Genomic DNA, 104818 nt, shown 5'->3' on the forward strand with positions numbered 1-104818 from the left:
ACAATCCCTTCCCCCGACCAGCTGGCAGTGCTGGGCCTGATGCACCCCAGGGTAGGGCTGGCCCTCCTGGCTGCCAGGGCACACTGCTGGCTCGTGCTCAGCTTGCTGTCGACCAGAACCCCCAAATCCCTTTCTGTGGGGCTGCTTTCCAGCCTCTCGTCCCTCATCTGTACATATAACCAGGGTTGCCCCATCCCAGGTACAGAATCTGTCACTTGCTCTTGTTGAACTTTATGCAGTTGGTGATTGCCCAGCTCTCTAACTAGTCAAGATTTCTCTGCAAGGCCTCTGCCCTCAAGGGAGTCAACAATGTCCTCCCAGTTTAGTGTCATCTATAAATTTACTTAGTACACCTTCAAGTCCTATATCGAAGTCATTAATTAAAGTATTAAAGAGATCTGGCCCTAAAATGGAGCTCTGGGGAACCCCATTAGTGACTGCACACCAGCCTGATGCAACCCCATTTACAATAACCGTTTGAGCCCAACACATCAAACAGTTGCTCACCCATCGTATTACACGCTTGTCTAGCTCTATGGTAGACATTCTGTCCAGGAGGATACTGTAAAAAACAGTATCAAAAGCATTGCTGAAATCCAAAAAGATCATATTTGCTGGCTTCAGGCATCACATCTATTTATCAATGCATTGAGTGGAAATAATTTATATTTCAAGAAAATGGAACATGACACAGTGAAAACATGTTGCCGTCTTTGTGTTCCAACATACATAGTGGTTGATGACTGTAGTGGCAGGTCTAAATCTAAGGTAGACATAAGACATTAATTCTTTGAGGAAAACTAGTAAAATAAGCATGGTTATGGCAGAAGCCACTCTCACAATTATGTACAGGTAAGTGTTTCTGTCTCAGCAGAGAAAAACACCTGTGTGGGGGCAGTTGCTGTGGCATCCTCTTGGCAGTGCCCACCTTCCACCTAGCAATCCCAGGGGAACAGATCACAGTTACTCCAGGGAAGCATCTCTGCTCAACACAGCCAATCCACTGCAAAGGGACTGAAAAACTCTTCTGACACTGTTTTATGGATATGGCAGGAAGTTTCTTCACTGTCTCCATCCCCAAAATTCAGCAATACCATTAATGTTTTAGACAGAGATTCACATCTATGTATGAATCTTGAGTGAGTTTCCTCACTGCCACCATCCTCATGACTACATTTGGCATGTCCATGGGAAAACTTTAATTACCCCCCCAAAAAAAAAGAATTTGTGTTTTTCAGACTCTACCTACCATATCAAAGTTGTATCAGGATGTATCAATTCTGCACACGGATTTTCCTAATTAAAGATCAGCTTTGTAGTTGCTTGACCTTCAGCCTTGCCTCTGAACACAGCTTGTGCACAAGTTCTTGGAAAGGAGTAAGTTTCTTTGCTTCCTTACCAGGACTCATCTTGACTTATCTTTTGGCTTCAGGAGATCTGTCTCTTCCTAGCATGGCCCTAGTAATTGGCCATCATTGTCCATACCTAGAATCACAGAATTACAGAATATCTTGAGTTAGAAATGACCCACAAGTATCATCAAGTCCTACTCTATAACTAGTTCCCTGATGAGTTTGTTCCAGTACTATTTAAATAAATATTGTCTTGCAACATGAAGCACATTATGGTGTTACTTGTGCCATGCCGAAAATGCTATAGTTAATGCTTTCACTTGTTCTCTTTTCTTATGTAAACTTCCATCCAGCTCAAGGTAGCTAAAGGAGTCAGTTGCTAGAGCACCTGATATGATGTGGAATGAAATGCAAGTGTTGACAGGCCAGGAAATTGTCTGAACAGTTTTTTAACACACCTCCATACTCTTCAAGTCAGAGTGGGAGTTGAGATGCCTTTCATCACGGTGAAAGTCCTAAAATGACAGTCAGAACAGACCTTTTTCTTTGCAGCAGCTTTATTACCCTTCATTGGCTTTTCTGCTCTTTCAGATATTTTTGATGGGAAAGAGACTAACAGAGAAAAGAATCGAACAGGGTATGGTAATTCTGGCACAAACAGAACAAATAGGTTGTTATGGTGCTATGAGCAAAAACATCATTCCCCCAGTCTGTAGAACAGAAGTGGCTTCTGAGAAATTTCTGAAGTCAACTTTGTATACCAAGTGATCAGTCTTCTCATTTTTCTGCCTTCCAGCTCTCCCATACTCAGTTGCACATATGCTTGTCCATCAAGCAGTGGGTTTTTAAAGCACAGGGCTAGCTGGTGTGAGAAGGTACAATGAAGATACCTTTTCCAGCATTTCATCATGGTTGGAGTAATTGTCTGGAGACTTACGCATTTGAACTTCACTGAATGCTCAAAAGAGCACAGCAAGTCCATGCCAGGACAATTTCTGGGCGCAAAATCACATTTACCCTCAGTGAACCTAGTACCTGACTAATGAGAACAGCTAGAGCAAAGGTTAGACCAAATTTTTCTTTCTTCTTTGGAACAGATAAGGAGTCTTATAAACCCTCAAGGAGCCCTGGCAGAGGAGAAGGCTCATAAACTCAAAGAGATCCTATGATTTATTAACAGTCTTACCAAGGCAGTTTAGTGATGGGGTTGGAGTGAAGATTTTAAAGCAAAAGTTTTCCGTTTCTGCTCGTCCTGTGTAATACACACATATGTTCATGAAAAGGAAGAAAAAAATCCACACTGTCTGGCAATCCACCAAATCACCAATGTGTGTTTGCTGATATGCCCATAAAAAGAATTGTGCAATCCTAGGTGTGTCAGTGGTGAGGAAATAAAATTGAATTTAGTACTCTGGTTATTACATAGAAAGGTCTATGCTATCAGAAGACAGCCTGCCAAATAGCCAGTACCTGAACTGGTACCACCTTTTCTTTCACAAACCAGACCTTTTCACATTCTTCAGCGTTCTTGTTTATGAATCCTTTGAACATCATAGGGATCAGAAACTTTGGCAAGTCTTTAGGAAGATGTTTTCCTCGGAGTTTTGCTGCATGCAGGATGGTTCAAAATTGGCATCATGAAGTTTCAAAAGATAGAAAGAAGATAGGGATAAAGGTAGAAAGTGAGTAGATGAGTGTGAGACAAAAAAAAAAAAGTGAAATAGTATTTTAGGTAATTAACTATACCTGTCACATTAGTCAGCCTCTGGTACCTCATTCTCCCAGTAAAGCAAATATACATATTTATGTTCTATTAAGTCTATGCAATTATGTACTGCTGCTTTACCATCTATCTAATTTATTCCCAACAATTTCCTTTCAGATGGAACTTTCCATAGTTGAATGGTTTATAACTTTAAAATTTTCATTCTGGTTCCATTCAAAACCTCACAAACTCATCTTTCATTGCCCCAAAGACTCATATTAATCATTCAGTACAGGGCCAGTGCAAATTTTTGAATGAATTAACTGAAAATAAAGTCAAGGCAATTTGTCTAAAACTGTTTTTTCATTCTTATGCTCAAGAGAAACTTTCACAGATGATGGTACATTACCATTTTAATAATTAACCAGTCACTCTAGTGTACAGACTTGCTTTGGTTGCCATATTAATTGCCAGAGAGCTATAAACTAGGGAAAAAATGCTAGCATTTGGAATTACAGCAAGCACTTTATGAAACACTGCAATTTTCTACACCCAGATTAGCAATAGGAATTCTTTATCATCTTAGGTCACAAAAGTATCATAGAATTCAGGTAAATTGAATCCTGCTTTTTAAAGTTTTATTTTATTTTATTTTATTTTATTTTATTTTATTTTATTTTATTTTATTTTATTTTATTTTATTTTATTTATTTTATTTTATTTTATCATAATATTAGTTTTCATAATATATCTAGGCATTTACAGGCTATATGAACATTGTTTTAAATGTCTCAAATGCCTGTATAAAGAAAGTTTTTGAAAAAGTAAATGAACTCTTTATCCAGCAAACAAAACACAGAAGTGATCAGTAAGATTAATGATATAACTTAAATATTATTGCAACTAGCAGGAAAATAACAAATTCCTTAAAAAATAATAAAAAAATAAATAAATTGAAATGTCTATATATTTTAGCAAATAAAATAATGCAAACCTCCTCTATTAACAAAATGGTGTTTCTTATCTTCCTTTATGTTTTGTTGTTGTTGTTGAGTATATTATGTTTCAAAACATTTTATAAAAAGTTAGTTTTAATAAATGACAGCTATTCTATTTTTAGAAGATAGATAGTATCAAAGCAACTAGGCCAATGTGTTTGTGTGTGTTGGTCTGAAATGATTTTTAAAATAAATAAATAAATAAAAGATATTTCTTATACTATGGCAAACATTCTTTTCACACACTCAAAAAGTAAAAGAACCAGTAAGTAGGATAAAATATGCGGTAGAAGTAAATATGGCGTTCTGTTACTGATGTTAAAAAAAAAGGAGTTCAGTTATGCTATTGTCATCTGACCTTCATGACAGGCTACTTTTATGATTTATTTCATTAATTTATTGTCACTATAAATCTATTTTTTCTGATTGGAGAAGGAAAGGAAGCTTTGCTTTTTTATTTATAGTAAAGACTGTTTTCTTAATCACGTTGTTAAAAATAGCTTCATGAATGGACAAGGAGTACAGAATATAACACAGTGCAGTCTGGGTGAGGGTCATCAACAGATTACCGCCAGATTATCCAGATTATGTGATTACCACTGTGAAATGTAGGTGTGTTACAAATTAAATATTAATCAGATTTTACAAAAACTATAATTAAGTCAAGATAGCAACAGTTGGCCTACTCTATTTAAGTTGTGGTGCTTTTTAGTGCGGATTTCATAATTAATATAGCGAAGTGGAAAAAGGCTAGTAAAACTTCAATTATTAAATTCATTTGAAAAGACCTTACACTGACTGTAGCAAGTATTCTTGATGAGGGAGTTTTGTTGTTACCCAGTTCAACTCCAAATGAATTTCAAATATGTCTTTATCTTGACCACTTTCCCCTCCTCCAACATTCCTCCAACAGCTTTAACAAAGCCAACTTCATTTGCGTTTGGCAGCTAAAAGTCTAGTTCTTCCTGGAAGGTAGTGCATACACACATGCATTTTCCCAGCTATATGAAATACAGCACAATGGGTCAAAACGGCAGTAAAGAGAAGTGTCTTCTCTGGATATCCTTTTGTGAACCAAGATGCCCCTTCTGCAAGACTTCATGCTCTGGATGGAAGAAGTAAGCCTAATCCACAGGATTCTCAGAGAAAGTCTGATGCGTAAAATAGCTCTACTCACCAGCAGGCGACTGCAAAACCCACCGGATTTCTCGGGAAGAAATAACATTGGGAAATTATAGGGAAGACACAGTTTTGCACTGTGCAGATATCTCAAAATCCATACTCTCAGACATTGAAGTCTTTCCTGCATCTATCACATGACAGAAGTGACTCTTTGACTGGGGGACTTGAAAATAAAACGAAACACTCATTCAAAATTAAGGTTGAAATTTGTTTGCATTCTTCACCAGGAACACACTCCATATTATGATGGTAGCCCTAGTATCACTAATTTAACAAGGATATGTACAGGGATATGTAAGCACGTAAGTGGCCACTGTTGCTCTGAATCCACATTGTGGAACCCATGCCCACTAGAGGAACTAAATTTAAATGCGGACTGAGAAAGAAAATATCAAATTCATATTAAAACAAATGTAAAACCAATGGAACCAGTCAAAAAAGCAAAGAGTGGAATGACACATAAAGTAGATGGAAATTATATCTTCCTGTATTTAATCATTAAATAGTCGACGTGAAAGGAATTGTATTTCTCCTGCCCAAATAACGACCTTCCATAATATGTAGGTTAGCAAGGTTAATACAGAAGCACATTAATGGATAATGATGGAGACGATTTGAAAGCTCCTCCATGCACAGCTAATAACTATGTGCTATTTGTTACTTACCTATGGATGATTCAGGATTTCATTACTTCTAATGCACTCTGATTAATGTTTATATATTCACCCCAAATATTCTCTCTGTTATTTCTTTTAATCTGCACAATACCTATGACTATGGAAAATAATATTCACCTTCCCAGATGTGATCATTAGGAAGTACTCTGTCAAAGGTGATGGCAGTAAGAGCAACCTCAAAAAATCCTGGGAGAGACTGAGAGCGTCACAGGTGGTTCAGGATGGATTTGTTCCTATAATAGCCTGGTCGTGATAGTAGCACAGTAACAAAATTCTGTTTTGTTTGTTATTTTCCCTGGTCCTGGAAAGAACATCCTCAACTCTTTTTGACTCATAGCCTTGCAAAAAGTACAGAACTTGCTAGTTATTTAAGCTTGGAAGTCTTCTGTAAATTGTAATGAATTAGGAGCCTTTAATCTTCAGTGTGGTAAGCTGCATTGAGATGTTCAGTGTGTACAGCCAGCTCTCAGATATACCCAATGAGTTTAGGAATGCTTGTATATTAGTGGATGTACACAGAATCTTTCAGGATTGCCTCTTTGTCCATGAAAACGCCAAGGGCCTGGCCTTTATTGCCCCAATAGTATTTTTTGTTTCAGGTTTTATGGGAAGAAAGGCAGTTGTATATTTCACCGTTATGAAATATTAATAACTGGAAATAAAACATCATTGTTAAATAAAAATTTCTATCATCTGTTACTTTGTTGCTTTCTTGATTTTTATTATCATTATTATTAAAAGGAAAATATATTGGTAGACTTCCTCTGTGATACTTTAATTGTGACTGTGGATAGGATTACTGATACCATTTCATGGCACCAGCACATACGTCTCCAGGATTTATAACTCAGTTCATGGCTTCTCTCTCATGGATTTCATCCAAGAGATGCTTGAACACAGAGCTCTTGAAATGTCTCCCTTGTGGTGGTTGAACTGCACTGAGCTGCATCAGCAAATAGCATTGACACTCACCACGGCAGCAACTGTTACATTCCAGCATAGTTTGATTTAGTGCAGAATCTTTATAGATGTATTCTGCTGTAACCCTTTCTTATCCATTACTTAATTTATGCTAGGCCTAAAAATCAGTTTCATGGAGTTCAAAAGCCTCTGGCATTCCTCTGGAATTTTATCTTGCAAATATGTTTAGTATCAGCACAGGTATGGACTGTCCTGTGAAGAAAAATAGAAACATATTAATTTTTAAGTCATGCTTAACCATTTAGAGGAAAATGGTAAACAAGTTAATCCTAACTGTCAAAATATTTTTAAAGATACTTTGAAACAGGTAAAATCAAAAATCATTTCTAGAAGGTGAGACATGGGACCTGTACACAGCTTTGCATCTATGTCTGCATATTCAGTTTCAGTGATGAAGCATAGAAATTGAATAGCATTTAGTAAGCTTGCTGCATGCATGAAAGTATGAGGATTTCATTCACTTTGTGAGTGAAAAGTTGGGTGTGGAATTACAAAAATGTCATCAAATATTTGGATGTAAGCTTTAAATGGGTATCTCAACATGCAGTGAAAAGACGGTCAGTGTATAGGATAGGACCAGTGTACTGCTAGTTCACTAATAGGACACTGGCCTCTTACCAAAAACAGCTCTCAAATCTCATTAAACTGCTCCTTATCTATGTGGGGGAAGAGTGCACATCAAGCTGCCTTTGTTGAAGGACAAATGGTATAGAGATGTCACGGTTCTCAGCAATGAAAGGGAAGAACAAAAATGTAAACACAAATAGCATCTGCCAGGTGTAATATTTTGATTATTAAAATGGGCAACACTGGAAGAAGAAAAGACAATGGATGAAATCTGGTGACTAATAAGAATGAAGAACTCTGTGGTTTTAAAACACAGGTCTCAGAACAGATAGATTTAAGTGATGTTGGTGGCTCATCCAAAGACTAGATGGTGTTACCAAGTCACCTAGGCATCTATTTTCAAAATTCTTTATTTAGATAAGTTAGAAAGAAGTAGAAGATAGAAGTGATTGGCAGCTCAGAATATCTTGTTCTAATTCTCTCAGATAAAGCCCCACAAACTGGTAGTCTGTAATGCATTAAAAGTTAATGGACAGTAAGTAGAATATCTGTTACCTGAGGTTTCCCACCTGCAAATTGGATGCAGCTTCAGGTTGCCAAAATGAGTCAACAAACATTTCTGGGACCATCTTCACCTTCTAATACTGTAGCATCATTCTTCTTGATCCACGTAATTTCACCTTGTATTACGTGCCTTCCTCAGAAATATTTATTGAAACTCTAAACAGACAGGCTTTGGTGGCCGTTCTTACCTTGTAAACACCTCTCTGTCTGCAACATCACTGTACAGGCTGATGTCTAATATGCACAGGGAGGTAATGCTCAGCTTGTTCCACTATGATTGTTTAACCTCTTGAGGGTGGTGAGACAATGGAACAGGCTGGACGGAGAAGCTGTGGATGCCCCATCCCTGAAAGTGTTCAAGGCCAGGCTGGATGGAGTTTTGAGCAACCTGGCCTTGTGGAAGGTGTCCCTGCCCATGGCAGGGGGTTGGACTAGATGGTCCTTAAGGTCCCTTCCAAACCAAACCAAACCATTCTGTGATTCTGTGATACTATGATTCACTTTCTGTGCCAACTTGCAGTCTGACTGTGACCTCCTTACTGACACAGGCAGTCCTAATTGAAAGAATTATAAGTAAAAGAACAAGTTGTACCTGTAAAATTCAGGCACCGAAGTGAAAATATGAAAAAAAATCCACTACCTGTTTGAACACCCAAGAGCATACTGTTCTGTGAGTTCCATTTCTGTTTTCTTCCACCCCGTTCCATAGGTGATGTAACACTATCTACTGTGGCAAAACTTTCCCAATTACAATTTCAAAACAACATATGAACTTAAAGACAATGTTAGAATGTGTATGTACTGTGGCACTGGAGGTGGGAAATTACCTCAAGTTATATACTTCAGGTTATATACTTCAGGTTAAACAATTAAGTAAATCTTGTTATGTATGATTTTAGAAAGGTAATTAATAATAATAATAATAATAATTCCCAGCACAATGTTGTTTTATTTTATTTTGTTTTCTTCTCTTTTGTATTTATTACAAAAATGTTTATAATAAAAATAATGCAAGAAAACAATTTGTTATACATAGCCAGCAATGTGATCTTGCCACAAAGAAGGCTAGTGTTATCCTTGACTGTATTAGCCAAAGTATTGCCAGCAGGTCAATGGAGGTGAGTTTTTTTCCCTCTGCTCATCACTGTGTCCAGCTCTGCACTCCTCAGGTACAAGAGAAACATGGACATACTGGAGAGAGCCCAGCAAAGGGCCACAAAGATAGTGGAGGGGCTGAAGCACCTCTCCTTTGAGGAAAGGCTGAGAGAACTGGCACTGTTCAGCCTGGAGAAGAGAAGGCTCCATGGAAATACCATCAATGTCTATAAATACCTGAAGGGAGAGTGCAGAGAAGACAGAGCCAGGCTCTTTCCAGTGGTGCCCAGTGACAGGACAAGAAGCAATGGGCACAGACTGGAACACAGGAGTTTCCCTCTGAATATCAAGAAACACTTTTTACTGCATGGGCAACTGAGCACTGGTACATGTGCCAGACTGCAGTGTCTCCCTCCTTGGAGATCTTCAAAAGACATGTATGTATACATGGTCCTGAGCAACCTGCTCTGGGTGTCCCTGCTTGAGCAGAGGCTTGGACCAGATGGCCTCCAGAGGGCTCTTCCAATACCAGCCGTTCTGTGTACACGAGTTGAAAAAGATCTGCAAAAGAAAATAAGTAATTTTTGAAGCTAAAATGGAATTACATTCTATCATCTATTCAGAAAAGAGATTTTTCTCACCTAGAACTGACTGTCATGTTTCTTTCTTCACAGTAATTGATCTGTCCATCAGCTTTAAAACTCAGCATAATAAATGAATGAATTAAATAAATATAACGATTTATTTTACTTACACACATTTTCTCTAATATATATATATCTTTTATATCGTAAGTCAGTCTTGAAGAATTATATCTAGAAAGGAATCATTAGTATAGTTCTTAAAGAAACAAAGACAAATACTTCTGTAGCTGGGCAGTAATATAAAACATAATATAAACATAACTTTCTTTGTGGAAAGAGACCGGTAATTATTTTTTTTTCACTGCTGGAGAAGTGAAGATGCTTGATGAATATAAATGTTATTTAAAGATGACAGGCAGAAAGGACTCTAACCTCCCCATGCAGCGTTAGGAAAAAATATATTCACTTGTAAGCAAGCATTTTTTTAATGAAATTGAGGTGCTGCCCACCAAGCTCTGTTACCAGCTGCTGTTAGGGAAACAATTTCCAAACTGAAAGCACTGATGATCCATGTGGGCATGATAATTGGGTATAGACATACAGGGAGCAATATAAAACAGGGAAAAATGATTTTAAAAAGTAATATTAAACTGTGCAAAACAAGTTACAAGAAAATTTGAAGGCTGGCAGAAACCTGCCAATTCAAAAGGCTGTGGTAAAAAGAGCTTGCAGTAATGCCAGGAACTGAAACAGATCCTAAGGTCTGCAAAATTAGTAATAAGTTCCACAGTAATTTGATATCCATTTATGACAAGAGGAGATCGATATAAACTAAATGTACGATCTGAATATGACAACATGGGAAATTCTCCATGTAGAATGCCCTAGAACTGTTAAAAACTTAGAGAAGAGAAATTTGGTTTCACAACCTTGAAAGAATTTGAACTAGAAATGTTGGTATTTACATTTTTCTTGCTTATATTGATTGGCTTTAACAAAAAATAATCCTGAATTATAAAATTCTGCTAACTGTGGCTGTTTGTTTTTCCTTTCAACAATCAACACTACAAAATACCACTGTATAAAGATCATGGGAGCCTTTTATTGTAGGCCAGTGAAAGAGAGCCACAGGCCTTGTATAAAAATAGATTAAGAGTATAGACTTTCTCTTTGTAACTGAAAACATTAGCTAATAAGACAGTGCTGCTAAGATTGAAAGATACAAACAGCTGACTTTCATCCCTTATGGGGCACATTCCTTTTCTCAACTCCCACATCTCTGAGGGAAGTATGCCTGGTGCAGTACAAAATACCTCTTTCAGAACTCCTGTGAGCCTTTCTGGAAGCATCCTTTCTTACGTCCAGGCTTGCAGAGATAGCAGGGAGAGGACCATGGTCACCATGTCCTTCCTCCCCACTCTTCCACCTTCCAGATGGAGGAGTGACCTAACAAACTTCCATGGCCAAAAGATAAGCAAAAGGACTAAGAGGGCACAACGTAGCATCCACCCCTCCTTCTGCGTCTGCAGTAAGATCAGGCACAATTTGGTCCTGAACAGAGAAATTTTTACTACTTGCAAGCTGCAGCAGAAAGCAGAAGAAAGGTTGTGCAATAAATGCCTTCAGTAATCTCTGGGATGATTCTGGCCAGCAGTCAGAATGCCTCTGGGGATCATGAAGAAATACACGCCAAAGAAAGAGATCTTTTTGCCATTCAACCAAACTAAATACCTCAAATATTGTAAATTAGCTTTAGTTCGTTTTAACAACAGCTTAGAACTGTGAGTATTTTTCTGGACCATCTCTACTTACACTTTTTAGAGAAATTTAGGGGGATATTTTGTCCAGGAAAGGTCAGTTAATGCCTTTCCAAACTTGTTTCCTTAGCAAGAATGTTTACAGCCTGTACTGGAACACTTTCCAGTGTTTCCAGTCCTTTGATAATTTTCCAGTATCTAAGGAAACACAAGTCCAATTACTCATTCTTTCTTTTTCTTTTTCTTTTTTTTTTTGAGAAAGAGTAATTTTTTCTCTCATGCCTAAAATGTTCACCGTTCTATCTTCTATTTTGAAATCAGCTTTGAATTCCCTGTGTTCAGCAGCTGTTTTTATTAGGGATTAAATAGAGTGATGCTTTTTAAATTGTACTGATAATTCCCTCTTCAAAAAAAGCTATTATATTTTTCAAAAGTGGCTGTTATAGCTGTATTTTAATCACACAGAATTCCTTTGCAATATTTTTTCTAGGTTAGACATAAGTATTTTACTAAATATTTGACCTCATTGTTATATCTAAGTGGATACATGTTAAATATATTTGTGCCTTTGAGAAACCTAACTCTTTGGCCTTTCAGTCTCCACAGGGCAATGAGTGAAATCCTAACACCATGTAAAATGTGGGAATGTTACCTATGCTTTCTATTAAGTCAGAGTTAAGTTAGGGATGATGTCATGATTTTATTTTTACCATACATCTTCCCTGTCTCTCCACACCTGGATATGACTTGGATATTGTAATACTTTTGAAGCTGTAATTGTAAAACACATACAACAACTTATTTGAATCTGTAAGTATAACATAAATATTCAAAACAAAAGAAAGAAGGAACCTCACCTCCTGTTCATAATACTGAAATGTTTAACAATAAATTTTTTATACTTCATGTAATTTACACTTGTCATCTTATCATTTTGGCTTTTGGTATTAAGTTACTTATAAATATAACTTGCTCAAATGCAAGTAATCAATTGTTCTATTTTTATACCATGGCTGAATGCTTTTGGACTGTGTATTCTAATGGATCAGTAATTGTATTTCTTTTTAAACAGACAGTATTAGAGGACACATAGAAATTACAGATTTGTAAAAACTAGCACAATCTAGCCAACTCAATTATAGGTGGAATTTGGTGTTTTTTCATTCCCTAGCTGGAGATTTGTTGACTTGTCTTTGAGAAGAGTTCTGAGAAAGAAAAATATTTCTTTATCTTGGGCAAAATTCTGCAATATGTATTTTTATCAGAACATTTTGGGGCACATACAGCTATGCCCTTGGGTCTCCCTTGCGTGCACACCCTTGAAACTACCCTTCATCCCTTTCTGAAGGATTCAGTAATCACACTAGACCCAACAGATGGCGCATTCTTTGTTTGGGGGACCTACAGCTATCACACAATCCAATAAATAACCTCCTCAAGTACTAGTCCAGCCTACAGCAAACACTTTTTAGGCAAACTCTGAAAAATTAGTAGTCTTCCATAGATTGTTGTGTTCAGCCTCCCAGACCCATCAACACCTCTCATTTGCAGCTGTGCTGCAGTTCCTGGCAGAACTCTCACCCAGCCAGACTCACCCGGGGCAGCACTGCTGCAAACCCTGCCCTGGCTCCCCAGCACCCAGGGGCACAAGGAGGGACACACGGGCTGACTCTCCAGGGCCAAGACAGCTTTGCCTGGTAGGCTACACACCTCATCTGGGTTTACATCTCACTGTTTGAAAGTTGGTGCTTTATGACATAACAATTTATAATTGTAGAAATCAGGGAGCAATAAAGAAAGTTATATAATACCTTATTCTAAAAAATAGTTAGATAAATTAACAGGAGGAAGAGAAAACTGGCCATCGTCCTGCTCTTGCCTTTCTCTGGGTCCTTTTTACTCCCAATTCCACTGCCCCTATAACCTGCATCTACCTGGCATCCCCACTATCTTCTTCTCTCTTTTATCAACCTTCTTTTAGTTCTTTCCTAGTACCTTTTATCACTTTTTCACCAAGACTTTTCATCATTCTCAAGTCAACCAATCTCTGATTTCTCAGTACTTCTGTTCTTTCAATCTCTTCCAGCAGTGCTATCTGGGAGATAAACCTTTCAATCACAGTGAAGACAGAAGTAAGGGGTCTCAACCTGTTTCTCTACTGAAGTCATAGAATCATTCAGGTTGGAAAAAAAACATCTAAGATCATCTAGTCCAACATATAACCTAGTACCGACAAATCTACCACTAAACCATGTCACTAAGTTCTATGTCTACACTTTTCTGGAAGACCTCCAGGGATGGTGACTCAGCCACTTCCCTGGGCCAATACTGCACAACCCTTTCAGTAAACAAATTTCTCCTAATATCCAACCTAAACCTTCCCTAGTACAACTTGAGGCCACTTCCCCTCAACACTTGGTGCTTGGGAGAAGGGCCCAATCTCTACCTCACTACAACCTCCTTTAAGGTAGTTGTAAAGTACAATAAAGTTTCCCTTGAGCCTTCTTGTCTCCAGACTAAACTGCCCCAGTTCCCTCAGCTGCTGCTCGTAAGACTTGTTTCCTAGACCCTTCACTAGCTTTGTTGCCCTTCTTTGGACATGCTCTAGCACCTTGATGTCTTTTTTGTCACGAGGGGCCCAAAATTGAACACTATATTCAAGATGCAGCCTCACCAGAGCCAAACAGAGGGATAATCACTTCCCTGCTCCTGCTGGCCACACTACTTCTGATACAAGCCGGGATGCTGTTGGCCTTCTTGGCCACCGAAGCACATTGCTGGCTCATATTCAGCTGGCTATTGACCAATACCCTCCAAAGTCTTCCTAATTTTGTCATTCCCATATATTAACAAGAACAAAAAAAGACAAATATTTTCTTTGTCATCATTTACATCTTTTCTGCTGTTTCTACTACTGTCACTTCTGCACTCAAAACAAAGGAGATGGAAACTCATAAAATGCAGTGCTAGTGGCAACCTTCTCACTGTAACTCATTCAACTCCTTCAGATGATCTCCAAAGATTTCTTCTCTCTATGAATCCCTACTGTTTCCAGATGGGCAGCCATAAGCTTTATGAAAGTGGAATTCAACAAGATATAGCGTTCTATTCAAAAAATTTGTCTGGCCAACAAAGAAAAATACGAACATGATATAAAGTGTTCATGAGAATTTTCTGTTAAAAATGATACCTGGGCAGATGAAAAGGAGTTGAGGGTTGGTACTAGACAATCTTTAAGGTCCCTTCCAACCCAAGCCATTCTATGACTAATTTGTTTATGGTACTTTTAACTCCTACCAGTCTTGGTTTACATGTTGATGGCCTGCTTTACACCTTTTCTCTATTTTTAGCTTCTAGCCTTTCCATTGTTCAACCTATCCAGCGAAAATATATCCTTAACGGTGAATAGTTTGTTTTAAACACACTAATGTCAATACACTTTTACCTTTACTACAGAACATTTATATTTTAAATTCCACTTAAAATGTACTTGGCATGCTATGACTAATCTTGGAGAGATGGCTGGTGCAGATTGCTTGAGGCAATAACAACTTTAGTTGCTACTGTTAAATTTATCTTCAATTGTAAATCAAAACCTTTAGGAAGGCAGCTTATTCTTTGTAGTGATACAAAACAGAAAGTAACTCAAGACAGATCTCAACAGCTAACACTAAACACCATCTTGCCTATATGTAGTTGAAAAAACATTTTTAGTTAAGAAAAGGAAGGATGGATTCTCACAAGCAGCTACCTAAATGTTAAAAGTTCATGTGTCATTTCTGTTAACAGTGAGTTCATTAAAACCCTAACCTAACAGAGATAGTCTATGAATTTAACTAAAATGAAATACCCTTTAGATAGGAAAAATAGCAGTGACATTTTCATATTCTTGTAGACAATGAACTAATTAAGTCAGTCATTTTACACATACTGAAGGTCAATGGAAAATTTTGTCTATGAAATTAATTAAACTATGATACTTTCTGTCTGAGCAGCACCCCCAGTTAATCGTATGTTTCTCATAATTAGTGACCAGGTCTTTGCCAGGTTACTTCTCATGTATCATGTTCTTGTGCATAGTGCTTCCAAAAGGTGTAAACTGCATATTGTTGAACAAACCTTGCTGTATTTTATTAGCATCCTTAAATATTTCCCTTCCCTTCCCTTCCCTTCCCTTCCCTTCCCTTCCCTTCCCTTCCCTTCCCTTCCCTTCCCTTCCCTTCCCTTCCCTTCCCTTCCCTTCCCTTCCCTTCCCTTCCCTTCCCTTCCCTTCCCTTCCCTTCCCTTCCCTTCCCTTCCCTTCCCTTCCCTTCCCTTCCCTTCCCTTCCCTCTGTCCTCATTTTTGTTAGATTTCTTTATCTCAGTTATTTCTTCTCTAGGGGACACACTAACTGCTAGTACTCTGACAGATCCACCAACGCTAAGCAAGAAAAAGCATCCCAGATAATAGATGTTGGAAAATTACACAATACAATTTTGTTTTGCCCCCTTATTTGACGGTCAACAAAGCGATGATATTAACATTTAAATGTGGCCCGTATACATTTGAGTTGATACCTCACTCTATCAGTTTGAGAGTAACACATCTTCAACCTGTTGATTTGGAATTTGCAAACTCAGGCAAACTTTACAACATCTTTACATCTAATTTTAAGGTTTTCTTCAGTCCTAACTTTAAATGTAATTATAAATAGAAAACTTGGAACAATCTTAGGACACTTTATCACCATTTATAGAACACCTCAGCTTGATACCTATTTCTCTGTTGAACAAGGCAGAAATTCAGTTAAGTGAGCCAGAGAACAAATTTGCATGGGAACTGCATAGCTTCCCTTATGACTAAGAAAACTGCTCTTGCATCCAGATGACTTATCTACACTGCCTGATCCTGCCAAGGGAAAACAGATGTTCAAAAGGCAATTGACTAGGATAACAAATGACAGTGAAAATAACCAAAGCTGCTCCTAAAAAGAGAGATCTGCAGTCATATAGAGGTTCAGCCTGTGATTAAAGAAAAATTAAGTCCTAGAAACACAGAATCATTTGGGTTGGAAAAGACCTTCAAGATCAAGTCCAACCATCCACCTAACCCTACCAAGGCCACCACTAAGCCATGTCCCTAAGCGCTACATCCACACATCTCTTAAATACCTCTAGGGAGGTGGACTCCACCACTGGGCAGCCTATTCCAATGCTTGACCACCCTCTCTGTGAAGAAATTGTTCCTAATGTCCAATCTAAACCTCCCCTGGTGCAATCTGAAGCTGTTTCCTCATCTCCTGTGACTTCTCATCTGAGAGAAGAGACCAGCACACATCTTCCTACAGCACCCTTTAAGGTAGTTGTGGAGAGTGATGTATGTCTGTATAATGTACACTCTAGAGCAATGTAGAGATGGATAAGCTGGTTCCAAATAAATTTGGAAATTGTCTAACATGAAACATTGAGACTTGTTTTCTCAGGCTACCTTTTCCTGCTGACAGGTAAATCAAAAGTTTTGCATCATGATGTCATGCCTCGGCTGGCTTTGATACCCAGATAACTCCCCACCATGATACACTACAGTGCCTGTATATTGCAAATGAACATGGAGACAAAGATCATTTTTCAGTAAGCCACTTCCATCATGCATTCTTGACAGGACATCAGAAGTCAGCAACATCTTAAATGGATGATAAGGGCAGAATTTTCCTGTGTATGCAAGACATCTTCATTGGACCTCTTCAGATAATGTCAAGTGTGCATGGAAAGCAGAAGCCATTTAAATATATTTTGGTGTTGTTTACCATTAGAGCAAAAGGGAATATAGAATACAGTTTTGCTGGCCTTGTTTAGGTAGCAGCAGCCTGAAGTCTGAAAGTGTATTTCAATGAAGCCTAGCTAGCTGCTTTGGAAAATGTACTGCTTGCTTAAAAATCTTGTATTGTATTATAACAGAAAAATCTTAGGAAAGCTGACAGAAAGGTAGTACTCTGTATTTACCTCAAGTCTGACTAAAATCCGGGAAAGGTTACCCTCATCTTTCATTCCTCCCTCCTTTAGTCTCTATCCAGTGAAAGGCCCCTAAATGCAACAGCCTTCAAAAAGGCTGTTCTGACAATTGGGAATTTGAAGCACAAGGGCAGTGTGGCCACACTGGCTTCCCAGTCACTTTTAGCAGAAATACCTGAGTAGTAGATTATGCCAGTTTTGTAGCTTTCTTATACTATGGACTGGTTTAAAATACCTGTAGTAGGAACCAGAACATAACACTGTAACAAGAGTATTTCTAGTTCCCGCTCATATCCACTAAACCCTCTGTGTTATCACAAGCTTCTTCCCACATCTTTGCAGTGACAGCAGGGCAAGAAAGAGTATTATGAGTTTGATTTTAAATTACATGTGTAGGATGGACTATCCACTGTGTTAGTACTGACGAACTGGCAGCATATCAGACAGACGGAAAATATCCCTTCCTCCCACACCTTCCAACATCATCTTGTTAGTACAGCCCCTCTCCTCTACCTGGCTCCTTGCTGTCTGTCACAAGACTTGAACTCAGTTATCTTTTCCAGACCTTCACCTGTGAGTCAGATTTGATTGCAGCTGACCAGCAGACTGAAAACTTTTCAGGAAAAAATAATAGAGAACTGGACTTCCAAGCAGATAATGGAATCACATAGCATTGTGTTATGAGGAAAACAGGCCTTCATTTGACTGATGCCATATGAAATTCAGATCTTTTGTGAATGAACTACTGAAGTGTGAAAGCTGTGGTTCTCTGGGCTTGAATCAGCTGCTATATTTGCAGTGTCTATTTACACTTTATTTCTCGGGTTTTGTGTGTTAAATGTAAAAAGTAAAAAAGCTAATGGGCCCATTTCACTTGCATATATATACATCATATAAATGTGCACCACATATCACCATATAAAGCATACAGTTTATACTGTGCAAATATATGGTAGATGCATTTTTATTACTGTTTAACCTCCTTTTGACTGGAATATTTGCTTTGTTTCTTTTATATAATAAAGAATTATTAAACAATTTTAACAATTTCTATCAGCAGCTTTTACTCTGAGCTATCAAGTTTCATGACCTGTCAAGTCTCAATATGAGGCTGAAGAATTTGGCTCTTATTTCCTTTTTTTCATGGCATCTGCAACTAAGATATCTGCATCCTAGCACTACTATCCCAGCACTTGCCTGCTGTAGCTGTGGCTGGCACATAGCTGGCTTGCGGCTCTGCATTTGGAAAGGCTGAACTGGAAGACACTGACCAATGTACCCACCTTCATGTTAGCTGAGAGGTTGGGTTTCATTGTGAGATCATGGATCTATACTGAGGTCATTGAGGTATTGAGCTATAATTCAGTGTAGAGCAACTAAGTAGTCTATAAGGACAACACAATCGGATCTGATTATTATGCATTAAAATAATACCTGTGAAAAATATTAGGTATTTAATTGGACTGTGTGGGCAGGGCTTTTTATAAGGGGAAGCAGACTTTCGAATGTACACAAACAGATCTTTCAGTACAAGGAGATCTAGACAGTGCTGAAATGTTAATACACGATTACTAGACACCTCTCATGGAAGTAATGGAGCTGATGTAAGTGTTGGAATAACAAATGATGAACTTGTCTATGTGTATAAACTTCTGGTGTTCAGCCCAGTCATGTTTTCATGTTTTTCTCTGCAATAAGGAGTATTAGAAAATGACCTTTAAAAGTAATTAATATTAAGCTTTAAAATATTGGAAGTAGCTAGGGTTGATGTAGTGAAGCCATATTGGGGTGCTGCCTCACACAGCTGTCTGGAAAAGCAGCTGTCTTTATGGATGACACCGGTGAGTGATTTTGGTAGCTGTGAAATGATGACGGTGCAATGATGACGGTATGTGCACGCAGGGAGCGTCATCTTGATGAGGAGAGTGTCAGTGAGAGGACTGCACCCCACAGACTGTCGAGGTAGGAGATACACAAGAGGACCATAAGCAAAGTGGCCAGGTCTGAGTTTGTGTCAAGGCTCACAATATTATTCACTTTTCTAAAAGCTCTCCAAACCTTTGGAACTGTGTGGGAACGTTTAATACAAAACAGTTTAATGGTGCCTACAGCCAAAGAGACAGGATTGCTGTGTGAGATGGACACTGTCCCTGGGCTACCCACACGGCCACAAAAACGTTCAGGGTGGCCACCTTGCCCTGTGAGCGAGCCCAGAAGACCCCAGCTCCGTGTTGCTGACTCGAGATGAAATCCGTCGCGCTGCATCTTCGCAGCAGGGCCCGTGGCCTCGTTCCTCAAATGTGTTGAGAGGAGCCCGTTCATGGCGATGCAGGCACGAGGGACAGGCAGGTGGCCATCCACACTTGCGCCTCATCGAAGGAGGCAACAGCTCGGGGGCACCGACACCGCATGCCGGCCTGTGACGGGGGCACACGTCCGCCAGGCCTAGCGGGCGGCCAAGAACGAGTCAGCACGGGGCCGCTGGTGTCCGGGCGCGGCCGGGCGGCCATTTTGCAGCCGCCCCCAGCCGCGGGCGAGGCCGCCGTTGCCACGGTTACCGGCGAGCGGCGCCCCCGCCCGCCCCCTCTCGCCTCAGCTCGCCCCGCCCCGCGGCCAATCGGAGGGGCGGCGGCGGCGGAGCCGGGCCGCCTTTGTTCGGCCATTTCGGGGCCGCGGCACCTTCGGGCGCCCAGCCGCCGAGGGAGAGGACGAGCCGGGACGGGCCGCTCCCTCGCCACTCCCCGCCCCCGCCGCCGGGCTCTGGGATGGTGTGGGTAGGTGTCCGGGCTGCGAGGGGCGGGCTGAAGCGGCCCGGCGGCGGCGGCGGCACACGGCGCCTGCCGGCGCGGGGGGTGGCGGCCGGCTGCGGGCTCCGCCGCTGGGTGTGTGGGTGGCCGGGGTCTGAGGGTCGGCCCCTTCCTTCCTTCCCTCCCTCCCTCTCTCTCCTCTCCTCTCCTCCCCGCCATCTCCTGGCCGAGGAAGTGAAAGCAGCCCCGGGCGTAGCGACGTGGCCGTGTTTCCTGGCGCCTTCTGCGGGATCGTGCCGTGCGGGCCGGGCTAGGCGGGGCCCCCGTGTGCGCATTTATCGGGGTGCTAGGGAGGGGAGAGGCCCCGTGTCCCTCTCGTACTTCGCAGGGGGAGGCTGTTAATTCAGGCTCTCAGAGGAAACAGCCGCTGTAACTTGCAGAGCCATTGTGGGGTGAGCGCGCGGTGGGCCCGAATGTTTTTGGGGTTGGCACGAATGGCTTGCTCAGTCAGCAAGCTGCTTTCTCCCTGTAAAGACAGTAATTCCTTGCGCGAGATTTTATGCCCAGGATCCAAGAGATCCTCCTGCTGTGAGGGTTGTTCTGCTGCGAATGCTGGCCGCTGCGGGTTCATAACTTGTTTGTTCGCTGTCCTGCGTGATCCAGTAGTCCTTAAAGCGGTATTTCAATACCTCACAGATACAGCTCAATACTTACAACACTCACCGAACAAAAGGTTGACTTGTGTCCCCTCAGAACACGAGTAAATGAACAGAAAAAAATAATCACATGCCCATGACCATACAAGGATCCTTTTGGTAGAACTGGAGAATGAGCCCATATTACTAATCTAGAGTCTCAGCTATGCTTAAAAATGACAGTGGATGGTCTGTTTCTAAAAGCCCTCGTTTTGCATCTGCTGTGTGAATCTTAGTTATTTTTGGATTATATGTGGGAGGATGGAGGAAAGGTGCCTGCGATTGGAAAGAGTTTCTGTTTGATCAGAATTACTTCAAAGTGGGTTTCTTCAAAATAGCTAGCCTATACTCAAAGCAGCATAGTGCAAAGCAAAAATTATAATTCTGGGGAAAAAAAAGGTTAGAAAAAGCAGTTTACTCTGCCTTGAAGTAGGAAGGCTCTCATTAGAATTAATATTGATTAAGGACCGTGTTTAGTATTGCATGCAGGCTGTGACACCCATTTCAGTGACTTCAGAAATTGATATAGATGTAAGAACATCTGCTAAACTGAGCTAAGCATGCCTTGTGACAAGAAGGTGAAAATAACAATGGTGTGTTTACAAATGTAGGCTTAGATCATCTAACATGCATTTTTCTGGTATATTTGTATAAGTTCCAGTTTAGGGGCTCTTGTAGGTGGATATTCAAGAGAACATGGATACACGTGGTTAATCTCAGGTTCATGGGGTAAATCAGCAAACTCAGGGACTGAACTACTGTATAATTAGGTGACGGGTACATATAGAGCTGTCCAGCAGAGTGGCAGAGCTAGAGTACAGTGTAATTCAATCAGTTTTCCTTCCAGCTCCTGCTCTGAGCACACCAAGATGCCATGGCTATAAAGGAAAGTGGCAGAAGGGCAAGGGTAATCCTCCTCCATTGCAGCTGATAATTGCTTCTGACATTTCATTTTTAAAATATCTCGTTGGTAAAGAGATCCTTTTGTAGAACCTGCATTTTCATTGTCATATAAAAATTCAGACCACGCATCTGTGAAACATGTTCAAATTAAATCAGTATGTTATCAGTGGAGTTTCTGCCAGTGTGCAACAGGGCAGGACTTTTACTTTGTTTTTGAAGGGGCTAAAACTGCCTTTCCGTTATTTTTATGTCTTAACTACGGTGTGGCTTTGATTTATTAGTTTTAACCACAGAAATAAATTGTCAGTTAACTTAGTTCCAGATTCTACGAACATTGAAATACTCGTAACAATATGTTTTGTTCACCTATTCCACTTCTTGTCACAGTCTCACAGTATTGAGTTAGATAGTTTGGATTGGTTTTCTATATCTGTTGATAGATTTCACATGTGACAGAAAAAAGTATATATAAAAAATATAAATATTATTATTATATTATTATATAAACATTATAAATATTATATATAAATATAAAATATAAAAATATATAAAAATAGTCGTATATATATAATATGCAAATGCTATAGGGGCCTAAGCTCAAGACTGCAGTTCATACTAAGATTTTTATCTTTTAAATCTTTCATTGGTACATATACTTGTGTAGACCCAATGTTGTTGGGTTTATGATCTACCATATATGTGACAAGTTATATGTGTGTATGTTATGTATGTTTTGTTCACCTATTCCACCTCTTTCCACTATTTCATAGTATTGATTTAGATAGTTTGAATTGGCTTTCTATAGCTATTAATAGACTTCACATACATATGCATATGTATAACTTGTACGTAAACATTTGTTTGTGCATGTCCACATGGATACAATGGAAGATAGCTTCTTATAGTGATAAAGAAATAAACTTCTAAATGTCACTTTTAGCCTCCAGAGTTTGATTTAAGCAATCAAAAAGCTGATTTCCTATTTATTTTTCCTATGTATTGAATTTTTTTAAAATAAGGTGGTTTTGTATTTTTTTAAACAAATCAAATATGACATGTTACTGTTGAATTATTCCTCTATTAAATAATTTAAGTAATTTCATTTTATTTTGTATAGCATTTTCTACAAGCTTTTGCGAAATATCCTTAAACATTCAAAATATAATGTTTATGAAGAGCCTGCCATGAAATGCTTAAACTAAATAATTGACTAATGCTAAACATAAAAGCAGAGGGAAAGACAAGACAATGTATTTGGCAGAGAATGGAAAATAGCAGCTGAGTAGGTACAAAAATTCAAGAAAACTGCTAGTGTATTAAAACCTAGAAAGGAAATCTTTGCAGAAATGATGGTGTAGCACAGACCAGGGCATTCCAAACCTAGTTCACAGGTATATGGTCATCATAAGTAACTTCTGGCATCCAGGATCGTGTTTTCCCTAACCACACAAAACCAGAGCTTTTCTACTGCATATTCCTGTGTTCCAAACTAAGACTGCAGTCCAGTGCTTATGCTTACCTTTCCCATCCATACGTGCACCTGCAGATGTTTATGTTAATTTTAAACTTAAGCTATATACTTTCTCCACCACACACCCAAATTGCAAATCTTCACTTCCAGCAAACACAAAGCGGAATTTCAGCTTCCCCTGTGTGCTTATTATCTCACTTATCCCATTCATCCTACTTCACCATGTCTTCCTCTTTTTCCTGTGTCCTGAACCAGAAGTGTGGACCCGCCTGGGGACAGTGGGGCTGTTCATTGCTGTTGGTTGCAGGTGGTGACAAGAGGCAAGTCTATTGTCAGAGGCTAAAAACACAAGTCTGCTTTTTTAACTAAAGAAACTTAAGAGCAAAAGTCCAAATAGATACCTGTATTTCAGTCTGTTTTTTGAGTCGGGTGCAAAAAAAGGGGGGGGGGGGTGGTGGAAGAGAAGAAAAGAAAAAGCTTAGGCCAGCATTGAATTAAAATGAAGTGTTTTGCACAGGGGTTTGCAAACTGATGCATAGACAAGTTTAAGCTGAATTGGTGCAATTTTCTTGTATAGACAAACCCTGAGCTACATGGTTCTAAGTCAGGATTGACTTCAGTGCTCTCCGTTACGTGTATTGTAAGTAGGGAGTTGGCATCAGAGGTGAAAGCTTTAGTTGTTGAATCAGTCTTATAACAAGTAGTTAAAAATACGCAAGGTGAGGTTTGAATGGAGCTTTTGAACAAATGGGAACCAGTTGCGTTGACAAGAACGTTAGAGTCATGTAATTACGTTCTTAACTTACGTGTGAGAAGCCAGGCAGCAGAAGGCTGAAAGCACTGGAATCTGGAGCAGATACGCTCTTGGAGCCCCTGGGAGAACAGGTTAAAGTAGGCAAGCTAATGAGAGGAAATGGTTGGTTTAAAAATAAACAAATGAGTGATTGCTTCACATTTCTCTCTAACACAGAAGTACACACTGGTGCAAATATGTGTTTCTATATCACAGCTTCAGATATCTGCTTAGATTAAAACTCTTCACCTTTAATATGCAAAAATCCATTTGGCCATTTGGTTACATTACCAAACAACTTTAGACAGCTTCCTTTCTGAAGTCTTCTTCCACCTCATCGCTGTAGAAGAGTGTAGAAAGTATTTCTTGAGTAAAAACTGGGTAACACGCTGTAATTTCATGTAATATTTTGCTTCTGGTTACTACCCCATTACAGTTGTTTTCTGAGCCAATGGGTATTTGTAATACCTTTTATAACTTATGGCTGTGATATATCTTTAGTTTAACAAGAAAGCATATTTTAGGCTAGACACTGTCTGTTCTAGTGATTGTCTTATTTTGATTCTGTGCAGTCACTGACAAATTGTGCTATATTTATTTTTTGTTTGATAATTGGCAGTATTTTCACAGCTTCCCTCACTTGTAGTGTAGATTTCAAGTTATGTTTTGTTTTGTTTATTACTTCCATTAGCAATCTTTCAAGCTGTGGGTTGGAAAAGTCAATACTGATTAAGGAATTTCATGAGACAGTGGCAGTTACATGCAAGACTCACTTCTGAGTTCTGTCTCTTTCTCATTAATAGTTGTACAATGTGTTTGAAGGACAGGTTTCTTTTGGGTAAGAAAAAAAAAAATATATGAAACTATATGCATTAACATCTTCCTTATTTAGATTTTTTTTTATATTGGCACATGACATAGAGAATGAGCAGATACTGAGATTGTTGCCCTTGCTTTGTGTTTTTTTTACACTAGATGACAGGGCTAATGGGGCACAATGAGTCTTTGATAATCTCATCTCTGCTAGAGTAAGACTCTCCTTGTTTTAAATAAAAAAAAATAGTAAGATACTAGAGGCTGTCTTTTGAGGATCTTGTGGATTATAAACATATTTCAGAATGTTTCTGAATTCAGAATAATACAGATTTAATTGGGCGTAAGGATGATTTAAAGTTTCTTTAACACACACACACACACATCTTGAAGGTCTGGAGAAAAAGTATGCCTGTGAAAACAAATAAAATAACTGAGGCCAAAGACATTGGTCTTATGTTATAACAGAGATCTTAAAAACTGGCCCATGTTATTGATATAATCAGAGTTGCTATTTTCACAACTCTCAGATGATTGTTAGAAATATTTAGTTCTAATATAAAATGTTTTCCCTGCATGTATGATTTTATATTTTTCATACAGATTGCTTAATCCTCTTGCTTTATCAACAGCAATAGCAGAAGCCGTAAGTAAATAATAAAGAGATTTTGTGATAAAGTGATAAATAAGAAGATGAGATGTTCCTTTCAGGAGTTACCCAGTAGAGAAGAATTCGGTATCTGTGAATAAAATATTATGTGTCAGTAGAAATTCTAGAAAAGATGCTATAGTGTGTGCTTTTGAACTCTGTAACATCCATTAGAGCATCTTCTGTGTAGATTGTAAGACATATCCCAAATTCAGAGGAAATTCATGACAGTGGTCATCTCTAGTGTAATGTCCTCATCACAATTTAAATCTTGTTTCTTCCAGAAGATGTTTAAATAATGAAACAACATTGTTTTGAAAGTATTATATAGATAGAATTATTTCAGCCTTGCATCTAGTTAGACCTAAATGAAGGCAGACATATCCTTTCACTTGAGAGAAGTTTAGCTATCCTGTCTACACTTTAGGGAAAATGTATATTAGGGAAAGATGGTTGTTATGCAGATATCCTTAAGATTATGCTAATTTAGTGGTAAGTATGCGGGCGATTGAGCTCTGTGTTCCTTAGTTGGGCTTTTAAGCTCAAATTTGAAATTCTGAGGAAATATTTAAAGTCAGTGTTGGTCCCGTCCATGCTGAGCCATTTTGATATTGTTGATGATGGTATGCTATGACAGTAGCACCAAGTTTTACAAAGGAATTATTAATATATATATATTAATATATATTAAAATGAGTATGTTGTTAAATACACATTTTTGTTGTGGAACATAATCTGAAAGAAAAATAAATAGAAGTAGGAATTCGTCAGACGTGTCATGCCTTGTAAAAAATATTCAATTGCAAAAAGATTAGGCTACAGTATTTTATATTTTATATTTAAATTACAGTAGGAGCTCCACATGTGAATTAAGGCTCTAACAAGTTAGGCAGAAGTAACAAAATAAGTATTTTCTCCTTACGGTTTACAACTGAATTACAATACAAAAGACAAACGTTCTATAATGGGAAGATACAAGAAGAATGAGAACTGTGCAACAGACTCAAAGCATCTGTAAACATTGCACCAAAGGAGTGCAATTTCTTTTTTGAAACCCAAATTTCTGTGTAGAATGTGAGAAGGGATGGAAAATAGCTTGTAATGCCTTTTGTATATTTTGTTAAGGGCACTATGGCAGAAAAGATGCTGCCTGTCAGTAAATTTTTCCTTGAGGTGGAGAGCATTATTATCACTAGCAGGGGAAAAGAAGCCCAGATTCTGCATCATGATAGTATATAAGAACTGTTACATAGGATGGAGATGTTAACTTGTTCTGTTGTCTGTAAACAATTTAAACTGACTTTGGTTTCAGCTCTTCATAGTTGTATATTTCATGTGGTGGTTACACTGTTATTGTAAGACCAAGGTGGGATGCCTGCAAATTTATTTTTGGGAGGGTGGTGAAACTATTTGCAGTGTTGTGTTTTTATGTGTAATATGCTTAATGCTGGTTCAGTATTGCTTCAGAGATTTGTGGTCTTACAGATATAGTTGTGAGAATGATTTTTTTTTCAAAAATACGAGTAGAAATGAGGGAATAGAGTAAAAATCAAGAATAAGAATTACACTGTTATATGCAACCTTTTCATTGCTTCCCACATTTGTGCCTTTTCTTGAATCAGACACGGTTCACCTGGAGTTATTCAGTGATCTCTTAACACCTGTTGCCGAAAACGGCCATGAAGATCTGTGTAGAAGTACATAGGCATTCCTCTGTGGTGTCTGTTTGCTTCAAGATGTAACTTGAATATGTTATTTAATTGAAACTCTAAGGCTTCTCTTAAATCTTACCTTCATGTTTCACATCCAAGAGCATTTAAAATATGACTGGATAAACTTGAATGGAAAAAGGTGAAGCATTCTTCTATTGAAATATCAATCTGTATTACATACACAGTGTGCCTCTCTTAACTGAAATAGGCTTCACTATATAGATTATATTCTTTTCCTTACCAGATTATCTGGTGAGTTTTATTGTTCTGGTCAGATGAAACTACAAACTTCTCTAAAGGAGTTTTTAATAATGTTTTAATTTCTAAATATATTTTATATTTGGTTTACATAATTCCTGTAGAGTTAATGTTGAAGTGCTTGGATAGTACTGGTTTTTTTATATTAAACAGTAATAATTTCAGTTCTGTCTTATTTACCATCTTAAAATACTGATACTTGGAGGAGGAAAAAATAATGTATTTGCAAATTTCACTGTGTATGTATATGCAGGAACAATTTGGGTGAGCTATATGTTTGTGCCTGTACTTCCACGTTTACCCTGCATTTTTACCCTCTCCTTCATTTGAGCCTTAAAGTACAAGGAATGTCTGCAGTCATTTCTTATGTCTCTTGGTGAGATAAAGTTTTATTTGCTTACTTGTCGTTAGAGTTTCACTTCTTTGATTAAGCTGGTTAGGGCATCATTTCTTTTGTTTATATGTATGATTGTATTAGCTTTTTCTCCTCACTCATGATCACATGGATGACTTTGTCTCTTTTGGAAGGAGCTCCATTCCAAATCAGTAATTATTTGCTCATTCATCCAGGAGGATGGAATTTCAGAATATTTACCTGACTTTACAGATTAGGGAATGCCAGACAACTGTACTTGAGCTCACAGGGCAAAAGATTGAATTCTTGTTTTGAGCTGATGCCTTGTAAGTCTTTAAGTTCTGTTTTTGTCCTGCGCATTCAAATATGACTCCAGTTAGTCACTGTGCAGGACAGATACAAGCTTGTTAGAGTAATACAGAGACTAATACAAACCCAAATCATGTCATTTCCTTGAGTCAACAGCATCTTAAAGACCTTAGATAAATCACTTACCGCAGTAAGGAAATTCATCAGCCACATGGGGGACAAAATACTAGCCTACTAGTAAAATGGTTGGTGATGCTGGTTTAGTGTATGGCATTGCTGTCAGTATTGCAAATGCCACCAAAGCAGCTATTTTGCCATCATTGACAGACCTCACAGTGGTGGTAGTATTGCTGACAGTAATATTGCTGACATGTCTTGATGCATGATCTGTGTGTGAATGTTTTAATAAACATTAAGTAACAGCTGGATTCTCTGCATCGCTGGCTGCAAGATACTTTGTCAAGAAGGAAAAATGAAAATAAATTCTGACAAACCACATCTTTGTGCCCTAATAACATGTTTCTTCGGCCCCTTTACTGATTTCCTAATAATGCTTGAGTTTTGACTGGAGGAGACTCCTCACTTCTTGGAGACATCCTTTGTACTTATGCCTTTGTAGCTGGTGCCAGTGGTTACTGGGAGAAGACAGTGGTCTGACTTATGTATTTTAAAATTAAAAAAAAATGTAATTTAAATCAGAATTCTAAAAAGCTTATTTATGTACTTGGTTTTAATCTTGCATTACATTTGTAGTTTTTCTTTTCCTCAATAAATCATTCTCATCTCATTTATGCATCAAAACATACTTACAAATAAATACACCATTTGTCTCGTCTTTGTTACCTCTTTCAACTAGCAAAAGGGCCTTTGTACCTTTACATGTCTGTTAGTACTTGATTAGATTCCTAATCATTGTGTTTGTATGTAAGAAGTATTGAAGATATTTCTACTGAATGACTTATGATGTAGTTGTACAAAAAGTCTTAAACAATTTTGGTTAAACTGATTTATGATGGTTATTTGTACATATTTTGCATTAATATTGGCTGTTTTTTTAATTTATGTATTAACTGTGGTTAAAAAACTGGTCTATTTCCATTCATCATAATACAAAGTTTAAAAACAGAGAGCCACTTATTTGGAACATCAAGTTTGTTTGTAAGTTTTATTTATTCACAATTATTTTGAATGAGGTAGTTCTAAAGAAGCAATGCATTTCAGGTCTAAAATCTTTCCCAAACCTGGCATTACACCACAGCAAGGTCTACTGTCTTTTAGCATTTGCTGTCGAGTGCTTTTTCTGTACTGTCCGGGCAGGAGAGGACTTCCTTTTTAAAAGCTTTTGAAAGAGCATAGAGACCTTTATCACATACCTAGGCCATGCGACCTCACACAAAGGCTCCGTCTGTCTTGGCTGAACCAGTCCTAGAGGACCAATCCAGAAGTCTCTCTGACTTTACTTCTTAGGCTTTCAGGGGTTAGGACCACTTTGTCAAACAGGCATCAGGAGGAGATATGTATCTCACGTTTAACTAATCCCCTTGATTTGATGAGGATGAGCACAAAATTGAATAAAAGTAAATGCTAAAATTTCAGGGACCGCATCTCTTCTGTCGTTCTATCGTTCTCATCCATGGATGTGAATTTTTTTTAGCTGTGACTTCATTTTTTAATTATTTCTGCTACTTTTCTCCTATGTTTTCAAAGGTCTCAGTTCTGATCTATTAATGAAAAACAACTTCAAAAGCTATGTATAACTTTTTTTTATCTGCCTTGGGACAGACTGAATCATCAGTTACAGATGATTAGTTTTACGTTCAACCAAAATCTTGCAGCAGACACCAGCTTCTTTGTTTCTTACAGCTATGAGAAATAAACTTTACTTAAATAGGGGGTTGAATAGGGTTCATATGTACCTGACACTAATCTCGGTATGCCTGAAAGATTTTAATCTGGTAAAAAGCACACCCTGAACTACAGATGTGCAGTTTGGCAGTAGAGACTCAAATAAGACCCTGGAACTTCAAGAATTACTCTAGCCTTTGAATACCCCCCCCTTGAAGTAGATTTTGCCTATTACAATAAGGAGTGGGGCTTGTTACTCAGGACAGAGCATTCCACTTTGACTTCCTTATTCTTAGTTACCATTTACTTTCCCTACCTTCAAAAATCCCTTTCATGTTAGGCAATTAAAGAGGCTTGTATGGTTCATATAGGAAATCTAAGTACTCTCAAATTTAGAGAAAGAAGCTTGTGTCCTGGGGGAGAAGACGGGGGGGAGGAGGTTGTACTATATCATACTTCAGCTGATAGATCTGGCGTCATCCCTCACAAATTCAGGAGGTGATGATTTTGTCAAATAGTCATTGATTCAATTTCAGTTTTTTATGACTGTCAGCATTAAGAACGTGCTACCATTTTAATCTGTAGTATGTGTGATTACAACGGGGGCAAATCACCAGTAACGGGGATCTTTCCATTGGGAACCTTTATCTGCAGACATCAAATAGTAGCATATTTGAAAAGATAATGCCTCTAAAGGTATCCTTGTCCAGAAGATCAGTTGATCAAAGGCATTTCAAGTCAAGAGATCTTTGCAGTTTTGCCTACCGCTTGTTCAGTCAGTTGGAATTTTTACTGAATTATAAGAGCAATGTTTTACCCTGTCAAAGTAGAATTCAAAACTTTCCTGATGATTTCCAAACTGGTGAAAGCTTAGCAGGTTTCTGTCTCTGCAGTTGATGATGTCATGCATGTAATCAAACCCAACAACTGCAATAGGCTTTGTTTTTAGCTTTCACTTGTATGTCAGCCTGTGCTGTGTGTTGATGCTTGTAAGCCTAATTTGGATTAAGTCTTGGTTAACTATTCTACAAGATTTCAAATGTTCATGCGTGCTGTGGCCTATCATGTCTTGGCTGCAGTGATGTGGTGGTTTGGCCCCTTCAGACACATGGAAGCTGCATTGCTCTGCACTTTATTCTATGCTTGTTGAATACATGAGGAGCAGTCAGAAGTATCCATTAAATAAAGAACACACTTCTGTCCAAAGAATGTAATTACATGATAGCAGGTTATTATACATACTATTTTATCTGATCAGTGGGATTCCACAGTGCAGGCTTTTTTATGGATGCTATCTGCAAAAACAAATACTGTTTGTCACCTTCGGGAAAAGAAAACACAGTCATGGACAGTGATGCCACAACATAAGCCAGAACTCTCCGTTTGCCAAAAGCAACAGTCAAACAGATTGCCTGAGCAGGTGCATTATCACAACTGTAGGTACTGTCAAAAGAAGTTCATCATCAAGTTGGTATTCCATGGAGAGCAAATCATGTTACAGACTTAGTTGCCACCAATACTGAAATGTCCAGTCTTCCAGAAAATTAGGAGTTTGGCTTCATTACAAGGTGTTTTATTATGGGATCAATAGCACACATACACAATTTCTAATACGTCACGCAGCATACGACAAAATTGATTATAGCTGTAATTGTCTCAATAGGATGGGAAACTAACATAATTTCCCTTGGCTTCTTGAGCTTCTTATTCTACTCCTAGACCTACCAGCTCCAAGGAATGAATGACAATAGGAAATGAAAGTCAAATAACTGTACCCAAGTCTGAAACTGTATTATCTGAAAGCCTGTGTATTTGCTGGTTTGAATATTGCTGGCAGTGTACCTTTAAGGGTCTTAAACCAATGAAAGAAGCAGATTCTTAGTTCAGTACATTCCACAAAATTTTTTACTTGAGCCCAAGGCATACCATTGTACTTTGGATCATGTTGGACTTTTCTTACATTCCACTGGGTGGATTTCCTGTAGGTGCTATCTTAGCTTTTTGTCATCCTCTGGCACCAGAGAACGCACAAAAATGTTTCCTGTGCCCTTAGTTACCAGAAAAAGTACCACTTCTGTATCATGTGTCTGAATTCAGTAAGACCACACTAAATGTTTTATAATGTATTCTCCTTTGATACATTTGATGGGAGGACTACCAGCATTTTTTTTAACTGAAAGCTTGGGAAATGTCTCCAGGCAGAAGGTGTTGCAAAATGGTGTAGTGATAGCTATTCTGCATGAGCTCCTTTGCAAAGACACGCTTATTCTGTGTTTTGAGAGCTTTTTTTCTGCTTAGCTTAATCCACTTCACTCTTAGCCTGAAATAAGAGGGTTTACAAAAAGATCTATTATGGAATATCAGTTATCTACTCTTTCCTTTGTGCATACAAACCTATACATAGAGATACAGAGAGACACTATAAGCAGTCTGTGTGGAAACTCGGAAGCCTGGATTGTAGCAATGGATTGGATGATTGATTCTCATTATTAAACACCAGTTTTACAGTTAGCAGTGCCTGTACTTTGTACGAAGAAGGAAGGTAGCTATTAGAATTTGCTGTCTAAAAGAAAAAAAAATCCAACGTTTCCAATGTGGTAAAACTAAAGAGAGGGGATGATTTTATAAAAGTTAAAGTGGCTGAAACCACAAAAAATATTCTGAAATTAGAGCAAATTTGATAATTAATTTTGATTAGAGAATAGTTGTTAGAAACTAGTTTCAAAACTGCTAGCAGCGAGAAGTACTTCCCAATGGTACGGCTTGGAGGCTAAGACATTTGAGGGATGGGATATCTGCCTACTAGTTCAAATCTATTTTGGCAGGGTGTCAGCACCAGTCTCTCCTGTTTCTCTTCTCGGTGCACTGAGACTGCTGGAAGGGTGGGGAGGGTATTCTGTTAAAAATCTCCTAACTATGTTTGCTGCCTATATTTGTATTTGGAGTATTATTTCTCAATTATTACAGGGTGCAGATTAGGAAGTAATTTTTAATCCAAGTTCCTCTTAATATCTGTTTATAACATAACAGAAAACAAACGAGTTTAAAAGACCTAGCACTAGGTACACTGTAATATGATAGTAAGGACACTTTCAGAAAAATTTGGCTTCATTGCCCTAGGAAGAAGCAAGAGTTGAAACCCGCCTCATGCATTTGGAGCTAATACTCTTAAGTACTGGATTTTGAATAAGGTATGTTATGTTACAGAAGTGACTTGGGACATTCCGTGACAAGGAGGAAGTGGGCAGGTTTGCAAAGTTGTTACTAAAGTTTATCCAAAGTTTGCTCAAATGGGACTTTAGGTGTCTCATCACACAGTGGGTTTGCTCCTCCGGCATCCACCAACATGCTCAGGCCAGTGCTTGTGGCGCTGGCAGAGACAAAGCAAGTGGTGCCAAACTTCCAGGTGAAACAGGCAGCTCTTCCCTGCAGAGCAATTCACACAGAGCAGGGCAGAGCAGAGCGGTTTGCCTCCTCCCTGCAGTCCCCACTTCTCTTGTGGCCATCCAGGCCTGTATCTTCTTCAATATCACTGCATGAGCACTTCTTTGAAAATGGGTGCTGCGTTTTCATGTGCAAGCAAGCAGCACACAGAAACAGCAGGGTCATTAAAATCAACAGAATTACAACAAAATTAACAGAGTTACAATAGGATGTGTGGATAAATGCAACATTACAATGGCTTTGGGTGAATATTTCTTAAAGATATCATAGTGGTGCTTTGTAAAATTGGCTTGATTAATGAGCAATTTGGAATTGAATATCCCATCTTCAAACAGCATTTTTCACAGTGCTTTGTCAGCTCTTGATTATGGAATAATAGGATTTTTTTGTTTGTTTGTTTTTTTTGCCTAAACCAATGCAATTATTATTCTGTATTTGTTCTTACAGTCTGTTTCAGCTCACCCCAAACTGGAAAGTTGCTTTTGTTTTTGTCTGTTTCCATAAATCAGTAGCATTCATCTTTCCCTTTGCCTTTATTCTCAACGATGACTAAGAATTAACAATAGCACTGCTAGCAGTAAATACAGTCTTAACAATATTGTGATGAATATCGAGTATATTTTACTTATCTTGAACCACACATTTGTTTTTGTTTTTGTTTTTTTTTTCAGTCTAATTTTTAACAGATCCTTGATTTCTTCTGTCCTGGCAAGTTTCACATGAGAATGATGTATCCAAGTGTTTTTCCCTATTACAAGTACTGCAGAAAAGGAAGTTAACAACACCAGAAAGAGTCTTTCCCACCTTGGCATAACTGGCTTTTCGTTTCATGTACTTTAACCTGCACATAATCTGCTGGTTCACAGAGGTGCATTTTCCCTTCTGAGGGCACTGGTTGCTGTAGCTGAGCTTGGTGTTGGGAAAATTTTATCTTCTTCTGGATCTCCACCACACTGAGTTAACCTTTCATCCCCTTCCAACAAGTTGGTCTTTGTCGTGATAAAAGCATTCAGAATCTGCAAATTTCTCCCAAATGATACCTCAGCTGGCGTTAATGCTCTCTGGTTTGGCCTCTGTCTTCTGTGCATTGAAGTGACTGGTAAGGCATCTGGCCACGTCAGACTGGTTTCTGCTCAAATTTTAGACACAGCATGGTTCAGGCTCTGATTCATTCTTTCAATTTTCCCTGACGATTATGTGTGGTAGGGTTAAGCAGTTGTTGGGTGATACCTGACGTTTTGTGTAAGCTTTTTAAAACCTGGGCTGTAAAATGGCTGCCCTGCTCTGAGTTGATGTTTTCTGGAGCTCCAGACCTGGTCACCACATCTTTTAATGGGAACTTGACTGCTTGCCATCTGCATTGCCAGCTGGAAGAGTCTTCTCTTCAGTGTGCACTGCTGGATGCATCACGCTTTTTTGGGAGGTCTTTTCTGGGAGGCTGATAGCTTCTAACAAATCCTTGATCTGCTCAGCGTTTGCTCTCCAGCCACTGCTGGAGGTCTGGAGGTCACAGAATGCCTTTGTTTCCACAACTGTCCTGTCCTGTAGCGTGGCAGATAGGTACAAAAGCATATTTCAGGTCCATGTAGCTGTTCACATCATTCCCTTGTGCTTCCCTGTGGGCTTCTGCCAGGGCTGCCAACTCAGCTGCAAGAGCATCGTGTTTGGGAGAAATAGGCTCTGCGATTAGCACCTTGTGCTGGGTCAGGAGGGCGGCATACCCTGTTAGTCGCCTTCCTTCTGATCCTAAGGTGATCGGTCTACAGAAGTCTGGAGTTGGCAGGGCATGCCTGTAAGGTCTGCTCTTACCTTTCCTCAATTTTGGGTGACCTCTGTGCCGTCATGGTGTGGTTCCCCATCATCCAGGTTCAAGGTGTTGCTTCTCTGCTGTCAGCAACAGCAATTTGTACTTCTGGAGTCTCTGAAAACTCAACACCTGCAATGATTTAGTGAACCTCAGTTCGACATCATGTGGGGCGTTTACAGTCAGTGGGTGTCCTAATACAATCTTCCCCTATTTTTCTGCTATCAGTCTTCTGAGGCTATTGTTTTAATACATCCCTTTGTCACTTTAATAACTGGGTGTAACTGGGCTGAACGGTAAGCCACTGGGGGGCACATCTGCCTGTCCAGAGTCTGAGCCACGGCCCCAGAGGACACTCCTTTCCTTTCACACACAAGTAAATGGAACAGCGTACTATAATTTGGCATCCTAAGTACACGTGCTGTCATCAAACGCTTTCTTCAGACCTGAAGTCCATTTCAGTAGTTCTTCAGCATCTGCTTTTGTGGATGCCAGCAATGGTGTGGCTGTTTCTTCAAAGACTGGCATCTGGGATCTGCAAAAATCCTACTGCTCCTAAAAATGTTCTAACCTGTTTCTTTGTTAAAGGCCTAAGCATATACTGATTTTTTTTTTATTCACTAATTGGATATTTTTCCACCTTTTCCAGATAATACATATCCTGTATATTCTAATTCTTCCCTATGAGATTTAGCTGGGGAAAACCTGGTGGCCTTTTTTAACTGAAGAAACCAGTAAAGCCTTTCTAATGTTACACAGTTTTCCTGATTTGAACTACCAATTAGCAAATGATCAACATACTGAGTCAATGCAGAATTATTTGGTAATTCAATGCTCAGGAAGTCTGTAACTAAAATGTTCGAAAATATTGGAGGTGATCCTGCAACCCCCTGTGGTAATCTCATCTATGTCATTTGTTGCCCCTCCCACGTTAAAGGCAAATGTATATTGATAATCCATGTGTATTGAAATGCTAAAGAAAGTGCACACATTACTTATAGAAAAATATTTAGCATCTGCCATTAAGAAGGTTAGTATAATCAATGGGTCATGGACTACTGGGTGGGGTATTCTATCCATTGTTAGTTGCTCTTAGGTCTTGCACAAATCTGAAAACTGTCTTTCCCTCTGGGCCAGGATTGGGCTTCTTTACTGGTGATGATGGTGTGTTGTTACAGGGAGGTTCACGAGGGAGTTAAAATTCCCTTCTTCAACAACTCCCCAGTCATTGGCCTTATTCCCTCTTTAGCCTCATGTGACAACAGGTATTCCGTTAAGGAGGGAGGTTTCCCTCCCTTAGTTTCCAAGTGGGGTTGATGACTTCAGCAGACCCACATCCATTGAACTTCATGCAGACAAAGATGTCAGTATGCCTTTCAGCTCCTGAGGGATGTTGTTTATTTTCTCCTGGCCTGTAACCATCATTATTTTTGGAACATTTTCTATTGGAAGTTTGAAAGTTATACCTTCAGGAACGCATACCAATCTTGCTTGTAATTTATGCACTAAGTCCAATAAGTCCCACCCTAACAAATCTGGAGATGTTATATTCCAATAACAACAGCAACAACAACAAAAGGTTTAATGATAGATGTAGTGGTACAAATGGGCCTATCTTTGAAACACTTGCCTGTTTTCCTTCTATAACTACTACATTTACTTTTCCTGTCACCTTTGAGCTCTCTGGGAGATTGGTTAGGGTGGAGTAAGTTGTCCCAGTATCAACTAAACATGCATAAACCGTATTTCCAATTTTGATATCTAATATTGGTTCCTGGGATCTGCCTGGGAGGTGTATTTCTGTTTCAGTTTCCACTGCTGGGGCATGGGGGGTCTGGAAACTTCTTATCTTCCTCTCTTCATCCTCTGCCCTGCAGGGCTTCCCTAAACTATGGTCTTAGGTACCCTGCCCACAGTAACGGGGCATTCTCATCTCCAGCGTCCTGGTTGCTTGCAGTAACAGCAGCAATTCTCTGGTGTTACTCGACCTCTGCCCTGATCTCTGCTTTTCTGATTTCTGTTACTTGCCTCCCCTTAGTATCCCTCCCAAGTAAGGCTGCTGCCAGAGGGCTTGCTTTTTCATTGTTTCCTCTGCCGAGTTGCTTTTTCCTCCTTTCTTTAATTATATGCAAACTTGGCTATGCTCGTTACTTCTTCCATTGATATACCTTGCCATCCTGGGAAATGTTCAGCAGAATAATTCTTGATACCTGGGGCTGCTTGATCTACAGATAATGAGACAACCTGGGGCTGGTTTTGTTCTGCTTCAGGATCTATTCCCCCAGACATTGGCGGCTGTTTCCCCAGCCTAGTTAGAAAAGCAGAGGGGTGTTCCCGTTTCTTGCCGACAGCCTGTTGCCCACGTCCAACATGCTGTTCTTTGTCCCGCTGCCCCCGTTGCAGTTACTAGCCCACTCGCTGCAGTTACTAGCCCACTTGTGCCAGCCCTGCCACGCCTGGGGCCTGCAGCCTGGCTCCCAGCCCAGACACGTGGCTGCGCCGTGCGGGGCTGTGGCCGCTCGCTCGTCGTGGGCAAAACTCAATCGTTTCATCCGTCCGCCGTCAACAAAGCCTCTGGCGACTGAGAAACGTCTGTCCACGTCAGATCATACGCTCTAAATATACTTCTAATCATCTGTAATGCTTTTCCAGGGCCCTTCTGTAACCGCGGCGTTTGCTGCTGTCACGCCGCCGAGCCTGCTGCGCTAAAAGGCACACGCACCCCAGCGGGGCCGGCGGAGGGAGGACCAACTCCTTTAACGGAGCTCGCGGAGCACGATCAGCAGCCGGGGGTGCAGAAGGGGAGAGAGAGGAACAACCCAGAGGCGTTGGCAGCACAGCCGGAGCACTGTCGGCGCTAGCAGCAATTGCTTGAGCTTGCATAGACAAAAGAGCGTAAGGCGACACCTTTTTCCTATCACCATTTGACTTGAATTGATCATTTTGGTTCGTCTGCTCTGTTCTGTGAGCTGCCCAGATCTTCCAGTAGTCCAATTAGGCAGGGAATTGGTCCCCCAATAACAATCACAAAAAACCTTAGGAGATCAACACTAAAACTGCCAACTTCTGGCCACCTTTGGTCTGCAGTACCAAATGCAATCGTAGCAGACCAGGCTTTTCCATAAAATTCCACTGTCTTTTTCCTAGATAACTACAGGTACCACCACTTTTTTGAAACTTATGCTAGCAGAGCACCTCTCACGACACCTTGTCCCCTGTCCAATTTGCAGGATTTATGTGGGTTTACAGTTTTTAACACACCACCACCATGCAGCATTTGTATGGATTTACAGTTTTTACAGATCACCACCTCACCTCCTTACAGCTCTCTCCAGCACCCCTGGTGAGAGACAGAAAATGGATAATTTCACCCAGTTTGTGGCCCAGTCTGTCCTAGGAAGCTCTGAAGCCAAGCAGTCAGGGTCTAACCTGGGTTACCAAATTCTGGCACAGAAGTGACTTGGGACGTTTCACGAGAATGAGGAAACAGGGCCCAAGGACAGGTTTGCACAGTTGTTAATAAAGTTTAGCTGTGATTGTGGGACCCCTGCTCCATTAGGGAGATGGGAGGGAGAGCCCCCCCAGCCCCAGTTAAAACCTGTGGTGCCTTACATCTGATCCCCATCCTGACACCCCACAGCCCCTGCAGTCCCATTGTTGCCCCAGACCCTTTTACCTTGTATGAGATACGCCTGAAAAGTGTCATTTCAGTCTGATCTAATGGGACATTCTGAGAGAGAAGGGGAAGAGAGTTCCCAAACAAAAAATAATAAAAATTATCTGTGCGCTCTTTGTGGATGCTCAAATATAACATGACAAGGTTTGTTGAGAGAGAAATAAAGATACAGACTAGTTCAGGGGTTTTTGTTTGTTTGCGTGTTTTGCTCTATTTATTTTTTTTAAACATTACACATTTCTGTGATACCAGTGGATTCTTGGGTGTGACATCTGAAGCTTGGATGATAGAGACATCAAAGATTGGCTTATTGGATATGTAGATGCAGTGCTCCATATTTATTTCTGGTGCATTCTACTGATTGAGTGGGATGAACCAGGCCATCATATGTTTTGAGGGGTAGTTTCCAGGCTTCTAACCGCTACTTAGTTTAACATTGATTCTGAATTTCTCTCTACACAAGAAGATGGAGGGAAATGGTACTAGAAAACAAGGAGGCAAAGGATATGGAAAGAAGCAATTGTCTCATTTTTTCTATAATATTCTTTACAGAATCACAGAATCGTTTAGGTTGGAAGAGACCTCAAAGATCACCTAGTCCAACCTCTGACCTAACACTAACAAGTCCTCAACTAAACCATATTTACTTTCAATTGTACTTGCTTTTTTCACTCAAAGTATTTTCCCCTCTCAACAGAATTCAAAGGATAAGAGATGGGTAAAAATAACTTCAAAGTAATGGTCAAGAAAAGAAGGTATCCAGCTAATTAGTTACCTGCTTTAATTTCTATGTATGCTGAGTAGTTGCCAGTGGTAAAGGATCCTGTATAGAACCTCAGGAGGAACCTGCCCCATAGGAAAATCATATAAAGCTTTTACATGTTCCACTAACTATAGCAGTTCCCATTCATTCCTAGTCTGATTTGTATGCCTTTTTCTCTCTTTTCCACAGCAGAAAGACAGGGAATTAATTCTGGTCATGTTCATGGAAAGGAAACCTACGTCAATCTTTCTTAGTTCCAGATCCATGGCCTGTTTCTCTTCCTGCTTCTTCCTGTTCTGCCTCTCAACCTCCCTTTCTAGTCTCGTCCCTTGTTTCCCATGTCTAATCTTATTTTTGTCTAGGGCCCTTGGTTTCCTGATCAAATTAGGCAGATGCAATCCGTGTGTCATAAATTCTGGACAGTAACTTTTGAAGCTCTAAACAATTTCAACCAAATTTGACAGTGAGCCAGAAGTCTCAATGATGATGAAGTTTCTAAAACCTTCCTGGTAAGGCAGCAGTTGGAGAAGTGAGACCCAAATGAGCACTTCCTTGGTTTGTTGGACATCACCTTTCATCTGCTCCAGCTGTGTAAGCATCATTATGGAAAGCTCTGCTGCACATACGTTGTGACCCACGAGCATAGTTTTTAATGGTCTGAATCTGGTTAGCCGTGATTTCTTTGCTTGAGACTTTTCTGTGCTAGAGCGAAACGAGTGGCAATTCCCACTGCTTACAAAAATCTTGTATAAAACTTTGTGCCCTTCCTTTCCTTGTAACTGGTGGCGGGTCTTTACTCTCCTGCCTTAGTGACTCCAATTTGTAGGCATTTCAGTGGGAAAAGCTTTGAAGAGGTGCAGTGCTTTAGCAATCTCTCCCAAACAGCCCTGGGATAACCGTGGCAATTGCTTAAACAGCAGATGCTTAAACAGCATCAAACATCCCATTTCTTTGTTTGCTTGTTTATTTTAAAAGACAGTATTTTTCTGTCCATTGGTTTTGTTCTCTTGCATGCTGTGCTGCATACTTCTCTGCTCTTCAGCTGTTTCCTGCTTCTTATTCCAGTGTGCATGCTTTCCTGACTGACTGTCCTCATTATCCAGAAGTGTGGATATTGTAGGTACACGGCCTGTCATACTTGTTGCCTATTCCAGTTTGCTTTGCTGTTTTGCTGTGGGTACTGGTTTTGGCTCCTCCTGCAAGGCTGGTGGCTCATCATAACTGAAGGAAAGTTGGCTGGGGATACTTCATAGCACTAGCTGACTGAAACTTAAATACTGATTTAATTGAGAGCTTTGGGGAGGTGAGACAAAGAGTTACACAGCAAATTACCTGGGAATCGCTATTGTTCCCTGTCCTTGATGCCTCAGTTCTTAAGGTTGCGATGTGCAACGCACGTGCGTGCGGCTCAAACCCAGTGCTGTGCTGCAGCAGAGGAGGCAGAAAGTGAAACTAGTTTTCTGCTTGGCAAGCAGGTTGCTTACAAACACAGTGACTAAAATCAGATTGTAAAAGCTAAGGAATTACAGGTGTTCACGTTCGTATTTTAAACATTTTAACACATTGAAACATTTTAAACATTCCACTTGGCCGTTAGCATATGTATAATCTATATAAACAGGAATATGTAAATATGTGGATATATTTAAATTGATAATTTTGACCTGGGCTCCGTGGTGATATATTTTGAGGGTGAGGGTAAGATGTACTAGGCCTTCGGGGGAGTTTGTTTCGAGCTGCGTGCCCCCCTTTTTGCCTAGTTGTTCCCTCTTCACCCGCCCGGCACGCAGGCCGCGCGGAGCGGACAGACGGCAGGCAGGTACCGCGTCCCTAGCTCCCGGGGCTGCTTTCTCTCCCCAAAACCTCCCCCGCGGGCGGCAGCCCCGGCCCCTCTCCCCCACCCCCTCGCCCCCCTCGGGGCCTGCCCTTCCCCCGTAGCGCGGGGGGAGGCGCTGAAGGGTCGCGGCGCTTTGTCGCCGGCAGGCTGCTGGCGGCGTGGGACGCACCGGGGGACGGCTGACGGCGGCCCGGGCGGGCGGAGGCGTGCCTGGCGCTAGGACCCGGCAGCAGGAGGAGGAGGAGGAGGAGGAGGCGGCGCGGCGGCTCTCGGGGCCGGGTTACCAGCCCGCCGTGACTCAGTGCGCTCGGCTTTGCGGAGGAGCCAGCAGGTCGGTGCCGTCTGTCCGTCCGTCCGTCCGTCCTTCCCTCCCTCCCTCCGTTTCACCCGGGGGAGGTTGGTCGGGGGGTGGGGGGGGGGGGTGGGCTGGGCATCGCGCTGCTCCCTCCCTCCTTTATTCCCTCCCTCTGTCCGTCCGTCCGCCCGCCCGCCTGTCTGTCCGTCCTTCCTTCCTTTCTCTTCTCCCCTCCTTCCCTCCCTCCCGCCTACCCCGCGGCCTGGGCCCTGCCGCGCCGCTGAGGGCGGCCGCCCGTTGTTGTGGTGTGTTCGCAGCGAGCCAAGATGGAGTACGAGTGGAAGCCCGACGAGCAGGGGCTGCAGCAGATCCTGCAGCTGCTGAAGGAGTCCCAGTCGCCGGACACCACCACGCAGAGAGCCGTGCAACAAGTATCCTTGGGCGAGGCCGCGCGGCGGCGGGGACGGGGGAGAAGGGCGGGGGAGCGCGGCCTGCGGGCCCCGGGGGCCGCCCGGCCCCGGCCCCGGCTGCGGGCCCGGGCACCTGTTGCGAGCCCGCCGCCAAGGGCCGCGGCTCCCCTTTCAGGCCCCTGGCTGGCTGCGGCGCGGCCGCTCCGGTGTCGGCCGCGTTACCGGGTTACCCCGCGCTGGGCCGCCGCCAGCGCACGGCCGCGGCGGGGCGGGAGCGGGGCCCTGGTGGTGCCGGGGCCCGGACGGAGGCCCCCGGGGCCCCCCGAGGCCCCCTCGTCCGGCCGCGGGGCCCGGCGGGGGCCTCCCGAGCGAGGTAGCGCGGCGCCGGGACGCGAGGCGGGAGCCGGCGGTGTCGGGGGGGGGGGGTGTGCCCCCGGCGTGCTCCCGCAGCCCGGGCCCGGCGCCTGCGGTCACCGTTAGGCTCTGAGGGCGGCGGGGAGGGGGGGACGTGCGCCACAGGGCTCCTCGGGTGGCTCTGCCGGGCGGGTTTTTGTCAGTGGCGTGCGCTCGTCTTCCTCCCCCCATCCCCTCCCCCCCCCCCTCCAGTCTCGAAACGGTGAAATGGCGGAATAAAAATTAAAGGAAATTTTAGGTTAGGAGCGGTAGAAACATAGCTCCTGAAAAATAAAGCACGCATCGGTTGTGCGCTGGCCTTTGAGCTAGCCACATAAGTGCTCTGAAATACGTAGAAGGCTTTCTGAAATTCTCTGAACGGTACGAGTTTATTATCTCTCTCCCTTTTAGTTTATTATCTCACTCCCTTTTTATTTAAGGCGTGTGCTTGAAGGTCTTAACAGATGGCATCAGAATTCATTCGCATAGGTAAGAACAAATGTATATAAGGTTATTAAAAGAGTTTAGTTTAAAGACAAATTTACTCAACTTCTACACTTTGCTAACATAGCCAAGCATAGAACAGCTTCTGCTATTATCTGAAAAGCAAAGTGAGTTTTCATATTGATCATCTTGCTCTCAGAGCTGTGTCTTAGATTTGTAAGATGCTGTCTCTTTTTTGGAAAATACTATACGGAGTGGTAGCTAAAGTGTTCTGATAATGCCTCAAACTTGGGCAGGCTTTCCTTAGTACTTCAAATGCAAAATTGTTGAAAGCTACTGGTGTTACAATGTAAAAGGCATTTCACAGCTCAGCTTCAAATAACCTGCTTTGTTTGTTGAAAAATAGCAGAGTAGGTGTTGGATGGGCAACATAGTAGATGTTGTCTGTTGTAAAGATGAGCAGAATCTTTTTTAAACAAAAGTGCACTAAATTGATGTATGAAATTTTTAAATGTTAGTGGTAATTCCCTGCTGTGCTAATACACCTTACTTTCAAAGAGGTTCTTGTATGCAGGCCTGTAAAAAGCAGAGCAGTGGCACACTTTATTATTGTATTACATGATAGTTTGGAAAAATGTTTTAATACAGCTTGACAGGTCATGACCTGTAATTTTAAATAAATAAATATTCTTTCAGTCCGTTTGTGATAGCTGTTGTATTGTAGGGTGCTACCTATTAACATGCCCAAGCAGGATGGTGATTAATGGTTTCAAATTTGAAGTACTTTCAGTCGATAATTTAATGTAAGATTATCAGTGTACTCTCTTGTGCTTTTTCATTATGACACAGTTCTGATATTTAAGTGCTCAGAACTCAAATATAATAAAGTGGGGGAGCACGGGTCAGCCAAAAACCTTAATTTAAGTTATGAATCAGTAAGGCTTTCAAACATTTGTCAGATGAAGAAATTAACTTTCTTTTTTCTTTCAAGAAAAATTTAATGTAGGTGAAGAAGTTGTTGAGGATAATATGGCCTGTTAGCTATTCTTTGATTCCTAGACTGGTGAGGTGTATTCTAATTTAATACTGCTATTTGAGTTCTTTCTGCTTGCTTCTGCTGCTGCTTCATGTTTGAGCCATTTTGATGTGCAGATGTTAGTAATGTTCAACTGACTGCTTTGGTGGTCATCTTTCTGAATTGTGGAGAAAGTAAAAAATTTACAGGACACAGTACCCTACTTTTTGGCTCCTGAAAGAGCTGTTTGGCATGGCACCTAATCTTTGGATGTGTGTTTTATCATTTCTAGGCACCACGTGGAACAGTCAGTATTACTTTCACTTGGCATGGCCATCCTTCTGTTTACACTCATCTCTTGTGTTTCACAACGAAATAACTTGTAGCTGTGATAAGTGTGCTTTACTCTGTTACTGAGTGGTGAGAGGACAGACTTCCCTAGCAAAGTTAATACTCTGTGCAAACAACCTGAATATCTAAAGAAGAAGTTTCTTAAGTTTGTGTTTGAGACTAGATAAACTAGTTGTTGGTCATTAGAAGGAAATGGATCCTTTAGAACTGTGAGGGACCTAATGGGCCATGGAGACCTAACAGATGAATTTGGTTAAGGTTTTACCTAATTTGAATGCTTAGAGGTTCAGCTAAATTGCAAATGAAGTCAATGCAATGCATGTGAATCAAGCACTGTTCTTCAGAAACTAATTTTTTGCTGAACGTCTTGATTGTGTAAACCTACTAGGTTTCATCAGTATGTCAGTAACTTGAAGATGATGCTGCATATTTATGACTTACAATACTATTGTTGAGCAGCATATCAATTAATACCAGGGTGCAAGAACAGGGTATAGGGAGAATGCCAGATCGCTTTTCCAGACAAACGGCACAGAATACTTGGAAGTTTGAGGCAGAAGAAATGGTAAATTTTAGAAAAACAGCTACATACCTTCACAGCTCTTCAGAAACATAATAATTCTTATTGTAGTTTCCCCAAGGACATAGTGAAGAGGTTGGTATTGCTAGTAAGACACTCGTTCAGACAGCTGACACTCTAGAAAACAGGTATGTATATGGAAGAACAGTTCTCTGTTACTTGTTTGAGATGGTGGATAAGAATAAACTAGTTACAAATATCTAGGCATTTACAATTAAATTCTCACTGCTGAGAGCTCAGGCTGCAGCTAGTTAGAGTCATTTTAAAAAAAAAAGTTTGTCTAATATTAAGAAAGTGAATAGCATTAAAATAAAACAGCTATTTATGATTTTAATAGGCTAAAGTGCTTTATTTATGGTGGAGAAAAACAAGAAATGTGTTGTGGGATTGTGTCTCAGTGGATTCCATAGTTTGGCGGGCTTCTGATTGTAAATACTGAAATTCAGAACTATACAGAAACAGATTTTTAATGGTTTTAAAAATATTTCTTTAAGAATCTTTTAACTTCTGTTTATGTCCCTGGATTTTATTTTATTTTTTCAGATTTCACCACAACTAAAAGGTATTGCTTCAGTATGAAGACTGCAGACTGTCTTCAGATTGTTCTTACTTGGAATATTTTAAGCTTTTATATACAACTGTTTCAAATGACACAGTAGGACACAACAGATTTAATAATAATTGTATCTGGAAAGCTATAAAAGCTGCATGTGGAAGATTTTACTTTTCCTTAACAGTTTCTCTCTTCAGAAACTAGAACAACTCAATCAGTATCCAGATTTCAACAACTACCTGATTTTCGTTCTTACAAAGTTGAAGTCTGAAGGTGAGTTCTTGAGATACGGACTGTTTTATTCTGTTTCTATTTTTCACTTGTTTGGTTTTTGTTTTCTTTACCTTGAAAGAAATAAGAAGCTGATTCCTGCAGTCGGTTTGCTGGTTTGTGGATCTCAGCAGTCTTTTGAGAACTTGTCCCCTCAGGAAATTTTGTGGTAAAATGTCTGGTAACTTACTGCTGCTTGTAGTTTCAAAGTTTTAGAATAGGTTCCACTCCGAATGTCCTATGAAATCTTATCAGAAGTGCTGGAGCATCATACTTCTCTGAGACTGTAGTAAAAATGGAATGAATTTGCTTCATGGTGATGAATTGTGACTGTAGACAACATAAAAACATCCTGCTAGATCCAGTTAAAATCATCTAATAATCAGCCTGCTAAACATTTTAAAGATCACATACTAGAGTTGTCTGAAGAGGCTGCCTGTCAGAACCTTTATCCTGAAGTCTTTCTTGCAAAATGGCGTTCTAGTTAACGCCTCCTTCCCCCCCCAGACCCCCATCTCCCTGTCATTCTAGTAAAATGGAGTTAGAAATCCACTCAGTATTTACTGAGGGCTTATTCTTATGGACCTTAGTACATGCTCTGTATGGCATACTACATAGCTTCTACCTGCTGGTAAACTCATGTGAAAGATTTTCTTTCCAGTGTACTACAGCTACTGATCTGTGAGGTCTTCACTAGTGAGAGAGATTTATTTCAGGACCTGTTTTAGCACATGTGGCTTTTTTATGTTTGTCATTAATGACAAATCACAGTGCTTTTGGATTGTGTGCATAGGAAGTATTCCGATAATCTTTAAGGCCTTGGGGAAATCTCTGAAATTTGAGAGAGTGCTTTCAAGACCTGAATCAGCCAAGATAATAAATTATTGAGCAAGTTGGTAGTGTAGTTGTAAAGTACCCAACACTTACATGTTAATGAATGTGGTACCATACTTTAATTGCTTGTGTGCTTTAAACCAGTAACAGAAAAATAAAAACACAAAGCAAGTCTGGTACTGGGATCTGGAATTTGTACAAAGGATATGGTGAGGGGGTTGCTTCACATCTTTTTTCTCAGTATGTTTTCTAACAGTGGTTAACCTGCTAATTTCCCCTTCTTTGTTCTGCTCACCGTTTGTGCTTGAGGTTCTAGGTACTGATGTACGTTTAATGATGTCAGGATCTCTCTTTCTAATGGATCTGCTTAGGTTATCCAATAATCTTTTTACCCCTTCTTAATGTTTATACACATTAATTTGTTTGGAATGGAATGAAAGGTAGGAGATGCTAATCATTACAAAACGTTTGTTTTAAAGCTCTTACATTGCAGGGAGGAAACATTTAGGATCTGGTGGGTTGAGGGAGGCAACCAAACTGAGAAGTAGCAAGTTAACTTCTAAGAAGAGCTGTCTAGGATCATCCTTCACTGATGGCTCTCAGGTACATCATGTAGTCTTCCGTGAGACTACTGAGAAATATCTGTCGCTTCAGAGAAGATCTTGTCCTGCATCAGTCACGTTTTCAGTCATAATCTTTTGTCCAAGGCAGCTGGTCTTCTTCAGCTTTCTATTTCAAGGTCAGGAAACTTTCAGATTATTGAAGGTGGGGCATGGTCCTTGGCAGCCTGCTTTAAGTGTCCCTGCTTGAACAAGGGGGTAGGACCAGATGATCTTCAGAGGTGCCTTCCAACCTCTGCCGTTCTGTGATTCTGTGTCATAATAGAGTCCAGTGGTGGTATTTTTCACAGTTTGCCAAGCTCCAAATATCTTGTTACCTTGCTTAGATAAGACTAATGAGGGATAACAGAGGACTGTTGGCTGGTTTTGCTTTGAATCCAAGGGCCAGCAGCTCTCCATCCCTTATTAGTCCTGCCAAGTAAGGTAAAGAGACTTTTAGAACTGCTGTTACTCTTGCATGCTCTTGGAACAGTAGGGGAAATGTGATGGACCCTGTCTTCATTACAACTGGGAAAGTATTCTTTCACTGTCTATCCTGAGGAGGTTTCTCTTGGCAATCTGTCCTACTAGTCTGTTGGCTAGAGAAGGGAAATAGTGTGCTTCATGACACAGCTGAGAGATCAGTGCTGTTGGAAGTCATGCTTTTCTTATGGCCATAACTTCCCAGCAAAAGGGGCCACAGAAGTAAGCTTTTAACATGACTGACAGTTTAGTCAGTGGAAATTAAAGTGGTCTGGTAGCTAGTGCATGGGGCAAAAAATAACTTGGTTTGATAGCAGGTGTGACTAACCTTTGATGGAATTTTTGCCACTGTTGAAACTGCTGTTTAGAAAACTGTGCTTAAAGATGCATTTTAATCCACCATTACAGAATTTCTACATTCAGGAGCTGTCATATAAGCGTATTTTAAGCACCTTTATTTTATTGCAACGAAGGTTGTACCAAGTTGTTGCCTTTTTTTAGTACCAGAAATATTACTTTCCAGTTGAAGGAAGTGTAACTTTATTTTCCCTTCCAGCCTTAGCTTTGTCCGAACAAAGTTCCTGTATCTGAATGCTTAAAACATGCAGGTTTTAGGTCTCTTGTGGTATTACTGCACATAATGTGGGTTTTGCTTTGGTTTTGGTGTTAAACTTCTGTGAGCCTTTTTTAGCTGATAAAGGCTTGGATCTTCCTGAATACAGGTGTTGCCCTGCTGCAATTTATCAGTGGAAATATAAGGCCAGTCTTATAGCTAACGAATGCCCGAGCTTTTTTTTTCTTCTACTTGTTTGTCCAGACTTGCAGTGCTATCTTCAGAAATGCTAATCCTGACATTATAAATATCATAGAATGTAAAAAAATAAATATCCAGGAAATAGCATGCTGTCCTGAAAGTCAGACAGTAGGCAAGCTGATGGAATAAAATATGATCCCAAATCATTGAAGGCTGAGGTATAGCTCTCTAGAAGATAAGTCCCAAGAAGTATGGTGCTCAGAGATCATCCTCAGTTGGGCAAGATGAAGTCTATGTTAATTGAAAAATGTTTGAAAGAAGCTTGTCTTTGTTTGTAAATGAAAGCATCATTCAGATTTTCTGTTATTGTAGCTGTTTCTTCCTGGTTTGACAGGTATAAAGCCTAGCAGATAATGTAGTGGTGCTGTGCTCCCCTGGCATCTTTCTTCTTCTCTTTTTTTTTTTAAGATGTCCCCTGAACTGAGCTCAGAACCCTGTAAGCCTGTCTTCTGTAAATAAGTAACTTGCTGGAATGTGTGCGTATTACTACTGCTGCTTCTCAGATCCTTTTCTCTTCCCCCCCCCCCTTTTTTTTTGTGGTTGACTGAAATAGTCCGGTGTGTCATGTCTGCTTCTGTTGTTCTTCGTTTCTTTCTGGAGCTTTCATTCTTTGTTCCAAGTTGTGTATCTAAATCCTCCTTTCCTTGTTTACATATTTCCTTCTGTAGTCACAACTCTGTTACCTTGAAGGAAAGGACAAGAAAACATCTGAAAACTGAGCCTTTTTACTATCTTGCTGCAGATAGTCCTGGTCTCTAGTTATGGTGCTTTGAGGCACTTGCTCAAGACATCTGAAGCACGAGGCGGATCAGAGGAAGAATTTCTAGGTATCATAATATAGGTGGCTCAATCTGCAAGCAGAACTTCTGGGTTTTGTTTCAGACCTTACTAACGCAAATGATGAAATACCTCAAGTTTGTCTGTATCAAAACCTTAATTGGTTTATGCCTTCTGTAAGTGAATGTTTGATAGATACCTTACCCCCCTCTTCCCATTGAAAACACACTGGCAAAAATAGCATCCTTCTTAATTTGTCTGTCTTGGCTTTTGTAGAAAAATCCTTTCAATTCCCTGTGATTTTTTTTATTATTATTTTTTAACCTATAATTACACCTCACTTTATCTTCTGCAGCCTTCTGAACTTTGTGAATGAGAGGATGATCAGGCTTACACTAAATTATCAGAAAGTGATGACCATTGTCATTCACCAATAATACTCAACTAATTTTCATGAATTCGACATGTCAGTTAGGGAGTATTGGATGTGATGACTGTCATAATTGTGGCATGATACTTGGTTGATGCAATGTTGTATCAGCATACTCTGAGATGACAGGGTGTGCTTGCATCAGCAAAGACTACTCTGTTGCTTCCTGGCAACAGTTCTCTGTTCAACTATGAAGAGAAACTACATTGCAACTTTATAATCTCTGTGGAGGATGCCCACTATGTTTACACTTGTATCCATGCCAGAATAGGGGTCTTCACAACTCAGGGACAGCAAAAAGAAAGTTGTCTTTATAATGTGTCAGAACTACTGTGGTATTCTACGGGGCCTGATGTGGCCTTCAAGATGGTGGATGTTTTATATAAGAATTGGAAGAACCGAAGTTGTGTCAAAGCTTACCACTTCTTAGGTAAGATTTGACATACCTAATACCTCTTTATATTGTGAAAAAAGAACATGACTACTAATAAAAGTTCTAGTTAAAAAAACAAATAAGTCCTTTCTCAGATCTGTCTTTTATCCTGCTTAGACAAGCAACAGAAGTCATTGTTAGTTTATGGATAGTGTCTCTAAAGCCTTGAGTTAGGTTCCTTCTACTTTGTCCTTTAGATTCACTGCTGTGCTTTTTGCTAGGATCTAGGCTAATGGCAACATACCTTGAGACAAACACATAATGATCCTGATATCATTCTGCTGGCCCATGTAGCCATAATTATTTATCCTGTTGCGTCACACTAGGGTATAATCTGTCTGCAGAGATAACAGTAGTGAGACCAAAGATTGGAGTTCCCACTTTAGGATGGGCTGAAGAGTCAGTCACTAAAACGTGATCCAAGATCATAATCCAATGGACTTCGTATAGGTGCTACAGGATAAATAGTTGAAAATAGAACAGTGTCTCAACCACTCTATTTTCATGTGTCACTTCGTTATTCAGAGTACCTTACTTGCTCATGGAACATTACCATGGGAAGGTTTGTCAGTATTTTTCCTGTCCATCCTCCCCAGCCAAAGTTTGTTTCAATAGAAGCTGCCACACATGGTAGCTTATTTTCTATTAATAATGACACTAATGATTCATCTAGGTCTGCAGGTGGAATTTGGAATGGCTTTTCCTAAACTATTACTGGGATCCAGAGTGGTTCTGTAAGTTTAAAGTGAATATTTTCTGATAAGTGCTGGAATTCAAATATAGTCTGGCTAGTAGTTTTGACTTGGCACGTTGGTGTTGAAAGGTCTTTGAAGCTGAGTAAGAAAAGGCCTGTGTGAGATCATGTGTTGATTAACCAGCTTTCAGTTTCAGGAAGGTATTTTTGATGAGCAGGATTAAACCAGAAAAAGGTGTTTTTTAAATTAAAACAACACCTCCACCCCCAAAAAATCACCCACAAAACCCATCATCCATCATGATGTCACTTGTATATACTAAAATAGCTGTCAAGGAGTGAATCTGATATCTGATGGGATTAAAATTCAGAATTAAACTCAGATTAATGTATCCTTACTTAGAATTTAAAGTGCTATACAGAATGTATAGTGTCATAGTGAAACAACAGTGAAATATTTTGCTCTTAAATTCTGATATATTGAGAATTAAAATAAATAAATAAATCTCACCTCGGTATTAGAATCAATGCAAAAAGTAATTGAGGTGCATACATTTCTTAAGGGAAACCAACTCATGAGATGATTAATTTTTTTAGATCAGAGCACTGAAAACTGCATGCTTTTTCACCTTTTCACTCCTTTCTGTGTCCCCACAGGGGTATTGTAATACAGACTTCAGTAAAATGTTTCTCCTAAGCAGTTTCATGGTATACATGCCATAGGTGAGAAATGACAGATCTATTTATTTTTTTAGAGTCTTGAAAGAAACTTTGAAGTTACCAGTGGATTGTGTTATGTGATTCAATGGTTCAGGAATGCTTTCTTGGAAATCCTTACTGTGAGCATCCAGAATCAGAGTATGGGATCTCTATTATTATCTCTTTCCTTATTCCTGAAACCCATACAAGGAAAATACTGAAAATGAGCAGGTACAGTAACAAGTTTTTTGACTGTAAGTACCTGTTTTCTAACCCAGTACACTGATCTGCTTACGTTGGTGTAGGCTCTTCAAAGGTGCTGTTCATTGCAAGCAAAGTCATTTTGGGAGGAGAAATCTTAGAATTTCTGTTTTCTCTGAATAGTATTATGAAAAGAAAGGACAGAATTTCTCAGGCTTTCCCTTGATTATTAAGGCTATCAAACTTTTTTTCTTCTTCTGAAGTTCAGGTGGTCTTTAGTGTATGGTTTGTTTTGGCTCCAAAAAAAACGTGGCTTTATTTCTGGGGTAAGTGGGAAGTATTCAGCCATCTCTTTAAAGTCTTACCTTAGTATGTATCTCAAAAGCTGAATGTAGTCTGCTACAAGGGGCATTTATTTGTATACTTCTGTTAAGTCATACTTTCTCACTCAGTGACATTTGCTTTGTTGCTTCTCATGTCAAAGCATACTTAAAAAGCCAGTACCCACCATCCCCATGTGGTGTTTCCCTAGAGAAGAGGGAAGATATTGCTGGTGTGATTTCTAAGTGTACTTCTGTTGACCAAGTAGTTTGCTTCAGTGCAGTTCTCAGCTGCTTGAGACTAGCATGTCTTCTGCTGTGGTTTTCATCCTCTCTTTGTTAAAACATACATGTGTAGATTGCTAAAAAAAAAAAAAACAAAAACCAACACCTAAGTGACTGAGTTAAGAGTAGTGTTATTCACTTTGCAGATGGTGATACACTGACTATAAGCATGGCTTATATTTTGCCCTCTTACTCCTGTAATATTGGTAACTTTAACTGTTAGGGTGTAACTTCTATTTAAAAGGAAAACTGCTCAGTGTGCTCATTTTGCTCTCAAAGCTGTTAAGGCTTTTTTAGAAATAAGCTCATGCTGTGTGTTTTAACTACTGGTGTGGATTTAATATGTGCAAATGCAAAATGTTCTAAAAATCATCACAAGTGTCACTCTTGTTTGTGAAGATTTCTGATCCATTTTTGAAAAATAGGCTGTCTTGTAACAGCTAAAACCAAAAAAATAAAGATCGTGACAGAGCAGTGTCATGAGACAAGATAAATGTTGTCTTCAGAGTGACAGGTACAGAAATACCTTTATGAGCTTTACAGCAGGAAAAAAAAAATTATTTTTTTTTTCCCCTGGGACTTTAAGTAACCTTGAGTATAATACTTTAAGCTTGAAGTGGTATGGTACACTATCCAGTCAGAAATGAGATTGGAGATGTTTCAAAACATTCAGTGTATCTGAGTATGTTAACAACCTTGAAATGTAGTGGCTGGTCTGAAATTAATCAGTGCTCCGTTGATTCCTGTGAGTCACGGGGAAAAAAAAAAATTGACACAGTTGCCTAAGTATAGGAATGTCTGTAAGATACCAAAACAAGGCTGGAAGTGTTCTGCTGATGCTGAGTGTTGCATATTTATTGCTTAAGTGGCAACAGCCTTGCTTCTGAAGATACTGAAGAACTGCTGACCAAAAATTAATTTATTGGTTAGTCTACAATTTTTTTCATTCTAACCAATAATGGCCATGGGTCAAACAGTGCAAAAATGTGTACATCTCTGTAGGCTTGCAAAACCATGAAACTTTTAAAGAATTCTCTGGTTTTACTGCTCTTTTCAGCTTCTCTATTGTATCCCCACAAACTGGTTGTCTCAGCTCTTTAATGCCATTTTATGCATCACCTCCTGATCCAGCAATTGAATTGGTGCTAGAATTCTACCAAAGAAGAGAAGAATCCTTAATACCGAATGGAAATTCAGTGTAAGGACAGTATGATTTGCTACAATATCCCAAACTCTGTAACAAATACAGGATATTGTTGCAGTTGGAGAACATCTAAAGACTATAATTCTCTGGCTGTTCTGTTTGTCTGTACCTTAGCACTAATTCAAGTGCATTGGAAAAAGAAACGATGAGCTTTGTGATGGAAGCGACCTAGCCAGTCTTTGGCAATGAATGAATTAGGAATTAGAGTAATTAATCTCTCTGAAGAAATTGCTTGGTGAGATGAATAGAAGTTTATTCACTCTCTGACTATATTGAAGGTGAACATGACATCTATTATATGAATAGCTGTTGGAACACAAGGATTAATTGGATGAATGAAATAAGGCCTTGTTATCAATTTTGGTAATTCAGAATACTGTTCAGACTATGAAGTGAGTATTGGGAAGTACAAAATAAAAGATACCCAGCAACACTGGTGTTGTATACTATGCCATGCCATGCGTTGGAAGTTTTGGCCACTTCTGCTGTCTACATTCTGTAGGTATATCTTAACAAAAAATTGTGTTTGCAGGCACATACAGGTCTCTGTTATAAAGACAAACCACTTCGTTTTTCTGAGACTTCCTTGCCAGGAAGGCTTCTTCCCCTGTAATGAGTAACTAATTCATTAAGGCAATCTTCCGTCATTTTTATTTCTTGAACCTGCACTTGGCATATTTTCTTCCTCTTCTGACTTTTCTGTATACTTGAACTCGTATTTTCAGTTTGCTATTTTAGGTTGCATTCTGGCAAATGGCAGTGTAGGGTTTTGGCACTAGTGCGATTGCTCTTCCTAAACAGATGTGCATAAACCTGCAATAAGAAATTAGGGAGCAGATACATGCTTTTAATTCAATACTCCTTTATATAGTTTCTTTTGTTATTATTACTTGAGAAATTTAACTTTTTTGTTTTACTCTTTGCCTTCACAAGAGTTCTTATTATGAGCAAAGTGACTGATCTGCTATTTAGAATGCCAATTAAAATGAGACTATCTGAGAAGCTTCAATGTGTGGCTCTGCTGATTCTGTTCTTCCAAGTCATTTGAAATCCATCTTCAGCCTCCTTATTCTTCGGTTTCTACTTCAGACTTCCACAGTCACCTTTCCTTGTGGAGGGAGGAAAATGAGGGAAAGCTTGGAGTGTCTACCGTTTAGAATCATAGAATATCCCGAGTTGGAAGGGACCCACAAGGATCATCGAGTCATTTAGAGCAATTCAGTTGGAAGGGACCTACAAAGATCATCTAGCCCAACTGCCTGACCACTTTAGAGCTAACCGAAAGTTAAAGCGTGTTATTGAGGGCATTATCCAAATGCCTCTTGAACACTAACAGGCATGGAGCATCAGCCACCTCTCTAAGAAGCCTGTTCCAGAGTTTGATCACCCTCACAGTAAAAGAATTTTTCCTCATGTCCAGTCTGACCCTCCCCTGGGTTTGTACTGTTCCCACATGTCCTGTCATTGGTGACCAGGGAGCAGAGGCTAACACCTCCCTCTGCACTTCCCCTCCTCAGGAAGCTGCAGAGAATAGTGAGGTGACCTCTCAGCCTCTTTTTCTCCACAATAGACAACCCACATGTCACAAGATATGACTTCCAGCCATTACCATCTTCCAGCTTTTACAATTTTTGTTGCCCTCCTCTGGACACATTCAGGTACCTTAACATCCTTTCCTTATTCTTGAGCCTAGAACTGCACACAGCATTCAAGGTGAGACCACACCAATACTAAATATAGTGGGAGAATTTGCCTTTCTTGACTGGCTGGTTATGCTATGTTTAATGCACCTAGAATGGAGTTTGCCCTCTCGACTTCTATGGCACACTGCTGGCTCTTGACCATTGTGGAATGCTTAAAAATTCTCTGAGACTTAAAGCCTGCGAGTCAGAATTGCCCATGCAGTAGTAGATCCTCTGATTAAGAGAAGAACATCCTTCTGATCACTTGGAGTTAGGTGAATGCTTTTTCCTTGGAGATACTGAAGTAAAAATACATTCTGTTGAATCTATACCTGCTTGAATGGTCGCTGTGTGCTGTTTCAGATGAAGCAACCAATTTCACTGAGAAGGAATAGCATTGCTCAGTCAGGTGCTGCAGGGCTAAGCTGTCATAAGCTGCCTATACTGAGCTGAATGCAGACTGCAGCCATTATTGGTACTTATGACTCTTGTCATGACACTGTTGTACCTGAATAACTTGTGAAAGCAGAAGGCACAGCTGAGTCAAACCTGAATGGGGTTCTGAAGTGTAAGAATTGCCATTTAAAAGGAGGAGAAAGAATTTCAAAATGCTTCGCAAAAGCAGGAGTAATTCTTGGCCAGTTAATGAAGTCAGTTTTTATTAGCATCAGACATCTTGACTGTGGGATCAAGATGTACTTTTACGTGGCTTTTCAGATTGCTTGTGGGAAAGATATTCAGCTCCGAGGGTAGGAAAAATACAGTGTGTACTATTATTGCTGGTATTTTTTTCTGTGTTCCTCTCCAATTAGCATTAAAGGGATGGCTTTGTTACTTGCACACGAACAGTGTGAGAATTGATAACTGGCATTCCTTTTATAGGGCTAGATTTGGCTTCACGGGAGTGGTGAGTTAATCAATTGCACCTGCCTCAGCACTGCAAGATAACCCACTGGAACTGTTCTGACGTCGTCATAACATTTCACAGCAAGTCTGCTTTCTGACAATCTACAAAGAGGTGCTGGTGCTGCTTCTTAGGAGCCATCACAGCCTAGGTCAGACACCAACACCTACCCTCATGAGTAGGAGAAACCATTTTTCATCTGTAATTCTATGAAGAAAAATAAACACTCTTTAATATGTATCTGCGTGACGTCTTGTCCACTCAGGCAGAACGCTACCCTGACATCATGGCACCCATGCCTACTTCTGTGGATATTTTACTGGTCAGAGTAAGAGTCTACTTTACACAGTCATATGTTTCATATGTTTTTTTGCATGGTAGTCTTTTTCTGAGCTCTCTTGGACTTTCAGGTGAACTACAGAAGATGCACTGCTTTCACATATATACCCAGTATCATACACGTTCTGATTAGAGGAAATGTGTTTATTTAAGGGCACAATCTCGTTCTTTAAGGCTAGTACAGCAGTGCTTTTAAATACTGTTTTAAGTACTTACTCTGTGAGCCATTAAAACCTTAAACTAGTACTACAGCCTTGCAAGGGAATTGAAAACTTGCTCAAAACCACGTGATATTTGAATAGCTATATTGTGAAGTGAGGTAAGGTGAGTGGAGGATCTTCTGCTGATTAATTTGGCAGTGAAGATGACATCAACTGCTAGAGGTCTGCTTCACTTCCCTTTTTTCTTGTACTGTGTGTTCTTGTCCACTCTATACTTCAGGGCTGACTGAGATAGGAGGCAAGACTGCGATCTCTTTTGATGGCTGAAGCATATGGCTGACAGAACTTAGCACAAAATCTATGAAGACTGAAGACTGTCTTACTCAGCTCTTAGGCCATCTGCTTGTAATCTTGGTGTTACAGCAAAAACTCCTCAGACCTATATTATTGTTTTCTGACAGTGCAGTTGTTAAGTTGTCGAATGCCCTGAATTCCATAGATATCTTCGTGCAGTGAGGTATCAGAAATTTTTTTTCTCAAACTAAGATTCTGACTGTGGTGTGGTTGTTAAAATGCCTGAGTATCAGATTCTGTGTTGCTTCTGTAGCTTAAATAGTCAGGGTCTGTTTAGCAGTCTCTTTGGCCCGTCTTTGTGATCTGTTTGCCACCTCTCAGCATGGTGATAATTGGCTTTGTTTTTTGTCTTTAATCTTTCTGCTTTTCTTGCTTCTTGTTCTTTGCCATTTGACAGAGATGTGACTTCTGGTATGAATCCCTTGCAATCTTCGCAAGTCTGCGATAAATGTTTACTATGAAGAATAGTCTTTCTATCCTTATCTTGGCTAAAGGAATGGATTTGACATACTTGATACTGCTGCACTCCATAGGATGCTCCATAAGGCAGTACTTCAGCAGCATTTTTCTTAAAGGCAGCCTTGATATTTATTTAAACCAGCTGGCTAATCTGAGAAATTTCTTAGTACCTGTATCTTTGCTTGGTTAAATTGAAGCTGTTGTTTTGTCACTTTTGCAATCGTGTCCAGGCATACTAAAGGGCAACTGTTTTTCCTTAATGGAGTGCTTAGTATTTTCTGGCTAATATTAGTTTATACTAATAGCGGCTAACATATCGTGTCTAATCAGACCTTGGACGTAACTCTGACCTCCTGCACCCCTAAGAAGATACTGCTGGCAGATAAAAGAATGAGCAATTATTGTATTGTGTCTAACTGGTCGCTAAGATGATGCATAAATTGTGGCTTGCAAGGACTTTAAATCACATGGGAATTAAAGAAGGACTCCTCTGGCTTCTATCCTGGCCAAACACATAGACACAATTTTAATTGCTTACGGAGCACTGGATTTCTTGAAGATGCGCTGTCAGTGGACTGCAGTTATGTAAAGCAGTCAGAGTTTGACACATAAAATTGGTTTAATAGTAGATGTAGAGATTTTACTTTTAATTCAGTAAGTATTTCAGTCAAAACTGAAGCTGATCATGCATTCAAATGGGAACTTGTTTCTGTAGGTCATTCTCTAACAGAATTTTGTTGATGATATCTTCAAATTGTTGAAAAAAATGATGGAATTATTTGGTTTGATTTGCCAAGTAGTAGTTATACTGTCTGTCACAAGTCATAACCAAGTTCTGTGGTTGTGAAAAGCTTCTCCACTCATCTAGTCTCCATTTAAAATAGCAAACACTCTTTGCCCCTCCTTTTTCATTCTCCCAGAAAATTTGTTGGCCCTTGAAATGCTGCTACACTATACAAATGAAACAATATGGGTTTTTTGTTTGTTTGCTTGTTGTTGGGTTTTTTTTTTGTGCTAGTTAAAAGTTTGATGGTACTTAAAACCTATGGTGTAGGTAAAGTTGCATAATTGTTTCAAATACTTATTTAGTGTGTGGCTTCCTGGTTTATAAAAATTTCTATACAAAAGCTATGTTTTTGAGTCAATACATTTGTAGTTACAAAGCATAAAAAATAATGCTTCTTCAGGAAAAATGAAATATGAACATAGAAACTAGATTAAAGAGTGCCTGATGGCTTTCTGGTTTTGGAGCTCAGATAAGATAAGTTGATTAAAATTAACTTTAATTTCTAATCAACCAAGCAAAAAACCCTGTCCTGAGAAGGGCTGCTTCTGTTTTAATTAGCCCTGATCATAACAAAAGTGTCTGACTGCCAGATGTTGAAGACATCAGGGTGTACTGAAAGTACTATGTTGTGATGCAGTAACTTTAATGTTAAAATATTTTCGAAAAGTGCATATCTTACTTTACTTATCTTTATTCTATTTGGATATTAATCATTTTGAAAACCTACAATAGATCTGTGTGAAAACTGTAAATTCTTGTTGCAAATAAACTTTGAATATCCTTATTTCTTGCCCAGGTCAGGGCTATGAACAATAGCAAAAGAAATTCAAACGTGACTAAAATACTAATTAAAATTACCTTTATGTGCTGTTTAGAGTTGCTGTAAATGTAAAGGTTCTTATAGTATAAACTTTCTATATAGAACATCCAGATCTTACTTTCAGCGTGTTTTAGAAGTAATACGAAGTTACTCATTCTCATGAAGAACCAAGCACAAGCCTACTCCAATATAACTGAAAGGTCTCAGCTGTTCTTTTTCCATTCTTCCTGTTGTCGCAGTAATTTAGAGGAATACACAGGAAAAAATAACTCGGCGAACTCAAACTTGAACTGAAACTCAAGGTGGTCTTAATTTGAATTTTTACTCTGTTTAGGTCTGTTCTGGTACCTTTTTTTTTACGGTTTGCACTGTGTAACACCTGTTAACAGTGTTTAAAGCCTTTTTTGTCTCCATCTTAGTTATTAATTTAATGGATCAGTAGAACAGCTGGTATCTGAAGGGAGTTCAATATTCTGTAGAAAAATAAAACGCTATTTCTCAGGGAGTCAAGTTTTTTCTCTTACCCTGTGAATTCAGATCTATTCCCTGCCTATATCTAGAAAACTGTATCTCAAAATGTTGAATAGGCAATACTAATAGTCTAATTTTTGAATAAATGGAAATACTGGATTCTGAAACTAGAAAGCTTTGCTACATAAATAGATGGGTGTAGTTGGAGGAAGAAATAAGATTAATATCTCACTATAAGCTTTGTTCTTGTTGCATTGTTTGGAAATCTGCCTTATTCTTCTGTGAGCTGATTGAAGGTTGAATGTAACTTATTTTCTGTTGCAGATGAACCAACACGTTCCTTGAGTGGTCTTATCTTGAAGAATAATGTAAAAGCACACTTCCACAACTTCCCAAATGGAGTAACTGACTTCATTAAAAGTGAATGTCTGAACAACATTGGTGATTCCTCTCCCTTGATTAGAGCTACTGTAGGTGAGTTTGCTCTTACTGATATCGGTAACATTTTCAGTATGCAGAGTATATGAGTTGGAGCCTCACTAGAAGGCTAAAGAGTTGTTAAACTCCTGAAACTGTTTGCTTCTGGTAATTGTTGCAACTTCAGAATGTTTCAATGCAGATATTAACGTTCAGTATGAATATGTGCAAGTTGGACTTATTTTTGCTTCCTGTTTTCTTAAGTTGATTTAGCAATTCAGTTCACATCTCTTAAAATATAACTAAAATAAGTTTACTTAAATCTACTAAAACTCAGCTCTTTGCTGTTTTTTGTACCTGAAAATAGGAACAAAGGTCTGACTTCCGAACGATTTTAGCACTCCATTTGCTTCAATTAAATACTTATGTAGCTGCTTTCTTTTCCTCCCTCCCCACCCATGTATGCACATACATTCATACCCCTTCAGGGAATCATAATTACTGTACCATGTGTGACATACGTTCACATAACGAGCTTCTGCTTTTAAACACCTCTTCTAGAGAACAGTAGATAAATTGTGGTGATTGGAACATCATCTACAAGTGTTTTTATTTTTTTTTGCTACATGAAGTTCTGATTTCCTAACTGTTTTAGTGTACCTCTTCCATAAAATGTTGCAAGTGTGCATTATTGTTATTTTTATAAGCAGAGGGTTTTTTCTGCCTGCTCTTTGAGAATATGATTTCCCTTATTTACTACAGTCATTGCAGTAATTCCCCTTGTCCGCTCCAAAAAACTAGAAAAAAAGTAAAAAAAGCATTAACAGTATAGTTGATTACAAAAGGAAGAAAGAGAGCATGTGCCACTTCAGAAGAAATTCAGCTCGTATCAACTGATTCCTGTTGGCTCAGCAAGCATATAAAATAATCTACCAGTTACTGCTCCGTTAGAGTCACTTGGTTTTGTTTTTGTCTGCTCTGTAGGATTGCTTCCCCACACAGCTCTATTATTTACTTTGGGCTAGAGGAAAAATGCCCATCTCTTAGTTTTTGTTTTTTTGCTGTCTCATCACTTTTGAAGCTGATTTACTGTGATTTTTATTAATGTCTCATTTCCTTAACAACAGTAGAAACTTTCAGGCTGGAGGTTGTGCTTACTATTTGTTCGTAGGAATTGTCAGTGTCGTACAATGGAACTGTCTAAAGGAGATATTCCAGCTCCATTTGGAGTGCTGTCTTAGGGCTGTTTCGTGGTTTGGTGTTGGTTGCTTTTCTGCAGGGGTCGTTTAATTGTTTTCAATCAGTTCTTTGATTTCTCCTAGTAAAAATAGTTTGTGGATTAATAATTAAATTACTGTTGAGCTTTAAGGGATCCTTGCAGGGATTATTCAGTCAGGTACGAACTCTGAAGATGCATACGAAGTGATCAGCTGTGAGCATACATATGTAAGGATTCCTAGTTAGCACATGCTTTGCACCTTCCTGTGTGAAGTAATTAAAGACTTCTGTCTTAATAGTGATCTTGGTCCAATACCCACCAGTGACTTGATATCAGCAAGGTGTAAATGTTACTACCTACCTACACAGCTTATTAGCATATGAGCTGGCATTTACTAGTCAGAGCTGCTCGTTGAGATGAGTAGTTTTTTGCTGTTCAAGCACAATCAATTTAATGGGACAACCATAACAAAGATCTCTGTAACTCTGAGAGGAAAACAAGCACATACAGCAGCATCAAAATACCATCAGGGAAGTAATGCAGCCTTCACTCCTTTGTGGTCTCTGGTGCTTACCAGACAAAAGCTAATACCTTTTGATCAAGATGGAGGCAAGCTGATAAGTTCTCTTGTCAGAAGTCATCTCACAGAAGAGAATGAACACAGCAATAGAGTCAGTTTTAGAACAGTGACTTAAGATTGAATAGTAAATGTGTTATTTTTTCCTTACTTAGTGTTATGCTTTTTTTAACCCCAACATGAGTAACTGTGCAAAACTTCTACGTTCAGTGTAGTAGAGATCTTAAAAACCCTCAAGACAATGTTAAAATATGGATTCAAATTTAAAAAGGACTGGTGCATGTGTTGAGGACCCACCAAGTTAACCAGGAAATAAATGCATCTATTTAGAAGGTGTTTGACTATTTTTAGAACTTCCTAGGAATTCTGGTTTGGTCAGGACTGTACCTTGGTCAGGTCCTGCTTAAAAGCAAGCAAGTAAAATAGTTTGATTAAGTGGCAGGACTGAAGTGGCAGGACTGAAGAGCTTCACTGTAGAAAGGAAATGAAAGTTAATGATTATTCTTTGTGGGGCGGTTTTGTCATGAAGTTTGGTTTTTTAGAATTAAGGAGTTCAGAAATCAGATTTTTAGGAGCTACAGAGGCAAAACACCACCTGAAAGGAAAAAAAAAAAGCCTTCCCCTGTTCTGTTATTGGCATGAAAGTACTGAAGCATAGCTGCTTTTACTTCATACTCATTTTTTTTATGGTAGAGCTGGTGCTATAAATTAGGGTTGTATATAATTGAAACAATGAGAAAATGATGCTGTCATGACAACTGCACTTCTGTTTTTAACGAATTCTGACATCCCTCTGGACTTTCTCGTATGTTGGGCTAATAGGGTACCAAGCTGCTGCTAATATTATATTTCACATTTGTCAAGTGAAATAGCAGCAGATTCGTAATGGTGATGTGAAGTTCAGTACACATCAAAGACTGTCTTTAAAGATTTTCAGTTTCAATTTATAAACTCGGAGCTTAGAATGTTGGTCAGAAGGAGAGGCCCGCTTTAACTCTCAGGTCTTACTCAAACCTGTCAAAAGTCAGAAACTACTTTGTGACGTTCAGTTTAATTGCATGAGCCAGCAATGTGCCCTTGCTGCAAAGACTAATGGTATCCTGAGCTGCATTAGCCAACGTATTGCCAGCAGGTCAAGGGAGGTGAGCCTTTCCCTCTGTTCGGCACAGGTGAGGCCACACCTCAAATACTGGATTCCTCAGGTCCAGGAGAGACTTTAGCATACTGGAGAGAGTCCAGCAAAGGGCCACAAAGATAGTGAAGGGACTGGAGCACCTCTCCTCTGAGGAAAGACTGAGAGAGCTGGGACTGACTGGTCAGCCTAGGGAAGGAAGAGAAGGCTCCAGGGATCTCCATGTCTGTAAGTATCTGCAAGAAGGGTGCAAAGAAGACAGAGCCAGGTTGTTTCCAGTGGTTCCCAGTGATGGGATGAGGCATAACTACCAGTATTAGTAGTGAATTATTCTAACGTTTAAATTTTGACTTGTATAAAGTCTGTCCTAGTTCTTAAGCAGCCTTCCCTGTTCTTGTCCTCTGATTTGTTTTTCTTGGAATTTCTGTGTATACTGGAAATGGAATTAGTGACTCATTGGCCTGTCCTATCTGTTTGCTGGACCTGAGTCAGCCAACCTCCACAGATGGTCACGGGATGACCTGCGACAGTATGAAAGCTCTTAACAGGTTTTTCACTCTTAACGTGTTTCCATAATGGTTTATATAAACATGGTTAAGTTGTGTTTTCACAACTTGACTACTAGGTTATAAGTTTGCTGAATAATGACAACCATTATGAAGTACTTCCTTTGTTCGTGCTTTTGTATCATAAGAGGCAATTTAAGGTGGATTCTCTGTTTACTGGAGGTCAGGATTTTTATAGTGCTTTGTAATTTTACAGTCAAACCTGTCTTAGTGTTTGGACATGGTTATTTCCTTAACTGGAATTACTTTCTGCCTTAGTTCTCAAGTCTGAGCCCTTCATGGTAGGAGGAAGAAACGACCAGCGTTTGCATTTCAAAGCCATTCAAATATCATTCATAATTAAATCTATTCCTATCTCTATGTTTGCCATTTCTTAATTCCTTTCTTCTTTGAGAAGGCAGGGGAGGGTGGAGAGGGGGAGATGAAAAAAGTGTGAAACGTGAAAATGAAATCTCATTTCCTGCATTCCTCTGATTCACTTAGGCATTCTGATAACAACCATTGCCTCAAAAGGGGAATTGCAGAATTGGCCTGAACTCTTACCAAAGCTTTGCAGCTTGTTGGATTCTGAGGATTACAATACTTGTGAGGTAAGGAGACTTACTTTGAAATAGATTATCTGAAATTGATTATTTTTGTCTCTTCATAGATAACGTTTATATGAATAGTATTTTATGTTTATATGTACATACATATATAATCTCTTCAGATAACAGTGGCTCAAAGTTGGTACTTCCTATTCTACCTTCATTCCTTGTTCTCAACGTTCATTCAAATGAATGTTTTCTTTGCATAAAAGCAGAATAAGGCTGCAGATGGATAGTTGGTAGCATCTCAGGTGGGAAGTGTCCTTAAGTTATGCTCTGTGGTGCCTAATCATTTAGGCATTATCAAGTTGACCTTGACTCTTCTTACTTAAATGCTTCAGTTGTTCATTGTTCATATAACTTCATCTGGAAAAGTGATCTGTCATTGCTGTATCAGGCTAGTGTGAAGTGAACTTTCTTCAGTGTATGTGAAGAAAAAGAATTAAATACCAACCTAAGTGTTATAAACCAAGGAAGAAAAAAAGTCGTCTGATTTAAAAATAAAAAATAATGTGATCACAACTTCAGTTATTTGATACTGTCTCCATAAGTATGTGAAGCATTTTGTATAAAATAATCCTTAGAGATAGAATGATGGTCCAAGGTATCATGCTGTTACATAATGTTTTAGTGCTGTTTTCCCAACAAAAAGAAAAAAGCACTTAAAAGCGAGACTCAAATAGACCATCATACCTACGGTTCTGTTTTACCCTGTAATAAAATCATATATAAATAAAATCAGATACTCCTGCACCAGCTGGTTTTTCAAATAAGAAACAGCTTTTAAGCATTTTTTAAAATAAATTAATATTGCATGCTAAAATGAAAATTAGCACTTGTCAGCTATTTGCCCAGCTTGAGAGCTTACAGATGAAAGTATTAGAGGATGAAAACCTTCAAGGATGTTTCAATTTTACTCTACATTTAACTTACCACATTTACTGTGGTATTGTGCTGAAATTACCTGTTTTGACATACGGCTTTCTTCAGAATGTGAAAGAACAGTTGTATGGTTTGTTTGTGTTTTAAACAGGGTGCATTTGGTGCTCTTCAGAAGATATGTGAAGATTCTGCTGAAATATTAGATAGTGATGTATTGGACCGACCTTTAAATATCATGATCCCTAAATTCTTGCAGTTCTTCAAGCACAGCAGTCCAAAAATAAGGTAGGTTTATATCTTGTACTGCAGTTCTATGTTAAAAATATTATTTAAATGAGCAGCAAGGTTGATGTCTTGTAGATCTATTCAAAATAGTCTAATTTGAAAAAAAAAAAAAACACAAAGTATATTAAGTTCTAAACACTACATTAAATTTTTCATAATAGGCAACATGACAAAAGGAACACTTTGATATGCAAAATCATGGACTGTAGATTTGAAAGATGTATAAAAGAGAGGTTGATCTATTAACCCAGCAGACTAGCATGAAAATTGTTGATGCATGGAATCTCTGTGCCATTTGCTTGTTCAGGATCGTTTGAAAAAACTATGTTGCATGCCTCATTCATTTTGAAATGACTACAGCAATGAGAAAGTCAAGAAATCATTTGCTGATAATTTCTGAGTTCTTTCAGGAGAATGTTTCTGCTTTTTTCTTCTAACTGCCCTGAAACTTATAAAGCTTTTTATCTTTCAACTGGGTCAAATTAAATGGGTTCATCTTTTCACTTGAATACTATATTAATCTATTCGAAGTAACATAAGTACGGGGGAAAAAAGAGGATTCAAGAATTAACTTGTTACTGCTAGTATTTATCAACAAGAGTGGTAGCTTTTACCCTGAAATAAGGCAGCCACATGCCCATGCTCAAAGAAGGTTAATGGTATCCTGAGCTGCGTTAGCCAAAGTATTGCCAGCAGGTCAAGGGAGGTGAGCCTTTCCCTCTGCTCCTTGCTGGTGAGGCCACAGCTCAAGTACTGTGTCCAGCTCTGGGTTTGATCTGTGTGGTCACAGATCAGGTACAAGAGAGACATTAGCATACTGGAGAGAGTCAGCAAAGGACCACAAAGATAGTGAAGGGGCTGGAGCACCTCTCTTGTGAGGAAGGGCTGAGAGATCTGGGACTGTTCAGCCTAGGGAAGAAAAGGCTCAGTGGGAATATCATCAATGTGATAAATACCTGAAGGGAGCATGCAAAGAAGACAGAGCCAGGCTCTTTCTAGTGGTGTTCGGTGACAGGACAAGAGGCAATGGATAGAAACTGGAACACAGGAGGTTCTATCTGCTCATCAGGAACAACTTCTTTCTATGCCTGTGACAGAGCACTGGCACAGGTTGCTCAGAGAGGTTGTTGAGTCTCCCTCGGAGATCTCCAAACACAGCTTGGACATGTTCCAGGCAACCTGCTCTGGGTGTCTGGCTTGTGCAGTAGGTTGAATGAAAGCAGATGAATTCCAGAGGCCCCTTCCTCTAGGGAATGATTCTGCAGGAATTCTGTGGATACTGGGATTCTGAGCATTTTTGTGAAATGTATTTCTTGAACTCCTATTCGAAAGTTGTGTTTGCGCACCTTAAGGACTTTAACTCTTCATTGCCAACACTAGTAGGTGGTGAAGATTAAAAGGAAGAGTAGAGAAACTAGAGATTTATCGTAGAATCACAGAACAGCTTGGGTTGGAAGGGACCTTAAAGATCATCTAGTCCAACTCCTCGCCCCCACACACACACCATGGATCAGGGGTGTCTTTCACTGGATCAGATTTCCCACAGCCCTGACCAGCCTGGCCCTGAACACTTCCAGGGATGGGGTATCCACAGCTTTGGATAACCTGTTAGAATGTGTCACTGCCCTCACGGTGAAAAATTTCTTTCTTATATCTGACCTAAATCTACCCTCGTTCAGTTTCAGGCCATTACCCCTTGTCCTATCAGTACAGGCCATGACAAAATATCTGCATCTTTCTTAGAAGCCATCTTTAAGTATTGAAAGGCTGCAGTAAGTCTACTTGGAGGCGCTGGAGGCCCTCTGGCTGTGGCCATCCAGCCAGTCCTTGATCCCCTGAATCCATTAAATCTTTCCGGTTTAGAGATGAGGATGTTGTGTGGGACTGTGTCAAAGGCCTTACAGAAGTCCAGTTAGATGGCATCAGTTGCTCTTTACTTGTCCACTGATACAATCACTCCATCATAGAATGCTACCAGATGGGTGGGGCATGATTTGCCCTTGGTGAAGCCATGCTGGCTGTCACAAATCACCTCCTCATCCTTCAGGTTCCTTGACATTGCTTCCAGGAGCATCTATTCCATGATCCTCCCAGGCACAGTGGTGAGGCTGACCAGTGTGTAGTTCAGCCAATTCCCTCAGGACCCTGGGATGCATCCCATTGTGCCCCGTAGACTTGTATGTGTTCAGGTTCATCAGGTGGTCTTGAACTCAATTGTCATTTACGTTGGGAGAGACTTCATACCCCCAGTCCCTGTCTTGAGGTTCAGGGACTTGAGAGATGTGAGAAGAGTTAACTGCTAGTGAACACCAAGGCAAAAAACTGTTGAACCTCAGCCTTCTCTGTGTCTGTCACCAGTTCTCCAGTTTTGCTTATCAGAGGGTGTACATTCTCTTTAGTCATCTTTTTCTGGTTAATGTACCTGTAGAATCCCTTATTATTCTTTGCATCCCAGCTCTAACCGTGCCTTGGCTTTCCTGATTCCATTCCCATACTCTTCCCAGGCCATGTGTCCCTGGCTTCCATTTCCTATGCATTTCTTTCTTACACCTCAGTTAGACCAGCAGGTTTAACCACTGAGGCACACGAGATTTCTGCCTTCCCTGCTTGATTTCCTACATGTGGGAATTGAGACCTCTTGAATTCCGTGGAAAGTGTCCTTAAAGAGCTGCTAGCTCTAATTAGTCCCTCTATCCGTAAGGACACATTTCCCAGGAAATCTCATACAAAAATTTTTTTAACAACTGGAATTTTGCTCTCCTAAAATTTAGGGTCCTGACTTTACTCTTTGCCAGGCCCATATCCCTCATAAATTCCACGAGGGTACGATCACTGCAGCCCAGACTGCCTCCAGTCTTGACCTCTTTAATTACCTCATCTGTGTTGGTGAGCATCAGGTCCAGTAACACTTATATGGTTGGGATACCCATCTTATGATAAAATTAAAATAAGATTTAGAAACTCACTGACCTGAAATAGATGCATGCTAAGACAAATACACAAAACATGAAATTGCACTTTTGGAAAGATAAGCTTAATGCTTGATTGCAGCTGGGAGAGATGGAAATTTTTTTTTTTACTTACCACATTCTACAGTTTCTTTAACTTTGTCTGCTTCACTATGTTTATGGCTTTGAGATTTTCTTAAACCAATTTCAAGGTTAAGGCAAGCTATCTTCTCGGCTGCAGCCTAATTTCAGTAGATAGTGCTGAAGTATGAAGAATATTAGTAGTACCAATAACTGCCTTATATTTGTCCGACAGCTTTTGAGCAATGTTTTACGAGACTGTTTTCCAAGAAATGTCTGAACAGAATTTAAGTTTGGAGTTACATTAGTATAAATACTTGAATGGATCTTGAAAGGCTTTTAAAGGTAGTTTTGCCTTTTGCCTTTGCTTACAGAACTTAGTTTTTGCATCTCTGGGAATGAAAAAAGACCTGTAAGTAGTGGCTTTGCATGAGGTAGATTAGAACAGATGTTTCAGTTGTAGTACATCTCTACCAGAAGTCTTCCAGTATGTATCCAACTGCAAGTGTATGTTTGTTCTAAGCTATAACTGTATTGTTGACACTTGGTCTCGTTAAACACTAAAAATACTGGGGGAATACTGGGGGGGGGGCAGGGAAGGATACTTAAAGATGAGGAAGGGCATGTTAAAATTTCACCATGTTGACTTTTATGTAATTGTTGGTAGTGGAGATCAATAATCATAACACGCTCAAAAAGAACATCCTTAGATGCTGCTAGGAACAAGTGTGCCAGATATAGTCATCCTGCTCTGGTTTTTATTTACTTTACATTCTGATTTTTACATATTTATTAGGTGTATTGGAGTATAAAGTGGTACGTAAAAATGTGATTTACTAGTTTTCCTTGGTAATACCGTAGATGAACAGACTTTTTTCAGTCTTGCTTCTAGGTGATCTTTGGTCAATGTGATTTGATTCTGATTGGTTTTGATGCCTTCGTACGGTTTCGAAAAAGGTTTTAAATCACAAAAATGTAATTTTGATTGTTCTAGATCTCACGCTGTTGCATGCGTCAATCAATTTATCATCAGCAGAACACAAGCTCTTATGATGCACATAGATTCTTTTATTGAGGTGGGTATGCATTCTTGGTGGTGGGGGGGGATTAAGGCAAATTGAATGTCTGTTCTTTCCAGAGCTTTGAATAATGTTCTACAACTGCCACTTATCTCTGGCTTACTGTTCTTAGCTTTATGTTTACCCTATGCGTTGAAGTTTTTGTATGCTTGTGTGCTGAGTTGATTAGTCTAGGCAGTCTCTTACATAAAAAGTAGTATTTTGAAAGGTGTTTCCTTTTCATAGTTGGAGGAAACTTTTTTGCATAAAGATGTAGAAAGTAATGAGACCAGTCTGTTACTTAACTGTGATGGAGAGAGCTCGGTACAGGGATCGTCATGTCATTTAATCTGTCTGGGTGATGGGTGTCTTTTTAATACTACTACTAAACATGAGCAAGAAGGGTGGTACTTCAGGTTATCTACAGAATTTCATTTGCTGCTGTTGCATACTGAAGCATTGCTTTAGAACTTCATTTACGTTTACAGAAAAATTAAATAGCTGGGGAATAATGTTCTTGTGTCGGGGTCTAACATTCCCAAGTGTTTTTGTTATGTGTACTATGCACACTGAGAATCTGAAAATACTATTTGCTAAAGCAAGTATCTGTAAGAAGTAATATGGTATTCTGAGGTGTGGGGGAGGTAACAGAATTACATATTTGGATACTTTAGTTTGCTAGTAATATAAATTTAAATGCAAGATGAACTTGGTAAAATAAGACTTTAACTGGTATTAATTTCCAACAGAATCTTTTTGCGCTGGCTACTGATGAGGAGCCTGAAGTACGCAAAAATGTTTGCCGCGCTCTGGTAATGTTGCTGGAAGTTCGAATGGATCGCCTTCTTCCTCATATGATTAGTATAGTTGAGGTGAGTCTCATTTCCTTCACTGCATGATGAAACCAGTTTGGGATTGCAGAAATAACAAATAAAAAGCATTTCCAGGGAATGCTTTTCACTGAGGAGGTGTAGAAACAGATAATCCTTGAAACTATTTCCAGGCATGTGAAGGACAAGAAAATCATCGGGATAGTCAGCATGGATTCACCAAGGGAATTCATGCCTTATCAGCCTGATGAACTTACATAGTGAAATGACCAGCATGATGGATGAGGCAGCAGTAGATAGTCTTCCTGGACTTCAGTAAGGCCTTTGAAACTGTCCCCACATAAGATCCTCATAGTGAAGCTGTTTAAGTGTGAGGTGGATCAAAAACAGGCTGAAAGGCTGGACCCGTAGGTTAATGGTCAGTGGTGCAAAGTCTACTCAGAGTCCAATAATGAGAGGAGTACCCTGGGGCATCAATACGGGGCCCAGTCCTGTCTAACATCTTCATTAACAATCTAGACAATGGGGTAGAGTGCACCCTCGGTAAAGTTGTTGATGACACAAAACTGGGAGAAGTGGCTGACTCGCAGTAGGGCCATGCTGCCATACAGAAGGAATTCAGCAGGCTGAAGAGGTGGGCTGGCAGGAACATCATGAAGTTCATAGAGGAGAAGTGGCAAGTCCTGCACCTGGGGCAGAAGAACTCCATGCACAAGTACATGCTGGGGGCCACCCAGGTGGAAAAGTAGCTCTGCAGAAAAGGACCTGGAAGTCCTGGTCTGTGCTGATTTGAACATGAACTAGCAATGTACGCTTTCCACTACAAAGCCTAACAGTATTCTTAGCTGCATTAGCCAAAATTATTGTCAGCAGGTCAGGGGAGGTGAGCTTTCCCCTCTGCTCAGCACTGGTGAGGCTGCACCTCAAGTACTGTGTCCCATTCTCAGCTGCTCAGGCACAAGAGAGACGTGGACATACTTGAGAGAGTCTAGCAAAAGGCCACGGAGATGGAGAGGTGCTCCAGTCCCTTCACTTAAGAGGAAAGGCTGAGAGATGTGGGACTGTTCAGCCTAGGGAAGAGAAGGCTCAGTGGGAATATCATCAATATGTATAAATACCTGAAGGAAAGGTGCAAAGGAGACAAGAACCAGGCTCTTTCTACTGATGCCCAGTGACAGGACCAGAGGCAATGGACAGAAAATGGAACAGGAGAGGTTCTGTCTGCTCATCAGGAACAGCTGATGTTACAAGACCACGTTGAAAATCTTAGTTCTAGTATTGGTATTGCTACAGTTTACGCATCGAAGCTGTAACTTTTCTTCTGCATGTGTTGATCATGGGATAAGACATGTTTTGCTATGTAGCTGAGATGCTATTTGGGCTGCTAACAAAGTTGCCTACCATTGCATTCGGTTGTAGAGGTTAATGCTGTTTGATAGTTCCATTATCATTCTAGATAAGTCAACTGGCAAGCAAGTCTGCACTAGTATGCTTCTTCCCCTCCACTCCCCCACTCAGCTGTTTGAATTGAGTAATTTCCATATTTCCAGGAAATATTGGCAATTTCCAGGTAGCCTTTACATACGCTGCTTGCCAGACTTAAAATATAGCTAAGGTCAGTCAGCCGGATTTCATGTGAACAGTGGGTCACAGCCCAATGTCATACTCCAACAGGGCTAGGTCCAGACAACATGAAGAAAATTTCAATTTTTTTTTTCTTGGACTCTGGCTTCCAATAGGGATCAATGAAACAGGTGACAGCCTTGGTCTGGTGTCTAGTCTTTTCTGTTTGTTATCTGGAATTCCACACTATCAGTACAAGATGTGTTCTCATGTAGTGTAGGACAAGCAAAGATTATTGGTTCTTGAGATTTTTTTTGTCTGGTTTAGAGCTTTTTTTTTTTTTTGACAAGAAAGATGTAGTGATGAAAGCAATATCATCTTGCTCTTCACCCTCCTAAGATTCGTGCCTTTGCAGGTAGAAATAGTGTCACTAGCCAAAAGATCCAAGATTGTATTCTCATTATACTTGATATTTTGTTGTTGGGAAAAGTTAATAGATTCCTCTCTGCAAAAGGCAGTTGTCATGAATTTCTGTTCTAGAACGAAGTCTAGACTTTTTTCAGTTTTGGGGCTACCATGTATAGTTACTGATTTTCCACAGTTCTGTGTGCATCTTGGTATACCCTGAACCGCAACTATCGTTTAGTATTCAAATGAGTAGTTTTTGCCCTCTGAAGCTTGACCACCTCCAAGCTGCTGATGGTGGCTATTCTAAGTAAGTCCAGGGAGTCTTAAAAAAGAGATAAAGCATGTATCCACGTGCTGTTTTTCATGCTAATGCAGAACCAATTTTAAAATGATTAAGAATATTAGTGATCCAAAGACAGGTCATCTTGCCCAGTATTGTGCTTTTAAAGCTGACAAGTTTAGTAATAACTTGCATACCAAGTTACTGAAGCATAAAGGAATAGCTGAGTGTGGGTTTCAGTGGGCTTTCTGAATGTGTACTTACAGGTGAGCAGAAGCAGATGCATGCGTTTTGGTTTTTCATTTTTTGTTTTTGTCTGAAAACTTGGTTACAGGATATGTCAAGAGTAGACCTAACTGTTTTCCATTATTAGAATACACTTTGATGTTCACAGCCGATATGTATCCAAACATGTGGATCATAAGTTCTGTCTCAGTAGAAATCCTGACTTTTTATCATACAATACATAATGAGATAGCTTGTGATGAATGAATAGTGTATGGTTGATATGAAGTGCTAACACAGAAACTCAGCTTGTCATAAGATGTTGTGCATCCTGTTGCTTTCTTCAGATAAAGATGTGTCTGTTACTTCTCAAAGGATGTGCTCTTAATGCTTTGTGTATTCTGCCATTCTTTTCTTGATGGTTTGGCTTAACAAGATTGTCATAATGCTGTTTACGTTATAAAGAACGCAAAACTGTATTGAATAATCTTCCTGCACAGTTTTGTAATTTGCAGTTATGAAGCAACTATTTTCGTTGCCTAAAGTCAGAATTTTATAATTTATCATTAAAAGTACTTGTTGAAATTTAGCATGATGATATTAAACAAAATCTTCAGGTACCCTTCCCACGTTTTGCTTTGTTACTAGAATCACTGTTCTTACTATGATTTCTAGGCTGTGTATATAATTATCTTATACCACTGAATGTAAGTAGCTTTTTTAATCAACGATTATTTAACTTTAAGCAGCATGTTATAATACATACATAAACATGTAAGCGGCATGTTATAATATATATATATATAATGTATACTTGAAATGACAGTGTGAGGAGTGCCTTCAAACAGATTACTACTCGTTACTTTTTTCACTTTTGTGACAAACAACCAAATGGAACAAAATAGTGGATTTTTAAGGTCTCTAGGGGAAAATCCTAAATTAGTGCAAATTTCAGTTGCACTAATGAACCCTTGCTTGTAGTAGTAGGGTTTTTTTTATCTTTTCCAAGCTACAATTTGATGATAACTCAGAATAGAGGGGTATTTCTGTTACTGTTAGTTCTTAGTCACAATAGCAAACCCTTAGGAAAAGCTTGCAGTTTAGTTTAATTCTGTAGAAAGGGGTGTATCCATGGAAAATCATGCATCCTTGAAATGCATAAGGATAAAAAAGAGGTTTCTATTTCCAGGGGGGAAAAATAGTATTCTGAAGTAACTGAAGGATTTCTTTTGCTTGTTTTAAATCCATGTATGAGGAGAGGTAGCTGCAAGAGTTTCTGCAAGGCTTCTAAAATGAGTAGAATTATAGAATCATTAAGGTTGGAAAAGAACTTCAAGATCATCAATTCCAACCATCCACCTAAAAACTACCAAGGCCACTACTAAAACATGTCCCTAAGCGCCACATCCACACATTTCACTCTTAAATACCTCTAGGGAGGGGGGAACTCCACCACTGCCCCAGGCAGCCTGTTCCAATGTCTAACCCGTCTTTCCATGAAGAAATCCTTCCTGATAGGCAATCTAAACCCTTCCTAGTGCAACCTGAGGCCATTTCCTTGTGACCTGTCACTTTTCACCTGAGAAAAGAGGCTGGTACCCACCTTGCTACAACTTCCTTCCAGGTAGTTGTAGAGAGCAATGTGGTCTCCCCTCAGCCTCCTCTTCTCCAGACTAAGCAACACCAGTTCCTTCAGCCATGCCTTATGTGTCTTGTTTTCTAGCCCCTTCACCAGCCATGTTGCTCTTCTCTGAACATGTTCCAGCACCTCAGTGTCTTTTTTGTAGTGAGGGGCCGAAAACTGAACACAGTGCTCAAGGTGCAGCCTCACCAGAGCCAAGTTCAGAGGGACAATCACTTCCCGGACCCTGCTGGACACACCATTTCTTATGTAGGCCAGGATGCCGTTGTCTTCTTGACCACCTGGCCACACTGTTGGCTCATGTGCAGAGGGCTGTCAGCCAGCACCACAAGGACCTTTTCTGCCAGGAGACATTTCAGCCACTCTTCCTCAAGCTTAGACTTCTGCACGAGGTTGTTATGACCCAACTATAGCACCCAGCATTTAGCCCTGTTGAATGCCATACGTTTGGATGTGGCCCATTGATCCAGCCTATCCAGAACCCTCTGCAGAGGCCTCCTACCTGCAGGCAGATCAATACTCATGCCTAATGTGGTGTCGTCAGAGGGTGCACTCGATCATCTCATCAAGATCATTAATAAAAACGTTAAACAAAACATGCCCCAATGCAAGCATGGAAGAACACAAATTACTATTTTGGTTGTTGCGTGCATCTTCCCTTCATTGTTCTGGCAGCTGTCTGTAAGAAACTGATGCAGCAATGGTATACTTACATTTTCTAGTTATGCAGGCATTTGATTATTTTTTACTTAAGGGGGATTAAAGGTTCATAGCAAGATTTACAGATTTGATAATCTATGAATTACTATCCAGGCTTGAAAAATGTGAGGGTTTTTTTGTTGTTTTCCTATTAGGGGTTCTACTTATTTAGATTGTCTCATAATCAATTTTTGGAAGCTTGTTATGGCACTGGGATTAAAGAGTATTTTAAAGCGTGTACTTGTACTTCCTTATTCAAAAGTGAAGAGGGGTCAGTTAAAAAAAATCAAAGGAAACTGTTACTTATTATCTTTAGTCGCTGTCCATTGTTTCTTGGTAATAATGTTCTTTCTTAAGCAATGAAGAAATGTAGAGTGAGAGTCATCTAGGATTAAGAAAGAAATCTCAGTTTATTCTCAAATTTTCTAGCCTTATGGAGTCTCTTAACTCTTCCCCTCCCCACAAAGAAACAATATTACTGTGGTGACATACAACATACTCATTTTCTGTGAACACAGTTTGCAATATTAGTAGCTTCTTCTGGTCACATACAACTAATACAAGTAATTTCTTTCTGTATCGTGTAGTACATGCTTCAAAGGACCCAGGACCATGATGAAAATGTGGCTTTGGAGGCTTGTGAGTTTTGGCTGACTTTGGCTGAACAACCCATTTGTAAGGATGTCTTATGTCGGCATCTTACTAAGTAAGTATGAGTATTTACAACTTGTTTTTGAAATAGTCATCTTGAAACTTCAATTGATTTCTTCCTAGTTACTCTTATAAAGACTATATCTATCCTACAGCATGCTTAGAAGAATTTTCCTGTAGCTAGCTGTTGTGCGGAGTAACAATGTTTGTGGCACGGAGTTCATTGAAGAGACTTGTATGTTTCAGACAACTACTTTTAGATGCAATCTGTCACTTTGGTGCTTCTGTGTACTGTGGTCACTATAAAGTTAAGTGTGTTAAACATCAGATGGATGCTAAGATTCACTGTTGTGTGTTTAAGCTGAAACAAACATTTCCACATGACATTGTCTAATATCTGGTGTACCATGGTATACACGAACAAGTAGCCTAGACAACTGCTAATCTGGGGGTCGCAGTGCAATCCTTCTGTGTGTATAGTCATGCCAACGATTGTCTTTATAAAGAAGTTAATAAAATTACATGATCCCTTAGACTTAGGCTGAAAGGGAACGAATATCCACATCTGAGACTTAAATGTCTACATGTCCATAACATTGATTGTAACTTTTTTCCTGACTAATTTTAAAGTAAAGTCTTCTGTGATAATTAACAAAATCTTCAGTGTTCGCATCCAAAAAAAAAAATCTTCATTTAATGCACCCATGGAAGGTTTTTGAAAATACTGTAGTAGTTCTGTCTGTTTTTCCAGACAAGATGTGGAGAGAAGACATGCATCATTAATAGCTTGATTTGTCTTGTAATACATGGTTTCTTATACGTTAGGAGAACTTAATGTAGTTAGACTTCTATCTTCTAGGAATAGTGAGGTAGGGTACTCAGACACGAGTATATAAATTCGCATGTGCTGTTGGTGAGAGCCAACTTAGTACTTATTTATCAAGTACTTATTGAAAAGTTTTAGACTTAATTTGTGAAAGGTGTGTCAGAATAAGTTTCATCTTATGACAGAAAGGTAAAACTCAGTTGTGCTATCTGGCTACCTCTAGTTAGAAAGCTTGTTATTTTAAAATAACACTATTTCAGATTACAAGTACTGATTAGCATCATGAAATGCAGCTTGTATTTGTTCTAGCTTTTGTTATCAGGCTGTTGGTTTTTGGGGTATTCTTTTTTTATTTTGGGAAGGGTTACAAACAAAATTGTGGCCTGAGTAAGTGAAATTTGTCTTGCTTAATATGTGTTATTTTGACATGTATCAATATTTCTTTGTAGGTTGATACCTGTGCTGGTGAATGGTATGAAATATTCAGAGATAGATATTATTTTGCTGAAGGTGAGCACCAATTTCTTTCATTCTGTAGGAATATCTGGGTAGCTTCTGAGCTGTTAATTGGAAAGATATACACTACATTCCTAAATTCCTTGAATAATATAATGGCACTAATGAAAGCATTTTGGTGACAGGGGGATGTTGAAGAAGATGAAGCTATTCCAGATAGTGAACAGGACATTAGACCTCGTTTTCATCGTTCACGGACTGTGGCTCAGCAACATGAAGAGGATGGTATTGAAGATGATGATGATGACGATGATGAACTTGATGATGATGATACTATTTCTGACTGGAATTTAAGTACGTCAAAGTGATGTGTAAAATGTTTTTAAAATACAGTTACTTGCATAATACAAGAACCACAGTAAAAAGAAGACTCTGTATAGGAATACAGAGACTTTAGTTCTGAACAGGAAAAAAAATTCCTGTGGTTTGGACAGGAGGGATGTTGTATCTTTTTTTTTCTTGGGGTGGTTCTTTCAGATGATATTTAGACTATCTGTAAGCTTATTTTTTGTTGTGAATATGGCACATGGAGCTATAAACCTGTACAATTTAATAGATGCTTTGGACTTTAATTCTACAAAATGCAAATCATGGATCACCTATTTAGCTTAAAAAAAATGTAGATGTCATAACTGGGGGAAGCTTAATAATGCTTGCTTTTACTTCAGTCTCCACTCTAAAACTGGTTTGTGTGGTTCTCCCCTCCCCCCTCCATTTGAACAGGCTACTACTGGCAGCTGTTACCAGTATTTCTTTTTATATGTGAGAAACTTGCTTCTGACCAGAGCAGAGCACCTGAGTTACAAAGAGAGCAGATAGTTGTGAGGAAATGACTGTTCTGGTGGTCTATGCATGTGTATGTCATAGGATCTTTAAGCCAATTGGTCATATGGTAAGGAAAGACAATGCCACAAATTACATATTTTTTAATTTATATATATGTGTGTGTATATGTGTATAATTTGTTAGTTCATTCATCGCAAGCAGAATTCTGTCAAATGAGGCTTAAATATACTTTTTAAAAGTAGCCTCATTGTGAAACAGGCAAGGATTTGTCTTCTGTCTGCTTCCACATGAGATAAATCTGTAGCTGCCGCTCTTGTCGTTTCCTTGGTTCTACTGTTCACCACCTTAAAAGGTGAATCCAAGAGCTTATTTCTCAGTTATGATCCAGAAGATGTTGGATAACAAAATGAGGAAGTATAATTTCTTGGTACCGTTAGAAACTTGTGTTTCTTGACATGGATTGGTTTGATTAAAATATGTATTCTTTTTGAATCTGGACAGTCTACAAATAGATTTACTTATATAAATAGGAAATCACACTGTAGATTTTTTTAACAACTTCATGACATGATTTTAAACTACTCCAATCAACCTCTCAGAAGCTATAGGAATAAAATACCTGATTTTGTTGGCTGTCTCAGTGTGGGTTCAAAAACTTCTCAAGCTATGCACCCTAATCTATTCTTCCCCAGTTTTGTTCTTCTTACTGTATAATGAGATATATAAATTACAGACCTTTTTTTCCTTAATGAGCCCCTTTTTCAGTATTGAGACACATCCACATAAACATTTTTTCTTCAAAAGCCCTGATGAGTTTTCATAACAGATGAAGGTACCTTGAAGCTTAGGGATCAAAATAAAAAATTGAGACTTAACTGAATTTTTTAGAATTACGAAGAAAATATTGACATAAGTGGCTTATTTTTGTAAAGTATCTTAAATATATAGTTTTAGACTCATGCTGTTCTTGTCATTGTTGTGTGTAGAGATGGCAGTATTAAATACATATTTTCTGTTATTCTTCAGCTATGAAAAGCGTAGCTGAAATTGACAGAATGCCTTGTGGTAAGAGTTTTAGTTAAGATGGCGAGGAAGCTAAAGCTGACCAGGAGTGGTGGCCTGAAAGAGGAAGAGCAGAACAGCTGGGCAAATGTGTACTGACATGTGTCATCTGGACTTTGAGAGAATTTGGATTATCTAAAGTTCAGAATTGTGTCCCCTATTCCTTATCAGTGTTCTATACTTGACTTTGAATTTAGACAGAGGAATCATCAGTGCAACCTGGCTATTAGCAGTATTGCCTACTAATGATACCTGTAAACTAATCATGGGAGCAATCCTTTTTTCTCTAGTACAAAGCTGAAACAGTCTTAGCTGATAGGTGCAGGTGCTCATCTTTGGGAGTTTGTGCTGTTTAGTATTGATTTTCAGCTGAGATCTTCTGTAAGCTGAAGGCTCTTCTTTGTTTCATGCTAATGTTTTGGACCTCATCTAGGAGCAGAGCAGAAAGTTTTATCTGTTTCAGTAGCTGCTGCCTCGCAGCTGAAACGTACCTGTATTCTATCTGGGCCCACTAGCCGTTTAGGTCTAGGTTAGGATTTTTACATGTTAGATATGCTATGTATGTTTTGACTGATACCTGTCTAGTATATTCCAGTTACGAGCTTTCTGACAGATTAAGAAGGAACTGAGATCGTAATAAGCAAAACAGTACAGCATAAATTCTGTAATACACACATTCTTTATAAAACAACCCTAGTGTTATTTTTCTAGGCATGGTGACACTACGTCAGAAAACTAGAGTAAGGGTTTCTGAATTGTGCTTTGAAGGTGTTTCTGATTTTTCTTTTATGAGCTTTTATTTCTACAAATGTAGGGTTAAAAAGTTTCAAACTAATTTCAAGTTGTTCCTGTTTAGTGCATCAAAAAATAGGAGTGTGGTATACATTCAGAGCACGGGCCTGCAGATTCCTTTGTCTGTAGACATGATTTTTCTTTGAGACATGAATCATGGCTGAACTCTTTTGAATCAAATACTGATTTTTATTTGTTTGTTTTTAGGCCATTTCTCCTTAGTTTCTCAAGTATGTTACATTCATGTCACAGATCTTTTCTCTTCCTTGGTGTTATGCCATCCTGAAATTACATAGTGTACAGAGCATTGCAATAGAATGATGTGGTTCCTGTCAGTGAGTTAATATATGCAGAGCATATATTTTTAGTTGGTATTTAAGAGCTTCAAAACTAGATTTCTAGGAGCTGTACCTTTACACCAGAGCAAAGTGGATCAGTGACTGGAACAAAATAGAAGTATCCTTTTTAATGCCCTGAAACTCCACTGGCAGCTGAAAGTTAAAATGAGGATTATACTGCCTAACTGCAACTGGGATTAACGCTATTAATTGCCTTCAGGGAAATGTTCTGCTGCTGCTCTAGATGTCCTGGCCAATGTATTCCGTGATGAACTTCTGCCACACATCTTGCCTCTTCTGAAGGAATTGCTCTTCCATCCTGAATGGGTAGTTAAAGAGTCTGGTATCCTTGTTCTTGGAGCAATTGCTGAAGGTAAGGCAAATGGTGCATATCAGCTTGCCAAACTTTTGACTGATTCTAAAGCAACTCTGTGATTACTTCTAGGTACATTTACTTGTGCAAACAAGTCTGTGTCTTCCACTGATCTCTGGTTTCAGTGATTACTTTCTACATTATTTGGTGACTGTAGTTATTTGTTTTCATTTTCAAATTAATGCATGTTTGGGAGGCTGAATTACTTAGATTATTTCTTTTATTCCTTCTTTAACTCTCTTTGAGCTACTTTTTGTGGATGGTTCTCTGGTTTAAATATAATAACTTATATTTCTTTGTACTTAAAAGCTTAGCCTTTTGTCCAGACTTCCAGCTTCTCTGTCCTTTTTGCAGATGGAAGGAGTACTTTTGGGTCCATGTCTGCCTGATTTTTTTTCCCCACAGTGCCTAGTAAATATAATTTTTTTGTTGCTAAGGAACTTTTTTGTTGATTTTGATTTCAAGTCAAGCAAAGTAAAAGTTAGTACCTCTGGTAAACCTCAGTAAATTACTGCCCTTGCTGACTTGAAAGATCAGCTTTTGTTGCTGGTCAGTGTTTGTGTGATATTAGGAGAAAACATGAAGAAAATCAAATTTCTGAAGTAATCCTTTTTAAGGAAATACTTATCTGTTATCAAGGCCAAATCCTTCACAACTTGTTGCTTTCGTCCCTGTCAGCAGACTGATTTAGGACCTTGAAGCCTCATAAACCCATTTTATTTGGGTGTTCCTTCTTTACTCTGTCTAACAAAGCAGAATTTCTGGAGATTGGGGAAGCACTGAAATAGAAGTGCAGTTAAATAAAAATTTCACTGGGGAGGTTTAATTGTTCATGGTAATGTTTCTTTCTGGGACTTAACATAAATTTAGTAGACTTGCTTTGTATATGAAAATGTATTATTATGTGATAGAGAATGAAAATATGTCCCTTTTAGGAAATGGGATTCTTTGTTAATTCTGGTACTGCAATAGCTATATTTTTTTCCTTGCAGGCTGCATGCAGGGTATGATTCCGTATCTTCCTGAGCTGATCCCTCACCTTATTCAGTGCCTCTCTGACAAAAAGGCTCTTGTGCGTTCCATTACATGCTGGACTCTTAGTCGCTATGCACACTGGGTAGTTAGTCAACCCCCAGACACATACTTGAAGCCATTAATGACTGAGTTGCTAAAGCGTATCCTGGATAGCAACAAGAGAGTACAAGAAGCTGCCTGCAGGTGAGCCAAAGCTTAACCAAAAAGCACTGTCCATGACACTACTTTTTCATTGAAAGTTATTTTAATGCTTTTATTGATGAATGCGTGACTCCATTTTTAGCACTTGATGTTGTTTTTATTTCTTTCACACTGGAGTAGGTGCAGCTTTGTGTGGAACAACACAAATTACTCACAGTTCTAATAAGATTTTAAAAGTTAATTTGTATTTCTTTTGTCCAGTTTGACATCAGAGTATATGAATCATCAAACTAAATAATACTTTGCAGTAAAAGAAACCATCTTTGTGACACCTGTTTAATTTCAACATTTGGAGTTTCGTTGACAGGCTTTTATATGCTTATGAATAAGGTCAATACTGATGAAAATAGAAAACTATCCTATCGTAATGTTTATACTTAGCCCAGTATTACCAAAACATTTGGGTTATCATTATTATTGCAATGGATATTCCTTTTTCTCTTGCAAGGAAATCCTGGGAGACAAGATTCCCCTTTCCCACTTGTCTGCTGATATTTTAAGAACAAAACAAAATTAATGTCTCCATGAATGGAACGTTAATGGAATGGGAATAGTTATACCTCTTTTGCAGGAAGCTCAACAAATAAAGCTTTACTCATCAGTTTGTGTGGGGCAGGAATTTACATAGCAGACTGTCAAGAAGGTTTCTTCATAAAGCAGAATTAGATCTGCGTCTGATTGCACACATAATGCTTGAAACAATTGTTATTTTTCAAATTTCAGTAGTGTCTCAAGGCAGAGGTCAGAGTTCTTGTGCTAAGCTTTGCACTAAAGGGGCAGATGTGTTCTTGCCTAAGATCAGAATCAAGTAATTTAATGAAATTAAATTACACTTACTGTGTAAGTTTTGCATATTTAATCACTGTATCATTTTTGTCTCTAAACTTTTTCAAACAATTGGCTAGCAAATTTCTTCAGCTTTAACTTCTGCTTATGTTTGCCTGTCTTTTCTTAGTGATAGCTTTCTGTTACTTCCAGAATGAACAGGAGCATGGTGATCTGAGTACTCACTTCACAAATTTGCAGATCCAAGGAATTACTTGCATAAAAATTCTATTTAAAACAATAATCAAAACCAGCAAAACCAACTACACATTTCTAACCATGCTTTCCTTGTCCAAAACATGGCTGAGATATGCTTAAACATAGCTGTGTTGCGATTGTTGGAATACCCTCATGGAGTGCTTATGGAGTATGCGCAATAGGTTGTGGAAACTATTAAAAGAGAAAAGTGTCTCTACTGTTGGTAGAGATAAAATGGAAATATTAAAAAAATAATGGAACACCTAATTATTTGTAGCATACTTTGAAATGCTCTCTCTACAGCAATGACTCATGAAAAATATTGTTGCAGTTAAAATAAATAAATAGTCTGGGACATTCCACTTTAAGGAAAATGTAGAGTTGTTACGGGTCAAAATGTACTTAGTAGCTTTAAAAGTAGTGATACAATGATTTTTCTTGGAGAGGAGCTAAAAACTGCATTCATGCAGTGGAGAGCTGCACAGATCATTGTCTACTATATTTCAAATTGCTCACAGGATACTGTGTCTTTTCATCACTAACTTACACATCATTGCAGCTGTCTAGTTTCCACTGCTGTGATATTGAGAAACTGCTCCTATAGTTGGGGGTGCCCAAAAAGATTTCATTGAAACACATTTTCCTGCTCACATTCTATGCCTTTCTGAAAGAATACTTCAAAATAATATAATAAATTATTTTAAAAGTAATGACACTAGCCACTTAAACAGTTCACAGTTGTATTGTGTTAAGAAAAGGCATTTCTGTATTTGGCAACAGGCCAGTAGGGAATTGTTCACTTCATAAGGTGATGCATGCCTTTTTTTAAGATCTGGGGCAGGCTGCTAATAATCTTGTTGGCACAAGCTAGGCCAGTATCTTTTTTTCCCTTTTATTGTTTTCTTGAAGCAGCATGTCCTGCTTTTTTTAATGCTGTTGTTCACACACACTTGACAATTGGAGCTGAGAAGGTTCAATGATGCCATGATGTGTGATTTGAGCAAGGGTGGCTAAAGTCATTCATCCCTTGTTTGCTTTTGTTTTCTTTGTCTTTCTGTACCCATTTTTCTGTGCAGTGAGTGAACTGATGCAGGTACAGGCTGGTGTTGGCGTTGTACTGGTACAACAGCACTGGGGCTTCTAGGTGCAGCTACAGCATGTATTAAATATAGTGAGCTGGTTTTAGCTGAAATAAACAATTTTATGGTTTCTACAATTTCAGTTAATACATAGTAACTTCTATACAGTAATGCTTGGGGGGGGGGGGGGGGAGCAGAAGGGGCTTCCTGTGTATATGTAACAGTTTTTAAATGAATATTTTTGAATTTTATTCATCACAGTGCAAGACCTGAACCCTTATGTGTTCAATCAAAATAGATTAAGGTTACCTCAGTAATACAATTTTGAAAATAGACCTGAGATGAATTTGAGGACAAAAAATTTTGTGTTTAAAAAGAAATGGCTAGTGTGAAGTGCTTTGAATTGTTTTTGTGGGTGGTTTTTGTTTTTCAGAGGTACTGGCTGACCTGTATGCTTTCTTGGTTTGTTTTCTCTCTCAGTGCCTTTGCTACTCTAGAAGAGGAGGCTTGTACAGAGCTTGTTCCTTATCTTGCGTATATACTTGACACTTTGGTCTTCGCATTTAGTAAATACCAGCACAAAAACCTGCTCATTCTTTATGACGCTATTGGAACTCTAGCGGATTCTGTAGGACATCATCTAAATAAACCGGTGAGTATACCTTATGTTCCATAAACACGCTTACTGAAAAAATGTTGGTTCAGTGTTTTTTGTAGTATGCTTTACATGTTACGAAAACGAAACGCTAAATTTTCTGTGTAGGTTTCAATGATACTGAATATTTACATGTAGAGTACATAGAGTGCGTGTAATTTGACCACAACGCAAGTACTCACGATTTTGAATAAAAGGTTCTGTGTATTGGCTTCTGAAATGTGCTTCTTGTCATGACTTCGTACTTCATTCTCAGAATTCTTCAGCTCAGGGGAGATATGCATGTCAATGTAAATATTAAGTGGAACTTCAGAGGAATTGGTGGAATGTGTGCTAATTTCTGCTGACCAATCTTTTTTTTGTAACTATTTTCAGTTTAGCTAAGCTGCTGTGTGTGTCATCTTTTTCCTATATAGTGGAGCATATTGCCACTAGAAATTCCTTGAGAGTAGAACAGATATGCAATTTATATATAAAAACACCAAATTCTTTAGCCAAAGCACAGATAATGCAAAGGCAAATACTGGGGGGGGGGGGTTAGTGTACCTTTGTTAATAGAATGTGCATATTTCACATGTTGTATGCATCTTCTTAAGCATATTTAAATTTTTTTTCTCTATAGTGCTTCACATGACATAGACATAGTAGAATAAATCAACTTGGGTTCTTGCAATTGCATTTTACTTACAATCCAAAACCCCATACCCTCAAAGGACCTCTTTTTTAGTCTCCCTCTGGTCTTGGCCAATTTGACATTTGACAGCACCTAGAGGAAGCTAAATGGGAACTCCTGGTGATGGTGGCACTTTCTTCAGTCGCTTAGAATATTGCAGTTTTGCACACAGCATTAGCTGGCTCTTTAGATACCTTCTGGGAGCAGCATCACTAACAGGGATGCCTTGCTCAACGTCCTTATGACTGAGTAGTGGCAGTGAAGATGCAGCAGCTCGTTACAGAATGGGGAAGTTTGTCCTTCTGGATAGATTAAAAAAAAAAAGGCTTTATTCATAGATGGTTAGTTGCGTGAGGAAGAAGTTTGAGGTATATAGGGTGATGGGGTTTGTAACATGAGGGCAATGGCAATTGGTTGAGAAAAGCAGGTGGCAGACTGCACTGCTGGTTTAAAAAATAAATAAAGTATTTCATAGGTTCTGTAGTAATCATATAGATGTGTAACAACCTAGGAAGCTATTGACAGTTGCTATGTTGAAAACAGCCCTGAAGGAAAAGATTCACTTTGCAAAGGTGCATGCTTCACTGAAATGATCTTAAAACATAGATTATAAACTCTAATATTAAACTACTGCTACATGTTACAACAAAGCATGGTTTACAGCAAATCTTTTTTTTTTCTGCTGAAAAAAATAAAGTGGATCTTGATATATCACTTTTCTGGCCTTGAAATAAATTAGTATGCAATGAACTGCTTCAGCAGCTGATGCATTTTCATCCTGAACAGGAATATATTCAGATGCTTATGCCTCCATTAATCCAGAAGTGGAACATGTTGAAGGATGAAGATAAAGATCTCTTCCCTTTATTAGAGGTAAATGTTAAAATTTGAATATCATCTATCAACTACTTCTATGAAGAAATTTTTTTAGTTTCTAAAGAAGCTCCTACTAAGAAGCTCCTACTAGGAAGTGTGACTGCAAAATCTGATGGCATCAGGAATTTTCTGTTACGGATAAAATATTCTGATTGTATTAAGAAAATCTTATGATTGACGAAATGTCATTATATTTAGTAGAAATCTTAGATTATTTTCTGCCATTCTTGAGTGTTTTCTTTGCGATTCTTTTTTCTTGTTTTTAAAGTTCTACCCCTTTTTTATTTTTGTCTTCTCACTTTCCTTTTATACCTCCATTAAAACTACTTTTAGACAACCTGAAGGTATAAACCAAACCATGTTGTCTGTTCACTCTACTTTCCAGGTGTGAAGCAGGAAAACACTTATAGAAAATGAAATAATGTTAAGTAGTGTTAAGGCTTGTACACGATCAAGATATTGAAGCTTAGTGTAAGTGCTATGTGTCTTCGTATGCACTTAAAAATTACCAAGAAGGAAGATACTGCTTCTGAGAAATTTTGTCCGTTGGCATGTTTGACAGAGCAGCAATTAGCTGACAGTTGCCTTGGTTCAACTAATTGGTACTGCATTTCTAGGTTGTGTTTACTTAATCAGTTGCATTGGATATGCTTTAAATACTAATGTTTTAATTTACCTCTCCCAGGTAAAAGACTCTTGGGGGAGGTGAGGAAAGTTTGTAACTTCTTTCCCTTTTTTGTAATTCCAGTGCCTGTCGTCAGTTGCTACTGCCTTGCAATCTGGCTTTCTTCCATACTGTGAACCTGTGTACCAGCGTTGTGTAAATTTGGTGCAGAAGACCCTTGCACAAGCCATGGTATTTTTCTGTTGCTATTCCAATGTTTTCAGAATATCTCATTAAAACAATGTACGAACTATGTGAAGTTCTGGGTTGGCAGGGAAATCTGTAGTTTAACCATAGAATGTCTAAATGAAGCTGCAGTCATTAATGTCTAAATAAACCTAACTGTTATTTTTATGCATACCCTTGAGAAAATGTAATACTCATTCTGAAAATGCATGTTTATTTGTGGCAGTTGCACAATGCTCAACCAGACCAATATGAGGCTCCAGATAAAGACTTCATGATTGTGGCTCTTGATTTACTTAGTGGTTTAGCTGAAGGACTGGGAGGCAACATTGAACAGCTAGTGGCCCGCAGCAATATCCTGACACTAATGTACCAATGCATGCAGGTGAGATGAGAAACCTATTTAATCTAAGGATTTTCTTTAAGAGAATCAAAACCACTTCTAGAATTAATATCTTTTTTCTTTTCCTCTTTAGGATAAAATGCCTGAGGTACGGCAGAGTTCTTTTGCATTGTTAGGTGATCTGACAAAGGCATGTTTTCAGCATGTTAAGCCTTGCATCGGTATGTTTCTTTTGCATATTAAAGTTAGCTTGTTTACAAACTGATAAGAAACTCATTTATCTGTTATTAAGTTCCTTTTTTTGTGGCTTGCCTTGTTATGGTGTTGTAAGTTTTCATTTTCTTTTAATCAGCAAGGGGCTGTAGTCTTTTCTCCTTCAAACTGTGTTTAAAAGATGTGTTCTTTTGTAGACAGGGTAGAAGTTCATTTTGGTGCTTGATTTTTTTGTAATGTAAAAGCTGCTTGTTTGGCAAGAATACAGAAAAATAGATAAACTTTAATTAGAACAATTGATGTATTTGATAAATCACTGAATTAGTAGCTTTCATATTTTTTATTAGAATCTGTAGTTAGATTAGAATTATAGGCATAGAAATGGGAAAATGTAGCTAAACGGTAGAGTTTGGATTGGGTATTTTTTGTTCTGTTTTTAAATTTCAGTAGGAACATAGCATCAGTTACATACACAGTAATTATTGTCTCATCTCTCAGATGCTCTTGAGATACACTTATATTGACAAATGTATGTTTTGATAGGCTTGGTATGTAATTTTTAATTGGCAGATGTTATAACAATAGATGTGATTGACTTCTAAGCATTTTTTTGTTAGCACAGCTGTATGCATAGCTATTCAAGAGATTCAAGGGCTGTTCAACAATGTTATTAAACTACAAGTACTTGTTGGGTTGTTTTTGTCTTCTGTTCTCTTACCCAGCTAAAGGAAGGGAAGAAAAAGGTTTTATAGAGTTGCATAAAACATAAAGCCTATTAAAAGCATTTTAGAATCATAGTTTGAAAAGATTTACATTGATCTACTTAAGTTCCAAAATCCATGTTAATCCAATATATAGCAGAAATACAGCTCTTATTAATTCATGCATAACACTTATTTAAGTAGGCTCATATTATTTTATTTTTTTAATGTTATTTTTCTGCAGTATTATGGTTCTGGGACAAGATGATTGTGTTGTGTGATGAGATTTCTTTAAAAATGTTGTTCTTTCTAGCTGATTTCATGCCCATCTTGGGAACCAACCTAAACCCTGAATTCATTTCTGTGTGTAACAATGCCACCTGGGCAATTGGGGAAATCTCCATCCAGATGGGTAAGATTTTTTTTAGTTTGAATCTTTGCATATTTAGCATTGTTTGCGTGTTTTGGTTTTGTTTATTTTTAATGATACTTTCATGTTAAAACTTAAAATTTATTTTGGAAACCTTGTCCTTGATTGTAAATTCAATGTATCAAATCTATATAGATTATATATTAATGGTCATTTTCTTCTGAATGTTTGTATTTGACTATTTCAGGTATAGAGATGCAGCCTTATATTCCAATGGTGTTGCACCAGCTTGTAGAAATAATTAACAGACCCAACACACCAAAGACGTTGTTAGAGAACACAGGTACCCAGAAACTCAACCATTTGTGGTGAAGGGAATTACAGTTTTGGTTTTGGGTTTTTCTAGCTCTAAAAATTGTATAGAGGAAACACACCAGAACTGATTATATTGCTATGTATTTGGCTTTTATAAACAAAAGCAACTCTATTTTGCAGAAGCTCTTACAAGTCTCAGCCTTGCAGCAAACCATCTATCATATATCTAGATTCTGGAAAGTTCACCTCTATAAGAGTTACCATATTTATTTGTCATCTGTTTGATTTCGACATATTCTTCCAATTTTATTTACTGCCTGTATTTGTCATATTTAATAGGTGACACTAAAGACTTTACCCTGATTTAAATATATGCACACAGTACATATGTATAAGGACATGCATATATATCTCTAGTGTTTGAAACAAATATAATTGGCATATATATAACACATAAAGATTTTCTTGAATTTTCAAAAAAAGAAGTGCTTTTTTTAAAAGTACTTTTATTGAATTGTGATATCACAAAGATCTAGATCTGTGATGGCACTTTTACCACCAACGTAAAAGAAATCTTGTACAATTTCTAATACCTGGTCACAATTTAAAAAAAAAAAAAAATCTAAAATTGGCGTGTGTGTTCTGGCCAACAGCTTTGCCTTCCAAATTGGGAACAGTCACCAAATTAAACAAGAATTTCTGAGGCTTGTTTCTTTTGCATTTATAGAGGGCACGTTCTGGTATGAAAAGCACCTTCCATACTTTAGCAGAAATTTGTTAACAATTTGATAGGTTTCTCATTTACTAATTGAGAATCTTTTCATTTTTTTCATGTTTGAAAACTAATTATCCTGTAAGAAAATGATAGTTTAGACATTATAACATGACACGATTGAAAATGATGCAAATTCATTTGATGTGAAGCATGAGGTAAATTGGAGAGAGATTCTCAATGTATTTTCCTTCAGTATTCTCTAAACGTAAAAACTGCAGTTTACCTCCCTCCCTCCCACCAACCCTAATTTAGTATGGAAGGTGAACATGAAAGAAAACTACCTAGTTGTCTAGCATATTATAGATAATGTTTTTTGAAATTATTTTCGAGCAAATACCTACTTGTTTTGAAATAGACCATGGAATAATATAGCAGTATAAATTCCTTCTCACCCAACCCCTGGCCCCCCTTTCTTTGCACTGATGGATGTGTAATACCTGTAACTGATAGGCATCCAATACTTAAATTTTTGCTTCTGTCACTCTTATAGAATTTTTGGAAGCATCCAAACACTGACATTTTTTTTATTCCCTTAATAGTTACTTTAAATGTGGATGCGTAACTGCAAATAAATGTTGAGTGTGGTGTACTTATTATAAGTTTGTTGTGGGATATTGTGCTGCATGCCACTGGTATGTGCAAAAATATTACTGTTTTCTGTGTTAAGCTGCTGTGTAATGATCTATGACAACATTTCTATAGAAATGTATGACTACATTAAGTAAAAGTAGCAGCATTGAAAATGAGTACACATGGAAAAACTTGAGTTTTGTCAGAAATTGCTATTTCTTGTACAGACTGTAGCTGTGAGAACCTAGGGGTAAAACTTATATTTTCATTTGAAACAAGTAGTTCAAATAAAATTTAGTAAGTTAGATCTCCTGAAAATTGTAGACGTTGTATGCTGAACTTGAGTAATATCAGGGAAAAATAGTACATTACAAGTGAGCTGCAGCTTTCATGGAATGAGTACATTTCAAACTACTACTATATCCTACACCAAACTTTTATTGGAGAAAGCATCATCTGCTTTATTGCATGTTTCATGAAACTGTTCACAAATGCCTGTTTAATTAGAGTGTTGCATAGTATGTCCCTTGAACATAGGTTTCCTTTCTCTGCTTCATATAAATCTGCTGGATTTTAGTATTATTCATGTATTTTGCTTCAAGTAATCCTGATACATTATTCCCCACCCTCTTCTTTTTCTAAAGATTAATCTTTTGTAAGCTGAGCAAACACCACTAAAACACATTTGCATAATGATATTTTATTCAGTCTGTCCCTCAAAAAGGACCAAACCACTAAATCATCTCAAGAAGCAATTCTGATTTTCATGTGTCCCTATGCCTTTGTAACGTAAATCAGATTCTTATATGACTTTTATGAGGAAGCCTGTTGTGAAAAAGAGAAATTGGGATTAAAGAATTAACTTTGTGCAGTTAGTTGCTGTGACTTAGCAATCACTTTAAATTCCATACAAGATTATGAAGAAAACAAATATTTGGTACTCTTTAAGAACTGTATCACCTATTTAGTGTTTATAGGTAGACAACAGTATATTTAATGTAACGTTACTTCTAAATGCATCGTTACTCACAGATGTATTAAAATCTTGAATTCTAAATATTGAAAAAATAAATGTTAAGAGTACTTAATACTAAAACTGAAAATGGTTAATTCGTTTTGATTAAGGGAATTTTTAATAGCACGTTTGATTAAAAACTCAAGTGCATGGTAGGTAAATTTAACATATGAGAGAACTTGGAAGAGGGCAGAATGATTATTTACATCAGAAAGCCTTTGGATTTTAAATTGTGTTTTTGGTGTTCTCTCATTTACTTCTTTAATTTTTCTTTTACCCTGGAGAGTATACCATATATGTTGCTGCCTCTTACTTAGGGGGTGGTAATAAACAGCACTGGTGAAATCTTATGTTTATTATCATACACAGATTCTGTTGGTTTCTGTTTCTGAGTTATTTGTTGTTTTTTCTTTATTTTTTCTCCTCCCCCCTCATTTGCTCATGTCTTGGTTGGCGTTTGGTGGTGTATAACCGTGATTGCGTTACCTTAGCAATAACAATTGGTCGTCTTGGTTACGTTTGTCCTCAAGAGGTGGCCCCCATGCTACAGCAGTTTATAAGACCCTGGTGTGTATTATTCAATCTTTTTTTTTAATTCATTTTTCTTCACTCTCTTTCTTTCTTCTTTCTATCTCACTTTTAGATATATTTTCAGTTGGTTACAAAATCTCAATCCTTAATCATTGCCAACCATGTGACTAATCTTGTCCTATCAGGTTTGTGAGTTTTTAGTAGCACCGTCATGTATTTTTTATGTTGTGGCTAACGACTAATTTATGCATGGGATAAGATTGTCACATGCTTGCTGTGTTAAAGCTTGACTATGAAAGAGCATTTTAAAATCCACCAGAATGATAATACAATGCATGCAAATACTGTAAAATTTAAACTGTGCATTACTTTATTTTAAAAAAAAAAATCAGTCTGAGGCTTGAAATGCTGTAAGGAATATATGTTTATAGACTTGTTATGTATAAAATAGCTTGCTTGCTGCTGTAAAAGTTAAATAACTGTTCTGTAAGTGGTATCTGACATAATTCATACTGTGATGGTATTATATGTTCTGCTTCTAATAATGATAGTTCCTATAAATATTTCAGTTATATGTTCCTTTTGTATTTAATGGAATACAGGTCACACTTTGTATATAGTGAAACAGTAGAAGAAAATTCTGGAAATGATGCATAATGGGAATATGCTAGTAAACAACTGTTTTTCTAACTGTTCAAAACAGTGTTGTAGGTCATTTTTATCAGTGTGACTTATTCCATCAAATACTGTCACCTAGTTCTGACTTGACTGAATGAAGTAGAAATAAAATTAGCTAAGATTTGCTCTCCAACTTACTAGGTGCACCTCTCTGCGAAACATAAGAGACAATGAGGAAAAGGATTCAGCATTCCGTGGGATATGTACCATGATCTCAGTCAACCCCAGTGGAGTAGTCCAAGTAAGATGCATGAATAGATCTTTATTAGTTGTTGGTTTTTTTACTCGTGAAATTTAGTGAAAGCTGAATATGGAATATTAAAAAGTTTTGATGTTGATTCACTGCAGATCATGATGGAGCTTTACTTTGAAGTCATGGAGGCCAAAATGTTTACATTGCAGTGATAAGCACTGATAATACTTCAGGATTTCTTCAGTAATTATCATCTGTGAAAAGGAGTTGAAGAGCAGAGGTGTTAAATTAATCTTTTGTCTAAAATGAAGTTGTAAATAACGAACTTTGATTAAAAATAACTATTGTAATATTTCTGTCATGTATTTTGTGGTGAGGATCTGTATGAAAATATAAGATAAAATCCAAGTCATTAAAACCTATTTTTCAGATGCCATCTGGACAGTTAAAAAGAAAAAGAAATAAAAATAATAAACATCTCTTCATTCTTAAAACTAGGGTAGGGAAGATTGTCGGAACTTGGATTATATTTCATAAATAGTCAATGTGACAAGAAAAGATGCTCTTTAAAATAAATGGTACATACCAAGAATAGAAGTGACTTGCTTTTTAGTCTCCACAGCTCCAAAGTAAAGCTATACCAATGTAATATTTTGTGAGAGGAAACTCAAAGTGAATTTTCCTCTCCACTGCCTGGAATCCTTCTCCTTGAAATACAAGAATTGAGCCTCTGTCTTGGTTTGAATTTTTCAGTTGATTTCACTTATGCCTTATTCTGTTCTTATTCCCCTCTTCTGCTGTCCATTTGTTCTTTCAAACAACTGCAGGGGAAATTAAGGACTTTTCTCATTATCCTATCTCTTCTTCTCTGTAGCTGTTATCTTTGGTTCCTATCCAAAAACATGAGCATTGTCGAATTAATGATTAAAGACTGGTGTTTTAATAGAGTAGTAAGAGATGTAATGCATGACAGCAAATGAACTATGTGCGGGGATTATGAGGTGTCTTGGTTTTGAACATGTATGGTAAACATTCTGTGTGCCCCCAGAAATAACTTCTGGTTCTGCTTAAAGAAATAGAACAGCTTTTCTCCAACTGAAGATTTGAGTGAAAGTTGTGAGTGATCTGGAGTTTGTTGCTTGTTTTTTAAGATGACCAATTCTTAAGCTTTGTATGTGAACTGAAAGAATTCAGATTAGCCAATTGTGTTTGTTGTTGTTGTTTGTTACTGTGGCTTTATTTAATCAAAAACCTGATGAAACAAAGCTTTTCATAGTCAGACATTTCTACTTCTGTACACTTAGGCGTAGAATAATTTACCTGAATTAACTGGAAAATAAGTACATGAAAACAAAATCAATTCTTGAGTTAGAATCAAAGACTCCTGCATAGTTTATAGAAAGAACATCAAGCATTGTTTTCAGACCTATAAATTGAGGTTTCTAACCTATTTGATTGTTTAATCTTATAGGACTTTATTTTTTTTTGTGATGCTGTTGCATCGTGGGTTAGCCCAAAAGATGATCTCCGAGACATGTTCTGTAAGGTAATGTTCCTAGTATAATAGTATATCCTAATTATGATTGTTTTGGGTCCTCTGTTTCTTTCTTGTTTCTATTTCCACTCTTGTCACTTCCTATGTTTGTGGTCATGGATTCGTCTTTGCAAAGTCATAAGTTTCAGACAAAATGTCAAAACAATCTGGAGCTTTTTTGACCTATATTTTCTTATATGCATTCAGGCTATTATAATTTTTTTTATAATGGTGCTGAGAAGTTCACTTGGGATTTTAGTTGAAAGGATAATCACCCTCAAAGAGGTTTTCATAATGCCACGCTACTATGATTTGACTGCATTTTGAAGAACAGGATTATCTATACCCACATATGTGTCATCTCCATTCTAGAAAATGAGATCTGTCTGGTTCAAGACTTTTTTTTGCCATGAAAAAAGACAACTTTTTTTTCAGAGGTATCTAGAAGATTGCAAATGGAAAATATTATAGTGCTATCCTGATATGTTTATCTTCCTTCTGCTGAAGCCTTCTTGGATGAGCGAATCTTCAAGAAATTAACGTGCAGTGATATCCAAGAATAAATTCTATAGACGCTTTGTTTAGGAATATAAGCAAAAGAACTATCTGCCTTCTATAAAATAAGAAGGGGAAAAAAGACACATTTATTATGTGTCTTAGGTTAAAAAACAAAGCAACAGAAAACCCCTTCTATTTCAGATTCATGAACATATGCTGTTACTGTTCAGTAATAAGCCTTTCTTCATATGTTGTAAAGTGATATCTCTGTTTTTAGGAAGGATACGTTTCACAAGTTCACAATATTCATTTTAAAGCTAAAATAGACTATATTTCTAAGTATGTATTAGGATCATGGGTCAGTATTGGCACTCTCTCTTCAAGTAATGCGAAGTGTCAATATCAGAACAGAAACTAGAGTTTTTGAATCCTATCTTGTGGAGCAAAGACAGAAATCTTTACTGTACTAGATAACTGGTCTCCTTTGAAGAAAGTTCGGGTTCAGGAAATGCATAGCTGTAAGTATTCTAGTGTCAGTAGAAGGAAACAACAAATACTTAAAAGCTTAAAAAAAGTCCAGGATGCTGTCTGTCTGTGATGATAGTCCAAAGCAGTTTCAGTGCATGTTTCTGCACTGGTCCTTCAGCACTGAATACTCACTTCAGTAAGTTAAGCTTCATTGTCCTGGATTCTTTCCAAGATAGTCATGTGGGATCTAATGCATCCAAACTAGATGCAGCAGTTCTTGGCCATTTTACATAAGAACATACTTGATTTTTTCAACGTTATCCTTTTGTCTTTCTTCATGCAAGAAAGGAGACATGTTTTCATGAAGTGATGGCATACAAATTTTCAGATGAGTTCCTCATTGGAGTATCTCCTTTTGCCAGCTGAAAAAATTACTACATCTTTTAGGAACAATGGGGAAAAAACAGCTTTTTTTGTAGCCCCCTGAGGTCTTCTGCTAGTGGATTGTACAGTGTGTGGTTTTCAGGCTGGATATCAGGAAAAGGTTCTTCACCCAGTGAGTGGTTGGGCACTGGAACAAGCTCCCCAGGGCAGTGGTCACGGCACTGAGCCTGCTGGAGTTAAGAAGCATTTGGACAATGCTCAAGACACAGTCTTTTTGTGTCATACCTGAACATCCTTGGATGTTTTTTTTTCTTCGTCACTCCTTGGTAGCTGGCTGATCTGACTTGCTTGGATTAGGAAAGAGATGTGAGCCTGTTTGTGGAAGGTCTCTTTCTTGGTGAAAAGCAGTAAATTAATTATGATGTAATTATTGCAACATCCTGTTCAAGGGCACCTTTCCTTGAGAATGTTTTGTTGGGGATGAGCTCAGCACTATGAGCTTTAACATTTTTTCTGTGAGGATATTTGTGTGACCAACTGTTCCGCAATTCAGTATCCTTGAGTTTAAAAAAAGGGAAAACAGAAACATTTAGACTATCTGCAATTTTTCTTGTGAGGAGGAGCCATTTCATCCTGCTTTTTCTTACATTTGCTTTTTAACCTGCTGTTTTCACATCAAAAATACAGAGACCTTTATGATAGTACCACTTAGTTTTCAGTTGATTTATTATATTGAAAGATCCAGACTGTAACCAGTAGCTTTTTTCATTCTTATGCTCATTTTTAACTGCTGTGGGTCCATGTTGTTTTAATGCACAAAAGACTTTAACAACTTCATTTTTAGTAGCAGTTGTCTACAGGTTCTGAGGAAAAAGCACAGCTTTAATAGGAAGCATTTGTAATTGTGCTAGAAATTGGCAGGCATTCATTCTGTCAAGTGCTATCTGTGATACTGGCTCAACTTTTCTTCTAGAACCCGTCACACATTTAAAAATGAAATATGAGTACAGTAATCACAACATACAACCTAGGGTTAGGTCATTTCAGAATACTAAATATTTTGTCAATTGACAGACTTTGTAAGTCACCTTACTTGATAGTTAAATATTAATATCAGTCTTTATGGGTAGCTATATTCTGTACGTCTCAACTGAATTTGTTCTCTTTTTAAGAAAGCCTTATTAATTTCCTTTGTTTAACACTTAAATTGGAGAATTCAGATAGACAGATGAACAATTCAATAGATTGTAGGCTATTGCATATATTACTAGTAAATAATAATCATGTATCTGTTGTTTGGTGACTATTTTTACTTTCAATTCCCCCCCATCACTTGTAGATTCTTCATGGATTTAAAAATCAAGTTGGGGATGAGAATTGGAGGCGTTTCTCTGACCAGTTTCCTCTTCCCTTAAAAGAGCGCCTTGCAGCTTACTACGGAGTTTAACCTCATGCACTGTAGCTGCAGTCCCATAATTAGAGGTAAGCATACGAATCTTACTTGCTAAATAGAGCTGTATAGCAGACTTCATCCATATTTGCATTACTTGAAATGTGATTAATTGACTAGATTAAAGGTTTTTCTCCCTGTAAGAAGGGGGAAAAAGGCAGTGATGGTGTACCTAAATGCTGCTGGTAGTGTAGCTGTAGCAAAAACTTTCTGACTCTACTCTTTACTTTTTACAGAGAGAGAGTAAGTGTACAATATGCACAGTAGTGTATCAATGTAAGATTGGAGGTGTAGGTATAACAAAGTGCCTGTTCAGGTGTAATAAAGTGATGAGTGTGATCCTCAAGGCATCGTACTAAACACACAAGGCTCGCTGTGCATCTTTTGAATTAGTAGAAAGCAGATGTGGTTTAAGCTGAATATTTCTCTCGGATAGGAAAGCAAGTTCAAGACACTTTAGCTATGAGAAGTCCAGTACATTCCTGGCTACATAACACATGGTCTTTGCATTGAGTTAAGGATATGCTTATCTGCAGCTCTATAGTCTGTAGACCTTTACTTTTCGGGGAGGTTAATGTGTTTTGTCTTTCCGATGTTCCATTTTATGCACCAATTCAGAAATGTTGGGAGTTCTGTCTCAGAGAATACTCAGCTTCATCAAAGAACAATGACTGTGCGTTCTACGACAGTTATAGTTATACCACCCTGCTTTGTATGCTCTTTGTGAACACTGTATTAAAGCAAAGTACACATGTATAAAGTAGTGTGATATTGCCAAGAGTTTATTATACCGCACAAAAAAGAAGAGAGGGCAGATTAAGTTCATTCAATCAGACATCATATAAATCTGATAACTTGCTGTAGAACTTTTATACTAAAACTTTGGTGAGAATTGTGCAATTTTGTTTTACTGTTGAATGAACTACTATTTAAAAGTCAGCCTAGTGTTTTTCAGAGTCAGTGGCATAATAATTCCTGTTTCAATTGCATGTTTCATTTGAAAAATGGATTAAAAACGTACCAGCTTCAAAAATTTACGTATTTACCAATGAGGGCATTTTAGTTTTGACGTAGACTTTTTTTCTTCTAATGAAGAAGAATCCAAAGTGGGAAAAAAGCTAAATTATTCTTAGTTTGTGTTGAGGAGACAGTATGATTATCTTGTTTAATCCAAATAAAAGTGAAATTGTTATATTAGTAAAGATATGTTTAATAATCTTTCTCAACATTGTGACTTATAAAAGGAAAATCTATGCACAAATTCTCTTTAAGTTTAGGTTGGTACCTACTGCTTTAAAAAAAAAGGGAAAAAAAAGGCTCTTTGTTCATGCACAGGTCTGTCACTTCAGTTTAAAAGTAAGATTTAACTATACCTCTCTCTTTTCTTTTATAGGTCCTTCAGTCTGGGAGACTATGAGGGAGCCTCTGCACCCAGGGAAAATGTTACCCTTTACTGGGGGGAAGGGTGAACCAGTAGGGAATACAGTACAATCCCAACCCTACTGGGAGGGGCGGGAGGGAGGTGTTGCCGTCACTGTATTAAGTCGATGTTGGGAAATGTTTTAACATCTGGAGCCTTTGTGGGTGGAAATCTGTCTCCTATTACAACTCTGCACTGGATGTGAAGAAGAAAAAAAAGAATCTATTCATAAAACAGCACATTCTGGAATATTGTGGGGAATTGTACCAAAATAAGAACCATATAATTGAACCATGGGGATACGTAAAGAGGAAAACTATTTTGCGCACAATAAAGGAAACCTAAGAATGGGGGTCACAAACAGTAAAAGGCTTTCTTTTTTAATGTTTTTTTTTTTTTTTAAGTAAGGGTTTTCTACATTATTTCATCCTGCTTGATGGGATTCCTAGGTATTTGCATGTTAATGAAGAACTACACAAATGAAGTTAGTACAGTTAAAATGCAGCTTGTGTCTGTATTAGAACAGGCACTTGCAGTGTATGATAGAGAAACCCCATCATAAATTAATAAAAGATAACTTGGACAAAATGAAGCAACCTGCAAGCTGCCAAATGAGTCACTCCTTTCATTTTTGGGGTAAGGGGAGGGACAGTTCAAAGGAGAGATTGACATCTTAATTTTTACGTTAAAAAGAATTTAAAGTAGTGGATATGATTTGATTATTGTACTTCATTAGATTTAATTTCTAGAGTAAGGCATTATTCTTAACGTGCAGTTTAAGGTTCAGGCATGTGTTCTGACTCATAGTGATCAGAAGTAATTTAAATTAGTGGGAAAGTAGCATGCTTGCATCACATAGAGTGAAATTGGTATACATTTACCTATGTTGCGCCAGTTTTGTGTTGCAGTTTACCAATTCAGTATAGCCCTGCATTTAAAATTCCTTTTCTAAGATTCTGTGGATTTTATTTTTATTAAGAATATAGATATAAAGTACTGTAGTTAACAATTAGGCCTTGAAATACCTTTTTAGGATCTGTTAAGAATAAGATTGATATTGTATTGTGTGTAACCTGCACAATGTGGAAAGCTGATATAGCTGTGCAAAATACTTGCCTCTGTGCTGTCAGTGTGATGTGCTTTCTGCATGGTTATATACTAGTGATTTTATCAGAATCTCTAAAAATGAGTTACATGGTAAGACCCGTTAAAGGCTGCATAAATGTTAGTTGGCACGTAAAGACAATTGTAGAAGTTGATGACATGATTGCTATATTTGTGTTTATTCCCACTCAACATATTACCTTCTATGCTTTCTTTTTGTTCAAAGCATGATCTTAAAGAGATGTTTAAGTTAATGGATGTAATGCAGGGTATCTACACTGTATCGGCGCATGTTGGTGGCCCTTTGTGATGTAGTTAAATGCACAAGGGTGCAAGTTTAAAGCTACAGAGTGAAAGTTGGTTTGGATCCTCTTCATTTCATTTGTTTAGCTTTTCTGTTGTGTTTTTTTCTCTACTTACATGTATTCCTGTGAATAAATCCTTGTTAAGTTAACCCTTTACTTTTCCTTCCATGTGTATTTTCTTATGTACTGTGAATGTGAAATCCTAACTGGTACACTTGATCTTGTGTCCATCTGAAAGTGGCAAGTCTTTATTAATTTAGATTGCCTAAAGAGTATCCCATGATGATAAAGGAAAATGGAGAGATTTTTAACTCTGCTGGCCAGAGGTGAAGCCACACCTTTCCATTTTTCAAGTGCTGCATAATTAATCCGCAAAACAAAATTAAGCCATAACAGCCTTTTTATAGATTTAGTTTCTCACCTTTGCATTGCAGAATGGATACTGGATAACAGTTTTTTGTTGTTGTTTTTTTCTTTTGTTTGTTCGTTTTTGAGAACTTGCTCTTCTTTGCATGGTTCTGTTCTTTGAGTGTTGGATGATTTAGCCATTGCACTGAAGTTTGAGCTGTGTGAGTGTGAACTTATAAATGATGTTCAAAGATTTTTTTTTTATGCATGATAGCATGCACATTTTACGTTGTCCCCAACTCCCCCCTCTCTCCCCCTTTTTTAATTTGGGTTTGCAAATTCAAATGGATTATGCCTGAAAAATAGTTTGGACATGTACTGTATGAAGTACACTCGGCAATGCTAGTACATAGTATTTATATGATTTTGTCAAAATTGCATGTGATAACTTGCTTTCAAATTACATTGCTTTGGTAGCAAATACAAATTCCTTGTGAACTAATAACCAAACTAAATTAGAAATAGTTTAGTCACTAAAAACACTTAATCTGGAAAAAGAAGAAAAAGACTTTAAAATTTAGCAAGGTAGGATATTTTTTTAGACCCAAACTTGCTTTAATTTCGAGTGTGTTCAAGCATTAGGTAAGAATTTCAGAGAAATTACATAAAAAAAATTGTAACATAGAATACCTGCCTAAATAAAACATAGCATTATGGCTAGAATCCAAGTTTAATTAGACTTTTTAAATTTCAGAAAGTCCCTTTAACCAAATAAAACCACACCACCTCATCACAGATTAGCTTAGGATGCCACTTTTGTACGTTCATATTTTAATAGGTATTTACACAGATGTTAATTGGTATGAACTGCAAGCGAAGTAATTAAAATAAGGCAGACATAAACATTACTGACAAAGTAGTCTTTTTGTACCAGTAAGTTCTCTCATTGTGTGTTTTAAAGCAAATAAACCCTATTCCTAATGCATAATATAGTGCAGAAATTTGCAGAAGCCATTTAGGGTACAATGTGAGGTAAGAAAAGTTGTGAATCAACATTAACAGTTACAATTCAATTATTGCATCATGGGATATATTTAAAAAAATCTTAATTCTTGTGGTGTGGTCTTGACAGTTTTTGAATGTTGACTGAATGTCTATACTGGTAGAATTGTGAGTTTGTCTTTGTTACATTCCAGTGTTTCTGCCTCTTGGCATGCTGAAAGCACGGCTTACTTCATTTGCTCCTTACACACTGAATAAAGTGCTGTTAGTGTGCTAAACTACAGAAATAGCCGCTGCTAAGTAATGGTGTAGATTTTCTACTTGAATATTTTTGTTGTAGGAACCTCAGGAGGTCAGTGTTTACTGTTTTTATATATGCCTTTCTCCTGTTTTGAGTTTCCCTTTTTTGAAGGATTCTGAGAGTGAACAAAAGCTGCTGATCAACCTAAGTTGGTAACAGAAAGTGTATTTAAAATCCTTATAAATGCATCTTTTTTGGCAGTTCTAAATTGCTGTTAAATTAGTCTTAAGTGAAGTTCAATACTAAACTTGTTTCATTACACATTCAGGAAACAGCTCTTTTCATTTAGGGAAAAAAAAAAATATAGTAGTTCATTATTTTAACCAGTGCAAGCAAAAATAATCAATTTTGTAATTTTTTTCCAAAGCTTGATTATTTTCTAAATCAGTGAATATGTATATATTTAAATTGTAATGAGCTAATTCTTATGCTTTAGTTTATTGCTCCTTAATGCTTATACTCAGAAGATCACTTTTAGGAGAATGGGTTTAAAATTTATAATCATTATAATTTTTAAAAGTTATGAGGTAGCATAAATTTTGTAACTAACAATATTGATACACACTGTGATTATTATTTTTTTTGTTAGGACTTTTATGTTAACATCAATCTTACTTAAACTGCATATATTGTATAATAGTAAAATGTATATTTTAAAACTTGGAGTGGCTTTCCTCAAGTGAAACTCATTGCTACTTAGAAATATTCAAATACTAGCTTTATCTCAGGTGAATACTCTTGTACCCTTTTTGTTCAGAACACATGCTTATGAAAATGTGTCTTGATTATATCAGTTCGTGTATTTCATGGTAGGCAGCTCCTCTGTCTTGAACTTACTCTAAATTAACCTTCTACTGTGGGACAATAATGACTTTTGCTTCACCTATTTTATTCATATTGAATGTATTAATAGATAAAGGTGCAAAAACATTCTTCCCTTGAGGAGAATGCATCCATATTCAAACAACTGAAATATTTGTTGAAAAATGCTTTAAATGCAACATTGTATTGGAAATCTTCTGTTTCAGATTTTGTCAAGGAAAGAAGTTGCAACTTAACACTAATTGCTTCAGTACTTTCATGGGGATGATAGATGCAAAAAGCTTCTATATAGGGTCTAAAGAGTAACTTTTTATCTTAGATAAAGGTTAAGCTCTACAGTGAAATGACTGCTGTAAATTAAAAAATAAAAATAAAAAACTTGCAGTTATCTCACGTAGATACTGATGTAGTTTGCATACATTTGTTATATATTACATAAGTATTTCCAGTAACCTCATCTTGAGTAAATGAAGCTTGATCAGTAGCTGTGTATTTCACTCACCTATGCATTCTCCAGATGACTTGCATCCATCAGTCTACTAGCTATTCTTCTCCAATAGAAGCTGTTTTTTTTTTTTTCTTTTTTGTCTGCCACTGATGCTTGCTCTTTGCACTTAATGGTTGGAGCAAGCCAGTTTTAGGTTATTTTAAATGGGGAAACTCTGAGGTGAGTACTCTTGTTGCTTGCCTTATGGTATATATTCTGCTAAAATAATAAGGATACTTACTCACTTGAATGTATTTATGTGAGGGAAGTTAAAATGGCTCTATAAAAGATGTATCCCAGTGTGGTGTTAACAGTATACGTCTTAGTAAGCCAAATCCACATCTCTAAGAATTCAGCACTTATAGTATCATTTTTTGATAAGCAAGTTCTATTGTGCTACTTTCACCTTAGATATGTTTACTTACTTCAGGTGAGAAACAAAACTGAGAAGGCCTGGATGAACTTTATGGGGATTGTGATTATTTAAAAAGATTAGTATGAGCAGTTTTATTTGGCTGTTGAAGTCTCTAGTGTAGTATCTTTTTTTTCATGGGAAGAGATAGGTAGATACGTTGTATGCTGTCTGACTTGCTAATACTAAACACTTCCAAAATTTTAAATTGAATGCAGTATATAAAATAGTTTAAAGTGAAAGATGACTAGATCTTTCTGCTGACAACTTAGGTTGTATGAGTTTTGCTTGAAAGCTTTAAATCTGATGTTTCTGTATCTGCCACAATGTTGGAATGTTTCCTTCAAACATATCCTCCTGCAACCTCTCAAACTGTACTAAATTGAGTGATTATTTCTTGAAGTCTGCCTATGTGCTAACAGAACTTCATTTTAAATAGAATATGGTTTTAATTTTTGATAAGCTGCTGAATTTTAAAGAGTTTTTGGGGCCACCAAATATTTTGGATCATGCAGAGAATATATATTGTACTGTAGTAATTTTGTATTTACATTTGTATGATGTGACATAATAGATGTGAATGTTAATCACTGCTTGACTATGTTAATAAAGTTGTTTAAATATAGATGTTGCATTCTAATTTTTAATGAAAAAATGAAAATTTCTAGTTTCATTTATGGTTTTCCTGAGCCATTAGTGCACTCTTCTGGTTGCCACATGTAAGTTCTGAAGTCTTTTCAAGAATAAGGAGGGTTTTCATTTATCTCAAAAAAAAAAAAAAAAAAAAAGATCTTTGGATAAGTTCAGGTCAATTCAATTTAAATGCTTTGTGCTGCCTGGAGGCAGATCGGTGTTAGACATAGGAGGTTTAACTGAACTTAAATCAGTATTTGTTGGGTCATAATGGTTAGGTGCTTTACTGAGAAATGATATGGTGAAATCATTTTCATTTGAAATAGCTGATGTTTGCTAAGGCTTACCAAATGGGGGGAGAAAACAGACCTCACTACTTGTATTACCAGTAATCTGAAGGAAAATAGGAGTAAACTAAAAAATGAATGAAAATTAATCAAGACCTTAAAGCAAAAAAAAAAAAAAAAAGACCTTACAGTGGTCTTAATCCAATTTTTGTCTAGCTTTTATGGGACTGGGATCATACAAGCTATTTAAAGATCTGTTCTTCTGTAATTTCCTGGTACAGGAGTCTGCAAAATTAAAATATACAACTAAAAGTGGTATCCCATTTCATGTTCAACATTTAACAGTTGGTCAATTACATACAGACAACTTAGTTACCTGTGCTGGACAGGTGTAACTCCTATAGTGTAATGATAAATTTCAAAAAAATGCATGAGCAAATACAAAATAAAACTTCGGTAGGAATCCATTGCTTCATACTCAGCTTAAAGTCTACTTAACCTAGAGACTTAGATTTCTGCCTCCAAAAAGAGAAGAAAGCCATGGAATTGCTGTTAACAGCAATGTAGGTGTCAAGTTGATTAGAGATCAGCTCCTGTCGGCTGTGAGACATGAGTGCACTGGTGACTGGTGGGAGGGGTAGGGGTGTGTTTTCTTTCAAATTGCCCTTCCCACTCCCTTTTGTTGTGGGGTACCTATGATAGAGCCCTGCTGTCAGCAGGGTACTTGCACAAAATATCTAACCCTCTTGACTCAGAGCCTGATCTTTAGCTGTGGCCTCTAATTTTGAGTCTGAGGTTAATGACTACTTGTTTACACATAAGAGATGAGCAGAGTAAGTACTAGCATCTTGGACAGGTGAAATGAATGTTGTGACTAAGTTTGTGCTTAGATTGCAACAGTGCAAAGGATTGTCTTTTCAACATACGCCATGCTG

General features: G+C 38.4%; 1 protein-coding gene across 2 annotated transcripts; it reads left to right on the forward strand.

Annotated features, from left to right (window-relative positions):
- The first annotated feature begins 20073 nt into the window (after positions 1-20073).
- Positions 20074-103588, forward strand: TNPO1 (transportin 1). 2 transcript variants are annotated; one of them, XM_083816929.1, is made up of 27 exons: positions 20074-20228; positions 37905-38147; positions 41675-41859; positions 42141-42254; positions 45767-45842; positions 59914-60063; positions 63984-64090; positions 65121-65254; positions 69278-69359; positions 70091-70213; positions 75576-75694; positions 76915-76975; positions 77107-77275; positions 80180-80332; positions 81325-81550; positions 84151-84322; positions 85785-85871; positions 86623-86730; positions 86951-87109; positions 87201-87288; positions 88295-88393; positions 88599-88694; positions 91518-91593; positions 92377-92476; positions 93900-93974; positions 96652-96794; positions 98156-103588. In XM_083816929.1, the coding sequence occupies exons 4-26, from the start codon at positions 42150-42152 to the stop codon at positions 96757-96759; spliced, it is 2673 nt and encodes an 890-aa protein (XP_083673055.1). In that variant the 5' UTR covers positions 20074-20228; positions 37905-38147; positions 41675-41859; positions 42141-42149; the 3' UTR covers positions 96760-96794; positions 98156-103588. The 2 variants fall into 2 exon arrangements, with proteins under 2 accessions (XP_083673055.1, XP_083673056.1); XM_083816930.1 differs by lacking the exon at positions 37905-38147 and having other exon boundaries at positions 20076-20228.
- Positions 103589-104818: the final 1230 nt, after the last annotated feature.

Source organism: Anser anser (assembly GCF_964211835.1).
Source record: "Anser anser genome assembly, chromosome: Z".
NCBI lineage: Eukaryota > Metazoa > Chordata > Aves > Anseriformes > Anatidae > Anser > Anser anser.

Bases quoted from the DNA above. Each gene is read 5' to 3' on its own strand.
- TNPO1 (XM_083816929.1), top strand. From the start codon at position 42,150: ATGGAGTACGAGTGGAAGCCCGACGAGCAGGGGCTGCAGCAGATCCTG. The intron at 42,255-45,766 runs GTATCCTTGGGC...TTCTCTCTTCAG, and splicing joins CGCAGAGAGCCGTGCAACAA to AAACTAGAACAACTCAATCA. The intron at 87,289-88,294 runs GTATGTTTCTTT...TGTTCTTTCTAG, and splicing joins GCATGTTAAGCCTTGCATCG to CTGATTTCATGCCCATCTTG.